Below are 139,283 nucleotides of genomic sequence, written 5' to 3' on the forward strand. Positions count from 1 at the left end.
TCATGTTGGACACACACACACACAAAAACAAAAATTTAAATGTATGTATTCTAATGGTCAAGTGTGGCTGCAGATCAAACATGTTTTCCTGATCTGCTCTTGGTATTAAACAATTTAATAACACAATAAATGGACAAAAGTATTCATCACCATCAGGGATCTTAATGACATCACATTCTAAACACCCACCACCTACAACAGTTTCTACTCTCCTGGGAAGGCTTTCCATAAGATTTTGGAGTGTTCCTGTGGGAATTTTTGACCACTCATCAAGTAATACATTTGTGAGATCAGATACAGATGTTGTACTTCGAAGACCTGACTCACAATCTCCGTTCAGTACATCCCAAAGATGTCCCGTTGGTTCCACACCAAACATATCCAACAGTCTTTATGGACCTTGCTGTGTGCACTGGGGCACAGTCATGCTGGAATAGAAAAGGGCTTTTCCCACAAAAGTTGGAAGCATAGCATTGTCCAAAATGATTTGGTATGTTACAGCATTTCCCTTTACTGGAAATAAAGGACCTAGTCCAACCCCATAAAATTACCCTCCTCCACCAACCTAGCCCAACCCCATAACATTAACCCTCCTCCACCAAACTTTACATTAAGCACAGTGCGGTCAGGCAGGTAACTTTCTCCTGGCATCTACAAAACATAGCCTCGCCCATCAGACTACCAAACAGAGAGATGTGATTCTCACGAACAGGTTTCCTCTGCTCCAGACTCTACAGACATGTGCTTTTCATCACTCCATCCAATGCTTGCCATTATACTTGGTGATGTGAGGCTTGTGTGTAGCTGCTCAGACATGGAAATCCATTCCATGAAGCGCCTGCCACACAGTTTTTTTTTGTGTTGATGATAATGCCAGGGGAAGTTTGGAACTGTGACTTCATGTGGTCTTCTGCTTTGTAACTGAGTTGCTTCTATACTTCCAGTTTCCAATAATACCACCAACAGTTGGCCATGGAATATCTAAAAGGAATGAAATTTCATGAACTGTTTTTTTTTTTAAATTGAATGAACTGACTTACTGCAATTTATTTTGACAAATGTTTGTAAATGCAGCCTTCTTGGCTAGTTCTTTGTTTTTATACATGTGGCAGTGGGTCTGATTGAAACACCTGAATTCTGTAATTATGAGGTGTTCCCAATATACCTTTGTCCATATAGTGTATATTCAGTAACTTAATCATATAAGTACTCAGATACATAAATACATCTCCCACAAGGTTTAAATAATTTTATGTTTTATTTTAATTTATAAAATCTGGAATTTCTCTGACATGGTTTGCAACAAAGTAGAATGAACCAGTGACATTGTGCTTGATAATGCAATCAATCAATATTTGGCTTTATTGAGAAAGGAGGACCCATTCTTGTTTAACAAGAAGAGCACTGGAAATGTTCACTAAACTCATCAAACTCGTGTTAACTCAAGTTGTATTAGTCACAGCTTTCAAACCATGATGGTACGTCACTTCTGCTCCTGAAGTCAAGCTGAAAGATATTTTATTGAAACATGCAGTAGAGTGTAGACTAAATGCATGCAGAGTCACTGCCAAAGAAAACATGAGAAAAACAACACGGTACAAAGAAGAGATTTGGAATTCATAGAGAAACTGTGCAAAACAACATAACATTACAATCCTTTTCTGAATCAGCCTCAATCCCAAAAGTGCTGGGTAAGAACATGAGGCATTTGGCTTACTGAAACTCGACAACATAATTATACTGTGTCTGTGTAAGGTTCCTCCATTGCCCTAAACAACAACAAGACCCCTGAAGGACGCAAGGCGAAAAAGGTGAAAAAAGAAAGCAAACATTTTTACAAACAACACAGATACACTTATTATAAGCACCATGAATTTAACATCTAAATTCAACCTTCCCATTTTCAACATCCAATCCAAACTTCACTATTAATAATAAAACATAAACTAATATAAAATAATAACAATATAAAAGTACATATCAATAATACTATTATAAAAGTGTCAAGCAAACAGAGCCCTTAAAAAGTGAACTGATAATGGTAAGAATTTACTGTAAAACACTTACAAAACGATGACCATTATTATGGTTTTATAAATAGAGCCAATTGTAAGAGATCAAATTCCACAAATTTATTTTTGAATTTTTTATTACTTATTTTTATTGCTCCCTTCTTTTCTCTTTCAGGTCTGTTCATATCAACTATATGATCACTATAAAGATAACAATAACTATATAAGCATCCACACTGACAGACAATAATGTTCTGTTTATTAAAGGAACACTACACTTTTTTTGAAAATATGCTCATTTTCCAACTCTGGGTGAGTTAAACAGTTGAGTTTTACTGTTTTTGGATCCATTCAGCCGATCTCCGGGTCTTACAGTAGCACTTTTAGCTTAGCTTAGCATTGATCATTAATTCTGATAAAACCATTAGCATCTCGCCAAAAAAATGACCAAAGAGTTTCTGAATTGTTCCTATTCAAAACTTATCTCTTCTCCAGTTACATCGTGTACTAAGATCGACTGAAAATTTTTCTAGGCTGATATGGATAGGAACTATACTCTCATTCCGGCATAATAATCAAGGGACTTTGCTGGCTTAACATTGGTGCAGCAGGCACAGTGATATTACACAGCACCTGAAAATAGTGCCCAGCTAGTTTTTGTAGTTGCAGAGTTGCTGGGGATTATTTTCAGGTGTTGTGTAATATCACTCTACTCAACTGTTTAAAAAATGTGCCTTTTTTTTTTTTTAAAGTGGAGTGTTCCTTTAAAAGCATTCTGCAGTTTCGTTGTCTGCCCCTTTAAACGCTTAATCTCTTTATAATGTTGATTTTGATTAACTGTCATCAATCCGTTACAGCTGTGGTTTGGATTGTACTATTTTTTTCAATTTTATTATTTAAATTTCATTTAATTTTTAAAACGATATCTTTATCATTATTGTTGGCATCATTGGTGTGAACTTTCGACATCATTAACAAATACATCCAAAGATACATAGTAAGAATGATTTGCAAACATTGTTTGTTAACACCATTTTGGCCCACTCTCTCCGAGTTTTTCTGTTCTGTTTCAATTCCAGCATTGGTATTTGTCCACAAATCTCTCTTTTCATCCATTCTCTATTTCTTATAGTTTCCGAAATGAATGGCCAATCGGTCACCAACGCAGCGAAAGGTGGCGGGCTGCACCTCCCAGTAGTTAACCGGGTTGCCATAGAGGCTAATGCCATTATAGAAGCTCCTCTTCATGCCGAAACCTCGAGGGCAGAAGTCATTAACATCCACTCGACTTATGTTGTTGGAATGAAGGTAGACCACCTGGAATAGAAGCCAAAATCAATGATTGTGCTTGTGTGAATGGGACACTTTTTGTTCATCAGGTTGATTTCTCGCACCTGCAGGTACTTCATGTCTGGCAGACCCATGGGGATGCGGTTCAGCCGGTTGTTTTCCAGATGCAGCTCCCTGAGATTAGGTACATATGATAGGCTGCCGTTCTCAATCATCCGGATGTGGTTGAAACCCAGGCCCAATCTGGCAAACAATGAATAAGCAATAGACAATAGATGGGCTGCACACATTGTGACAGACATCTAGTGAGGTGGAAACACAATAGACTGGAAACACTGTGAACAGGCAATGGGTCAACTGCAGCCCTGCAGGACAAGCTGCACTATATGCGGGATTTTTCAGGAAAAATAGGTTTTCATGAGTTTTTAGTCCAATATCAGGGTTATTTTAGGTCTTTTGAATTTCAGTTTAATTTAAGTTTGATTTAATGATGCATAATTAATTTTTGTTTAGTTTTATTTAAATTCCTTGATGTTTTCATCCCATATAACTTTAAAATTGTGTACAAAATGAAATAATAATTAAACAAAGAAATAATAAATAACACCAACTAAATTATATATATATATATATATATATATATATATATATATATATATATATATATATAATTTAGTTGGTGTTATTTATTATTTATAATCAAATTTATATTAAAACTGCTCCAGTACTTGCTGACAATGAAATGTGCCATTGTGGGTACACTTAGTAGTGAATTTGTAACTGCATCTCTAGGGCATCTATGATACATCACTGTTAGATGGGCCATGTGGGAGAACACCAGTCACTGAATTTGCAAAAATTAGCATATTCATGGCCTATAATCTTTTAGATATAGTTACAGATTTAGTTTAAGGTCAATTGGATTGACCACATGAGAATTATTTGTTTTGTGTTGTCTTTGCATTGTTTCATGGCTTAACTTGACTGCTGAACGCTGGTTTATTATTGTGATTTCAGACAAATCATCATATAATAGTGATAGGTTGTGTACGTTGTGTTAAATAAGACAGTCCCACTCTCTTTAGTTTCTAGTACTTGATCCGAGTTCATTTTTTTAAATTCAAGACATAAACCAATTGAGTTAAATTAATGTCTTGTTATCTTAACGTTATGCTGTTACTTACACTATACATCAAGTTGTGGCCTAATTGGATTTGACTGTACTCTGAAAAATGTGTCCAAATATCAAGGTATGTCAAATTCGAGTGCATCATCAAATTCAAGTCAACACAAGTGCATCCAAATTCATTTATCACTGCAGTCCGAGTACCAGACCATTCTAGAATAAAAAATAAAACATTTTTTTTTTTGTCTGTAGTATTATCAGTTTTTATTTTGTTATAATGCACACTTATGGTTTCAATTTAGAATTTTGCAAACATGGTTTTCTTATTTTATTAAAAAAATGTGTTTCCTTGCAAGCTTTTGTTAGCACAATAGTTTTAGTTAACAACACTTCTGAGATTACTCCAGTTAAACTGCCAATCGTAATTTTTGTGAAATTTAAAGGATAATACTTGACTTTTCAGGAGCCTAAGATGGCAAACATAGAGTCTATAATCACTTGTCTCTACAAACTGAACTACACTTCTGTAGCAAGCATTTAGCCCCCGACCCCCTACACATTATTAAAATGTCATACACCAGGTGGCGCTGTTGCTTTATTAGAAAGCCCACAGGAAAATGTGGTGTGTTGAGTGCAGAAGGGTCATGAGTGGCTTCACCTGTACAGGTGTTTATAGCGGCTCAGGTCCTCCAGTTCGATAGCTTGGATCTGGTTATTGTCCAAGTGGAGCTCATGAAGACTGCCAGGAAGGTCTGGGAAGAGAGGAACATTCCTCATTATATAATTGGAAATAGCACCACACCTTAAAATTCATGCAAATTGTGATTTATGACCAAGGATATTATTAAAACTCATTCAAGTGAGAAACTGCACAGAGTAACTGTATTATGCAAATGTTCTTTTTTCAAAATAAATAAAATCCTATCATTTGACAAGAGTTCACACTTGAATGACTTTTATGAATATTATAAAGAATCACCTTTTGGTATTCCAGTGAGTTTGGACTCAGAGATGCGCAGGTAGTTGAGTTTCAGGCCTTTAAAAGCGCCAGGCTCAAAGCCGCTGTTCTGAATAGGGTTTCCGCCCATCTCTATAAGAAGCATTCAACATCAGACAGAATATCCCATCACAAAAACCAGCAGGCTCCATCTAAAAAAGGAAATGGTTTGGTCAGACTGTAACCTCTATACCACATAATGGCAAGCGCGCATACAAACCAATGCAGTTCATGCTGCCCAGACCAGAGAACGTTCCTTCTGCAACCTTCTTAATATGGTTGTCATGAATGCGCAGCTCCATCAGGGATGGGGGAAGGTTCTTGGGCATCACTGTCAGGAGGTTACGGGAAAAATAAAGCTTTTTTAAGCGTAGGAGGGGTGCGAAGGCTCGCGGGTGGACATTGGAGATCTTGTTGTTGACCAGTGACAGAGCCTGGTGGGACACAGAAAGACTTTAGCATTTGGTTCATGGAAAGTCATGCAGACATGATTAATAACAGTTTGACCATGAGCATTAAATATGTACACAAAATCAAATGACTTATAAATGATGCTATAATTTGTTTTAGTTTTTCAGTCCATGCCAAATATTGTGTTTGGTGAGAGAGGCTGAGTAAATATTAGGGATACATATTGGGGATAATATGAGCTCTAAGAAGGGAACTAAAACATTCAGTTTGGCACCGGCGTGTGTTTCCCAAAACTACAGGGGCATTCTCCTTCAGAGACTTGAACTGTTTGACACAGAGTGCCAAACTTAAAGTAATGTGTGCAGCGAACGACAGACCAATTTTTCACGAGCTAGCCAAAACATGCTTGTCTTGTTGTTTCTATGTTAAATATATATATTAAAAATCTTACATATTAAAGTGTACATTTTCAATCTTAATGTACATCTAAAGTTACAGCATTAAAGTAAATAGTGACATATTTAGCTAATATGTAGCTTTATTGGTTGCATCAGCCAACGGCGAATAAAAAAAAAAAAAAAATCAAGCTTTGAGACTGGCACACATCAGTGAACAGCACCAGAAACCATCCAGACCATCCAGAAATGTCCAATATTATAAACCTTTCAATTTGAATTGAAATGAATTAGTGTTTTGAGGAACACCAATAAGCCAAAATGTTCTTGCCTCATTCAGCCTCATCTATCTTCATTTTTCTCACTTGTTATTAATGATGAGTAGAATTTATAGTTTGACCTTCACCCTCTCTAGTTCTCATTTCTTTGATCAGTATCAGTGTCTTACATAGAGGTCTGTGAGTCCTTTGAAGTCATTCTCCTTCAGTTCTGTGATGCGGTTGTTCTGTAGGTCCAGGAGTTTGGTGTCTCTGGGAATTTCCTTGGGCACTGCAGTCAAACCTAAACATGAAGACAAAATGTTTACAGCTAATTTAAAGCTTGTAGGGTATAGAGTATACAGATCTGTGTACAAATGTCTGAACAGAGAGACCATTAGCCTGCCATCTGGTCTGGATTTCCCCATGACATGGCTTCTTATTCAACATCACAATGACAGAATTACATAGTGAACACAATTGAAAATCTTAACAATTACAGCATGTCTTTGATAAGATGTTTAGTTCGAAATAAATCAGTTATTGTGGCCTGCTGTGTGCTTATTGGGCATTTTGAATCCAGTGTCAGGTTTTGCAATAGTGTATCTTTATTTTAGAGTAACCTGAGGATGTTCTGCCACCACTTTAAACATGCACTTTAAAAAACATTTAGGTTCTTTAGCCACATATGGACCACATCACAAAACTCCAGCAGAACCGCACCAAAGCACAAATCCAGCATTGTGTCTGTTTTAGCAGTGAAGTGTCCAAGATTCTAAATCAGGCCAATGATTCATGATGATTTCCAGCAGAGCCCAATAATTTATACTAGGCTGGGTTCAACCTTGCAGCCATTTATAATGTTCTTGAGAACCACAACTTCCAAGCCGTCTAGCTTCAAGTAGGACCGTAAAGTAAAATCAATGCGTTATTAAGCATATCAAAGAAATACATTGATGTGTGGCCTGCAGGCAGTTACCACAGAAAATCATTCTGACTTGTTTTTTATTAGTAAAAAAACATCTTCTGGGTGTTTCTGTTATTTTATGTTAGCGAATAATATTAAGAATACAAGAATTAGTACTAGAACAATCAGGCACTGAACAGAGCGCCCATTAACAGTCTGATTAACCTACAGAACTGCTTTTACGTCCAAGGGGGGTAAAATATTGCACAATAATATCAGAATCATAAAATATTATTTGAAACCTTCCTTTCTAATAATTGTACACATTTATTAGGTTTTTGTAAAAAAAAAAAAAAAAAAAATCCCATAGAATATCTTGAGTTCAAGCCATTATAAGCCAAGATACTAAGAGGTCGAACTGAAGATATTTCTTGTTTTCCTTTTTAAAATATCATCTTCCAAGCCATCTGCCCACCTGCCACTCAAACCAACAAGCGCTCAGTGACCAGCCGACCGCTGACAAACACAGTGCCAAACCCCAGAGCCCAGCACATCACAGCCCCCCAACCACAGCTCTGCACACATATACAAGGTCAAGGTCAAAGTTTATTTATATAGCACCATAAAACAACGCAACTGCTGACCAACATTCACACCCCCTAAGAGGAACATATTTTATCAGGAAGGCACATAACCACCTAAATTTATACATAATTATATACATCTGTTTTGAATAAACATCACCATCAATTAAATTACAGCCTACATGGCAGAATAACTTCCAGATACGAAAGAAAATAAAAGAGTGCAGTAGATGGATCAATGTATTACAAGCAAACCTTCATCACAGTGGGAGGAAGCATAGAAAAAAAATGCCTAAAGCGAGGGCTGTATTTTTCGATTTTTATATCAAATCCACAAGCATAAACAAAGATGCAATGACATTTGCGAAAAACAAAAACACTTGCAAAGACCAAAACATATGGCTTAAAGCATTCCTGCACATATGCAAACACAGTCAGACATGCACAAAATAAAAAGGAATGCATATAATCAAAATAATAAGCTACAAATCCCTAAGTTCCTGTTGCTTATGTCAGTTCAACGGCTGTAAATGTTCTATGAGGATCATAACTTGGGCAAACTTGGCTGGAGAAAGAAAGAGCTTGTGTATCCGTAAGTATGACTATAAGGTTACAGCGGAGCTTCAATGGGTGCCGTTAGTGCCATGAAGAAAAAAAAAATCACAAAAGACTTCATCCAATTTCTGGAGCCTGCACCTAAAAAGGCAAGCTCTGCCATCTGATTTATGGGTGCACACATGTCCACCGTTTCTGTATGTAGATTTGTAAACTGAGTGATCACTGAAAAGCACAACTTTCACTTGAATGACAACAAGTTCCTACAAAGTGGGCGTTTAACCAATCAGTTCAGTTAAGAGTAAAGTTTCCTCTTTGTTTGTAGGTCTGTTATCCCCTATCTGTGGAAAAAGAACAAAGGAGCATCTAGAATAAATCACAATGAAATTAAGTGTTCCCTGTCAAAACCCAAATTTTTTTAGGTCCAAATTGTCACTTTTGTGGATGTACTGTTTACAAGACATAACCCCAGACTATTTCCGACCTTCTGAAATGAACAAATGCTCATCAAAGACTTCTAAGTCTTCATCAGTTCATTTTCTCCCTCTCACATTCCCTGTCTATCTCTCTCAGACTGTCTACCTGTAAAACATCCCAGGTGTGTGCCATAAAAACAACACAGGACCACTCCTACAGTTCAATGGAAAATCACAGGCATTTTTCACTTTCCCATTCGGGCCTCAGTTTTCTTAGAGACTGAACTACAACCAACAGACATGTTCAGAAACAACGGATTTTGCCTGTTTGTATGTGGGCTGACAAACAGTCTCTATAAGATGCTGTGATTTATATACCAAGAACAGCAAGAACAATATTACATTATATATTAGACAAGAAATTACTGTAACACTGACTATATTAGTGTCCACGCCAACAGAATATACCCTTCCTTTTATTATAAGCCTGTTCTGTTTTTTTATATTATCTGCCTCTTTAAATATTCGAGCTGGATTCTGATTGGCTATCAATGTTTTTATCATTCATCAGCTGGAAAAATCATTCTGGAAGTGATTCAAAAAATGTAATTTCATTGTGTCATTAGATAGATAGATAGATAGATAGATAGATAGATAGATACTCACTTAGGTCTGAGCACTGCACCACATTGAGCTGACAATGGCAACCAAAGGGGCATGAGAACACATCTGGTGGCAGCTCCTCTACAGCTGAACCCTCTTCATCTCTCATCATCACCGTTGTCCCATCTCCCACTTCTCCATCCAAAGCAAAGTCCCAGAATCCTCTCTGCTCAAAGGGCAGAGCCAGTGAGGGAGCAGTCAGGCTGCAGATACTGAGCAGCAGAAGCAGGCGAGAGCGGCAGGAGAACATTGCAGAGAGACAGAGACTTCCACACACGGACCTGCACCATGAGGAGACAAAAAGAGATTAATGGTTGTTTATTTCATTTGACACAGCTGTTTTTATACGTAACTGTGTGTATCCTGTACTGTGTGGATACATTTTTGTCAACACTGAGCCTTTACTTTCATTTGGAGTTGAATGTGTTAATGTGTTAATTACACAAGGGACAATGTGTAGTTACTTAAGACTCTATGTCTTCTCTTCAAGTTCAGCCCGCAACCCATTTCCTTAGCTCTGTTTATAATAATTAAGACAATAATACATTTCACAAAGTACATCAAAGGAACAGGGTGGAACTAGGGTGTTATTTGGGGTTTGGGATGATATTGTAACATTGCCATCTGAATATGAATGCATCATTCAGCATTCCCTGAGAAACACTAAAAGCTTTGACATAGACATTACTAAAAAGTACTAAGAGTATACTATTATTTAAAAGTGCATAAATAAGTTTGTGTGATGTTAAAAACATCTGAATGAGAACAACATTTTAGTTTATATTTTGGTATCATCTGCTGACATTTAAAAAAAAAATAGCAAAGGGTAACCAAAGAGACAAGCAGTGAGTCTGTGTCTGTAGGACAGGTCTGGTCAGACGGAGTGTGGTGGTGGAAAACTCAAACTGGCCTTCTTAAAACATATCTTAAAACAAGCCATTCATTAGACAGGAAGGAGGTAGGAGGGGATATTTCTGACAGTGTCTGTGAGTCTGTGACTAAAAAGGCGGAGAGCCACTCATGATGTCATTTCTCAATGTCTTCCAGCTGTGTCCTGTGATGTCACCAGACATTTTGGGGCTAAGATGTGGTTAAGGATCCAGGGTCCGCAGAACCAACCAGAGGACCACGCTGATCCCTTAAACATGGGGCTGTAACCTAAACCGCAAACCATATTCAGTTACATGCCCCCCACCTGTCAGTTTCTGACTTAACCTTGGCCAGTGTGTTAAACCTGATCAAACCGAGATCTAAAATTAAAGCCAACACCTGTTTGAAACCCAAATCAGCACCCTAAACCCAACCTGCATCCTGAACTATAACCCTGAATCATAACACCTCACACTGAAGCTCAAGCAAAATAACATTACAATTATCCTTTAAATCCAACCAGCTGGGGGAAAAAATCAGTAAATCTCCCTGCCATCATAGATGATTGTCTTCACAAATGAGTCACAACACTTTAAATCCATAGTATTCCCTATATATGCTGGGAAGAGGAACCAGATGTCAGAAGATGACGTGTCCCAAGAGAGAAACTCAGTGTCTTCCCATCACAATTTACTGCCACATTCAAATATGCTCACTCAAGTTTCCTGAACTTTGTATTTTGTGTTTGTCTTCGGAAATACTAATAGATAAAACTAAGACACTAAGATTATAACATAATTAAATATAATATATGGATATCAATAAAATATGTGTTTTTTTTATTTCCTGTGCATCAAAGAAGACCTCCAATGAACACATTTTTTTGTTTATTTCTAAGTTAGATAATATAACATTTGTCATTCAAAGATGAACAATGAATTGAGAATGAAACACCTCTAAGTCAAAGAACTAGCCTCAGTTCCTATTTATGCATGGCAAACTCACAGTAAAGACTCCTATGAAGCTTGGAGAGGGATCCCACACAAATGTTGTTCATTTTTAATTGTGTCCATTGAGTCCTTTACGTCTCCCATTCCACACAGCATCTGTGACTGTGTCATTATCGGAGTAATGAGCATGGATGCTTTAGCGGTTCCCCTTGGCTCCTCAATCATCTTCTGTGAACATTCACACTGCTGTCTAGGTTCTTACGATCATTGAAATGACTACAAACAGACATTTACATTAAACATTTGGCATGGTGCCTGACAGTTCCCAGAGCTGACCATATGTTGCTCATCCAAACATTTCCTAAATATCAGTTCATCCAAGGTATGCATTAAAGTATCCAAAGGAATCCCATTCTTTATCCTGACATGCCAACATATGTGTTCCTCTCATATCGTCTGACCATCTTTCACTTTAAAGTCAAACACATGGAAATTAACATCCGTTTTTCATGCCTCTGACCTGGAATAAAAGCATAGAGGGAAGAAAATGTACCCATTTGTAAAAATAGTGGCTAAATTATACCACCCACCCAAAAAAGGTCTGGTTTGGACTGGCCAGAGGAATGCAAGGAGAGGGCTGAGGCACAGTCACACACAAGTCCTTGCATTCTGCTCTTCAGGGAAAAGTTTGATAACTATATGTGTTAACTATATGTGTTATTGACCACAAGCACCATAACACAAGTATATAGTAAGTATATGTGCTGTTTTTATGGGATACACTCAGCACTTCCAAGCAGAAATGTTTTCATTAGAAGCTGCTCAACAAAACGAGGTGTCTTGAGTGGGATCTCAATAGTTATGTTCGCACATCAGCAGAATACAGTTGAATGTGCTGTTTGGAGAGCTAAATACAATTCTGCATGGCTCCATACTGCAAATAAAATGGTCACAAATGTGTCAGAAAGTGTCTTAGAATCATTACGGTAGTTGGGAAAGCTTTGTCTGTTTCATCTTGTTAAAATGTGTGCCAGTGTTTCATGAGAGCCACATGAGCACAGCATAAGCCATCCCAGCCAACAAAAATACATTATAAGAATGTTTCACTAATGTTCCTATTAAGTTATAAATAAGTTATCTCTAAATGTTTTGTTTTTTTTTTACTTTCAGAACATCCAGATTTTTTATATTATTATTATTATTTATCTTGGTTTAGCAAATGTTAATAAAGCATTCCATCATATCATACATTATTTACAGCAAACATTGTGGCAACAGTACTTTTGAATGTTTTCTGACTATTCTGAAACAAGTGGTAACATTTAAAAAATGTTAGACGAACATGAAACTTTTTTGTTTTTTAGAAAAAAAAAAGATTCCATGAACTATGTATAAATGATATTATTATGCTAAGGTTTTGAGAACCTTAATAAAGACCAGACAGAACTAACATTTAATGCCCCTGGTAGAATATTTGTTCACAGCTTTAAGAGAAACTTGAGAATATTACCTGTTAGCTGGGGTAATGATTCATGAACAAATGGCTCTTAAACGGACAGTTCACCCAAAAATGAAAATGACCCCATTATTTACTGGCCCTCAAGCCATCCTAGGTGTATATGACTTTCTTCTTTCAGACAAATACACTCAGAGTTATATAAAAAAATGCCCTGGCTCTTCCAAGCTTTATATTTTATTTTTTTGGGATTCATAAAATATTTGGCTTGAGGGTGAGTAAATCATGGGGTAATTTTCATTTTTTGGTGAACTATCCACAACAGCCTCAAACTCACTGGAGAGTGAGTCATATATCCATTCAGTCATTGATTAATTCAGAGTCATTACTGATTTAACTGACCTCCTCACTGAAGTGTCATTTTTTGGAAATGTCTGATTCAAAATGAAACAAACCTGTTAGTAAATATACTTGTGAATCCCAAATCCCAAAGCCAATAAGCAAATCCACACACATCATGATGCCTTGGAAAAAAACATTCAAACATTAGCTGAAACAAGGATAATCATTTCCCACGGCCTTAGCCAAATACATCAGTGGACAATCCAAAGTTCACAGCACTTATCACTCCAGTCTAAAGACACAGTCCTCTCCAGAACGGTGACTTGAGGAATGGTATGGCCTAGACAAAACAACCACTTCTGCTGCTAATTACACAGCACATACTCCTCTATGTGGAATGCAGACAGCTATTTCTATCACTCAAAATGTGACAGAAATTAAGAGAGAGAGCAGCTGCTGATGGCAAAACCAAGGTGGTGGTTCTGTATTAAGATGATTTATGTCTGCATAAGCTGTTTTCTGCTGGTCCAGTTGGACCAGAAGTACAGATTTTTACTTGCATTAACACATTTTCTCTGGCCCCACCACAGTTTAACAATAAAAAAAAACCTAAAACAAAATGCACACTACTGGTCAAAAGTTTGGGGTTTTCATTCATTCAAAAAAAAATAAAAATAATAATAATAATAAAAAAAAAATCAATAAATATAAATATAAATAATATATATATATATTATTATATATGTATATATATATATATATATATATATATATATATATATATATATATATATATATATATATATATATATATATATATATATATATATATATATATTGAAATTAAATATTGTTTTCTGTTTGAATATATTTTAAACTGTAATTTATTCCTTTAGTGTCACTTGATCCTTCAGGAATCATTCTAATGTGCTGTCTTGGTGCTCAAGAAACATTTCTTATTATCAATGCTGAAAACAGTTAATATTGCATAATATTATTACAATATAAGCTTTTTTTCTTAATTCTTTGAAAAATTATAAAGTTTAAAAGAACAGCATTTGAAATAGACATATTTTGTAACATTATAAATGTTTTTACTGTCACTTTTGATCAATTAATTGCATCCATGTTGAAAAACGTGGTAATTTCTTTATAAAAAAACACTGACCCAAAACTTTTTAATGGTAATGTATAATAGTAGTTTATGACTAATTTCTTTATATTTTGTTTTCCTTCTGTGACAAATAAGAAAAAATAAAAACAATACTCTTTAACATTTAGATCTTGGGCATCAATACATGTATTTTCTCTTCATTAAAACAATTCATTTCTGTCTAAATCTCCACCTAGTCTGGTGTTTCTGAAAAAGATAGACTAAATTAACTAAATGTCAGATTTTAATAATAGAGTGCACAGCAGACTTCTCCCCAGAAATGACAGAGACTGAGCAGAGCCCACACAGAAAGCTCTCTGAACACTGCAGCATGTTTCCCATGATTACTGTAATAACAATAATAAAACACAACAATAACACATTAGCCAAGAAGGGAATTTCCCTGCATACTGAAAGGCGTGTGTTTGTGTATGATTTGTTTGTCTTTAAGATTCGTCTAAAGAGTTAAGCCTGAACTAAAAGCCAAGGCTATGGCATGTCTGCCATTGAGTTTTAGTGAGTTGAAATGCATAAATAAGACACGAGATTAAACATTTGAGGCAACATTCAAGAAAACATCAGAAGAGTTCAGAAAAAGAGTGCTCCATTAGTATCAACTCCTGATTTCCTCACAGGATGTTTTGTTCAAAAGCAAACAGTACAGAGGGTTATTTTTTATTTATAAATAGGCAGTTATCATTAGAAATGTTTTGACTGTGGCTTTGATAAATCTATAACGGATACTAAATTCATTAGAGCTTAGAAAGGGTAGTGCCATGAACAATTTTCGACAGGAATGCAAATGAGGCTGTGAGGGACAGAAGTACAGTGTGTTCACTGGCTTGTACTGTTGTTGAAAAACATATCAACTGTTCAGCTGACAAAATGTCTTTCTGAAAAAAAAAACACCCTTTCAGTGGACAAAACTCTGTAGCACTTTAGTTTCTATTCCTCATAGTCTTGTTTTCATCTGTTTAAAATTCAATATGGCGTCTAACCTTATTAAGGTCTATTACAGGGTTATTCAAATCTTGACCTGGAGGGCCAATGCGGTGCAGAGTTTGGCTCCAACCCTAGTCAAACACACCTGAGTATGCTAATCAATGGTTTGGGGATCATTAGAAAATCACAGGCAGGTGACTTTGATCAGGGCTGGAGCCAAACTGCACCGCATTGGCCCTCCAGGGCAAGATTTCAATAACCCTGGTCTATTATCATAATCAATTACAATCCTTTTTTTTTCAATCAGTTTTTTAGTTTTTTTTGTGTACAGTCCATTTTTTCATGTTATGGTCAATAATGAACACATAATAAATTGAATGTCTACAAATGCGCACTGATAACACTCATAGCAGAATATATGGTACTTGTGGTGCATTTCGTCTGTATTCGGAAATAGGGAAATTTGGAGTTTCAGGTATGGGAACTTTTAACTGGAACGTCGGAACTGAAATATGGGAAAAACCCTGACTTTGGAATCCAAAATGGCTGCTCAGTGCATTAACAGTAGGTGAAAGAGTAATATTGTTTATTAGCACATCTCTTTGTCTATGTTTCAATAAACTCACACAGTACTAAACAACTTCTATCTGTGGACATGATACTTCAGCATTATCTGTGAAAAATATGTGTACTTATTAACTCGTATTGCTTACAATGTCCATCTTGGTTTTCTGACTTGTGTACTGGAATGCAGTCAACTCAGTGTGATATTATTCCCAGCTCTGACTTCTGAGCTAAATGGCACTTCTCTAACAGACAAACCAATTTTTTTGTTTTTACTGCACTAACCGTGGGAGCCAGTGAACTCATGTGTCCTCTGTGAATCTGTTGTTGATTACATTAGTTAGAAAGAAGAATTTCTTTCAAAACAACAGCTTTGACACATGAAATGTGGTATGATTGAGAGTCCAGTGACATGCGTTCAATGTTCAACAGTCAATAAAATTCTGACATTAGTAATCAAATGAAGACTTCCTATGGATGTGTTCTCACAAATGAAGTCAATCATCTAAATTCAGCAGTTTTGCCTCTTGCATGCACAAATAGACAACTTACTTCTCTCTCTCTCTCCTGATGAACCATTTGGTGGTTCGGGACTCTATGCGCTTGGCAGGAATTAACTGCTGGCTTGACTGTAATTTGTTAACTTCAGTCCCTAAAAAAGCTTCTGCCTGGCAATGTCTATTACCACCCTGCATGGATGTGGCGACTGGCACAACAAAAAGTGAAGGCAGACTTGATCAACAGAGCTGGTTCTTAAATTGTGAGTTATATTGAGTGTGAAGCAGTATTAAAAAAAGGATATTGGTCATTTCCAGTCTTATATATAGGAAAGATAGATTGAATAAGACAAAGTGAGGGTATATGAAATGGAAAAAGACAGAGATGCCCTGTAATTTGTGCTTTGAAACATGTGAAAAATAATTTAAACAATCAAATCAAACTTGTGAATAAATCATAAAACCTCATTGCGAATCAAATAGAAAATTACAGGATTTTTATTATTATTTTATTATTATAAAAGCACCTATTTTAATGTGGCAGTGCAATCATGCAGGAAGAAACGTTGTTAAATATTGTTTTCATACAGACTATATTTCATACAGAGAGAGAGAGAGAGAGAGAGAGAGAGAGAGATGTATTAATTCTTGTTTTCTTACATTTTGCACATTTGTTTATAAACTAAAACAAACTCTTTAATGGATTTAAACTGAACTCATTTACCACCCAAACACCAGGACGTCATTTAACGCACCAATAACTCATTCACCATATCAGTGCATATGAATAAACAGAGAGCAACAAGTTTGCACATGCATAAATCTTAACTGAGAATGTTTCACAAGCCTTTGCTTTCGTGAATTTTAATGTTCATTAAAGCTTAAGTAGTTCCGAAACTTTACGTATAAAGACGTGCATTACGCAAATAACCAAAAGCTTGTAAGTAGCTAGTCAAATGAAAATGACAGCACAAAACAAACCCCCAAAAATAAAAATAAAAAAATAATTAAATAATAATAATAATAATAATAATAATAATAATAATAATAATGATGATGATGATGAACCACTTACCTTAATTTGGCTGCAATATTTCCACAGCTCCTGCGCCCGTATTTACCTTGTGTTTTGTGTTTGTTATTTGGGCTTTAAATTAAATATATTTTTTGTTCGGCGTGACTTGGTCTTAGTTTTAACGATCTTAACTAAGCGTGGGTCATCAAGCCTGTATCTGTCAGAGAGGCGGAGAGCTGGACTGGTTTACAGGCGGAGGAAGAGGCGCACAGGCGCGCGGGTTTGGGGGAGTTGAACAGTGCAAAAACTTCAGCCAACCGGCCGCTCTCATTCACTGACTACTTACTGCACAACCCAATAATGAAACGACTTCTGACACGCTTACAGTTCCATGATTTAATGATTTTTTTTACACGTATTTAAGTGCAATCAAGCTAATGAAGCGGTTTCTCAAAACGTTGATATCAAATCCCTGCACTAATGCCGTGGTAACCATCAAGTTTCCGCCAAAATACCATTTGCTAGTTTTTGTAAACACAATAAATTAACGTTGCTACATGTGTACTTTCAGATACTTTTAATTAAGATTTTATTTAGCTTCCAAATGGGACACTGAAAAATATTGTATATCAGTTCAGTTATTTTATTTTGTTATTTGCACTATTGTACATGTGTACATTTAACAAAAAAATAAAACTCCTTAATAATTTTAATACAACAATCACTGGAACTTTTATTAATTGATCAAGTAATGATGTTTTGCAGGCACAGATAATTATCAGTGTGATGGGTTTAACTCTCAGGAATGTTATATCCAAAGGTGCCTGGAATTCATTCAAGATCAAATTAATCATAAGGTGTGTTGATGTCAATTTTGCTTGTCAAAACCTATTTCAGAAGTTGGGAGCAAGAGCCTGCCACTTTCAACAAGCTGATGGAGGGAGAAAAGGTATCATCTTATATAAATGTCAAAATGTCAAAAAGTCAAACTTATATTTTTCGGTCCTCTCAGCTATTCCTCATTAACACTTTGTCTTTTCCAGTTTGATCAACTCTTAACCTAGCATGCTCGATGTAACTTTTTGTGGAGATGCGCATAGTTATGGCTTCATAAGTAGCACTTTCCGAGGACACAGTCTATAGCAATAAAGAAATTCACTCAGATGCACAGAGAAAACTGTGGGCAGGACGTTAGTCTGCAAGAGGACCTCAGTGATTACAGATTGCTATACAGTGACCCATGGGTTAATAGAGCAGACGTTTGTTTGTTGTTGCCGTTTGAGCTCCGTCACTATATTCTTTTTATCGACAATTTTTTTTCTTAAAAATTAATTTTATAAACCATCATTTCCGTTTCTATAATGTGTGAATATATCCTCTATCGTATTCTACAACAAAAGCAATCAGAGCGCCTCGTTATCACTAGTTTTATTTTGATATCCCGAGTCCGCTATAAGCTTATAGCCCTTTAGCATCGGCAGCATGGTTGCTGCTAACCGTGCTTGCTTTGCTAATACTCTATTCACACACATTACCATTGCTTTACTCACTTTTACTTGCTTTAATGGCGGATGTATGTCTACTTTTGATCACAGGTGAGGACACCGAAGGCAGCTTGAGCTGGAGGCCGTGGAGAAGCAGATTCGCGACCTGGAGGTGAGGCAGGCCCAGCTGAGAAAGCAGAGAGCCGCGCTGGAATCCTCCCGGGCTGATGCTCACAAGTCCGGGGTAAGTATACAGCGTGCTGCTAACAGTCCCACCATGTCCACTCCTTGTGTTTCTTTGCACAGGCACGGTGCACCCTGGAAGCGATCTTCCCAGATGTCCTTCACTCCGGCACCAGGACACCACAGACCCTGGGTGCATCCACAGTGGAGGACACGAGCAAGGCCCCGGGTGACGACTTTTCCCCCTCCGGTCTTTGCGATCTCCACCCGGAACCACGGGGAGCGACGCTGTGATCATCGGAGACTCCATTGTCTGACACGTCCGTGCTACGTTAGCTGAAGGTAAAGTGCACACTCACTGTTTCCCTGGTGCTCATGTACTCGATGTTTCTGCACAGATACCTGCGATCCTGAAGGTCTTCAGGAGCCTGATTGAGACGGTTCACAGCACGACGCCCGCGGAGAAGATCAACGTGTCAGGACTACTGCCCACATATCAATGAGGACACGAAAGGTTCAGTAGACTTGTTGCTTTAAATGAATGGTTGTTGTCATGGTGTAAAGAACAGAAACTGCTATTTGTTAGTAATTGGAATCTTTTCTCGGAGCATCCTAGGCTGTTTTGCGTTTATGGCCTGCACCCCAGCAGAGTCCGAGCGGAGCTGCTCTCTGACAACATCTCCAGGACACTTCGCTCCATATGACTAGTAAGCCAATTCTCAAATAACTATTATGATGAAAAACAGAGAAACAGTATGTCCAGCTGTAGACAGGCTCTAAAAACTGCCAGGGCCAAGCATATCCACAAACTCATAGAAAATAACCAAAACAATCCAAGGTTTTTTTTTTTTAATTAAATTAACAAATAACCAGACGCCACCTTATTCAAATATTCTATCAACATTTAATAGTAATGACTTCATGAACTTCTTCACTGATAAAACAGATAACATTAGAAAAACAATATCGAATGTAGATTCTACAGCGTCTAATACTTCAGTTTCATCCATCGCACCCAAAGATAAACTGCAGTGCTTTACAACTATAGGACAGGAAGAGCTAAATAAACTCATCACTGCATCTAAACCAACAACATGTTTATTAGATCCTGTACCCACTTAATTACTGAAAGAGTTGTTACCTGTAGCCGAAGAACCACTTATCAATATTATTAACTCGTCATTATCTTTAGTTCACGTCCCAAAACCATTCAAGCTGGCGGTTATTAAGCTTCTTATTAAGAAACCAAAACTAGATCCTGGTGAACTAGCAAATTATAGGCCCAAATTTCAAATCTTCCATTTACGGTATGTCTAAAATTTTAGAAAAAGTTGTGTCTGCTCAATTGAGCTCCTTCCTGCAAAAAAAATGATCTGTATAAATAATTTTAGTCAGGTTTCAGGCCCCACCATAGCACAGAAACTGCACTTGTTAAAATTACAAATGACCTGCTTCTTGCGTCAGATCAAGGCTGCATCTCATTGCTAGTTTTACTTATAGATCATGACATACTCCTAGATAGATTACAAAACTATACAGGTATTCAAGGGCAGGCTCTAAGATGGTTTAGATCCTACCTGTCCGGTCGCTACCATATTGTTTATTTAAATAGGGAGTCATTGTCACGGTTGGTAAACCGTGATCTCAGGGTTTTGCACTTTGTGGGTGAAGTCTGTATGTTACGTGACAGCACTGATTAGTTTGTGGGAGTCTTTGTTAATTGTCTTCAGCAACAGCTGTTACTCATTACTTATCCCTTTAAATTGGCTTGTCTTGTGTTTGTGAGAGCGTTGTTTCATGTTTGTGACCTATGCTTTGCTTTCTTGTGGGTTTCTGCGTTGGATGTCCGTGTCTCCCCGGAACCCTGTTCACTCTACGCAACCCACCACCAAGCAACACCACTTACCTTCGGCTCGCTTCCCCACAGTTCCTGTGTCACCCTCTCTTGCTGCCAACTCACCTCCGCCTTCCGGATTAGTCACTCATCACCGCCATCATGGACTGTGCATTCCTCAGTATTGTCTTGTATCATTGTCTTGATTAAATTGTATTAACCTCACACTTGCTTCCTGCCACTCCTTCACCCAGTCGTTACAGTCATCTCATTTATCACCAGTAAAATATGGAGTGCCACAAGGATCCGTCCTATGTCCTCTTCTATTTTCAATATACTGTACATGTTGCCCCTTGGTAATATTATTAGAAAATACGGGATTAGTTTCCACTGTTATGCTGATGATACTCAGCTATATATTGCAATGATACCAAATGAAACTTTTAAATTATCTAAGTTAACAGAGTGTGTTAAAAATATAAAAGACCGGATGAACAATCATTTTCTCCTATTAAATTTGGATAAGACAGAGATATTAATTATTGGACCAAAAAACAGTACACAGAATCTTGTAGATTACAAGGTCCACTAAAGGAGGTAGAGCTTTTTCACATTTGGCTCCCAAACTCTGGAAAAGCCTTCCTGATAATATTCGGGGTTCAGACACACTCTCTCTGTTTAAATCTAGATTAAAAACGCATCTCTTTTGCCAAGCATTTGAATAATGCATCTCTTAAATTGTGACTGTAGTTGCATCTGATCAAATGTACATTCCTATTCTTTAGCTTGGGTTAAACTAATTAATTTAAAAAAAAAAATAGTTGTATTTTTACTTTGTTGGAACAGCAGCTATGCTAATGAAGTCTCTATTTGTTTCTCTGTTTTGTAACTAGGATTTACATCCCGTGGTAACTAGGATGTACACAAGCTCCAGTCTGGATCCAGAAAACCTGAGAAGAGATAATGCTGACCCTCAGAGGACCCCAGATGATGCTAACCCTGAATCAACAAACAGAACTAACAAATATTGCTACAAGTATGATTGCATCATATAATTATTGCTGTTAATAATGTTCATCGTCTGGCTGTCTACGTCTTGTATTAATTTTTCTGAAAAATCCTGTCATATGCACACAAACTGACAGTCACCACTTATAAGCTACTACTAAATATTGTTGAAACATAATTTTCTGTTTCTGTTCTGAAAAGTTGCTTTGTAATGATTCGTATCATAAAAAACACTATACAAATAAACTTGAATTGAATTAAAATGTTCTCTAATGTTAGACAGTAGAGAACAACATAGTCTAATATGAAGAGTACTACTTTTCATAATCCTGATTTATGAATATGCTCATTTAATTCATGTAACGCTGATCTAAATAAAGCAGAGTTTAACTCATGATGATGCTGTGGTTCAGGCCTGTTTCCCATTTACCTTTGGCAACCTGCACTGTTATTCATTACAGTATTTAGTTAATTCTACTGCCAGCACCCACTCACTGACTGCAGCTGGAGGAAAGAGAACAGAAACTGGTAGATTTTCTGAAGATGATCAAGGAAAAACATTTTTTTCTGATGCTAAAGGGCACTAATTATATTTTTAAAACGAGAGCTAAAATGCCAGAATACTTTTCATAGTTTAACAGCTGAAATTCTGCCCCATCTGCTTCATCGTGTACAGATCTTTTAGTACGATGGACTGTCTGCTTTGAAATCACACCTTTCCTCTGCCTTCATCTTTCTGTCAGCGTTCCTGGTCATCATTTCTGTGTGTGATCCTATTCTGAACTGTATATGAAGCTGGTCAGCAAACCTACACTGTGCAATGCAGTGATGTGAGGAATGTGTCTGTGCTTATTCTAGTACAGTGAACACAGTTTGCATTCTCTTTTCTCGCTCTTTCCATTCTCTTTCCTCTCTTTATAATGGAATGCCCCATGCTTGGGTTCACTGTCCGGCAGGGGGACAGCAAGAACAATGCTGCCCTGTTCTTGCTCCTCTAATAACAAACACAGGAAGCTGCTGTCACTGCACAAGTGCAGAAAAAGGACACAGATATACAAAGTTTCTTACACTTATAAAATAAAAAATATGAACCTGCATTTTATTTTTGTACAATGTACTTTTGACTATCATAATAGTAACTGGTGATATTAACATAGCAGGTGCATGATATTGTGCAGGTGCTTCTCAATGAATTAGAATGTTGAAGAAAAGTTCATTTATTTCAGTAATTCAACTCAAATTGTTAAAATCATGTATTAAATAAATTCAATGCTCACAGACTTAAGTAGTTTAAGTCTTTGGTTCTTTTATGACGGACAACTGAGGAAATGTGACGGACAACTGAGGAAATGATTAAATAATCTTATCTACGTTAAATCTCACAGGTTGACTTTACAGTAAATCTCATAAAGCTACACAGCCCCTATATGGACATGGTGACGAAAAACATAAAAGATGACAGGAAAAATGATTTTGCATTTGCTGGCAAAACATTTGTGTTCCTCCAAGAAACTCTAAATTTGCTCACAATCCTGCCATCCCCATATTATATTTTCATATATTTCCATAATCAGTTCTGTGTTCACAAAAGTCAAAAAAGTTTCACATTTTCCCCCATTTGCCTTCAGGGGCTTTATTTATTATACTAATTAATTATTCTAATTCTTCCATTAACTACTGATGAAAGAGACTTGTTTTGAGTTTGCATTTGAACTTTAAAAATTCAAAATATGGAATTCATCCAACTTCAAAATATTTTTCTTCTATATAAACATAAACGGACAAATCAGACAGAAAATTACTCCGAGAGAATGAGATGTTTTTGCATGTCTGTGAGGATGTGTGAGAGCCAGTCTTGCCTTCCATGGAAGAGCCTGTTGTACATGTGAAAACAGCTTGAGGCTGAATGAAGAATGAACAGTACTTGTCTGTGGGCCAAAGAGGATATGAAGGATAAGACAGATCTCCTCTGGGCTGAAAAAAGCGTATCCTCAGTGCTCATGCTCTCATGCGGAGGAATCTGAACCAGTCGCATCTTATGCATTCTAATTAGATGTCCAGTTGAAAATGGATCTTGAATGAGTTATACACCACCCTATGGTCTCCTGCAGTGAAACGTAAGACGAACAACAGAGAGTGTATCATTTTAATTACACTACTGGGGAAAATGTTCAGATGGATTTAAGAATAAATTACATTTTAGTTGTATTTAAATATGCCCCTCAAGCTAAAATTGCTCAGAATGTCATCTGAAAATCCAGCAGAACCATGAGCACCATACATTTTGTTAATTGCAGTGGCCACTTTCTTAGACAGTAAAGCACTGTTTTCAAAATGACTGTACAATTATGTCAAATTGTGGTTATTCTGCGTGCAGATCAGATAACCAATTGCACTGGCCAACTCAGTGCTGCTTAGAGGTAATGTGTGATTATATGCTCAGCTAGGAGTTAGACACAGAGTTGGTTTGTTGTACTTTTTTTAACAATAAACATTGTGAGTTGTACTGCTTATTGTGAGCCTCAAAAGAATTCCAGAGGTATTTTTGTTTTATGGCACCTTTTTAGCTTTAAGGGGATCATTATCATCTTGTCAGGACTGATGGTGGACTGGAAAGTCATCAGATTAGGATATTAGGCCATTTCACACTGATGCATAAGCAGCATTTCAATGGAGCTTACGCTTATTAATGGCTATAAATGATACAATTTTAAACAAAATGTATCAGGAGAGAACCACTGAGAACTATTACAATCTTTTGGTTTGCTTTCTAGTAAAATATATCTAAAATTATTGCTGAAACTTGAAATCAGTTTTAGCTTTGATAAAGTAGTGCTTCTGAGTTTTGTGGGCCAGTTTCTTCTAAGCAGTGAACTGGCTATTTAAAGCATTAAGTGTGATGTGTGTGTTTGTGTGTGTGTGTGTGTGTGTGTGTGTGTGTGTAGTGACTAAAGGAGATGAATTATGTTCTCTAAGTACAAGACAAGTAGGATTACTAGAATCTCTAAACTTCTGTCAGAATTGTCCTTGTTGTCAGATTATAAAGACTCTTCATGAGGAGAAGACTCTATAAATAGAAGCATAAGAAGACTTTAAAAGAGACCAATAATAATAATTGACTTGTGTATTTAACAGCAAGCACAGGATAATGTGGAAGACTTTAGCATCCTGAAATGCTGTTTTGATTATTGTGCATGTTTTCATTATTTTATTGCTAATAAAACGTCAGGACAAAGAACGTCAAGAACTAAGAAGTCACATTGTTAACAAAGCTGGAAGGACACCAGGGTTTCTGTGGACTTGATGTGGTGGAGAGGATCACAGACCCTTAGCTCTCTATACTTGGCCCCAATATCTTTAACAATATTTGTTTTTTTGTTTTTTCGCTTATACGGCTGCAAGAATACAAGCATTGTATTTTGCAAACAGAGCAGTCACAGTTATTTAACCTCTCCTCCAGGAAAACCATCACCAGGAATTACGCACATTTGAACCTCAGAGCCATTATCCCTGAACATCAGACAGAAGCCCTGCTGCCTTTCATGTGTCTTGACATTCAGGCCACGGCACATTTGAGACCAACATATGTGATCTTTTAAATCATGTTTCTTTTTTTTTCCTGCGTGCCCAATTTGAAGTGTCCAGCTGCTCTTCTGATCTCAATGGGGCCACAGTTCACGTGATGTGAGCACATCATCTAGGGAAGTCGTGGCCTAATGGTTAGAGGGTTGGACTCTCAATCGAGGGGTTGTGGGTTCTAGTCTCGGGCCGGATGGAATTGTGGGTGGGGGGTAGTGCATGTACAGTTCTCTCTCCACCTGCAATGACACGAATTAGGTTCCCTTGAGCAAGGCATTGAACCCCCAACTGCTCCCCGGGCGCCGCAGCATAAATGGCTGCCCACTGCTTCGGGTGTGTGCTCACAGTGTGTGTGTGTTCACTGCTCTGTGTGTGTGCATTTCGGATGGGTTAAATGCAGAGCACAAATTCTGAGTATGGGTCACTATACTTGGCTGAATGTCACTTCACTTCATCTTTGTTCATCACAACCATCTTTTTTGTCAGTATGCTTAACCAACTCATTGAAAAGCATCAATATACAGTATACTCTAATAATAGTATATCAATGAATGTGCTTTGGAGCTAGTCTAGGAACTTGTATATGATGCGAAATCCAGCATTTTTGTCCGATGTTATTAGGGAACTTAAACACTAATGTAATGCAGGCTTGGCAAACCATTTAAGAGTCTTAGGACTTCTCCCTTTCAAGTAGATTAAAGCAGCGATTTCATGATTTGTAATAGCTGCCCAAATACATTATTAATATTGCAAGTGAATGGAATGTTTTAAAGGACTTTAAATGAGTCCAAATGCTTTCAGTGTAATGCAATTCAAACTAAATGTGTCATGCCACTAGATTGCCTTTGAATGATCAATCAAGGTCATTGGGGGAATCCACAGCTTGATGGTAATATTTAAAAATGCAAGCTCAACATATATGCTTAAAGAAACTTATCTTGAGTCTGAGATACCAGGAGATAATTACTGTATGTACATCACATGCGGTGCTGCTGAAGAGTACAGAGGAGCCCGGTTCAAAGCTGTGGGCGTCATTCACACCTGAACCCATCAGACATCACAGCTCATAAGATCTATCTCATTACCTTGCCATTTAAAACATCATCCCTGATCAGACGCCTCCAGCTGTCACATACCCATCAGTCTCAGAACACGACATTTTTTTAGGTGCACCTACCTGGGCTTGGAGCTTTGGTTCCATCATACAATATCTGACAGACTGGTAATTGTACTAAAACATTTACTCGCTGTCTTGCATTTGAATAAAATCTTGAAACAATTAAACTCAAATTAAAGTATTAGACATGACTCCATTTTAATGTGACATTACAATATGAAGATTTAAAATAATACAATTATACATATAAAATTATAAAATAATAAAATCATTACAGATGCACCAGTTTAAATGAATACTGTAAAAGGGATTTTTTTTATTTATGTGGGTTAATTAGCTTACAAGAAAAATCTAAATAATGTATTTTGTGCTAGTTGCTGAACATGACTTTTTTCAACAGAAGGCATGCACACTGTTAATAGATCTAATGTACATGGTGTTTACCATTCAATCTGAGAGTGACTGGCAGGAGAAGCAGTGACAGGGTGAGGATTCTGTAGCAGTTTAGTAGCCCTGTGTTTGTCTCTGGGGCTCCAGTATGATCCCGCTGGAATCCTGAATGCAGGAGAAAGCAGCACGAGGGATTTTCTTCACATTGATGTAGTTGTACTCTAAATGGACAGTTGACAGGGAAGATTCCTCAGTCCCCTTAAACTTACAGATTGATTTGACCGGGACAGAGCTGAAAACACAAAGCCATACAAATTATTTACTATAACACTTTTCATTGTAGGGATGTACATATTTCCATAATAATTAATTTTGTAATCTTTTCCATTAAAATACTTAAACATCATTTTAAACTTAGAAAAATCTAAAGCAAATGTGTCTTTGAACACATCTATTCTCCAAAATTGTGTTTCTAGACCTTACTTATTGAAGAGCTGTTTAGAGAGCAGAGATATGCATCCCTGTAATTACTGGCAGACCAAGCAAGCACACAAATATTTTAATTAGTGCAGTTAATGTAGTTCACTCTTGCGCGTTGGTTCTCACACTACATCAGCTGTGATATTGGTTGCACTATAGCCTTTGAAATGCAAACTTATATAAAAGCAAGAGTGAACTTGGTGAGCAATAAATGAGAGAGAATTTTTAAAAGAAGATCAAAGAAAAAATTGCAGAGCTGAGTCTGAGCAGGAGAAAAAAAAATCAAAAGAGAATGAGGATTTCAAGAAATAACAGGACAGAGTAGGAGTTGAGATGTGATTGCTGGCATAAGTTTGAGGGGTTTTCACAAATGGAGGTTGCATCATTTGGGCATGTAGAAGCTTAACACTATGGTTCTGTTCCAAAACCTAGTGACGAACTAGACGGCATTTTAAGGCATTCAAACTGTGCTCCATATGCAAATACGGTATTATTAAAAACATTATGCTGCCTTCTCAGATACTTCTCAAATTCAAGTACATTGTATGTTTTTTGAAAGTATTAGGGATTGCAGTATGCACTGCAATGAGCACAGTAAAATGTGCTTATAACAACATTGTTATTCAGTATTGAAAAGTATACACTTTCTTGAGATCAGTAGAGATTCTATGATGATGCCTTAAAAGGTAGCAGTCTATGTAGGGCATAGGCAATGATGTTTTAACCCCTTTAGAAGCAAAGATCACAGGCAACCCCAGATTAATGTTGTACAATATTCACAGCATGTAAAACCATCACACTCTTACTTGATTTGGACAAACTGTGTATCATTAGATAGGTTAAAGACTCCAGCTTTGATATCTGACCACTGCGTTAAGGAACAGATCATTAGCATACATACCTTATACGGTTATGGTCTAGATGCAGTAGCTTGAGGTTCTTGAAATGGCACATATTGTGTGGCACCCTCTCAAGTCTGTTGTTGTCCAAGTGTAACTCCACCAAAGATTGATAAACACCCCGAAATGACTTCCCCAGCACACCGTGCTCTTCTAACAGGTTGTGGGAGAGGCGTAGGGACTGTAAGCCTGGGCGGAGGTGACTCAATGAGTATGGAGGAATGTAGTGAATGTGATTGTGCTGTAGGGAGAGTTTGCGCAAGGCCCTGGGCAGATCTGAGGGGACCACTGCCATCTGGTTATGGGACAGGTCAAGAGTTTCCAGCTTCCTGAGAAAACAGACCGACAGAAGTGTGGTGTTACATCATGGAGAGTATTAGCGGTGGGCGACATAACCAAAGTATATATCACAATATAGTAATTTTATTTTAACGATAACAGTATATACTACAACGTAATTATTTTTGCTGGAGATACGAACACCAAAATGTTCTGTTAAATTTCACAATTCTTGATACCATTTTTGATACAAAAGCAAAAACGAAAACTAAAAAGTATTTTGCGAATTAATGCACTTTAAACAACTTTATAATTCAGAATGCTGTTTAGGTTGTCAATAAATTTGTGTTTTAACAAATCTTTAAGTGAAGGAATTACTCTCATTCACTTCGATACACTAATATTTCTCATTAACTGAAGTCAGTGAGCTTTATTTATAGTTGTCTAGTTGTCAATAAATGTGCTTTTCAACAAATCATTCAATGATTCAAGGGCTCACTCACAACACATAAATGATGCTAACTTTACATATTTTTACCACCTACTGCTGTAAATATGTAATCTGAAGACATGGTCACTGAACTAATTATTGATCATTTCAGTGGACAAATCTGAACAAATATTTTTGCTGAGTGGATTTTAAAAAAAATCAAGACTTTGGGATGAATCCTCACCACTAGAAAGTAGCATGAACGTTATAGGCTTCATCAGAAAGACAAACAGTGGTTCTTAATTCCAGTCTTTGCAACCCCCCTCAGATTTTGTATGCATCTCTTATCACTAGAGACATTTGTTCTATTCGTAAGCTCCCTGTGAAGTGGACACAGGATATTCCACCAAGATTCCAGTTTGAAGCAAATGTATATTTTACGTTCAAAGGGCAACGAAGTGTGCGAGACGTGAATTTAAATTGTATTTATTTAAAGAGGTGTATTATGTTACACGTCACACTTCTCTAGTAAGTTTCATCAATGTGATAAGACGCTGCAGGCCATGGCATAGTGCAAATCCATGAATGAATGTTCTGAAGTGAAGTAAACTTCAATGGATTTCTGTGCTTAGGTAGTAGGGAGCGATGAACAATGTAAAGGGACACTGTCAATCGGAACACAGTTCATGCATGGAGCTCTTTTCTAACCAGCTGATTATTTGAATCAGGTTTGTTAAATAATAGTGACATGCTAAACATGGATACCAGAATGGACCAATGGAATTCATGCTCGTCTAAGCATGTCTGTACAATACAACTTGTATTTGTGTAAACCATGTTAGAGTATTTTTTGATGGTAAGTGTACATCGGTTGCATCATATGTAGTGGGACTCTCTCAAGTGCTGGGGGAGCTTGTGAAGTTTTTTGCAGTGTTTGCACGGAGAACGGGCCCCATGGCAGGTCATTAAACCAGCAAAAGACAGCTAGAGCCAAAACAGCCTGTGTGTCGGCTTCAGTTAAGCGTATTTGTGTGTGTGTGAACATTGTGAAAGCACAAGGGGGGATTGGAAGTGGACGATTTCAAGAGAGTGAGGGAATATCCTAAAATACATGGTAGTGTAAGAGAGGCTTTTGTGTTTTCTGAGAGGGTTCTGGAGGAGGCAGCTGGTGTAAGTTTACAATGTTCGTCTCAGCAGGAGTCAGGAGCACATTTCCTTGGCCTCCGTAACACTGACGGTTCCCCAGCCCACCAGTGTGCTGAGGAGGAATAAGGGTCTCATATTGCAATGTCTGCTACAATAATATCAATAGCTACAGTGACCTCCATGTGGATTTCATTCCCCCAACAAGCTCTGGTACTGACCTTGAGATGAGATGTTAGATGTTGCAGACTGAACGTCAATCAGAATATCTGGCAGTGAATGTAGCTAACAAAGTTCCAGAGAGAAGCCCTGAGCTATTATGTTTAGTTCTAGTTGTAAGTAAAATGAAGCAATTTGACAGATTTATTTTAGATTTATAAAGCATTTTTTGTGTTTGTCTAAAACACTGTGTCAGACATTTGGAAAGTCTTGCTTAGGGCACATAGAGGGTCAATACTGCCACTGGTGAACTTTGAAAAACAAATAATGGAAATAAGTGTTAATGCAAATAGGGGAATTTTCCCCCCTCTTTAGGAGATTTTCATCAACAATAGGGTTGTTAAATAAATCAATGAATGTTTTATTATGCATGTGCGCAATGGACCACTGCCACAATAGAGCCAACACATTAATTTACAGCCAAAAAGACACACACACACACACACACACACACATCCATAACCAAAATACTCTTATATACACAATATACTCTCACCTAAAGGATTATTAGGAACACCATACTAATACGGTGTTTGACCCCCTTTTCGCCTTCAGAACTGTCTTAATTCTACGTGGCATTGATTCAACAAGGAGCTGAAAGCATTATTTAGAAATGTTGGCCCATATTGATAGGATAGCATCTTGAAGTTGATGGAGATTTGTGAGATGCACATCCAGGGCACGAAGCTCCCGTTCCACCACATCCCAAAGACGCTCTATTGGTTTGAGATCTGGTGACTGTGGGGGCCATTTTAGTACAGTGAACTCATTCCCATGTTCAAGAAACCAATTTGAAATGATTCGAGCTTTGTGACATGGTGCATTATCCTGCTGGAAGTAGCCATCAGAGGATGGGTACATGATGGTCATAAAGTGATGGACATGGTCAGAAACAATGCTCAGGTAGGCCGTGGCATTTAAAAGATGCCCAATTGCCACTAAGGGGCCTAAAGTGTGCCAAGAAAACATCCCCACAACATTACACCACCACCAGCAGCCTGCACAGTGGAAACAAGGCATGATTCATCCATGTTCTCATTCTGACTCTACCATCTGAATGTCTCAACAGAAATCGATACTCATCAGACCAGGCAACATTTTTCCAGTCTTCAACTGTCCAATTTTGGTGAGCTCATGCAAATTGTAGCCTCTTTTTCCTATTTGTAGTGGAGATGAGTGGTACCCGGTGGGGTCTTCTGCTGTTGTAGCCCATCCGCCTCAAGGTTGTGCGTGTAGTGGCTTCACAAATGCTTTGCTGCATACCTCGGTTGTAACGAGTGGTTATTTCAGTCAAAGTTGCATTTCTATCAGCTTGAATGAGTCGGCCCATTCTCCTCTGACCTCTAGCATCAACAAGGCATTTTGGCCCACAGGACTGCAGCATACTGGATGTTTTTCCCTTTTCACACCATTCTTTGTAAACCCTAGAAATGGTTTTGTGAGAAAATCCCAGTAACTGAGCAGATTGTGAAATACTCAGACCGGCCCGTCTGGCACCAACAACCATGCCACGCTCAAAATTGCTTAAATCACCTTTCTTTCCCATTCTGACACTCAGTTTGGAGTTCAGGAGATTGTCTTGACCAGGACCGCACCCCTAAATGCATTGGAGCAACTGCCATGTGATTGGTTGATATGATAATTGCATTAATGAGAAATTGGAACAGGTGTTCCTAATAATCCTTTAGCTAAGTGTATATGTATACTTTATTATTTTTAAGTATTTTAATATTTACTATTATTTTTATTATATATTTATTTTACATCAAGATTTTATATATTGTAAACTCATTTTTATTTATATTATATTAGCAGTCTCTGAAAATGCACAATTAAGCTGACCAGTAGAAAAAAAAAGTATTACACTGCCTGAGCTATATCTAAAAGTAAATACCACTGTAAAAAACTTTTAAACGCGCAATAAAAGATACCTGTGTGACAAAACAGCCATAAAATACAGTTTTCTAATAAATAAATAAATAAAAAGTTTAATTCCAAACACAATAAAGCAGTTTCAGGGTTATTGGCTTCTGATGTCCGAGTCAGATTTATATACTGACATTGTTCTCAAACAGACTCCCCCCACCGATAAGCCAATAACGGTGAGCATTTTTAGGGAGCACTCCCATATTGAGAATCAGAGAGCACGGCTGCCACCTCATGTCCAAAGGCACACCAATGCCAGCATTGCACAACCCTTATGTAATCAAAGCACAATTCGTTGGATCTCATGTTATATCATGCATGCGGGAGACCCAGGCACAGCTAAACTCCCCATCATTTAGAGCACTATGATTTGAACTAGCAAGAGCTAGCAATGGCATAACCATCTCCAGCTGTGGCCCTGTAATTCGTGCTCTTTTCCTGACATTATTCACAGAACAGGGTTTTTTTTTTTATTTACACTTTAAAAGAGTGAACGGCATTTACATATATGCATGCATGTGTGTCTATTCATATCTGAACAACCGATGGCTCTCGGTTGTATCCTCAGACAGAGACACTTTATATAACTCATCATGAAATGAGAATGTGAACTTCTTGGTGAAACTTCACTAACTTGCATTTTTGTCTGCTTGTGTGAGAAAACAAGCAGTGCATGTCCTATGTTTCACCCCCCTGCCTCATTCCTGTAAGCTCAGTCCACCCAGCGCATCAACACTGTCCTCACATCCATCCAAATCCTCAGTCTAAGGTCATCGGCCTGCAGAGGAGCCCTCTCCCAGCACACCCTGTTCTTCACCCCGAGAACCAAAACAACCCTCCAGATGACAGGGGACCTGTCGTGTCAATGCACACACACAAAAAATTGTGCACCTAAATAAACACACAGGCATATGAACACAGAGAGCACCGCGTTCCTTCAACCCCAAGTTGCACAGTTTCCCATGACATTTGACTGCGTATTGCTGACGTGACGTCACTGGTCAGAGATGAGTCACTTTTAAAGAAACTTATAAAGGCTCTTATTAGCAGTTCTGCTAGAGCTTCTCCTCTAAGAGGAAACAAGATATTTCTTGTTAAACCTGAAAGATTTCTGTCACTCCATTGAAAGTCCATGCAAGTTAAACTTTCAAGGTCCAAAAAGGTCATAAAGGCATCAAAAGAATGCTAGAGTAAGTTTAAATGCAGAAACAAATATAGAGAAAAGGAAAAAAGTTGATTAATACGAGGTGCCTTTGTTATGCTGAGGATCTGTAATAGTTATCCGTTAGTATTTCCAATCATTTTATAGCAGTTCTGGCACAAGACCCCCAGAGGCTTTGCCATCTTTGGGCCACAGATGTTTTTTTTTTTTGAGGCAATCTTCTCAGCTGGGAATGTAATGTGACTGATCACAAACAAGATTCAAGAAAACATTGCCATGGCTACATCTTTATGTCTGTATGTATGGAGAATATGCGGCTGGGCTGCTTTGAAAAATGGAGTGTTGAGGTGTTGATGGAGCAGGGATTTAGACTTAGACCAGGACATTATTTGGGCTGACAGGCACTCATAAAGGCTGAAGAAATTAAAGCCGACAGTAAAAGTCTTGTCTTAACTCAGGGAGGTTCAGAGATTTGTGCCAAGATAATAGCATGGTGCAGCAGTGTTTGGGTAAATCACAGGATCACACACATGACTGCATGCACACACACATACATCTACAGTAACAATTAACAGTAGCAATTTGGTGACAAAGTGACACTATTTTAAAATAAAGAGCCTCTAAAGTTAAGCTGATTGTAGATCAAAGCTCACTTGTGCTCATTGCAGCTAATTACAGGTTACCTTAAAAAGGCAGCTGGAAAGTAAACAGTGCACCAGCCATCGAAGCAGTTCCAGTGATAATGTCCACTTTCCTGGTAATGCAAATGTTGAAAAGAGTGAATAGAAAGAGAGAGAATTGGGAGTTCCTGCAAACCGCTTTGAATGGTACGGTTTCAAAAAGATTTGCAAAATGTCTCTCCATTTTGCAAGAAAAGAAAATGAGTAAAAGATGTTCAAGATGAATAATGTATTAGTCTGATTTACTGATGGTATGAAAAGACAAAAAGCTTATGGAGCAGAGAAAGTTGTAGTGGAAGGTCTCATTTTAATTTACTTTGGTCTGTTTCTCACATAAAACTTGTATAACATCAGAAGACTTAGATATAAATCATGTAGGCTACTTTTATGTTAATGTTGTGGTGCTTTTGTCCTTTTAGAAACTTGAAAGTTACATTTCACATTCATTGTAATGGCATGGTGAATCGCTGCCAGTGATTTAAAATATCTTATTTATAAAGGTTTGAAATAACAGGAGTGTGAGTAAATGCCTGGATGTTCATTTTTGGAACTTTAGGTGTCTCTTTTAGGTATAAAGTACTGATTACTGTTGCTTTCTGATCACAGCATCTGTTTTTTTTTTGTTTTTTTTTGTGTTTTTTTTTTAGCTTTTAGTTGAAGTATGGATGTTTTATGTGTTAACCACATATCTGCAGTTTGGCAACTCTAAAATTAAATCCACAAATGTCTCCCTGTAGGAATGCTTGAGCACCACGACCACTCCTGCATGATTCATACCCCACACATTCACCATCACACAGCCAAGCCATAACCAGTGCGCTCCATTTGGTTGAGCAGCCAAACATCTGCATTCACCGCAATACAAGTGCAAACTCTTATCCATGAGTGAACTCAGGCCTAATTACAAAATAGTCCCCAAAATCCTCCATATATGACCCTAGACGAAGTCTTTATTGCTCATGAAATTAAGCTTGGATTTCCAAACAGCTGGGACATGGTGTCAGGGCTCCACCATTTCACTACTGCTTGCGACAATGAAAAAATATTTAGGAGCACCAGTGCGATTGTATTTTTTTATGTATGTGCTCAGGGGGTGTCAAAGGTTTCTACTTACGTGTTTTTGCAATTTCTGTTGATTCATTGTTAACCAGAATCCACTCACTGCTCAAATCACTGGCATTTTGTTCAGTGCTGAGTTCTGCACGCTCACAAATCCTCTCATTTTAACAAAGTGTGGACAGGGTCTAAACAAGAGATTCAGTGTTCAGTGTAGGGAGCTTCGTTGATTATAATGGAACTTTATGAGATCGCGATGGACTGAGGTAAGTGACAGCTTTTAATGATTATTAAGGGAGCTTGCAAATGTTATACCGATTTAATACAACAGTACAATAAACGAAATTAAGCAACTTATATTCTCTGACTATACTATCACCTGATTTTGCTCTATTTCATCAAAGAAAATAGTTTCAAACAAAGTCACAGCTGAGCCACTGCACATCTCCAAGCACACACAGCAGTTTTTCGTTTATGAATGAAACTATAGAGTCAGTAATTCAAGTTCCCGTTCATAAAGATTTCATACAAGCTTAGTTCCTGAAATTATCTTTTCGAACAAATCACTTGAATGATTCAGTGATAAAGTGACTTGCCACCACTTACTGAAAGTTAAATTTTTTATTTTTTAAAAGATTAATTTTAGTTATTCAAATCATTTCCATATTCAAAATTGTATATTTAAAATCATGAATCTTTGAATAATACTGATCGGTTAATACTGATTTCTTGATTGGTAACTTATTCTTCTTATTCTATTTTTTTAATTAGAAGTTTCAAATGATTCCGATGATGAGGAACACAGGTTTATAGCACAGTGTTCAACACATTTGGCGATAGAGACTGTTCTCATCATGTCTTTTGTGCACCATCTAGTGGCTAATTAGGTAAATGTACAAAGGGAATTGTGTGTATATAAATCTATAACTTACATATTCATACTAATGTAAAAATACATTACAATATATTGTATGAAGTATTTCATATATAAATATATAATTTTTTTTTTTTTTTTTTTTACTATTTATGACCAAACATGAACTAAATATTTTTGGACTGTATACGGTATATAGAAATGTGTTTTTATATAAAAAAATGATTGTTTAATTTGATAATCTATATTAAATATAGATTTTATATTAAATTTTGTCTTATAAATATATATTTTGTACAAATTATAACAAAATAAAAAATGTTGAAGCAGATTATTATTCCATAAGCAATAAACATATCTAAAAAAGTGCATTAATAATGCCAAAAAAAGAGCATGTGAGACTCACGGCAGGTTGATCCAGGCCTCAGGGTAGAAGCTGTTCTCTTTTAGGAGGTTGTGACTGAGATCTAACACCTTCAGGTGGACACACTTATCCAAAAGCTTGTCCTGCACTTCCACTATTTGATTGTCCTGCAACCTCAGGACCTGCAAATACACCAAGATGAGTAAAATGTAGAAACCATAAAGCTATACATAGAAGCAAGTGACTGAAACATTGGCTAGGTTGCAGAACTGACCTCTATAGATGGGGGCAAGTCTGCTGGGATAGCACTGAATCTGTTTTTATCCAGTCGTAAAAACTTGAGTGCCTTCAGAGGTTTGAAAGCAAAGGGTTCAATGCTGCCCCCATAGAGAATGTTTCCTGCCAGTTCTAAGACTTTTAAGTTAGACAGGCCTGCAGAAAACGAAATCTATTAGTTATTTAAGTTAAAGGTGTATCAGTAATTTCTTTTTATTTTGAAATATCCTAGACTTATTCTGACACCTAGTGGTGTGGATGTAACAAAACAAACAAACCCACCCTGTTGAAAAATAAACCAGCATATGCTGGATAGGTATGTTATGAGGCTGGGATGCTGGTTTGAGCTTGTTTAAGCTAGTCCTTTGTTGGTTTATGCTGGTCCTTAGCTGGTAATGTGCTGGTCCTAAAGTGGTCCGACCATCTTAAACCAGCAAAGGACCATCTTAAACTAGCAAAGGACCATTTTAAACCAGCAAAGGACAGCTTAAACCAGCAAAGGACCAGCTCAAACCAGCAAAGGACAAGCTTAAACCAGCAAAGGACCAGGTTAAACCAGCTTAAACCAGCAAAGGACAAACTCAAACCAGCAAAGGACCATTTTAAACCAGCAAAGGACATCTCAAACCAGCAAAGGACCAGCTTAAATCAGCAAAGGACAAACTCAAACCAGCAAAGGACCATTTTAAACCAGCAAAGGACAGCTCAAACCAGCAAAGGACCAGCTTAAACCAGCATCCCAGCTTTAAAACATACCTAACCAGCATATGCAGGTTTTTTTTACAGGTTTTTAAAACAATAGGCATTATATGGTATACCAACTTTGTAAATAGTTACAGATAAGAAACTATGCTTAATACACTGAGCAACTACAAGTGTTTCAAGGTTGCTATGTGAGACAAGTGACAAATGAAAATATTACATGTCACTATATATGCTCAAAATATAAAACATGTTTGATTTCCTCTGACTGTATGGAATCATAGTCTGAAGATAAAAAATTGGAGTCTGCTCATCTACTACTACATGATTTTCTGTGAAATCTGTCGTCTTAAATCTGCGGACTGGCTCTGACTGACTGATCTATAGCGTCAACTTTTCCAGACTGTAAATCAAGGCAAAAATCTGCAGTGTATTCCAGCCTTTAGATGTACTGTATCTTATGAACAAAAGAATCCAGCAGCAGGGACGTTACTAAGATAAAGGAAGTACTATTCGGCTGGTCATGTGATCTCAACATGTTGACCCCCACCAGGCGACTCGTAATAAAAGAGCTTTAGTTCAGCTACTGATATGAGACTAGATTATATCTCCTTTGAGTGTAAATTATATAAATTATCGTTTTCAAAAGTACTACTCCATTCTTCATCTGTAAACCTTTCTTAAATTAATAAGCAACTGAACTGAATAAACTCAAAAACAGCACAAACCTTTGAAGCTGTGTGTAGCCAGTTGGTTTATTTTATTGTTGTTTATCTTTAGATCCTCAAAAGAAGATGGCAAGCGTGGAATTGCTGTAAGTGCATTGTCATCAAGTTTCAGACTCTTCAGCTTTGTCAGATTCTGTTAAAAGAGCAGAAAAATGCTTGTCTACTGAGTACTTTGTGGTTACATCCTGTCTGCTTTGGGCTTAGTGAATTGTGAGACTGAATTTTAACACAGCAATGTTTCCACTGTGCCAATCACCAAATGAAAAGCACGTTTGCACAGTTTGTTTTGTTATTTTAATGATAAGACATATATTTCAAACCCTGCTGCCCTGGACTATCGGAGCTGCCTGACAAATTGTGCACTCATTTCCCTTAATAAAAAGCATTTACTCTTATGCTAACTTCACCGACATTTCATAGACGTCCAAAGAAGACAGTGGCATTTTCTTCAAGTTGCGGTTCCTGTTTTCATGCTGCTGAGTTTACTTTGGAAGTGGTGTGTTTGGTCTCTTCTAAAAGTCTCCTGCTGTGAAATCCGTCCGTATCTTGGCTGAACTTGTAATTAGCCGTTTTAATTTGAAACTTTAAATTTGCATGTTCTTGAAAATCCTGACTAGGATGGAATTATTTTTAAATTTGATGTAGACATCTACAATATATTCACTTTAAAGATTACAGGAGTATAAAGCTGGTGTAATTGAAGGGAGAAAAAATGGCAGTACCATGAAAAGTCTTTGGCCGAAAGAGGAGTCTTCCAGCTTGTTCAAACTTAGGTCAAGCTCTTCAAGTTTTGGCAGTTCAGAAAAACCACTGGGAGTAATTCTGGTTAAGTTATTTCCTGTAAGACAGCACATTGGTTAAAATGTTTAATGGCTGTACTTATAACAAAACACAACCAACATGATTTATAGAGCATCTCAATGACTCATATACTTTTGTTGGACCGTTCAGCCATTCCAGACCTTACCAGGCAGTTCAAGGATGGTGACTTCCTTGTTTGTGATGACTGGAAGGTGGGAAAAGCCAATTTGCTTGCAAGATATTCGACTTCCTGCCAGTTTGCAGCCTTCTGGTAACGAGTCTTGGCTCGAAGTCCTGTTAGGTGCATCATTCTCCTCTTCGCCTGCCTCTTCTTCCTTTCCCCCCACCTCCTCCTTCTCTTTTTTCACTTCCTCTTCATCATCATCATCATCATCATCATCATCATCATCATCATCTTCTTCTTCTTCCTCGTCCTCATCATCATCATCATCATCTTCTTCTTCTTCATCCTCATCCTCTTCTTTTCTCTTTGCTTTCTGTTCTTTCCCTTTGTCCAAGAGGTGTTTTTTCTCCTCTTTGAGTTGCCTCAAGATTGCATCGAGTTTACCTGTGGCTCCGCCCCATCTCTCCAACACAGCATTGAGCTCCACCCACACAGCCTCAGTTCGCCCCCTAGCTGACTGATGGGGCACACGGAAGGCACACATTAGTGACACAGGAATGACCGGAAACACGCTGGACAAACTAATCAAACTAAATATAGTGGACAAATAGCACAGGCAGGAATAAAGAAGGTGGAAAATGAGAGGCTGAGCATTAAGACAGGAAGCAAAAATAGACTTATAATTAGCATTTATGGTATGGTTGTGTATCTTGGACTGCCAGAATACACACACTTGTTTCACTGTAACAACAGTAGCAGCCTGTGCAGCAAACAGGCATTACTATAGTACACAAGTATGGTCATGAATTCAATTTTTACTGTTTTCTATATGTTTCACCAAACTGTTTGATGTAAGAATCCTGATTGGTTTTACTCCAGAAATACAAACTCACCTGTGTACCTTTGGCAGTGTCGCTTACTTGCCTTGTTCTTTGTGCTTCGCTGGTTCTCTTTTCATCTGCCAATGCAGCCAAGATTCAACACAATAATAACACAATCAGTGAATTCAGAACCATGTGTGAACCAAAAGCTACACTGTTGACAGAAGAAGCTACACATACTCTACCAATCAGAAGTCTGGGGTACGTTTTTCTTAAATAAATTACTATTTTAATCCAGCAAAATGTATAAAATGTATTAAAATGACAGTAAAGACTTTAACAAGGTTACAAAAATTATGTTTTAAAGAAACATTTTTTGAGAAAAGTCATCATTTGTTTGCCAGTACCATCCGCTTTCATATTTTGTTATCTAATGCAATATGCAGAGACACACACACGTCCAAATATTTAAAGAACTTTTAAACAATGTAAACTATTTTGTGGTAGATACACCAAAAACCAAGGAAGCTGCATTTACCTCTCTTTATTTCTACCAAAATATTCTTTGATGCTCTGTAACTTTACTTAAGTACTTTATCCTAGTTCAATAAGCGCTTCAATAAACATGAACAAAGTATAACAGACACCATGAACTATTCACAGTGGTCTTGTCTGACCATTTCTGGGACTGCATCCTCTGTCACTCCTCCTGAAATTATCATTACTCACATTGCTGATCTACTCACTTGGTGTGGATGAAGAATCCACCGGTTGATGCTGCGAGGATGAAACATCTGTCTCAGATGAAAATGTGGTGAGTGAACTCAGTTCATTCAGGACTTCTCCTTCCACAGATAAAGCTCCAAAGAACATGCAAAACAGAAAAAGAGCCTGCATGGTTGTGATGTGATCTGTTCGGACGCTCCCCGTGTACCTGCAGGCTCACCTCAAGCTACCCTCTTAAATTCCCTCGTAGTCAGCGGTGAGAAAGAGGAGGGGGTGGAGAAAACAGGGAGGAGATAGTTAGACATGTACAAGGACCTCCGTTGCTTATAAAGTCAACGCTTGTGCCAACAAACACTAGAGTTCGGGACAGAAAGAGAGAGAGGCAGAGGAATGATGGTCAGTGTCAGTCACGACATGCCACAATGACAATGTTCACACCTTGTAGCACTTGAGATGGACAAATGAAAGAGTTATCCAAACAAGAGGGCAGTGAGTGAGCAGTCTGATACCTCAACCTCAACAAGTTACTGCCTGACATACTGCTATTAGTAAGAAAAAGAAAAAGATTGTGCCAAAAGAGAAAGATATTGTTCTCTAACTCATACAACAAACAGATGGAGGCAGACATGCATACAGACAAATGCTATGTGTTTTCAAAGCATACAGTTACACTCCTCTCTTATTATAGAATGATTTATATATAGTTTCACATTTCGAATGTCTGAATGTCATTGCATTTGATAATTAGATTGCAATGCTTGTGATAACCTTAATAAATTCCACTAGGTTTGATATTATTGTTTTCTAGACCAATGATATTCATACATTTTAAGTTTGGCACCGGCGTCCAAATACTTTTTGTGTAAAAGTTCCGTAAACACCATCTTTTCAGTTTCACTCATTAGTGTGAAATCAGAGATTTGATAAATCTGTGGGGGAGGCCAGAGTTTCGCTTGAGTGAGGGTCTCACAGACAAGCTCTCAGGGTCACTTTGTATAGGGAGAGATTGTTTTCAATTACATTTACACCATAAATTATCACTGTACAGTGAGATATTGCCTTGCCACTCTGTTTAAATTTGCTCAGACAACATGGGATACAAAATGGACAACAACTGTGTACGCTGACATAGGAAGCATATTTTTTATGTGCACACCTTTATATCTCTTTTTCAGGTTTCTTAAAAGTTGTAATCTGATGTGCATTTGCATTATATATCAGATATCATATAATATTCTCCCTTGTCAACCAAGATCCTTTTTAAATGGATGACCTGGTATTTCTGTCCAAACAAACTGACGGTAAGAGTTAGAGAGTATCTGTAATTTTATGCTATCTGGTAAAACCACTTTGCCAGACTGCTGCTCCTTGTACAAATGTCTGTCTGTAGTGAGTGTGATCTGCTGACCTGTCCGGTGTCCAACCCCACTCTGGCCTCATAGATCTGTCCCACACACACTCTCTGAACCTCAGTGTTTCAGCTGCTACACATTCTCAAGATGAGGTGCTTGCGTCATTGCTGGTCATGGAGAGAGCTGCTGAGAACATGGGCAGAGAATGATACATTTGATCGTCGGCTAGATTAATGAGTAAAAGCAAGGGAAGGAGCTTCCTCTAAAACACAGCAAAAGTTTGTAAACTTTGATGGCAAAATAAACCCCAATCATTATGCTTTCATGCTTATTATGAAATTAAACCACTATTTGTCTATGAATTGTATGTGTGTATGCTCTGTAATCTCTTAGTTTAATAGTCTTTTAAGGGAAGGTTCATGGCTAGTAGGTGGTTCTTAAATTAGACCAGAGGGATCAAAAATAGCATATGTATCATTATGATGTCAGAACCAGAGGCATTAGTCTATGCTTGAAGCTTTCATGCTGCTTGTGGCAGCAACCTTGATACTGATGCAGTCTGATTTTGACATAAAATACTGATTGATTTGTAGAGAAAGATGACGAGGGGGGGGGGGGGGAACCCCAACATCAAATAATTCTGAAATATTAGATCAGAATCTAACTTATCGCTTGCAGTCAGGACTGATGTAATAATTGACAAAATAAGTTTTCAAACAGCTCAAGCAAAAGATGTGACTCGAGCGCTAGGTTCTTTTCTCTGGACTTAATTATAGAATAAAGGTGGAATTGTGGTGCGGAGGTGCCACAGTGAAGCAGCTGTTTATATATCACTGGTCTTAGATCTCGAATAATTAGATGTTTCCCCTGATCTTTCATTCAGAATTGCATCTAAAACATTATCTACGATGGACATGAAAAAAGTTATGGATATAAATATCATCAAAACATCCGAGAACTCTAGTGAAACTCTAGTTCATTTTTCCAATTTAAAACAATGATTTACATTGCAAATTAAATTTTAGAATAAAAAAATCAGAGTTAGTTTAAGACTATATAACCCAATAACCCAAAGACCATCTTAAGCTTCAATGCTCTAGAAACATTTATATATATATATATATAATATATATATATATATATATATATATATATATATATATATATATATATATATATATATATATACATATATATATGATTATTTTTACATCAAAACATTTTTGTTAAAATATTTTCTCCAACTAAATTTAAAAAGAACCACTTCCAATGTGGTTCTTTTTAAATTTGGTCATCCAGTCACACATTTTCACTGTGCTTTTGTGACTTTGAAGGGAATTATTAATGTTTTGGGTCCTCAGCAACCCCAAACATTGGTTAAGATTTAATAACAAGAAGTGCTATTGGCCTCTTTGATTATAGTCATTTCTTTCACACATAGGACCAGTGCCTCCCACAATAATGCAGTTATGATGCTGCTCAACAATGACTGGCAAATGCAGGTGACCAGTGGATAAGTTTAGAACTTGATATGGGGTTGTTGCTCAGGCTGCCAGAGACCAGTGCCAAGGACTTATTGTCATAACTCCAGTTCTCCTGCCTGTTGTCTCTGACATTCCTCCTCTATTTATATCCCATACCATCTCTGACCCCTTTCTGTTCTGCTCCCTTTCCTTTTTCACCCATCCCTCGCTCTCTTAGATAGGAAAGGGGAGTGACAAAAGGCTCTGTCTTTTCTGGGGCGATCCATTCCAGCCATAAAGGCCAAGGCAGGTGGCCCTGAGACTCTTCGTCCTGTGTCTGCCGTGAAAAGAGGAGTGCTGGGTGACAGGGCTTCAGTGCTGGATTACCTGTGAGGAGCCTACAGACAATTTCTAAAAGGAAACCTCAAACCTAGAACAGCCATGGATGATGTATATAAAGCAGCGGTAAGTTATTAATGCACTAATTATAAGCATTTCATTCCACTCAGGCTGCCTGTGACCCTGTAATAAGAGTCCCATAAGTTCTATCGTATTGACGCGTCAGCTAAATGATAAATAAATAAATGTTAACTGGTCCTTGACCATTTCCTTCCTCTGTAAATGACAGATTTCAGCATTCAGAAATCAATCCGTCGGGGAAGTTAGCGCTCAAGGTTAAATCAATAAATGGGAGATAGGACAGCAGAAGTTTGCGGCCCTTTAAGGGCACATGGCACACCATCAAAATGGATTAGGTCAAAAAAATTAGCAAAAAAAACAGTGTAAGGTTTAGATTTAGCATATTCCGTAATAGGTGGTGAAATAGAAAAGGGTCACTGACAGTGAGGCTAAAGCATTTCAAAATGGGGCAAAGGGTGTCTGGTGTCCGAAGAACATTGCACGAATGACAGCTGTCATTCCTGTAAAGAAAAGACCTTGGTCAGTCTCTATCGAATGACATGCTGTACAGTCTAACAACATATTGTATTTTTAGATCAAAGTCAACTTGAGCAAAGCTTTGAGCTCTCTTTTCCACCTAACAGGTAGAAAACTTGACAGAAGAACAAAAAAATGGTGAGTTTCTTTTTTTTTATCTGTCAGTTTGAATATAAAGCTGCATGTATTCTGGTGTACCACAATGTCAGCTCTCTTAGTTGTAAACTTACAAATGTTACTGACGTGTTACATTTGCGCTGTTATCTGACTGTGCCTGGCAGAGTTCCGTGCTGCGTTTGACATCTTCGTGCAGGACGCTGAGGATGGCTGTATCAGCACTAAGGAGTTGGGAAAAGTGATGAGGATGCTGGGCCAGAACCCCACTCAAGAAGAGCTGCAGGAAATGGTAGATGAAGTAGATGAAGATGGTATGTTGGATTTTAGTTAAATCATTCATATGCATGTGTATAGTTTATGGCACGAATTGGGATTTCATTGGTGATTGGACTGTGGGTTGTAGGAAGTGGGACTGTGGACTTTGATGAGTTCTTGGTGATGATGGTGCGCTGCATGAAAGAGGAGAGCAAAGGAAAATCAGAAGAAGAGCTGGCTGAAGTCTTCCGCATGTTTGATAAGTATGAACTGGATTTTTTTTTAAAGCATATGGTATTGTATTTCAGATTACCCCTTATACTAGATGTGTTTTATCGTGGTCTCTTTAAGGAATGGAGATGGTTACATTGATTTAGACGAGCTGAAGAACATGCTGGAGTCGACAGGTGAGGCCATCACGGAGGACGACATCGAGGAGCTCATGAAGGACGGAGACAAGAACAACGACGGCAAGATCGATTACGACGGTATTAATTTGTACTCAAAACATGGTACATGTATGAATTTTAAAATAAAACGGCAAACCCATTTCTACAATTAAAATATGCATTACTTTTAACAGAGTTCTTGGAGTTCATGAAGGGTGTCGAGTAAAAATGGCACCTGACGGATCCAGAGCTGGTTTCATTCCCTGACCCAATCCGTCTCTCTGACATCAACACATGGACACTCATCTGTATTTCATACATTTCTCGAATTTGCTTGAAGTAAATGGTATCATGTACTGCTGCCCAAAACATTTGTTATTTGTGCTCAAGTAAAAACATTTTGTGTACATCTACAACTTTTTTGTTTTCCTTCCCTAGCACATTTCTTTTTTTTTTTTTTTTTATCGTTTAACACCCTAATGAAAACAGATATTGGAATGGTGTCTTTAAATTTTGAGGTAAATATACAGTGGAATACATAAAGCTTCGTAATTGTTATTAGCCATACACACACACACACACACACACACGTATGGAATTAGACACGCCCCCATCTGAATAACATACTCACCGGTCAAGAGGAAACATTTGTAAGTGCAAGACTTTGACAGCCCAGAAATCAAAATTTTTCTACCTAAAATCAATGAAAACCTGTGCCTATTATAGATCAGTGTCTCATAAAAGGTAAAAAAAAAAAAACTAAAAAACACCTCATGACTCTATGAGGCTATGCAGATTTTTGTCCAAACAAATGCTCTCTTGTAAGAAACTAACCTGCTAACACTTTCAAACATAACACAGCTATATCAAAAATAAATTAGGCATATCGGATGGGCAGTTAAATTTATTAACACATTACATCAAATTCAGTGAAATCTATAGGTTTACACAAGCAACGACAGTGACGGTTTTTCAGTAACATGAGATGCACTTCAAGTCACCAAAACCAAACCATTGTACTGACTTTCCAAAACTGGGCCGTCCAGTAACTTATGCAACAGCAGTAAAAAACAAAAACACAACAGATATGAACTTTGTTACTCTGCAAAAGCACCATCACAGCTACTGTCAAATGGATTTGTCATGATACTGGCTTGTAATAGTTCCAGAAAGCACACACACACTGAGCTAGGGAAAGGATGAAGTTTCTTTGTGAAATTGTCAATGTTTTAATGAGATTTAGAAAAGTGCAACTGCAAAGCACTCTGATCTAATAATAATTAATACAGTATTTAAAGCTTTCAAGAAGTCAAAACTGATGATGCAAAGTGAACTATTCAGAGCTATGGGCAACACTGTATAGCCTATAGTGCACAAATTAAGAGTATTTTCACACTCTTAAGTTAGGTGTATCCTCAAGCCGTGAGCCTCTGGAATGATAAAGATGTGGTGAGCTAGTCTTTAGGGTCCGGGTTAGAAGTGGAGAAAGAGGAAGGGTGTCTTTCAGGGTGGTTCAAAACATATCAGTTGGCGAAAGTATGCTTGACGGCAGCAACAATAGATTTGGCACTGATGCCAAACATGTCCAGAAGCTCCTGTGGTTTGCCACTACGAGGAACATGGCTCACGGCCAGCCGGTGCACCACAATACCAGGCTCTTCACCCACTGCAGACAGGACGGCCTCACCCAGACCACCTACAATGAGAACAGAGGTTGAACATAAGACCTCTCACAGCACAGAAGAAAAAAAAAATTAAAAAAGGAAACAAAGCAACAGGAAGGGGAAAAATGCTAGTCTTCCTCTTTAATATTGCTGCTATTTCACTGAGTAAAAGCAGCTCACCCTCTTTGTAGTGGTCCTCTACAGTGATCACCCTTCCTCCTGTGGCACGAGCACTTGCCACAATCGTGGAGGCATCCAGGGGTTTAATGGTGAATGGGTCGATAACCCTAATGTTCACACCTGGGAAAATAGGAAACTCTTTTAAAACTCAATTCAAAAGATTTATCAGCAGAGTTGTCCTTTGACACACAATGCTTTAATTTATACAAACATTTTACAGTATATACACACACACACACACACACACTCTCTCTCTAAATTCGCCCCAGTCACAGGTGCTAGTCAAACAAGCGCAGAAAAGGTACAGGTAATGAGGGAGCTTTGGTAGAACAATAGTGAACTTTGGTCAGATTAAGGCTGTAGCTATCGAATATTTTAGTAATAAAGTATTCTACCAAAAATTCCATCGATTAATCGGATAAAATGTGTTTTTGCTTAATATTAATTATGCAAGAGAAAATAAGACTCCTGGGTCTCTTAAATTGAACAACTAAGTTTCCTTTTTTAGAGAAAAAAAAAAAAAAAGTTTATTTTTTAAATCCATAGAATGCAATGCATACATCAACAATAAACATTTATTATCCATTGTTTCTCTGTCTGTACTTGTACTGTGAACAATGACAATAAAGTTGACAGATGAATTAAGTGGATTTAAGTGCCATTCAGTTGGGGTTTAAAATAAAGCATTTTATGAGATGCACATTAAACACATAAAACATTAATTTAATTATCTTTAATTAATTAAATCATTAATTAAATTAACTTTTTGGTAAACAAATGGGATTTACTATTAAAAATAAAACATGGAAATGTTGTGATCAAACCTTAAAAAAAAATAATTAAATTTTTGTAGTAGGTTATGTACATTCTTTAACCAGACTTTTATTTTGACGGGTGGAAGTACCTTTACAGTTCTGTGTATGTGACGGTAGTTTTAATCAAGTGCTCATGAAGTGACCCTCAGAGCAGTTATGGAGATGTTGTTCATGTGTTCACGTGCTTATTTAGTGAGACAGCAGACGCTGAAATCACCACGAGCGTCACGCGTGTTAATAAATCACACATATTAAACCTGACAAGGGCACACCTGTGAAGTGAAAACCATTTCAGGTGACTACCTCTTGAAGCTCATCAAGAAAATGCCAAGAGTGTGCAAAGCAGTAATCAAAGCAAAAGGTGGCTACTTTGAAGAACCTACAATATGACATATTTTCAGTTGTTTCACACTTTTTTGTTATGTATATAATTCCATATATAATTCCACATGTGTTTATTCATAGTTCTGATGCCTTCAGTGTGAATTTACAATTTTCATGGTCATGAAAATAAAAGGAAACTCTTTGAATGAGGTGTGTCCAAAATTTTGGTCTGTACTGTATATATACACGCACACTTTTTATCATCATCAATTATACATTTATTATACTTGCGATCACAAGTTAGTTTAATTCTCTATAGTGTAACTGAGGTACGGTTAATGATAGGCGCTGAACAAACCTTCTTTGGCCAGCTGGTCGTGTGCTGCCAGTGCCTCATGCAGTGTTACTCCGGCTCCAATGACAGTCACCTGATCTTTGTCAGACTGCCGCACCACCTACAGGACAGAAACAGAACTTTTAGAACAACCCTTGGACATTTCACAGCCATCCAACAGGAGGTTTACTGCATTACTAAACACATTATCACACCAAATTGACAAGGTTCTACACGGCTGCTAAATTTAGCCTTCTTGGCTGTAGTTTGAAACTAAACACAGAAAACTATAGATAATTTCATTAAAAGTTTGTTATGGTCTTTTATTATTATTCTCCTCACCTTAGCTTTGCCAACTTCAAATTTCTCTCCAGCATCATAGATGACTGCAGTGTCAGGTCGGCTGGTACGGATGAAACAGATCCCCTGAAAACAGGAAATGGTATGAACACCGAGCCATAGAACAGATTAAGTTTCTCACAACATTATCTATAAAAGACCATCAGGTGGAAACCATAAACCACACTTTTGTATTGGCTGCAAGCTCCACGGCTCTCTCAGTAGATACTCCATCACTGGGGTAAAACACGGTGCATGTTGGGATAGCGCGGAACATTGCGAGATCCTCCAGTGCCATCTGCGAGGGGCCATCCTCACCTGGACAAAATTACAAGTTAAGAAATATTTCAATATAGATTGAATATGTCAGATTCAGAAAAGACTTGATTATAACTTAAGACCAGATAAATTGGAAAGAATGCATGATTTTCACAGCACAGAGCCTTACCGATGGAAACACCACAGTGTGAGCCAACCAGGTTGACATTAGACTGGGAGATCGCTGCCATACGGATGTGGTCATAGGCACGAGCAAGGAAGGCAGCAAAAGTGCTGGCAAATGAAACGGTGCGATCACGAGTAGCACAACCAATGGCCACACTCACCTGGATAACAAGAGAATTAAATGCATTTAATGCTTCATGTTATTGGATAAATTATAACATGAACATAAAAATTAACCCCAAAACATATGAACAGCAGTGTGTAATTTATATTAATTTGTAATATATAAACATAGAAACAATACCATATTTAATATGCAGCTAAATACAACAAGCTGGCGACTTACTGCTGAAAGTTATATTTTAATAAAAACATTTTAGACAAATAATTTTTAGAATATATTGACCTCTGAAAAACCACATTTATTTAGAAATGAATTATTTCTCAATGTGGGAATTCATGTCCTATTGAGTAAGAACTTAAGTGAAAAATATTAAATCAAAGGGAATAGTAACACATTTTTAACGGCGTGAGGGCGCTGTAATAGTGCACCACACCTTCAACTTATCACAAAGTGCTCTACAAACACAGTTTTCAGACCCATTCATCATCTACATACAACACACATTCGTCAGCCAATCCCATCCATTTACACACCATGTTCTGCTCTGCAATGAAGCATTCGATGAAGCGATCAGGATGGGCCTTCTTGAAGATCTCAGAAAAGGTTGAGTTCTTGGTGTCACCATCCATGGCCACCACACGAGGGCTGGCATCCCCCATCTTCTTCAGGGCTACACCATAAGCCTTCCTGGTGGAAATCTGAGTGGGCAAACAAAGCAGAAGCTTTATAGATCCTTCTTTTGAGGAACTTTTGAAGACAGGAAGCACCTGCTCAACGAAAAGAACCACTTAAACTCCACCTTATCTCCGATCTTGTATTCTGGAGCTGTGAGCAGGTGGATGGGGGTGAGGTCAGCTGGAGCAGCATCCTCTTTAGGCAGCTGAGGGTGGAGGGACTTATTGGGAGACTGAATCTGGCTCAGGAGGTCATTAATCAGCTCTTCTGCATGCTCTTTAGGCATAGGCTTCCCATGCCAGTTAACCTGATCCTCAATGCCTGAACAAAGATCACAGATCAGACCATGAGAATAACAGATATCATTAATGTAGAGCTGCAACTAACGAGTATTAGCATTGATAATCGGAATAAAACCCCTTATTTTCTTTATTTTTATTTTACTGACAAAAACACTATTCCACATTCTGCCCAATTTCCTTAAAACAAATGTGCCAACTGAATGCTATGAAAACAAAGTGCTTAATTCATTAGACCACCGGTCATAAAACAAATATTTTAGGAATCGGTCAAAAAAAACAAAATTTGGACAAACTGAAACGACTAAATAGTATTTATTCACATAACAACAAAAATGGCCTCCTTTGCCTTTGATAACAGCTCACATGCTTGCTGGTACGGTTTGTGCTTTTTGACTAATTGGATATCTGAATAATAAAAAAATAAAAACACCATAAAAAGCACTTGGCAATTTTTTTCTGCCTTTCACAGAAAACAGCAATAATTCTATTATAGCATTAAAATAGCTTACTACTGTTACTAAAAAGCTTACTGTCACAATTGTCAGCTGGAATGCCCATGAACTCCAGTAGGGGACACTCCACTCAGGACTATTGCATTTGGGGTCTGAACTCCATTTCCCAGAATCCTTTGCCTAGGGCTAATCACCTCCAGGTGTTCCCCATTACCTCTCCTCTATATAAACCGTGTTTGGACCCTCAGTTATATCAAAGTCTTGTTCAGCCCAGTCTGACATTTCCGAGTGTTTTCCTTGTGTTTGTTTCTTCTGATTTTGGATTGGTTATACCGCCTGTGTTTCTCTGCTGCCTGCCCTGACCTCTGCCTGGTATTGTTTCTATACTACTCTCTTAAAAATCTGTAAGATTTCAACTTAACGCAGACTGTCAGGGTGGACCTTTATGCAAAAATGGAAAGGCTTGCATGAATTTGTGACATTTACAGATAAGGATATGACCGTTAGTCAGAAGTTCTTTGCACCAAGGACCCACACATGTATCTGTAAAATAACATGACAGGCAAGCCATTACACTAATGTATCATCTTGAAGTTTAAAATATAATTTTCTCGTGTTTTGGCCAGCTTGGCTCACATACTTTTCCTGCAGGAGCTCATTCTGTTTCCTCCAATTTTTGTAGATGCATTTTGTCCATAGAAATGTGTTAATCAGTGCTGTAATTTGATTCAACTGGCTGCAGTTGTACATGCACTGTGGGCAGACCCGACTAATCGATAATAATTTTTTTTTCTATTAGTTGATGCAGCTCTACATTTATGTAATCCTGGTTTCGCAGTATAGAATATAGTTAGTTACCTTTGAGTCCTTTGCCTTTAAATGTTTTGGCTACGATGGCAGTGGGCTTCCCTTTCGTTTGTTCAGCATGCCAGAAAGCCTTGCACAGCTCCTCCACATCATGGCCATCCACCACATAAGTGTTGAAGCTGAAGAAACAAATTGGTTACGTGCCAGTAAATAAAATGTGAAATACAAAGGGAGTGGCTGGGTTCTCGATAGAATGCTAGCACACGGCTTAGTATACAATCTATACTGCATACTATGCAATGACTGGCCTAAAAGGCATATCATATCTGATTAAAACTGTGACTCGTTTACTGTGCTGCACAGCTCAGTGCTTTCTGGAGTATATGTACTGTGTACAAGTAGTATACTACCATGCAAGAGATAAAAACTTGCTGTAGTCTTAAGACCTACCCAAAGGCCTCGCAGCGGTCCTTGTAGGTGTTCATGTTGTGCTGCAGTGGTGCTTCTTCACTCTGACCCAGGCGGTTCACATCAAGGATAGCCACCAGATTGTCAAGCTTGTAAGTGGAGGCAAAAGCCATGGCTTCCCACACCGATCCTTCTGAACACTCACCATCTCCCAGCATGCAGTACACACGGTAGCTAATGAGACAAGAGACTCGTCCAGTTACAGCAGCATCAAATGATCAGCAGAAGTGGGAATTTTCCCATACTGCACTCTTTAATTATTACTATGGTCTGAAAGCAAAACCTTTTTTTTTTTGCCATTCTAGCATGAGACGTTTCATTAGGTGTACACAAGAAATGTAGTACACAGGATCATAGTATAAAAAAAAAAAAAAAAGTCATCATTTAAAGAGGGAATTAAATAATGTGGAGAACGTGTTACCTAGCTTTATCAAAGTATTTTCCAGTGTACGCCATACCACACGCAGCACCCAAACCCTGGCCAAGAGAACCTGTCGCCACATCCACGAACGCTAGTTTCTGAAATAAACAGAGAAGAGAGGTTGACTGCACGATGAATGGTTATGTGAAAATGTATACACCAAGTCAGCAAGATCAATACTTTACAGCAATGATGCCTACATTTAAATCAAAATAACTAATGTTACTAAAGGTTTCCTTTTCAAAAAAATGCTGTTCCATCAAATTTTCTATCATCACAGAATCCTGAAAACAAATTCAGTTTCCACAAAAATATTAAGCACCACAACTGTTTTCCACATTGATAATACTTAATCTTAAGCATTAAATCAGCATATCAGAATGACTTCTGAAAGAACATGTGACTGAAGGAATAGCTGGTAACTCCTAACAGTAATAAATTACATTTTGAAATACATTAAATTAGAAAGCTTTGATTTTACATTATTATTTTTAATTAAATGCACTCCAAGTTAGAATATGAGATTGCTTCCAAACAATAAAACAATCTTACAGACCCCAAACGTTTGAAAGCTAGTGTATATGCGCTGATAAGAGTGGTCTTACAGGGGTGGGGTGACCCTCCAGGTCAGAGTCGATCTTGCGCAGGTTTAGCAGCTCAGACTCTTTGATATATCCAGCCTCTGCCCAGGCAGCATACAGAATGGGAGCAGCATGGCCCTGAAAACAGTAACATGAGGGGTGGAACACATTTCATCTCCAAGCACTCTGAGAAAACTAAAAATCGCAGGGAAGCTCAACAGACTGAAAGCTCACCTTTGACAAGATGAAACGATCATTGCAGGGGTTGCGAGGATCATCTGCTTTGTAGCGCATGGTGTGAAAGAATAACACTGACATGAGGTCAGCAGCACTGCAGCATGAGGTGGGGTGTCTGTGAGTGGGGAAGAAAAAACAAAATAACATCAGTATCATCAATTCAGCCATCAACCATTAACTATCAGCTCAAACATGCTGGATGTTAAAGACCAATCAGACATGCAGGTTATCTTTCACTTCAAAACTAGAACACGATTGCAAATGGTACTTGAGGGCAAAAGTTGCTTCGGTCATCATTGGGGTTTGAGGTGTAGCAATAGACCTTATCAGAATCAATGACTTCAGCTACTGCCAAACTAGGGACATAATATATTCGCCATTTAATGATTGAAGGGCTGTAGCTTCTAATATTCTAACAGAGAGACAATGCAATTGATTTAGGACTCAAACCATGACACGTATTTTTTTTTATGGGTACAAAGCTAACGTAATAGAACATCAACATACTCATTTACTCACGTTTGTCACTCCAAACTGGTTTATTTCTACGCTTGAAAGCATCATTCATTGTAAATCACATGGAAAAGAGTGACCTGTACATTATTCAGAATTTCTCCTTTTGAGTTCCATGGAAGAAACAAAATCAAACGAGAAAAAACAAAAACAAAAAAAACAACTCAACTGACAGACAAACTCATAATTGTGAGTCACAAATATATTTTTGTGAAAATGGGCTTCCATATAAGAGACAAACTAATAAAAAAAAAGGTTACTCAAAACATTAAGCTGAAACACATTGTTAAAAACATTCAAATGACTGAGCTTGAACTTGGATTGAGGGTGCAGTCTGCAGTACAACTGTTAGTTTGTTTGTTTCAAAAGTGGTTTAAAGCAACATGACCTTAAAATCAGAGTCTGTAAAGCACTCATGCATTTCAGTAGTCACAAAACTGTCTGAAAACACAACATTATCATTTTATTGTGAGATGAAATACATGCAGTCTTATGTTACCGTTCAATACATTCCTAACTATTCAAACAAAACACCATTGCTGAATTACCATATGTGTCCTATACAGGGACTCATTTAGGCTGAAATAAAGAAAACGGGAAAAGGTGTTAAATCTCTACTGATCGGTTTATGAATGAAAGATTAGATGGTAAAATGTACAGACAAAAGTCTGAATCATGATCAATACTTCCTTGTTGCTTTGTTTAAACTTCCACATGTGATCATCCTTGAGGAGGGGAAAAAAAGACTTGAAAAAACTGAAATGAAAAGGTACGAATAAAGACAACGTGTCATAACCTTAAAAAAGTATCAGGTAAAAGTTTTAACACTCAGGAAAATTCCTTTACAATATTTTCATATTTGAAAGATTGTTGCATGTCAGCAAGGGTGTGTGCGCTGAGTATTGTAAATTGTATTGAGTATTGTAAATAATTAACCCTCTGATATAAGGTGTCTGCTACAAAAAATAATGAAGGCATCTAATCAAGAGCCTTTCGATCCTCTTAAAGTTTAGAAACGCCCCTCTTCGATTTTTAGTTCATGTTGAGATCTCCATTAGCCTTACAAAAGAGAACAGCGGCGCAGAGATTGAGCAATGCCGAAACAAAGCTTTCCTTTCACAGAAGCTTCATCTGAACTCTGCTTATCGCCAAATGCTTCTGATTTGATTTCCATCAGACCATAAGTTCATGGAGCCTTACAGCACTTTAACCCACAGCTCAACGGTAACCACGAGACCTACACGCCTCCACGTGACAACTTGTAGGTGAAGCGTGCAGCCACGAGCTCGCAGGATAAATTAATTAGTGATGGGAAATCCGAATCTTTTCCGCCTAACGGTTCTTTCAAACGGTTTGTTTCAAAGAACCGAATCAAAAATAGATTCATTTGCGGCACGGCGTAATTGCGTCATCACGTCGCCTTGACCCTGTGTGGTACAACGTGCTCGATTTACTAAGTCATTACGTAAATATATATTGCTGTTTATCATGTATAAATTAGTATATCGCTCAGTACGTATAAAAGGGTGATTGGCCATGATTCAACAGTTTAAAAAGTCGCCTAGAATCTAAATATAATTGGCATTATAAATGGTTCATTTACATCGAGTTTTTATAAACGCAACTCCTTTTTACAAGTCAAGCAGCCAAACACATTTCCAGAACGTTATATTTGTAACATTATCTTCTCTCAGCTAAATCGGTTCAGTTAGATTCTGAATCGGGTCTGTGAACAGGTTAAACAACAACTCTGAAGAGATCCGACTCAAATGAACAACTCATTTACGAATCGCCAAAATCAATTAGCTGCAGCTCAGCGAGTAGATGCAGGCCTTAATGCATTACATTGACACTTTATAATCCCCACATAACGTTACCTGTGCTAATGACAGGGGCGATGAGAGGCTGAGCCAATTTTCACTGGTCATCGCTCGGAGGACACGATGGGCTAGAAATAAGCACTCAAATATGTCGCGCATATAATGTTAGTGCAAAGCTACTGACTCATTTATAATAGCTGAAAAGGTCGAATGATTCGAAACTATTAAGTAACGTTAACATCAATCTGCCCGGCCCCCTCGCCAAGTTCACGTGCTCTGCAGGAACAAGTGAACATTTGCACGACACATTATATAAACGTAGTTGCAGATATATCGTTCGCCATCAAATAAAGACGTTACGCACGAATTTCAATAAGTGCAAGATATTTTACCCGGAGTTTGAGGCGCATGTTTCCTTGATGGAGTGAATCCTGAGCTTGTTGGCGATGTCTTTCAGGGCCTGCAGAGTTTTCTCGTCGGGTTTGTGATAGCTCATGTTTGAACGGTGTGGGATGAAATGAACACAAGAGCTATAACTCAGAAAAATGAACTCTTCTGATACTAAATTAATCTGTAAATACTGAAACAGTCGCAGTAAGCACCAGAGACGAGCACGGTGTGGGACGCGGGGAACGTGCTGCTTGCGCTGTAGCTTTTAAAGCGAGGCGTGACGTCACCTGTCAACTCATCCGATACAGCGAACCATTGAACGAAACGCTGTTCGCAACAGGACAGCAGAGGACAGGTTGCCAGATCATGCAAGAAATCACAGATAAACTTAACCTCGAATAAATAAGATTAGGGTCAGACAGAAGTTCTGTTTTTTTTACACTTAAGTAAAATCTAGCATGATTAAATGTTTGCGACTGTTGTAAAATCACTGAAGGAGCTGATTGAATCACAAATTCGTCGAGTCACGGTGACCGTCTCGAGGAAAGGCGTGTGGAATCTATTTAACCCGTTAAAGCCCATTGTATTGTATTGGATACACTAATGTCTAGGATCCCTATATCCTCAGCAAAACTGAAAAACATAATCTTCTTCATGCATCCTGCTTTCTGAGTGATAGTACAAACGTTTTCTCACTAATAATTTAATTTAACTAATCTAAATTCTTATTCCATAAATTAACCTCCAGGTTTTGATTCTTTTTAAGGTTAACATATAAATCAATAATTATAATAATAACACAAATATGTATAATATTTCAAGATGAACATTCGCTGGACTGAAGCAACTTAGGTTTACTTGATTATTTATACATATTTTATTTATATATTTATTTCTTTTTAGAACCATGTACACAGATACATTTTAACATCTCCCAATCATAATTGTATTGCATTACATGTTCCCAACACAATTAAAACTACAGAGCTTTTATCATAAAATTAAGCTTATCATCTTACTAAGACATATTATTGGGCAGATCTACAGTTTTGCTATACTGTTATATAGATATCACTGATTTACAATATAATATGCAATCAGAATATCATCTTTATGGCCATATAACTCAAACAAAACTGCATGTTTTTTAATAAAATGGTTGTTTTTCCTCTTAGATGGTGAGCTCCATATTCTCATTAGCCATTCATATATATGGGCCATAAAAGCCTAATATATCAAAAATAATGCAAAACATAAAACATATGCAAACATTTTTAGATATTCTTTTATTTTTTGTCTAAAGGTTTAATAAGTGGTTCCATAAAAAAAAAAAAATTCTGACTATTATTTTCTGTATATATATTTATATATATGCTAAATCATGAACACAATGACAGGGTGAAATGGGCTGTGATGCATGGGACGCCAGGTAAAATCTTGCCTAGGGCAGCAAATTGGTCAGGGCCGGCCCTGGTGACATACTGTAGGTGTCCAGGCCATTTTTTTTAGATTTTGGCAAATAAAATGCACAGAACATAAATGCATAACAATGTGAAGGGGTAGACATAACACACACACACACACACACACACACAGAGAGAGAGAGATTTCTGCAAATTTATGTAACCTAATTTATATTTACATAAACAAAAGCAGACAATTCAAGAGATGTCAGACAACAACAAGACATTCTAATCTTTGATATATATATATATATATTTTTTTTTATATATATATTTTTGAATGTTTAAATATATATTCACAAAATATAAATCATAAAGTTGTGAGAAGTTGAAACATGAAGAGAAATTGACTTGAAACCGATCTGAAAATGAATATGTCCCTATGGACCTCTGCTGGATGTACCAATATGTGGTCATTGCACTTTCTTTCTTTTACTGTAATTCCTAAAGTTTTTCCTTTAACCTGCAGATGGCAGTATTCTATCCCTAACACTTGGGCCAATAGCTAATACATTTTGCAACTCTCTTCAAATGAAAATTTTACCATGACAAATCATAAAACAAAATAACCTACTTCAAAATAGCCATCATAAATAATGCATTAAGTAGCAAAACACACTAAAGCAGTAACTGTGAGATGACGAGCTTCAGTAGATTAATCCTCCAATCACGGTGAGTGAAAATGGATGCAAAAATCAAAGTGAAAAACTGCATTACACTAAAATCAAAACACATTAATTATTGTTGGAAAATCTGAATATGATTAGACATTGTTTTAGACATTAAAAGTTTTAATCAAAAGAAAGTTTTACCTCAGAACATTGTACCTAGAGAGGAGGATGCAGATACTTTAGCATGTAACTGCAATGTGATTTAAATAACTACATCTAAAACCGCATTAATGTAAACTCTGAGCAACTCAATCCAGTGAACATGTAAGCAAATTCTGCTTTGGTTAGTCTCAGATTCAAATTAATGTTAGAGCAAATCAAAAGGGTTTCAAACTATGTGTGCAAAAAAAGGAGAAAATAAATTTCACAAAATATGTCTACAGTTATCAAGCGTTTTGATATTCAACTAATTTGGTTTTAAATGCATCAAAATAAAAATAATACAAAAAACTACCCTTGAATTTTCCCGAGAATGTTGTTGGTCACACTATCTTTGTTCCTTTATAATAACGTCTACATACAACTATGGCATGTGCTGTTTATGATTGTTAGATCTTTGGGGAAAAACATGACCCTTAACTATTGCCACATTTCCACTGAAATAACATAATGAACATTTGAACCAGGAACTATTCTCCCCAGACCTGTTGCTGTCTGCATTTCCACTGTGGTCTAAAGCTCTGTGAAGATTAGGCAAATAGTCTGGTGATGTAGGTCTGCGTGCATTTCTCAGTTCAAAGTACGCAAATTAATGATGGGAAATTTGGATCATTTTACCGACTCGGACTTGACTTGAGCTTCATTTGGCCATCCTGTTTGTCTGTTCCCCTCATAGTTCTTCATGCAGATCTGGATGCGTTGGGTGAAATACCTAGGCTCAGAAATGGCCTTCAGCAGGTCGTTCTGTATCAGACACAGATCATACAGCTCTGATGCGGAGGCTGTTCGAGTCTGCAAGCCCTCAGGCTCCAGAAACACCTGCAGAAACAGGTGAGCAGTGGGGTAAGACACATGGGAGGATCAAACTGGAGAAGGGAAAACATACATCTGATTACCTTAGGATGGACAATAGAGTCTTCATCGTTTTGTCGAATATTGTCATCAATGAAGATATGCTGAACTTTGTTGTCAAAAGGGTCAATCCAGAGTGGCTTTCCTCCTAAAATGGAGTACGTGTTCCGTGCCCACCTATTCAGGAAAAAACAATTACAAGGAATACAATTACATTGTTTTCAGATCCATAACTGGTTCCTCACCAGCCAAAGTGGTCTTGGAAGCCACCCAGACCCACAGCAGAGCTCAGGTACTGGTAAACATGCCGTTCTCCATCCCTTGTGGACAAGTGTTCTTCTCCACGAATCAGTGTTGTGCCTTTACCGCTGCACCTGATGCGTCCGGCGGACGAATTCACCCTCAGCTGTGAGAGGAGAACGTCTTAACAAGGCTCGGTTTATCTGGGACATCACAAAACCTACTTTTCCATATCAAATACCTTCAGAGCTGGGAGGTCGGGGAAGAGTGGATGTGAGCCCTGCTGTACAACACGCTTGACGGCATTCAGAACACGGGGCAGATCTGAGCCGAATGTACGGAACAGGACGGAGAACTCCACACCTTGTGAAGCCAAGTCCTGCAGCATCTGGAAGAAGGAAGGGAGGATCCAGTGATACAGCTTCCCATCTTCTCCCTTAACAGACAGCTCTTTGTCTGCAGGGATGTCTGACGGCCATTGGAGCAGCTCTAGATGTTCCTCCAGGACCTTCCGGAACTGTCGGCCTGGGCCTACGGTGGTGAAGTCTGCCACTCGGCCAAACTGTGTGTAGTATGTGATGGCACCCTCACAAGGCTGGAGGAGAGATGGTACTTCTGACAACCACTGCCATTTACCTGAGAACATTGTGAAGAACCATGTGACGTGACGCTGAGCAAATGTGTTTGAGTCATAATGCAAAACAGCCACTGCATGTACTACAATATTAACGGATTAGTTCACTTCCACAATAAAAATTTCCTGAACATTTATTCACCCCCATGTCATCCAAGATGTTAATGTCTTTATGTATTCAGTTGCAAAGAAATGAAGGTTTTTGAGGAAAACATTCCAGGATTTTTCTCCATATAATGAACTTCAATGTTGGCCAACGGGCTGAAGGTCCAAATTGTAGTTTCAGTGCAGCTTCAAAGGGCTCTATACGCTCACAGCCGAGGAATAAGGATCTTATCTAGCAAAACAAATGGTTGATTTCTTAAAAAAATACAAATATGTACACTTTTTAACCATCTTGCACTAGCTCGAAAACTAGCTCAAACACTAGCCCAGTGTTTAGAAAGCGAATGTGCAAAGAAAGTCAAACCCCACTTACAAAAAAAGTGCATTTGGTCCTAAAGAGACAGCTGTCTATAAATACCTGCTTCTGTCTTCTATATTTAACTTGTGCAGTGAAGGACACTATTGTGTTATTTTACAATTATTACATGTCTGCACCTGAATACTAGTGCTACTGAATTTATTAGTAACTTTGTTGTATTCATAATTGTTCTTGTGTTATGACTGACTTTATTAATCCAGCTAGTAGTTTTTGCTGTGCTGTAGAAGCACTAAAAGTAAGCTTTCAGTAATAAATGAAAAGCAAACTTAATTTTTTGCTGATCCAAAAAAATATCCGATCCGTGACTCTAAATCTGTAATATGGTCAGAATTGTAAGTTTTGTGAGTCAGTGAAGAAATATGAAGAAATTACAGAAATTAATACTTCTAGCAAGGATGCTTTAAATTGACCAAAAATGACGATAAACACAGTATTTCTATTTCAGATAACTGAAACCTGAAAAATGTATACTCTGCTGTTTTCAAAATAATGATAAATATGAAATGTTTTTGAGCAGCAAATCAGCATATTAGAATGATTTCTGAAGGATCATGTGACACTGAAGACTGGAGTAATGATGCTGAAAATTCAGCTTTGAAATCACAGGAATAAATTACATTTTAAAATATATTTAAATAGAAAATAGTTATTTTAATTAGTACAAATATTTCACAATATTATTGCTTTTGCTTTATTTTGGATCAAATAAATGCAGGCTTGGTGAGCAGGAGAGACATTTCTTTAAAAAACATTAAAGCTCTTACTGTTTAAAAACTTTTGAGTGGTTGTGTGTGTGTGTGTGTAAATATATAATATATAGAAGTGGTGGTGGGGCGCCTGGACCAAAAAATATCAAGGCCGATTTTTTTTTGTCCCAGTCCAGCCCTAGTTGCACCACTAATTGAAACTGCAATTTGGACCTTCAACCTGCTGGTCTCTGTTGAAGTCCACTATATGGAGAAAAATCCTGGAATGTTTTCCTCAAAAACCTTAATATCTCTGCGTCTGAAGACAGACAGACACAAGCATCTTGGATGACATGGGGGTGATTAAATTATCAGGACTTTTTTTTTCTGGAAGTGAACTACTCCTAAAGAGTAAACATTTAAAAATGAACACTCTTTAGTGCATAACATTTTGTTATGTGTTATATATTATATACACACATTTCTTTGAGCATAATAATGTATTGTACTATATTTCATGCTTTGTATTTACGTATAAACATAAAATATATACATAAACTCATACAAACTGTTACTATTAATACATGTATATTTATGTTTATATATGTAACATACAAATATAACTTATACAATTTATTTTAAATATTTTTTTTTTACTAACATTATATCATTATTATAAATTTTATTATTAGATTGGTAATAAAGTTTACTTATTATTTAGTATACATTTTATAGGCGACACATAGGTAGTCTGTCTTTTTATGTTGATGATCCCGGGTTTGGCTATTGACTGAGAATCTGGGTTTCTGGTCTGTAAAAGTTGAAACCCCCCAGATAAGTGGTCTCACCTTTGGTCATGCGCCCCCAGGTCACAGTGGACAGGAAGTATTCAAGAGCAGCTACAGTTCTTTGTCTTGTGACTCCTTTAGATACAAGGATTGTGTTGTTGAGATCAAAGTGAAGAACGATTCTTCTGGAAGGTCTTCTTGGGATTGAATCAGTGGGGTCTGCTTTATATTGATCTGCCTTGTCAGAGTCCACATCACTTCTGCATCCATTAGTTTGGTTCTGATCGATACTTGTTTCAGGGACCCTCTCCGAGTTATACATGGTACTACAAAGTGTATAAGGATATACGTATATTTATTTTTATATAAGGATAAATTTAAAACGACAGTTATAAACTAAACGAAGATACTTAAGTGTACACGAAGATAAATAGGCTATCTCTGGCGATGAATGCCTCCAGGTCTCGTGACTTATGCGGATAACACACATCTAAGTTAATAGATGAACAGCCTGACACGTGATGCTCTCATTCTCTATAGGTAAGTTACAGGCCCGGATGGGCAGAGCTCGGGAGCAGGCAGGGGGGAGGAATCGGTGTGCCGGTTTGTTTTTTGGCCGCAAGGGATCGTTGTGTTGTCATGTTCCCGTTTACAATCATTGCAGCCTCACTCTTTTTATTTATTATTTTCTAGCAGCACATATTATTATTTTCACCGGACCACATCAATAACAAATTCTTAATTGATAATCAATAATTATTTTGTGAGGAAGACTTTCAGACCAATCGGAATAATCTGCGGGTTGCTCCTGAGGGACACCGTCCAAAAATGCTTTATTGACTGACATTGTAGACCTTCTGTTGTTATGCATTCAAATTTAATGCTGTTTGAAACTCACAGTATTTTCATCTCATAAATTAGCCAACTAGTGAAATCAATTCTATAATGGTACAATTTACTCAGGCCAATATTTTTGCATGACATTAAAATTATTTTTATAATTAGGCTATTGTACATAAACGGGTTAAACAAAACAAATATTATTTCAGAGCTTTTTAACTGCAGGCAAGAAGACATACATTATGGTACATATTTGGGGCGTCCCTTATTTAGAATAAACACTTAAGAATACAAGAATTAAAGATAAAGAAACGCATTTGTCTCTTTTTTCCATTTATGAAGTTAATTGGCAACCCTAATGATGACGTGTATCTTTTGACTCCACTGACAGCGGAACCTCGCAAAAAAATAATACATAAAACAAAAATCAAGTGGCCCAGTTTAAGGCATGAAACTCCTAGCATGATAGGACTTAAAATGAATCCACACCGGCCCTGGGTACAGATACATTCGTTGAACTTCATTCGTTTAGGAAAGAACGTCTGACTGAAAACCGCTGAACTCTGAAATCGGCGGTGAAAAGAATGACAGCATCACTTCCTTGTCAGTGTGAAATCCCGCGAGAAAGAGCGAGGCTTCAGCGATGAACGTAGTGAGGGCGCCACCTACTGCTCCCTTCCTTCTCCTGTCGGTGAGTGACTATGAAAAAATATATTACTCCACTAAATATGGTGAAATGAATGGCCTGTATTATATTTATTTTGATTAAAATCACGCAATAAACTCAACTTCAATAAAGTTTTCAATAAAGTCTAACTAGTCTAGCAGTATGTGATGGCACCCTCTCAAGGCTGGAGGAAGAGTTTGTTTTTGACAACAGCTTCAATTTAACGTTACCTGAAAACAGTTAGAACCATGTGATATCATGATGCTGAGCAAGATAGTTTTTTGTTGTTGTTGAGCATAAGAGTCTTTGAGTACATGAACATGTCATATATCATCTAAAAATGAAAATGTATTCACTTTTTGGCCACCCAAGATGTAGAAGTTTATTTCTTCACCAGAAAAATCGATCATTCCATAATTTGCTCACCAATGGATCCTCTGCAGTGAATGTCATCAGAATGAAAGTCCAAAAAGTACAATAATCCACAAACAAACCACGTGACTGAAGTGAAAATAAGAAACATCCCAGTATCTAGATTATATATAGTATTATATTTGAACATTTCAGTCTTTCTCCATCGGTGTGTATTTTATATTTTATAGTCTTACCCCTTAATTTTCTGTGTATGTCTGTTCAGAGTTGTCTGATATATAGACATTATTCAAAACAAATTTAAAAGCATTGCTTTGTTACGGACTTTCCCATTCATTTCATTTATACAGCCGACACGTCACACTTGATTTTGGAGTTTAACATGACCTGGTTGCTTTTTCATTCAATTTTCATGAGGTTCACCTGCTGTGAAACTTGACAAATAAACATGCACGTAACAACTGTAACATTTTAAGTTGTTACACAAAAAAGGCCTTTATTTATATTATCCATTTGTTTTATTCACAGCAGCATTCTTACGATCAAATCCCCCAGTTCCTGCTTGCTATGCAGTCCAACACGAAAACAGCAATCTACTCACAACTTAGAAAAACAGGAGAGATGATATATGATACACAGTACTTAGGGTAATTGTAGGTCAACATGCATCTCAATCGATCAAGCTTTTGCATTTCCACAGGATCTGACATGGAGTAAAACAAAAGAATTGTAATCACTAGATTGTCTGAGAAAGAAAGTTGAGAAATGGCCTGAGTATGAAAGGGGGAAAACAACTCAAGCAATCTGCCTTGTTCACACTTAAAACCTCACCTACAACACCTGCAAAAACTTTAACACAACACCTCCAGACTGTTTACATAGAAACACATCAGGCCAGGAGACATTTCAGTGAGAACAAACACCAAACTCTTCTGTGCATCTAAACCAACCATGCTGTTCACACTCGCCGATCGTTTTTTTTACCAAAGTAACACCTCGTGTAAATTCAAGCAAGATAAACATTGTATTAGAAACCTACCATGTGAAATTGTGAATGGCATAATTTCTGTTAAAATGATTACATATATACATTAAAAAAAAACTTAGAGACATGTGCGTTTCTTCTTATGACAGTGTATTTCAATTGTGTGCACCTTCCAGAATTACAGAATTATTTGTGAATGTGTTGGAGGATTAGTCTTTACTGTAAGCATCAACACTGCATGTCATCTTTAATCAGCCGTCTCCCAACAGTCATTGCATTGGAAATGCAATGTGGCCTTTATATCCACACTGCAAATGTAAAAAAACAAAAAACAAATTTGAGCACCTTAGCCATGCTAGATTCACTTGCGAGTACTAATGTCCATTTTTCTCTTTTTTGAAAAAGCAAGTCTCCCTGACTGGGTGAAGTTTCAATCCACCTCCTCCATGCTGCTGTAGGACGGGGCGGCACATTCTCCAGAGTGTGCAAACATGTCAGAGGTCACTTCTGTGCTCAACCGAGGCGGTCCATCTGGGTCCAGGTCTGTCCCAAACAGGTTCTGGCTAGAAGCCTGTAAAATAAACCACCATTATAAAGGGGAGAAACTTTATGCATCTTTCAAGTCTTGGATGCCAACACACACACACAAAGAAAGTTGAAGTATTCGACTATTTCAAATGAGTGATTCCGGTCCTCTTGAATGATTTATTGTTTATCTAGAGCGTTATACATTATTACAATTGAGCAGCATTTAAAATGGTCTCAATTATTGCTGGGACATTTTGTGCAGCATCATAAATAACATGAACATATTGTCATTTTAAGATAATATTTAAATAAAAAGCACTTACATCGCAAATATATTCAAGTACTGCTTAAATGATGCATGCATGCATGCATGCACAAAGCAGTCCAGTGCCCAGCGATTTACCTTTTAATTAGAACCAGTAACATTTCAAACAGGAACACCCATCATGACATAATCTTGACCTATGACCTTAGTGAGGTATAAGAACAACCTGATGAGATTGTTTTGGTCATTGTGTCCAGATCTGAGACACTCACAGAAGCCAAATATCAGGCTTTATAGTGTGGACAGCCACATCAATCTGTATGGAGCACCAGCATCCCCGAGACTTTTGTAACAGCCACATATCCAAAAACCCTCATACCATTTATTTTACAATATGTGGATCTCATCTCAATTTACAGCACGTGCAACTAGACTTTGAATCAATGATGCCAAGTAGAGGGGAGAAAACCTCAGAAGTATATTACTGAGGAGATCTGCCTCGCAGACTCACAAAATGGTAATCAGTTTTTGGTCGCTACGGACTCAATGATCTTGAATTAAAAATTATAACTTCATCTGAAAGGTATGACACTTGAAACGTGACTTTTATGGCACTTGCTATGTAAACAAAAATAAAATTGAGGGAATGATTCAAAAAGGCTAAGTGGTCAAAAAGGGATGTTATAGGAAATGTACAATAAATAGGAACAAATCTGAAAAATACATAAGTTTTTGCATGTAGATTCTACATAACAGCCTTGATGCATAAAAAAGTACCGTATTTTCCACACTGAGGCGCACTTAAAAGCCTTTAATTTTCTCAAAAAACAGTGCGCCTTATATATGGATCAAGCCGCTCTGTCAAAATGTTGACATTCCCTTTAGCACAGCTCCATCTAGTGGATGCATAACGCAAACCCAGTCAAACGTTTGACTGCAGTATCTTCTATTCTATGAGCCTTATAATCCGGTGCGCCCTATATATGAAAACAGTTCTAAAATAGGCCATGCATTGAAGGTGCGCCTTATAATCCGGTGCGCTTTAGTACGGAAAATACAGTACAGATCAATGAAGAGGTGACACTCTGAAACATCAAGAGTGACAAATGTTTCTGCAAATGTGTAAAATCAAATCAACAGTTTATCCACAATGCAGGAAAAAGGACACAGCAATGAAAGGGTTAAACTATTAAAATATCAAAAGTGCAAAACACACCCACTCACACACACAAATGAATAAAACAGCACATTTTTGCCAATGTGTGATATAAAATCAGTAATTCATCCACTATAATTAAAGGTCTTGTCTCTATTTTAACATGAAATATTGCAACAATTGGAAATAAGAAAAAAAAAGAAAAAGAAAAACAAAGTATTTCATATTATTCATTTATTACATTGGTTTTACTGTATAAAAAATAAAAAAAAGAAAGTTAAGAAAAGTGTTCGGGTCTCTCTTGATGATGAAGACAATGAGTGTGACTCCCAAATGAAAAACATCTTAAAACATGCCAGACACTTTGGCAAAAATTCATTAAGACAGAAGAAAATCATTTAGTGGTTACAATGAGTAAGTAAGATAAAAAAATATATATAAGAAATTAAAATAAATACAATAAAATAAAAAAGTATGAGCATGAAACTGTGAAATAAAGTAGCAAGATTCACCCCAAAATATAAGGACTATGACTCTGCCAGTCTATATTAAAAGTCAACATGAAATAGAACAGACAGATGATATTACTTCTATAATATGACAATAAACAAGAAAAAGTAAAGGACATTTCAAGACAGAACCTGATTTCATCGATTGCATTAACTGGGTGTTACACAATGGGTTCAGAACGGGGTCAGATACACAATGCTGACTAGCAGATATTAAAGAGAATGTCCACTAAAAGAAAAAAGTACATTCCGTCACTATTTACTAACCCTCATGTCCTTCTAAACCTGTATGAACATAAAACGTGTTATTTTGAACAACACCGGTGACCAAACAGCTTTAGTTCCTGTTGACTTCCATTGTATGGAGCAAAACATCCAATGGAAACGGAAACTGCTTTGTTACCAACATTCTTTAAAATATCATCTTTTATGTTCTGAAAAATAAAGTCATACAGGATTGGAACAACATGACCGAGTAAATCTTTGTTTTTTAGATCCCTAAAATATTTTTAATAAAAGTTTTGATTTATTGATTGTTCATAGAGCTAAAATAAAATCTCAAGTCTGGCTAAAAAGGTGGCGTCCTTCTAACTGCTCTGAGGATGTGTCAACCTTAAATGCATATATGAAGTACATTTTTCCTGAGTGTTTATGAAACATTCTGGACATCATTGTAAAAAAAAAAAAAAAACCCTGAAAAGCAGGTATGTATATCAGGCTGTGTGACTCCCAAGCTAAATAACATTTAAGAAGCTAGGAGAAGAGTGATGATTAACAGTGACCAGTAAATTAAGCTCAGTTGGACCAGTACAACAAAGGACAGATGAGGTTGAACAGCAAGGCTAGGACTGCTGCCACAGTGCCCATGATGAAATATCTCAGACGCTCGCCATCAGAGTAATCTGAGATACGGTTTCCTCTGCGGTTAGAATGCCCTGCCCTGCCCTCCTCTTCTTCCTCCGATCTCATCCTGGCTCTTCTTCCACGCAGACCAGGGCAGAACAGGCTCCGAAAAGAGCCTGCCCCTCTTCATCCACCTCCAGTTCCTGCCATATCAGAGACGCCTGCGATTGGCTGAAACCTGTGTCAGCCTCTGGGAAAGGGCCTTGCCTCATCATTCCACCGTAGAACACCAATTACACTGTGTATCAGAGAGCTCACTGCTCCAGTTTCACAGTCAGGTGGATGGGTAAGCAAAACAGCATGCAAAAGGACCCCAAGAAGCCTCTTCGTGTCCAAGAGTAGCATTTAATATTCAAATCATAGCTTTGTGAATCAATGTACACAGCCTGTGATTGATACATTGATGCACTAAATTAAATAAATTGTTTCCTTGGACCCATAAATCACCAGCTTGAACTTTAAGGATGGACCACTGATGCAAAATATTCCCCCAAATGTTTAACTTTGTTTGTGTGCTTCATAATCTATTCTTTCAAAAGATGCTGATGTTACTGAATCACTTTCAAAGTTTTATGATAGTTAAGTTCAACAGAGCTGAGAACAAGATGTGAAGAAACTTCTGGTTAGAAATAGGGCTGGGTATCGAGTTTTAATACTTTTTAGACACCGACCTTGAACTGCCTCTATACAGAGTATTGAAAAATGTTGCCGTTTCGTACAAAAAATCAATACCTAAATGGTTAATCTCATCAACTTCAGTGAACCAATAAGCATGCAAGCAAACTTGATGTGATTTATACAACACTTTCTCAAAACTCACTTTAAACCACCATCGAGTGTTTGTGATAACTTCCGATTGTGATATAATGAGGGTCTGACCACATAATGTTGCTTAAAAATGTTATTTGTAGCCTTCTATATATCAAGCTAATCACTATTCCTGCTTAAACCCTGTATTGTTATGAAAACAGGCAGAATCTCATGAAAATCACTTACAGTACAAAACATATACTGCCGTAATCGTGTTTATTAGCTTCATGTTTCATCCCTATAAATGTTTTTCTGGGTTTCTTATGTACAGAACTGAACGCGGAAGTGTAATGGATGTTCGTCATCAGTAAAAAGGCGTGTTATGAACACATAATATGATTGACATGTGAGCAGATAATGAGGCAAAACAGCGATCGCAGAAGAGAAAACAGACAGACAGCGCTGGAAGAAATGAGGATTCGGTCTAAGCTATGCACTTTGAAACGAAAACGCAAGTGTAAAATGTAGCCTAAAAGTTGTGGGAAATGAAAACTATTTCAACTTTATTAAAACTATTAGCACGGATTTATTTTCTTGGTTACATTTGGTTCCTTTGTGCAGTGACTCATGAGATGAGTCTTTGAGTCTGTAAAAACCTCAACAAGCTGAAAAAAGAAAACCAAAGTTTTTGTAAGGTAATGTGTAATGCAATCTTGTTAAAACGGATTTCATCAAATTGGTATTGAAAAAAGTATCGTTCAGGAACCAGAATGGAAGTCGAGGTATCAGTATCGATTTTGAAAATTATTGAACGATACCCAGCCCTAGTTAGAAATGCAAAGAACACTGTGCAAAAACAAGGTGCAAATGTCATTTCTGTATATTTTCACCTTTTGACATTCACAAAAGTAATGAACAAAGAGCAATAATCAGGAAAGCGTCAGGAGATCATAACACAACTCATCAAATCAACTCAATATTCATTGTGATTCATCTATTCGTCATGACTGATAGATTTCAGAACATCCAAGAGAACATAACCACTCATGAAACGCCTAATTAAATTATAATCAGCTGATGTTGTCTGAGTAATTCTGAGAGACGGCTCATTAAAAAATGAACGATGGAGAAACAGCTTTTTTTTCCATTTTGAGAATCTACTAGGAATGTTACCCAACCCCTTGCAACTTTAATGAACAAGTATATAGCTGCTCCACTAAGATTAAACAGTTTTTCCATTGGGCTGCAGTGACTTGAGAAGGAGCTGAGCTCACCTGACTGGCAGCACCGCCGGTTGCAGCAGAGGATTCGGCTCCACGGGGCCCCAGTAAGTGAGACGGCCTCTCTACCGGAGAGTTCCTGCGGCGGTAGAACAGCACATAGGCGTAACGTGTGACCACCTGACTCTCTTCCACCGTCGTCACTGTGCTGTCATCAAACAAACGCCAGCCTGAAATAGTAAATGACAGACAGTGAGATGTTTCACATCATAGCCGGTGAGATGTTACTGATCTAGAAGAGCTCACTCATACCAACGTCGCTGCGCTGGCTGTTCTTGTCGCTGGGAAGACGAGCGTAGGCCGTGTAGTGTCCTCCGATCATGCCGCCATAATGGTTGATCACAGCGTAGAGATCATAGATGGGGGGCTGCTGGATGTCACCCTTATGACCAATACAAAACTTGCTCAGGTCCAGGTTTCTGATGAAGACAGAAAAAACGTCCATTATATGGTCAAACATGGTGATAAACAAAACTATTTAGCCAAATGACAGGTTCACAGTCCATACTGCTGTTAAACTCCACCTAAACTATCAGGATTATTTTTGCAGTGTCACGAACAACTGAGAACGGATTAATGTCATAATTTCTACACATTCGACTGTGCGCATACATTAGCGTACTTGTAAAAAAATAAATAAAAATAAAATCAAGTATACTTGGGCCTTAAGATATTTGTTATAAAAGATTTATATTTCAATTAAATGCTGTTATATTAAACTTTCCAGTCATCAAACAATCTTACAAAAAGTTCTGAAAAATATTGCTTTTCACACTCCAAAATCAGCATATTAGAATGCTTTCTGAAGAGTCATGTGACACTTAATATATTTGCGTATATTAAAGAAAACAGTTATTTTAAATTGTAATAATATTTCACAACATTACTGTTTTACTGTATTTTTGATCAAATAAATGCATCCTTGGTGAGCATAAAATGCTTCTTTCAAAAACATTAAAATAAATCTGGCAGATGCCAAACTTCTGAAGCCCTGTGCTAGTGACCGCCAGTGAGACAAGAGTACAGTTCAGTGTACCTGACTGGGAAATCAACCATATCATTAATCTTGTCCCTCCATATGAAGCTCCTAAACGAGAAGCGCTTGAGCTGGATGATAAGCACGTTGGGAAGACGCCAGAGCAGCAGCTGTTTAGAGGCTTCCCTGTGTTGCTGACACTTAGGACAATACCTGAACCACAACAAGAGAAGATACATGTGGGCCAGTCACATTTATGATGTCAATTGAACACACTTTGAAACTGACACGTCTGTCCGTACCATGCCTCTTCAGGGGCCAGCACCTCAGGTTTGGTAAAGAGGTTCAGGCACTGCTCTAAGGTGAAGTGTCCTGCCCTGGATGTCTCTGTAGCAGAGCCAGGGTCCTCATCAAACTCCAGCTCTTTAGAGCGGACCAGCACATATTCCTTCAGCCGCTCATTGTTCTTCCACACCAGCTCCAGCGTGCAGTCATCAGGCAGCTCCAGTACCGCATCACCTGTAGGGGGCGCCAGGATGATAAAGATACACAGCTCCAACAAGCATTTTAGAAAACAAATCCACCCAAAAAACCTCTGACTGACCTTTGTCCTCAAGTCTTCTGTCCTCCTTTTGGCTTGAGTCCAGAACTGCTATGTAGAATTGAGACGCACTTCCAGTGGCTGACTCCGAAGGCTGCTGATACCCGGTCACTACAGCTACCGATGAACAAACAGCAATTGACTATTACTCCACAACAAACAAAGACTTTGGCATAGATTTTTACACCAACTTACCTTCAGGTTTTAAAGCCTTTTCACATGAGGTTTCTTTCTCCACCAAAGAGTCTTGGGAGCTGGTGGCGAGCTCACAGCACCCGGAGTCACTGGTGTGTGTGGAGAGAGTGTCCCCACCTGCTGCGGAGATCACAGATGCGGTCTCAGTTTGTGGGGCTTGGCTTTCCGCTTCTCCTGCAGGTGACGGTTCCTCCTCCTGCTCCTGACCTTCTGAAACATTGCTCGCCATGGAGTCCAGGTCAACATGGGACAGACTGGCCTCTGGAGACGTCCGACCAGACTGGAAAGGTGGCTGGAACACATTGACAGAATACCTGCACACAGAAATGAAGGGTTAACACCAGTGCTGCTGGTTCCTAGTTAAAAGATTTTACTTTTTATACCAGAACATCCCAATTAAAACAAATAGTCTATAAATAAATGCTGTAATAACTACACAGACAAAAAATTAAATAAACAATAAATAAAATGCTGTTAATGCTATAAAAGTATGCATATAAAATAGACAACTGGTGTAAATCTAAATGAAAAGAATGCTATAATACAATTCTATAAAATACAGCTAATAAGTTTAAATAAATTATAAAATAAAACAAGCAATTTAACTTTGTTTTCCATTTATTAAAGCACACATTAAGCACTTCTTCACTACCACAGAAAAAAAAAGATACACAAGCAGAGATAAATACAATACAAGTTATAAATAAAAGAATATTCAGGTGTGGAAAGTAATAAGGTACAGTGCACAGTGTTCACTGTATATATATTAAATATATATACACTTTTGTTAAAGCTGTTCTGTCGTTTGATTAACATTAATGACAGACAGCAGCAGGTATTTATAGGCTGCTGTCCCTTTAAGACCTGAAGCACAGATCCAATATAATTAAACACATTTCAGTTTCTCAGTTGTTTTCTTTCAATTAATACACATCCAAACAGAGTTGAGCTGTCTTTTGCCTCTACTTGTGCTAGAATGATTTAAAATCACTTGAACGTGTACGAGTACAAATGATAAGCTTTTACTTTATGATGGTTAAACATTGCAATTTATCCACGAATCACATGCATGGCGAGAAGATAATCATACCTAGAATAGCCTTCCAGAAGCTGTGTCAGGCGAGAGCAAGTCAACCTAGACTCAGGCACACTAATTAAAAATGGCAGTCCAATATTGTCCACATTGGGCCGGCATGTGGTCTTGTGATTGGGCCAGTGGTTCTTCTGGCAGGCCCTATAATCAGAGGAAAGAAACTTAACACCAACTAGCCAAGACAAAGTCTCTAAATCCCAAGCATGATCTCATAGCCAGCACAACACATCTATTCTAATGAATACATGTAAACTCACTGATTACAGTAGCCGACGCGGTAACAGCGAGTGCAGCGCTTGAGCTTCTCGTCATCAGAGGCAGGAGGCTTCATGCAGCCAGCACACTTTGTGATTGGGATGTTTGGAACCAGAGGTCTCTGAAGATCAATACAAAGACACAATGAATACATTATATCATAGCAAGAACATCAACTAAACCTAGGAAAATAAGAAGAGTGACAAAAATGGTGTACCTGTTGGACCTTCAGCAACACCACTCTCTCTTTGGCAAGATCTTTAGACAACACCTCAAAGCAGAAGAGCAGGTCACTGGGCGAGACTGTGTCTAAAGATTGAGGCGGTGAGAAGATTCTGTTGAACCTGTTCTTCACCACCTGGAAGAAAATATTGAGGGAACACTCTCTTTATGACTTTAATACTTAATAACTTTTATGAACGTCACAAGGCACGCATCAGTAGATCTGGTTGATTTTTTACCAAATGTTATTTTCAATTGTGAAAGAGGCTTCCAACAATTATAACTAGATAATCAAGAAAAACTCATATTCAGAACAGAATCATCATACCTCTGCCAGCCGCAGGTTCTCTGGTTTGATCCTCACACTGCGAGATATTGACTCCAGGACTTCAGCTGTGTTCGAGTTCTCTTTACTCACACTGACCAAAAACTACACAAACAAAATGTTTAGGTCAAATATTTATATATATAAAAAAAAAGAATATCAAGCTAAATGAGGTTGAACAGTCTGAGCCTTTTGTGCACAGGCTTACTCAAGAACTTCAGAAAGTTGTTTTGTGTACCTTGACTGGTTTCTTGTGAGGCTCTTTAGCGAAATAAAACACAGTCAACACCTTCTGCTTTTGAGGTAGGGGGACAGGCAAGTACAGGAAGGGGTCAAAGGTTATGGAAACCTTAATAAAAAAAAACACTGATGAGAAAACTCCAACAACCATATTGCTAAGAGATACTGAAAATGATACATTTCAGAATTTGATGGTTTTTACTGACTTTATGAATTTGAATCATAGCTCTTGATGTATTACCTTCGAACACACAGGACACACCAGCTTTGACTTGTACTGGCCCTGAAAGAGGTCAACAATGAAGGAATCATTCCTCATTTTATGCCTCTGCCATGCCTCTTCTGCAACAACCTGCCAATCATAAATAAAAACAATTTTCAAAGAATTATTATCATGGAAAAGCCTCCTTATCTTATCACTTCACATGAAACATAAATATTAAAATATTGTCTTGGTATTTGAATTTAAACGCTCAAATGTCCCATATTCAATTATTAGATTAATGACAGCACAGAATCTTTCCTATTAATTTTACATCATAATGCTTTGTCAACTGTCAGATATGAATTCTGAATCTCAGTTTGCCAGTGTAGTCTCAGACTTTTGGACTCTATTGGACATGCTTATTTAGCAACACACTCTGCTACATATCCAAGGATGCAGTATATGCAGTCTGTTTTGAGACAAAAACAAGAGCTCACTTCATCCTGACAGCCATCTGAATCAACGGTCTCTGTATATGGTTTGTTTTGGATGCGGTTCAGGTCCTCATGCAGCCCATCCAGTAAGAAAGCCATGAACTCCTGAGCATCATGCTGTGCGTAGCCTGTAAACTGACTGGCCTTACTGGCCACTATAGCCTATGAAAAGAAATGGAAAAAAACAACACCCTGTTATTATGTGTTACTTACAGAATAACATATTCGAAACTGAAAGATATTGTATAAGAGGAGAGATTTGCTGCTGAATGGATACCTTTAATTTGGAGGGTTGAAATGCATGGTGAGTGCCCTTCCACAGCGCTCGAAGCAGAACAGCAAAGCTAATGGCCAGCCGTCCACCCGTGCCCAATGGATTACTACAGTTAATCTCGGACTCAAACCCCCGGTCTGGAAATAATACACCACAAAACCACACTCCTGGGTAGAACACACAAACATACAACAAAGAAGCAATTCTCATCAATCAAATTACCACTGACCATGGAAATAATCCCTGAGCTCCCGTGTGTTGGAAAGGGACTGGATCACACTGTTCATAAAGCAAGTGTTTCCCAGATTGACCAGTCCAGTGAAGCCGGGGAGACACACTTTCTTCTCCTCCACTTCTTCAGCTCTCTCACTGCCTGCAGGAGGAGTGTGGGTCATGGGCTGCACCATGCAGGTGGGCTTGGGCTGTGGATAAAGAAAGGGCAAATCTTAACTAACAGTCCTGAGACCAGTTATAGCACACTAGCTCATCATATGTGACAAACAAACATGCACTCACTGTAACAACAGTTGGTTCCTGTTTGAGGGACATGTGTTCGGAGACTGAGCGTGGGGTCACGGCATCCAGACCCGAGTCCTCTGGGGTTCGAGGGGGTTTGGCTTTCTCCTCTCCCACTCGTGGTTCTTCTTTAGCGGGAAGTGCATGCTGGCTGCTTCCTGGCTGGCTCTTTTCAAGTGTAGAAGGGCTGGAGGGCACAACAACCTTGGCGCCCCCCACTGCACCTTAAACAGATGACAACAGAGCTTGTGGTTAGCACCTAAATATCATGGCTTGTAATATTACGCTCACTATTTACAGCTATTATGCTCATCAAGATTGCATTAATTTGTTCAAAAATGCTGTAAAAACAGTAAAAGTGAAATATAAAAAATTTTAAATATCTGATTTCCATTTTAATGCATTTTAAAATGTAATTTATTCTGTGATCCACAGCTGAATTTTAAGAAGCTATTACTCCAGTCTTCAGTGTCACCTTCAGAATTCAGTCTAATATGTTGATTATAATACAAATATTTTTGTGAAAACTGCTATTTATTTTTCAGGATCTCTTAACAAATAGAAATTATTATTTTTTTGTTAGAAACAGAAATATTTTAACACCATTATTAATGCATTTACAATCACTTTAGACCCATTTAATGTTTTTCAATATTGATAGAAACTAACCATATTCTGATTAAGATGTTATATTAATTAGGTCAGAACTATGCACATTGCACATGCATCACTCTCTGTATTTTACTTTTCAATATTAAAACTTACTTTTATGCATCAAACAAAATGATACGATAAATATCACAATTCATTTGTTGTTTGTAGTGGTTGTAATTAATGGATTTGCGGGGTCATACATTTTAATTGCACTAATCAGATGGACTTTATTCTAGTAAAAAAAAAAATGGCTTCACCATAACAAAAACAGCGATGTACAATTAGACATTTAAGATTATTTACAAGTAATTACTATTAGATATAATTGGAATGGAATTTTCCAAGAGGGTCTGGCTGCAGACTTGCACTTGCACTCTCAGACTTGCATTCTCAGACACTTGCACTTCCGCTAGTGACGTCACTTGCAGTCTTTATTTTTTATTTATTTATTTTTACTTTTTGTTTGAATTTCCCAACATTTTATAACAGTAGCCAGGTGGCGAAGACAAGAAAAAAATAAACAAAATTGCAATGTCACTTGCAATCGCTACTTGCACTCTCTGCTACCTTGCAATCGACACAAATTGTGCTCGTTGCCAATGGAGACAAGAAGCTGTGGTGGTGAATAAACGCAACGCGCAAAGTTTCGCATTAAGCATTTTTCCATATAGAATAAACTCTCTACAACTTGTTTATATCACTGTCTTTGTCCATTAAGCTACATTATGTGTTTTATTTATAATGATTTTCTATAGGAGGAAAACGTTTAATGTACAACTTAACGCACTGCGTTCTGTACTCGTCTGCTTGCCTGAACGGAGTTGATCCTTTTAAAATCACTTAATGCATTTCATAATGCACGTTCATATTTGCTGGTGTGTATATACTTTGAGTCAACAACAAGACATATAGGCTATGCATGCTGAATTGTCTTTATCATCTTAGTCTGTTATTAGGCCTCATTAAGCGTTCGCATTGTGTTCATAGCCATCTGCTTGCCTTGTTGTACATTAAATAATAACTATATATCGAATTTGGTCTTTTAATTGAACTTAACGTATCCTAATACATTATGCCATATTAAGTGTTTGTTTTTTTTCTACAGGAGGAAAACGCTTAACGAAAGACTTTGTGTATAGTAGTAGACCTACTAATTTAGTTTTAATCGTTTAATCACCACCACAGCGTCTTGTCTCCATTGGCAACATGCACGAACGTGTTGATTGCAAGTGACGTCACAGGTAGCGGAGAGTGCAAGTAGCGATTGCAAGTGACATTGCAATTTTGTTTCTTTTTTCTTTTCTTCACCACCAGGTTACTGTTGTAAACTGTTGAAAGATTCAAACAAAATGTTATCAATAAATATATTTAAAAAAAAAATAAAGACTGCAAGTGACGTCGCTAGCGGAAGCACAAGTGTCTGAGAATGCCAGTCTGAGAGTGCAAGTGCAAGTCTGCAGCCAGACCCTTCTTGAATTTTCTAAAAATATATTGCTACGATTTTTTTTGTGATCTATTAGTCTGCGTTTAAATTTTTGGCATACATTTTGACAAGCTATATTCTTGTTCCATGCTAGTATCACTGGCGATTGCATTTTCAGGAGGGAATCACGCAATTATATGTGATTTCCAAAACTTTGCTGCATATAACTGACCATCTGTCCTCTTGACAACATAAAAAACAATACTTTTATTCAATTCTTTAATTCTTTTATCCACTCACTTTACAATCTCTAAAAAAGCGGTCACTCATCTCAGTTCGCGAAATAACAACATTCCATTAAAATCAAAGTTGTCTACACTGCATGATGAATCTCTTATGTTGTGTCGCTGTTAGTAAGAAAGGATTAGCATGAGCAGGCAGCATTCTGAACAAAAACTCCAGGGTTTTGAGCAGTGACCTAACTTAAACACTTCTGGCCATTGTGTTGTAGATATCAACAAACATGCGTGTGAACTTTTAAACAGTAGTGTAAGTGTATATGATGTGAATTAACATAACCACAACTGAACAATCATGACACATTTAATTTGAGACACATCACTATACTGGAATTCTTTCTCAATTTTTCCGACCTGAATCTGAACCAAATGTGAGGAATGATGCCATTCTCTCTCATATAGATTCATCAATATAAACAAATATATTTTAAACTAAAGATCTAAAGTGAAGAATCAATATCAGTATATAAACAGATAGTCACAGCTCTATTTGAGAGAAGGCTGTGTAGAGCAGTGTGGGTCAGGAGCCTGGCACCAACAAAAGAACTAGGGATGCTCATTTCAGTTAATTTTTCCGACCTACAACTACCATTCGTTATCCAAATATTAACCTTTAACTGATCAGATTAGAACATTAAATTTGTATTAAATAAATAATCGAATGGACGAGTGTCTGTAACTCACTAAAACAATAATAATAAAAAAATGTATATATGTGTGTCTGTATATATATATATATATATATATATTTTTTTTTTACATGTGCAAACAGCAGGATACAGAACAATACAGCAACAACAGAACCTGAATTCACACATATCTGAATTATCACGCACCTGCATCTGAATTATCACACACCTGCAGCACTTCTGAGAACAAAGAAAAACAGAATAAAATAATATAAATAAAAAGAATAAAATAAACAGGCCTACACTACATATTTTTCACTTAAATAACCAATTAAGATGACAAAACGGAAACACACTCTGAATCCTTAAATGCTATTTGAATGTTTTTCGTCAGGGATAAAAATAAATAGCAGGTCTACCTCAGAACACAACTTATGTAGCTTTTATTTGAAATAAATTAACATGTCAACTTGCTGTGGGGCATAGTCTGGAGTAGAGATGCACGATATTGGATTTTTGTTTGTTATCGGATATGCAATTATTTTTCAGCTCATTTTGGCCGATAATCGATGCCGATACCGATATTTTTACTTTTGTTTGGAAACAACACCAACTCTCTCTGGTGCAGAGATTTGAAACAAATTATTTTTTTAAATTCTGGTTAGTTTCTAACAAAAAAAACCTTACTTATTAGAATTAAATAATTAAAAATTATTAATTAAAAAAACAATAATTAAGTTCTTCAATGCTGAGAGCACATTGAAAGCTTTGAAAATAACTATAAATCAAATCTCTTTTATTTCACAAACAGATGCAGTGGTAAAATTTGTAGATGTTTTAAGATTTGTAGATGGTCTAAAGCAAAGGAGCTGTAAAAAGAAAAATCTGAAAATCTTTTAGAGCTCCTTGTATTAAATTTTTCATTACCTTTTCGGGGAAAACATATTACACAAAAATGAATAAAACTGTATATACAAATTTATTTAATTTATAAGCATCATGTTTGTGATTTTTATTCATGTAAGCTATAGCTTCTGACCTTTAAAATCAAAACATAGTTTCTTCAGGTTAAAACAACCTTTTATTTTGATGGGTTGCTGTGAAGACATTTAAGTTTCTATTTTTATATGACATGATGATGTGCTTTAGTATATGTGTAGTAAATTAAACTTTGCCTATGCCCCATTCATTCATACAGAGACACACAGAACATGCAGGATTCATATAGAAGTCATATTTTTGTGGCTTAATATTCACAGTAAATAAAAAGCCTTACCGGATGAGCATTAGGACCCGGGGGGACTGCACGTGCTAGTAACTGGTGACTATCACACACCAAACATGGCATTCTTTAGCTACATTCTCTGATTAAATGTGGCAATCCAAAACAATGAATCTGCCGATGTGATCTTATAGTGCTAGCACACCCTGAGCATATGCATGTTATTCATCGGCAAGGCATATCGGCATAATCTTTCATATCAGACTGACTCATATTTTAAGCCATTATCGGTCGATTTTAATAACGTTCCAATAATATTGTGCATCCCTAGTCTGGAGTGCAGCCTGTTTCGTGGCAGAAAACACAGGCTTCTGCAGCGCTGAGCATTGTAGTCAATCTCAGACATATCTGTTGCTTTCTTGAACACAATGGCCAATCAGAGGTGTTTAAGTTAGACTCCATTCATCGCTTACATATCATCGAGTTAAATACATTTCAACTTTTCAGAATGTCGCAAGCGCACCGCGGGTCATGTGACAAGAACTAACCAATCAGCTTCATCCTCTCCCGTAACAACGTTGAAAGCTCAGCCAAGATGAAAGAACAGCTGATCATAGCTGTATATGGATTGCCATTTTGAAATAAATTTAGTAGCAGAGCTACTGCCAGCGATTTTTAGAGCTGCAAATCCATTTAGAGCAGGACACATACATTTATCCTTTGCTGAAATTTCTGCGTCTTCATGGACAGAGCACGTCATGGTTGCTTAGCAAAGGCAGACGCCTCGGGCGCAACTGCCCGAGCGCTTTGGAAAGAAGGAGAAAGCGACGGGCCTAGCGTTTTCCACTCGTTTTTAGGCGCGATATGTGAACGGCCCCTAACACTGTAAAGCTGCTTTAACACAACCAGTATAAATTGTATAAAGCGCTATACAAACAAAGGTGACTTGACTTGAGTATAACGGAACGGTAAGATTGTGAAGAATGAAAAGATGAGTGACAGCTTTTTAATGATAATAAGGGGGAACACCTTTTTGCACGCTTTCTAGGATATAACCCATTCAGAATTTGAATACATTCACCCACGGATTCACTCTGATTTATCTAATATTGCCTTTTTCCATTGTATTGACTTTACTACTACAGTTAAGTGAAAGTGTAGGTGCTTGCAGCAAAATATGTAGGCACGTGTGGTATTGAGTTAAATATCTACAGAATATTTTTCTTTAATAATGCAGCAAAACTGATAGAATCGGACAAAATTCTTACTTTCGGTTAACGGTTAAACGGTCAATATGAGCATCCCTAACAAGCACTGGCACATTTGGCTTGACCCTGTCTCACACTCGTATTGAGTTACTGGATCACTCCCTGTAGTCACATTCCTTTTCTTGACCATGCCCTCATTTCAACATGTAAACAAAAACAGTCCTGCTTTTTCCACAGTAATTATCTCATGTATGCTTCCTATCACACATCAGAGCTCTCTGAAAAGATCAAGGAACTAGCTGTTCTTATTCAGCCAAACCTTAGTCATGGACACACTGCTCATGCAGCTAATGCTATATAGTATCATAAATGTAGACAAAATAATGTGTGGTTGCTGGTGAAAGTTTGCTCAAAAGCCAACAGAATCCAGGCAGCAGACCTTGTGTGGCAGGTGCCTCCAGACCTCCCCAGCGCTGACTGTGTCTTTTCTTCAGGGTGATGTCGATACGGGACGGAGTGAAGGCATAGCTGGACTGATCTGGTTGAATTAGATTCCTGAAACATCAGAAGATGGGACCATTGAACAAACCCTCAGAAACATACACTTGACCAGTGGATCAATGGAGATTAGGATGCCCATCAGAAAATCTTACCTGAGTTTAACCTGCCATTTAAAGACAGTGTTTGATCCACAATCCGGATGAAGGCGCAAAAAATTAGGATCACTGTGAACAGTTTCAATAATTAGTGTCATTGTAAGAATTGGAATCTTTATTCTGGACACTGTGTGTGGATGGCTCCTTCACCTGGTCTGGAAGAAAAGAGTGAAGTCTTGTTCCCTAAACAGCACCCTGGACGTCGTCCGGCAAATTTCTTTCATGTAGACATTAACCACCATCAGGTCTGTCCCTTTCTCATAAGAGTCATTCTTGACAAACGTCAAGTTCACCATTGGCTCCGGACCTTAACACAAATCAATCATGAGAAATAAAGTATAGTAGATCCAGTACAGTAGATCAAGTATAGGAGATCCAGAATGAACTTTCCCCCACATCCACTCCAAACCCTGTGGGTGATCAATATCACCTTCAGTCACCGATTGATCACCCAAAGTGCAAGTCTGAGTTCAGCATGACTGTGCATGAGGTCAACTCACTACTGGAGAAAAAGCCTATATCTTATGGTTGTCCTTAAAAGCTGAAGAATTCCAAATTAACTGTTATTTTGATAGTAAAATACAACAAAGCTATGTTTTCATGTAGCATGTCAATTCTGCATGGTATGTAAGACTCTCTCGCTTGCTCTATCTCTTTCTTTGCATGTGTGTGAAAAACAGTGCTCTCAGCAAAGCAACAGCAAGTGGTGCGGCTTCACACTACTGAATATCACACTGAGATGAACTAAGAAATGGCACAGATCTCTTGCCGGAGAGTGAACCTTGCCAACCCCAAACTTTTGAACTGTACTGTATAATCTGATGTTGTGCTCTGATGAAAGAACAAATGATGCAACAATTGTTCTTAACTGACCTTCTGTATCCTCTTCTTGGCTCCCTCCTTGTGGATCCTCCTTGGACTTGTCTCTCTTCTCCTCTGTGCAGCACTTTTGAGGAGACTCCTCTCTCTTAGAGGCTGATGAAACAGGCGCTCCAGATAACAAATCATGAGATGGAAGCATTTTAGGGATCTGGGCGTCAACCTGTGGCTTCTTTTCATCTTTTCGGTTTTCTCTCTCATCAGTTGCTATTTTCACTAGAGGAGAACTCTCCTGTTGTGCCACCTTCAGCTCACACACTGAAGAAACTGTCTTACTTTCATTTTCCTCAACCTGTAAACAACACAGAGGATGGACAACAGGATGTGAGAGACTCTTTTCCACCAATCTATTTCCTGCTGATTGTTTGACTTTCAAGTGAATGATCAGTCTCACCTTAACATTGATTTTTGGCCTCCTGTCCACCTCTTTTTCTCTTGGTGATGCCTGGCGTCCTTGACTTTTGACCTGCATCTGAACCTTGTTGTCTTTTGCATTGCTAGCCGAGTCACCACTGCTCACAGCTAATGAATGTGTTTTTCCATTAACTGCTGGTTTGGATTGAGTCTCCTTTGTCGAGCAGGGACCTAGTTGGGGCTCCTTTGTGTTTCTGGAGGCTTGTGTGGTGCGCTTTGCACTGGGCTCATTGATCGGGTCTGCTTTAGCACTTGATTTAATCTCAGCTACCTTTACAACTGTGCTCTCGCTGAGCTCCACCTGTTTGCCTTTCATCCCTCGCTTCAACCCTCTGTCAGGTTTACCTCGCTTCTGCTCAGCAGAGGTCCCTGTGGGCACTTTCTCAATGATTTGGCCAGATTTTTCAGACTGCCCTGTGATTGACTGGTGGTGGTTGCTGCCATTCTCTCGAAGGATGTTTACCATTTCTGTCTTTTTCTTGTTCTGTTTAATGGGGAACATAAATAAATAAAGCTTGGTTGAGGGATCTCTGACCAGGAAAACAAGCTGCATATGTGCATGACCATACAGATCTGATATTCTTCTTTCACAGACAAAAATAATTGTAGTAGTCGACCGATTTGTTTTTTGACAGTCAATGCCGTTTTCTTGGAAATCACAGGGCTGATAGACGATATGAAGCCGATATAATAATTATTGTTTTTTATTAATATTTAAGCAATGTGAAATAATTTGACAATGGATCAAAAATAAACATACTTAAGATGACAAAGTATTTTTATTAAATATTTATGTATCGAATAAATAAATATTTAATTCAAATATAATTAAAAAGGAAGTAAACTTGAAGTAAACATTCAATATATAATATATATTATTATTTTTTTTTGCTAAAATGTCTCTACATAAACCATGTCTTTTTAGTATGGGTGTAACGGTATGCAAAAATCACGGTTCGGTATGTACCTCGGTTTTAAAGTCACGGTTCGGTTCATTTTCGGTACAGTAATGGAAAGAAATGCAAACATAAAACTGCAGGTTGTTTATTAATTTAAACTTTAACAATTTGTTTACACTTTTTAATAAAAAAAAATAATTATATATATATATATATATATATATATATATATATATATATATATATATATATATATATATAAAAAAATGAATAAGAAATAAAATAATGCTGCAAAGTTCTCCACTAAATAAAATACTCTGTCTCAAACCAATATCAAATAATAAAATATAATGAAAAATATAAATAAATAACTGATTACAGTGCAGCATTACCAATCCCAGCTTGTAAGCCTGCTCATATTTAAAAAAATATATAACTTTTCCAAAGTGTAAAGTGCATCAACAACAGTTTCAGTTTTTAGACCTGCTCAGATTTCATTATTGCGTTGGACCGATCGGAATTAAGAGCAAAGGTCTGTTTAAATGCCGATGGGAGCTGCGTTTGAATTACGGTAATTTTTTTCCTAGTTGTAGTGATGTTCACACTCGCGTGACGCCTTTTGAAAACTTTAGAATCAGCTGCAGGGCGGGATTTGCGTTGAACGCAGAGACTTCCGCCACTTAATATGTTCGTTTGGAAACACGAAAATGTAACTATGTTCCGCTAACAAAATATTGCATTCGGTGCACACATGCACCGTACCGAAAGCCCTGTACCGAAACGGTCCGGTACGAAATACACGTACCATTATACCCCTACTTTTAAGTAATTACATTTTCAATTATTGCACAAAATAAAACTGTAAAGAGCATGCCAGTGTTCTTACAGCAAAGGTGGGCCATGTGTTGAGGGGGATCCTTTTGTGCATGACAATCTGCAGAACATTTATTTTCTCCTTATAAAGCAGTTTACTGCAGGAGGCTTCAATCTCTTCATGGAGATGGCAGCTCCATTCACGGCCATCTGAGGAAAAAACAAATCACAGAATAAAAACTACTTTTTAAAACATTTGGTATCATTAAGATTTTTTTTATATCTTTGAAAGATGACTCCTTTGCTCACCAATCCTCCATGTATTTGATCAAAACACAGTAATATTGTCAAATAGCATTACAATTTGATTATATTTTATTATTTTGCTATATAGTTATTAATAAATATATTTTAAATTGTAATTTATTCCTGTGATGCAAAGCAGTAATTAGCTGCCATTATTCCAGTCTTCAGTAACACATGATCCATCAGAAATAATTTGAACAATAAAAGACCACCATGGACCAAATCAGACACAAGCACACATAATGTCCTTACCCGGCAGGCGGATGTGGCAGGCAGAATCAGAAAAAGCATAATCGATATCTTCCACTTTCAGCACCCCAGCATCTTCACAGTTCAGCCTCACTATCACCTCGTGAGCATTCTGCTTCCAGTCCACAAACAAATCTACACAGACAAAAGAACATTTATGTAGGCTGGATCAGTCAGAAACAAATGACCTAATAACACTGACTGTAATTAAATGTATTATTCCCTGAGCAGAGAGATAACAAAATAACATTTATGTACAGATAATACACAAAGGATTACTACAAACTAATAAAGCAAAATCAAACCTGATTTCATGATAATGCTACACAGTCTGATAGCCAGTCGTAGCAGAAAGCCAGACTCCCTTTGATTTCAAACTGCTCTGTTACGGAGTTTAACTTTGGTGCATGCTAGCGAACAGGCCAGAGTGAGCAGGAAAGAGCGAGAAAGAGAGCGTGTTTATCTCTAAGGATCAGGCTTCAGGGTCAAGTGACAGCTAGCCCCGTCCCGTTACTCTCTCTCTTGCTGAGACACACAGATCTAAAAGGTCATCAGAAAGCCACCACGCCCCACAGCTGGGCTTCTATTCCACGTGATGTCATCTGCAAGTATCCCATGAGGCCCCCTTACATGACGGGATTCAGCACTACAGACATAGGCTTCTCCCACTGTTAATTTAGGGATGGTGCTCTGTCTTCCCGTCTTGCCGAGACGAAACGCGACACCTCGACAAGAGGGAGTCAATGGCACACCTATATCAAATGCATGTAGAGAGGGCAATAAGGGCAGCGAGTAAATGAAGGAAGTGTGAAGAATACTCTAAGGAAAGTCTTATCAGGCATGTGCTGGGCAGAGCCACTCCACTGACCTTGACAAAGCCCTTCTTCAATGAAGCAGAGACTCACAGGCTTAGATTACAACACTTGAGCGCTCAGCACAGCACTGCAGAGGCAAAACACACTCAGCAGAAAGGGCACAGCCCTAGACACAGGCTGGCACAGGGGGACTAAACAAACAAAACGCTCATGTACGCTTGCCAACAGTCAGTAGTAACGTGTCTCAAACATCATCGGTAATTGTAAACTGAAAACACTGCCAGAGAAATGTCAGTGTTTAGAATTAGCCTTCTTTTGGTTCTGTGACGTTAAAGGGATAGTTCACCCAAAAATGAAAATTAGCCCATGATTTACTCACTCTCTGACATTATCTGATATCTGAAATTCCTCTTTCAGACAAATACAATCACAGTTATATTTAAACTTGTCCTGGCTCTTCCAAGCTGTATAGTGGAAGTGAACTGTTTCCCTGTTTTAGAACTGCATCCATCCATCATAAACACATGAACACTAAATATAGTGATTGTTTTGCTGTGCGCGTTTATATGTCACAAGCTTCAAATCTGAATAAAACAATTTTTGGCATGCGCACACTCCTAAAATAGTGAAAGTGACATATAAAAACCCATTTATTGAAAGTAAAACAAAAAACATTGGACTGAAAATATATGCATATTAAATATCAACATATTACCAAAAAGATACTTATAAGGATGATATAACCAAACAGTAGATGGTAGCCACTGACTTTCATTAAGCTGAATAAATGACAGAATTTAGATTTTTAGGCATACTATCCCTTTAACACAACTGACAATAAAAAAAAAAACTATAATAATAATAATAATAATAATAATAGTAATAATAATTCAAACTGTTGTAGTTTTACTTTCAATACCTTTGTATTTTGTACTTTTGTACTTTGTTTTGTTCAAAGATAATTACCAAAAGATGATTGTCAGTAATGTCAGCCTAAATGAGACTGGATTCACCAAATACCCACCAAAACAAGCTTCTAATGCCACACAACAATCATTTCATTGGACAAGCTAAGGACGCAGTGCAATGCCATAGCTAAATCAATACTGACTAGCATAGCACAACAACTACACACGACACGTTCAGTTTGTTTCACACAGTTAATGTCTGTTAACTTTCCAGTTCCCGGTTTACCACACTACGTAACAGATTGGAAACCAGCCCAACTCTGCACATGAAAATAGGACAAGGACTATACCATACCTTTTTAATGACTTTAACCTCCAGTTATGGGCCAGACTGCATTTTATAACGGTCAAAAGGACACTGCACCACAGACGCTTCCTATCAGTTCATATTACATTAGATATCATTGCAGAAAATGTTTTATCCAACACTATACTTTTGACTCAAGCGTATTAGATTAATTGGGCTAAAGGACTGAGAGAGAAAAAGCAATTCAGACCTACTTCATCAGTGTTTACAAACTATGACCCCCTCCTCACCTTTTCTAGTCTCAGAGCCGGTGGCTGAGGTGGCCCGCTTGGCCTCCTTGCTCTCCTGGTTGGCTCTGTCCTTCTGCTTCTTCTTACTGGTGCTGACCACATCGTCAGGTCCTCTCTGACCTCGCCTCCGGCCCGATTCGCTGGGGCCTGTACTGCTGCTGGCCATCTTCAGCCACTTGCCGCTAATGGGTCGGCCGTCTCCTACCTCGCTCCCGGAGCTGCTTCCACAGGGGTCTGGATCTGAACTGTGCCGTTTCCTGCCCGGTCCAGCTATCTTGGCGGCGTTTCAAGTGAGAGCACTCCCAGAAGAGAATCGGAGGGAGACTGTGAACAAAAAACAACAAAAATGTACGTATTACTAGAGTAAACTACACAACTTTTGCACAGATTTCCCCCCTATTTAGAGTCTGGAGGTGTCTACGCTAGATGAAGAAAGTCTGTCTGCAGTTGGAGCTGAGAGATTACACAGAAAAAAAAGAAAAGTAGTGTATGATGTAAACAGACTCTTTTGGCTTCAAACAAGTTTCATAATTTGAGCCGGTTTTACTGCAGTGTGTGCGCAAGCATAAGATATTTATAGAAAAGAAACAGATATTTGTAAAAAGAAAAAAAAGGGCTGAACTATTTTCTAACCATTTGTTTTTAGTTGGATTTTGAGATTTGTGGCGCTGCACTCAAAAAATAATACAAGATATAAGTAAATTGTAGAGGGGCAGGGTTTAAGTGAATAAAATGCTTTGAGAAGTCTGTCATTCGTGACCAGAGAGATGATCCAGCTATGGACACTTTGATTACAATATGAGGTAAATTTGTATTTTTATTTAAAAATGCGACATATACATGGATGAACCATACATTATCAAATATATTTTGATTGCATGCTGACATTAGCACTTTTAAACATCACAGTAAAATATGAAATAAATACATCTGCTTTTATTTAATATCTTTGTTTTGAAAAACGGTTTACTTCTGGGTAAATCTAAAGAAAAATCTACTTCTCTCAGAGGTCTCAGACTTTCAGATCCTTCTTTATGTAATCGGATATAAAAGAGTGCCTACATCACTGAACAACAGCATGTTCTGAAATTCAAGGACCTCACATTTATGAAGTTTTGTTTTGTCTTCGAAGGCATTCTTGAGTTATTAAAATTCATATTTCGTGTTTTCTTTTTAATTATAAATATTCTGCTAGACAAAGATTACAGCCAAATGTGGCCTTTATTATCAATCTCTGTCCAATTATGGTAAAATACCATATACATAAACAAAAACGGTGTGTGGAGTGTAGGATTTGAAGAGAAAAAAATAATAACGTTAATAATAAAGCAAAAATCTAGGTCTGTATTTCGATATATAAGTGGTTGTTATCATGTTTATTGATGTTAATTTAACTGCCATTATATACATATATATACAATGCTAAAATATTTAATAATCTACTGTTCGGAGAAACAAACAAACCTTCTGATTTCATTAACGTTACTTAACTTACTGTTTGTTTATTCTAGCCACCGATGCCGGTTACTGTCAATGTCAAGACACTTCGCTGTCATAATGCAAAACGAATATCAAGAGAAAATATTAAGACTTTAATCATTCCCACCTTTCCTTTTGCTCTCCTTTTCAGCTGTCATACGAGTAAACTGTATCCAAGGGAACTCAAACAGCTTATAAACCTGTAAAGACCGCTAACGACGCAGCTGCTAACCCGGCTAACGTAGCGATTCCACACTCAAGTTCTGTTTAAATGCAAACATGTCACTAACAAACTGTACCTTAACGTTAATTTTGGTCTAATACTGCTAAATATCATTCGTACGAAGTGTGACATATCTTAACTCTGTTGTCTGGTTGTAAGAGACGCCTGTTAGCTGTGTTGAGTGAGGAACGAGCTAGCTACCAGTTAAAGGGAACAGAAGCGCTGCCCAGCTATCCACGAGCTAACGAGCCGAAACACTTTACCGCAAGGTCGGGTGGAGCAGTACTGACAGACGTTTGCATACCTACAGGACAAGTGAAGGCTTATTACGATATTGGGTATGACAACAGTTGTGTTAATTAAATCTTACTCGGTTTCGTTGTTTTTCCGTAATAAGGAGTCGCAACGGCGTGTCCTTTCCTCCGTTAGCGGAGCCGCAGCGACTGCAGCTAATTCAGCCCGAGGCTTCACACACGGCAGCGGGCCGCCGATCGCCCCTGAGCCGCATCAGCTCGCCTCTTAAAAACTGAATTCTTCTTTATTTCCCAAATAATCCTTAACCAGGACCCATTTTGTGGTGTTAAAACAAATACAGGACAACTGTAAACACAAACAAAGACGCTACGACAGTGTCCGTCCTCCACTTGCAGAGCCGACCGCTGCTCCGTGACTCTCACTTTGTTCGAGAACAAAAACAAACCGGGCACACACTGCGATCACGCCAACCTGCTCCACACACAAACACACACGCGGTCTACTTCCGGACATCCAGCGTTTGCAACCATACGCAGATGATAACTTTTTTTATGTGAAATTTCATGATGCGTTTCTTATGTAAATATCATAAAGTATACATTTAAAAAAATAGCTACTGATGGATGTTATTCGTTAAAGGGGGGGTGAAATGCTATTTCATGCATACTGCGTTTTTTACACTGTTAAAGAGTTGGATTCCCATGCTAAACATGGACAAAGTTTCAAAAATTAAGTTGCACGTTTGAAGGAGTATTTTTGTTCCAAAAAAACCTCTTCCGGTTTGTCACAAGTTTCGGAAAGTTTTTTTCGAGTATGGCTCTGTGTGACGTTAGATGGAGCGGAATTTCCTTATATGGGTCCTAAGTGCGCGCGCGCTCCCGTATAGCAGAGCACTGAGAGGCTGAGCACAGCCTGATCAGAGCGAGAGCGTCGCGAAAAGTCACAAAAGAAGTGTGTTTTTGGTTGCCAGGGCAAGACAACCCTGCACAGATTACCAAAAGAGAAACAGCATTAAGGGACCAGTGGATGGAGTTTATTTTTACAGAGCATCAACGGAGTTGTGCAAGTGTTTTTGTTTGTTCCCTGCATTTCGGATTGCACATTGTTTATTTCTTTATGATAATGCAGTCCCAACGGAAAAGGGTCACGATTGTGTGTTGGAACCACATGCGGTGAGTAAAACTGCTTCAAATATCTCTGTGTTGTTAACTTAGCTATCGGAGCGTAAGCACATCAAGTAAACAACATGCGATGTTGTCATCAAACTGCACTTTCCACATGTACAGCTTAAAAAAAAAAAAAAAAAAACAGGACGACATAAAGTGGAACTTAGTCATTTTCCAAAACCGCTAAGCAAATATATACAGTTTCAGTACATACCACATAGAGACGCCTTTGCTGATGCTGCTCTTGTTAAATTTCAGCCTCTGGATCTGTGTCACAGCTTCCACATGCTCTCAACTCAAAAGCCTACTGGCTCGTGATTCTTTAGCTCCGCCCACACGTCACGCCTCTAGGCGCTCATGTTTTTCCGGGAAAAATCGGTACAGACTATCTTTCTCTTATGAATATAATAAAACTAAAGACTTTTTGGAGTTATGAAGGATGCAGTACTACTCTATAGGTACTCAAGATTAATAGGATATTGAGTGAAAATGAGCATTTCACCCCCCCTTTAAAAGGGCCATGAACTGAGTAATCAAAATTATTTTGTCTTATTTGACATATAATAGGTCACTATACTATAAAAACATCGTGTAAGATTAAGAACTAAAAACTTTATCTTTAGTCTGAACAACAGGTTGTGAAATGCACCACTTTATGACATAATAGTGTGGCTAAACCCCGCCTCCGCAGAGGAAGACCAACGCCTTCTTCTACATCACTGCCTGTTTATAAATAGTATATAGTTTATATAGAGTTTATAAATAATGAGAGGCAGAAATTATATTATAATGATGCCCCGTCTACAGGGTCAAGTCAATAGTTAGGTAAATTAAAACTAAATAAAAAAGTTATGTAACTTAAGCTTGGAAAAGACAGACAACAAACAAAAAAGTTAATTTACAAGAGCTGCGTTACAATGCATATCAAGTGCATCTCTTATTGAATGTTCCCAATTCCCAATTCAGAAGACCGCACAAACAGCCTATGTCTCTAAATGCTTCTCATACTCGCTCCTCTCGTATAATCGCGCGCGCACTGCACCGCAAATCTCCATCTGGCAGAATGGATGCTCGACGCACGTGCTCAACCTGCGTTGACTCGCGCCTGGCTCCGTTTAAAACGAATGTAAAATTCAGTCTAACTGCTTGCTAATTTCACTTGAATTAAAGGAAGCATTCAGCACATTTTCCACTTGTTCTTAAAATGCCAAATACAGTGTAACATGTAGAATACTTAAATAATTGACTAAAGAAATACAGTTCTTTATTTATGTAAAAAAAAAAAAAAACATTTCCAGTGAAATTCTATAAAATAAGTTAATTATATAAAATTAGTTATACCATTATAATCTTGTCTGCTGAAAAATATATAGAACCCCTCCCAAAACACAATTGAAAATTGAAAGGATTTCAGGGTTATAATGGGAATTGTATTGGATAGAACAACAGTAATTCCTATTGGAATAATGCCAAAAACAAAAAGGAACTTTGTAATGGTTTAATGGAAACTGTAAGAATTTCAAGGGTTAAGATTCTCATACTGTGCATATTGACAATATTGAGTTGAAGCTTGACTTTACAAATTTGAAATCGCAATATCTGTCAAAAAAAATAAATAAATAAAAAATCTCGCAATTAGATATTTTCTCCATATCGCACAGTTCACACAGGATGCGAGATGATTTGAAAGAAAAGCAATTAGAAAATTATACTTATGATCAGTGCCGTATAGCTGGGGTTTGCGGGGCCCCGGTGCAGATTGTACCAGTGGGTCCTGTTTGAAATTGTTTAATTTATATGTTCATTCTATTTATGTATTTGTGCTAATTCCACAATGTTTAAGTTGTTTCATGTTTGTAGGTGTCCAGGTACAGAAAAAAAATAATTAATTATAAAATAGCACTGCATAGTCTTCACTGTAAAAATTAAATTAACAGTCAAACCAAAATGTATACAGACACCTTCAACATTTCTTACATTATCACAGTTTATTTGCTCTAGTTTATAAAATGGTAATAAAATATGACAAGAACTCAGAGTTGAACTTTCAGAACAAATTCTTCTTGATAATGTCAGATAACTTTGATAGAAAGATATATAATGATATTTAATGGATTCAACCAAAACTTCAGACAACTGTTAGTATGACAATATTTGCACAACTATCAATACTTTGTTGAACAGTTACCAAGCAATGCTTAATTTTTTTCAGTCTGTGATGTGAAAAGGTTGCATTTGCAATTCAGGGGAAAAAAAGAAAAACACGTAAGCAAAACGTAGTGAGGTCAAAGTGTCTGAATAATTTTTGGTCCCATTTTTTTTCTATCAATTTCACTAGTAGTCCAATGTATGAAGATTTTTTGGGTATAATATGTCACAGCTCGTTTTATTTTATATTCGCCTCTCTTTGCGTGAGCCCTGAACACCAGAACACTGTGGTGCTGAAATGGGCTTTTTCACATCCTTTTCAGTTTGTTTAAACTGCGATTTGTATTTGTTCGTTCAGGTGCAAGAGGAAGTTCGAGGAGAACTTCGCAAAGGAGCTCGGTTCAGTGTCGCGGTCTGTGAGACGCGGCTCTGAGACTGTGTGATGCGTGCGCTTCGAACACCGCGCGCGAGTTGAGATTTTCCGTGTCTTGTGTTTGAATGATTTAAACTCTTTTGAATGTTTAAACTGGAAAGTGGTCAGGCTTAAAGACATATGAAAATGATAAGCTTTCGTGACGACACGCAGCATTGGCCTGTCAACTGTCCTGATAGTCTTTTAAGGCTAGCCTCAGCCAGACTGTTGAGATCGCCGGGGGCCCCCCTTGGCCGTGGGCCCCTATAATCGTCACCACCTTTCACCCCAATTGCAACGGCCCTGGGACTGGTTATATGTGCCACTGTTGCACTTTTTCTACATTCTCTATCGCCCCCTTCTGTACTAAATATGTAATACACAAAATAACTGAGTCTGTGTCTGCATATAAATAAAACAAAACAGTACCTTTTGGATTCCATACCAAAGGTTTAATGTGTTCATATATGTCTTTTATGCAGCATAAAAATTATGGTGTTAGGCATTTCAATGTGTAAATGCAACTACAGTTCAAAAGTCATGGTCGGTAAGATTTTTTTTTTTTTTTAAGTATTTCAAAGTGGCCTCTTATGCTCACAAAGGCTGCAAAAATCTATAAATCTGTAATATTATGAAATAATATTACAATTTAAAATAACTATTTTCTTTTTTCTTATGTTTTAAATTATGTATTATATTCCTGTGATGGCAGAGATGAATTTCAGCAGCCTTTCAGGATTCTTTGATGAATAGTTCTCATCCTAATTGTTATCTTTTGTTACATTCTAAATGCCTTTAATTTCACTTTTGTCAAATGAACACATCCTTGCTGAATAAAAGTGTTAATTTCTTTACAGAAAATCTTACTGATCCCAAACATTTGAAGAGTAGTGCATGTTTTTGGCCACTATATAAATATATAGCAGAAAATGTAATCAAAATGAATCAACCCATACAAATGAATACACTGTTAACATTAAATAAATAACATAACTGAGGGCTCTGTCAACGGATGTAAGCATTTGTTTAATTTTCTTAGCTAGCAAAGAGTTTGCTAGTTTTGATAAAATAAGAACAAAACAGCAGTTTAGGAAAATATATGAGCAGTGAAAAGGACATGAAATGAGACTTGGTGTATTCAATGGTTTTACAGCCCTCCGACACCTTAAAAATTTTGAGAACCACTGATTTAGTATGATGACCATGAGACCTAGTGCTTCATTCTGAAAACTGTCATCAACTTCACAACAAATAAGTAGCAAAGCTGTTAATTCGGAATGAAATAGCAATATGGGCTGTAATGAAAGAATATATATCACACAGAGGGTGATTGAGAAGAGAAATTGAGTCCTGATTTCAGGCTTTTGTCATTTATTTACAGTTCCTACTGACAGTTGTTGTAGCCCATGACTTTAAATCGGATATAATCTTTGACTTCTGTAACGTTTTTCTCCAGATCTGCCAGTTCATCCCGCTGCTGCTGCATCTTCTGCTCGTTCTTGTTAAACTTTCTCTCCAGTTCTTCAAAGAAAGGACACAGAAAAACAAGACGATGAGAAAAGAGCCAAACAAAGTCAAATAACTGTTGAAAAAAAAAAAAAATTCTAATTTTTCATTGAGTTAAAAAAAAAATAACACTTGGGTTATAGCTTCAGTAAACGATCAGTGCATTTGGACACATACTTCTGAGGGTTTCCATGTCCATGGTGGCCTTCTTCAGCAGCTCCTCTGCTTCTTTCTTCATCTCCATGATTCTCTGGTTGATGTTACCTTCTCCTGTGCCTCCCACAGAGTCCACCTTCTCTTTCAGCTCTTTATACAGATTCTCAGCATTTGCCAGTTCCTTTTAAACACAAACATGCATACACAAATAACATTTAATGTTCATTTCAGAAGCTCTAAATAAATATAGCTAGACATACACACACCTCTTGAAGTCCAGTAGACTCTTGAGTTGCATTGTCAGACTGAGCTTTGGCAACTTTTGCCATCTCCCTGTTCTGCTGCGTTTTATTTTTCAATAAATCTACTCCATTTGACAAATTGGCCAATCGCATCATCACATCCATGAGGTTCTTGTCTAAATTTAAGAGTTTGTTGTCCACCTGTTCAGCGAAGAGATAGACAGGAGATTAGATCAAATCATAAACTACGAGTCGATAGGTTTGGGATTTTTTTGTTATTATTATTATTTTTTTTCTGCATGGACAAATTAAACTAATCAAAAGTGACAGTAAGGACATTTATAATGTTGCAAAAGATTTATATCTCCAATAAATGTTGTTCTTTTGAACATCAAAGAATTCTGGAAAAAGAGTTTCCACAATAAATATTAAGCAGCACAACTGTTTTTAACACTGATAATAACAATGCATTTTTCTTGAGCAGCAAATTAGCGTATTAGAATGATTTCTGAAGGATTATGTATAAAAATAGAAAACTTTAAATTGTAACAACATTATACTGTTTTTAAATGTTTTAATAAATGCTGTTTTGGTGAGCATAAAATACTTTAAAAAACATGAAAAAAAATGCTAGTGTAAGTAAGAAAAAAAATGTTAGTAGTAAATGTTAGTCAAAAAAAAAAAAAAGAGAGCAAGAGAAACATGAAACAATGTAGCAACATATATTAGTTTTACCAAAGTAGTGATGTTTTGGGCATTCTTGAGGTTTTCCAGGGCTGTGGTCATTTCCTTCTCAGCAGTTTTTATGACACTCTGAGTAGTATCAAGAGCTTCTTTAGTTTTATTGATGTTATCGCTCACCTCTTCAGCTTTAGTTCTGCACAAACACAAAATCACACACACAAAATGTAATTTACAATATGTGGATTTCTGTGTACCAAAGTGAACAATGTTCTCTCTTGCGTACTTTGCATCTTGAGCTCTCTTAAGCAGATCCCTGACTTTGGCCAGTTGCTCTGTGGTGTGGTTGAACACTCCCTCCACATTGGTGAGGTTGGCGATGTTGGCTTTGATCTGCTCGATGATGTTGTCTATTACGGTCCTGTTGAATGGTAAGGAGATCGCCAAAACCTGCTGGGCCACTTTTTCAATGCTTTCTGGATCTGCTCCCTCCTCTGAATATATCATGAGTTTTAGTATTAAAAAAAGCTTTTTAAGGTTTTCATGTAAGTGATAGTTAGGCATTTATGATAATTAAACATTTTAGAATGACAGTTTGTGCAAAAAATGTAAATCTATGATTTACTCATATACATATGTTAACATTCAAATTCTAATTATTATTATTTTTTATACATGCAACATAAAAGATGTTGCAAGTTTTAACAAATATTGTAGTGCATCTTGTTACCAATCATGATGCACCAGGTTTGAATGTGTACAGGTAGAAATAAAATTGTAGAGCTTTGCAGGGGAAGATTTAAGTAACTCAAATTTTTGTCTGTTGGATACATATCACTATTGCCCTACTGTTATACTCTCAGTAAGAGGGTGTTTTTTGTTTGTTTTTTAATATTTTCCAAAGTTTTGAAAGGTAGTATACATTTATTGTATTGTATGGAATTTCGAACAACACAAGGGTGAGAAAATTTATATTTTTGCACTGAACTATCCCTTAACGTCCTCACATTTCAAACAACACAAAAACACTACTGAAAACACAATCACTGACCATTCAAAAAGTCTTTAATCTCCTTAATGAAGTCTCGTAATATTTTGTTGGAGTTCTCAAAGAGTTCTTTCTTGCTCTGGGCTTTATCGAGTGTGTCCTTTGCTTGAGTCTTCACAGTCTGGGTGAGTTTAGCGATGTCTCTGAGCTGAGAGGTAAGCAGAGATTATTCAGGCTCTTAACACGCATACACACACACGCACTGCACTAGCACAAACAGACAATGTTTACCTTTTTATCAATGGTTTTTAACTCTTTGCTGGTAGCAGTCAGGTTCTTATTAACTTCATCAGCACTGTCCAGGGCCGTCACTGAGGCACCTACAGTTCCTTTACATCCTTTCCCTCCACACTTCAGCGCACCGTCACTGTCACGGCAGCCAGCTCCTCCACATGGGCTATTTGGACAGCTACTATTTGCACTGGTGTTATCATGGCCACCACATACCTTAAAGCATAAGAAAAACAAGAATCAAGAATGTGTCACTGATAAAGTTAACGTTATTCTTAGGCTCTCTTCCAGGTCTCAAGCCAAAGTATTGCTCAAAGTCTCTACCTTGTTGCTGAGGTGCTGGAGCGTTTGGTCTATCTCATGAGCTTTTTCCTCCAGTTCAGACAAAGACTTGTTATTGGCAGCGACTGTATGGAGATCTTTTCTGTCTTTCAGCAGGGCTTCTGTACGGTTACGTGTGTCCTCGGACTGTTCCACAGGACTCTGGGGTCCGTATACGGAGGCATTACAGCGCTTCTCTGAATTCAGTGAACTCTGGTAGTACTTGCGGATGTTTTCAAACTGCTCTATAAAACAAAAATGACAAAAGACATTAACATGGGTTAAATGTATTCAACAAAACTGTTCTGAATATGAATGTAAAGGTGGGTTTCCTACCCATTTTCTTGGAAAAGGCTATGGGATGGGTTTGAATTTTATTAAAGTGTCACTTCCATATTGTGTGTGGCATGGGGAAAAAGGACTTTCATTAAAAAAAAATGGCTTTACTTTCTTATTGATTGGATGGTGAAAATTTTACAGTGGAACTGAAGTTTGTTAAATAATACCCAATTAGTTATTTGGCTATTAGTTAATATTTTTCAATAGGGAAATAATGGCTATAAAAATAATGACTCAGAGGAACAATATAAATAGAATAACTTTTAGTAAGTTTTTTTTTATGTTGAGAATTGATATACTAATTTACATAATAATTGACTTCAAAGATGTCAAGCATTTAAAGTGGCAGACAACCAAACGGCAGCGAGAGCTTTTAATAAACAGAACATTATCATCTATTGATGTTTTTAATATAGTTATAGTTCCTTCTTGGTGTGAACTGGAAACCTTAAAGGAAAGTCATTTCAGATGAGGAATTTTGATTAAAAATTACAAAGTAATCAACTATCTGAGTAATTGTTTTCTTTGGTTAATTTTGATTGGATGTAATATTTTTTTTTTCAACCAACACGAGCAAAACTTAAGAAATAATACTTTACCTGCAAATCCAACAGTGAGATAGTTCTCTAGGTCTATATGCAGTCGGTGAAGTGTATTGTTCAAGTCTTTCAGTTCTTTCTCCATTGCAGTTAGGTTTCGTTTCAGAGCATTGTCAAGGTCTGCAGTCATATTCAGCTCACGACTCGTGCTCATCAGACGCCCATCAGTCAAAGCGATCTCCGCTCTGAAAATATGTGCATTTAAATGGAGAACAATAAAAATCATCCTCATGTAACGTGCAACTTAAAATTATACTCGCAAAGTGCCAAATGCCACTAACAATGTATGTTAGGTACATAATAAAACAGCGTTTGCAAAATAATGCTCATCAATAAAGATTGAAAATATAACCATTTTTAATGCAAGTGAAATTATTTTTAGGCCCTCTCTGCTAGCCATACTAAAGTGAAATGACATTTACAGTGCCGCCCACTGTGTTCAGGCTTTACCTTAAGTCATCGATAGCCTGGCTTATTAAGTTAAAGGTTCCCTCTCGGTCTCCATCTCGAATCAGGTCTTGAACCTGTGCCAGCTTCTTCTCTAGTTCAAGTATGCGCACATCGCTGAGTCCGGGTACCTCACCCTTTTCCAGAATCATGGCAATGACATCCTTGATGTGGGTCAGATCCCGGACGATCTTGCATAAGGCATCATCCCATAGCTGGAAGCAGGGATGGCAGGGAATGCACTTGGGGAAGTTTCCAGTAAAGCCACGGGCGCACTCATCACAATGTCGTCCTGAAGCCTCCTTCTTACACACACATGCACCTGTTATGCGGTCACACTGAGCCACATCGGACCCCAGAGGGTGGCAGTTACACTCTGATCAGTGGGAGATAAAGGAATAATGATATATACAAAGAGAAGAAACAGAAGTAAGAAGTGTGTGTGTGTGTGTGTGTGTGTGTGTGTGTGTGTGCACTACTCACGTTCACACTGCCCTCTGGGATCGCCCCAGTGAAACGCCTCACATTCACTGCACTGTCGCCCTCCAAACCCTGTCTGACAATGACACTGACCGCTGAACTACAAGCACATAGAGAGGCAGAAGAAGAAAATCATTAAGCCATGAAAACACTGAATTCCAAGACCCTCTTCAGACTAAAATAAAATAAAATAAAAAATAATAATTCAAAATGAGATGAATTAATTATACATAAAAAAATAAAGCATCTTTGAATTTAATGTAAGCCCATAATGTCAGATACAACTGTTTAAGGTAGTAAATATTTAGTTATCTAAAGAGTCTAATTTGTATTTTTAATTTTACATTTAATTTAAAGTTTTATATTTAAATGTATTTAACATTTTTGCAAGAAACACTACCATTGAAATGTTTGGTGGAATAATATTTTGATAGAAGTCTCTTATCCTCATCAAGGATCCATTTATGTGATTAAAATACAAACAAAAAAACAGTAAAAACAATAATATCATGATATATTATTACTATTTAAAATAACAATTTTCTGTTTTATTTCTGTCAAGGCAAACCTGGATTTTCTGCATCCATTAATATAGTTTTTATTTATCCTTCAGAAATCATAATACGCTGATTTGGTGCTCAAGAAACATTTCTTATTATTATCTTTAATGAATTTAATACATTTAATAAATGAATTTTCTAAACAACATATCGTTCACATAATAAAAGTTTAGTAGCACTATATGTTTTTGGATGTTTGCCATGACAGTTGCCATGCATATTTCACCACATTTGGGGGTTTGAAAACGTATAGTAACATCTGTCCATGTCACATTATATCTTGACCTTCATTTGTTTATTGTCATTTATTGCTTTTTGTTGAGGTTTCAAATTTGAAATAAAGATTTAATGCTAAATAAAGTTATCATTTATTTTAAAGTTAAAAATAAAGATACTGTATGTCACAGAACATACCATGTTGCAGTGGGTACTGAAGGCATTTGGTTGGACACATTCACAGGGCTCACATCCACAGTTTGAACCGAAGTTCCAGTGGTTGGGGGTGCATTGGTCACAGTTGTGACCGATAATGTTTGGCTTGCAGGGGCATTGACCGGTCTGTTTATCACAGTGACACACTCCATCAGCACAGTAGTTCTCTAAAGTGCCTGCAGTTACACAAGTACAGCCTGCAGGACAAGACAGAGTGCAGAATTACATATAAATGCATGAATTCATTCATTTTAAGGGGTAACATGATGCAATTCCAAGTTCTTTGGAGTGTTACAAGCCGTTCGTGAATAGATAAGATCCCTAAAGTTGCAAAGACAAAATTTTCAAACCCAAAGAGATATTCTTTATAAAAGTTAAGACTTGTCCACATCCTCCTAAAATGCCTCGTTTAAACATGCCCCCACGTTTACCGCACTGTGTGGGAAGATTTGCATAACACTGCAAAAATGTTTGTGCGAAGAAAGAAAGCGTAACTTTAAGTTGTGTTTCATTGTGAAAGCGAAACTACTTTTTTTGGCCTTCCAAAAGAAGACACAACTAGAAATCCGTGGTAAATATTCAGATGTGTGCAGCGCATCTAATAGAGGACCAGGACTGTTTCCTGTGCGAGTAGCCTACAATCAGTGTTGTCACGGTACCAAAACTTCAGTATTCGGTACCGATACCAGTGAAAATCCACGGTTCTCGGTACCAATTTCGGTACCAAAGCAAAACACAAAAATATGCTAATTAAAAAAAAAAAAAAAACACTTTTTATCACATTAAAATAAAACCAATGCTATTCTTTATACTTATTTGCAATTATATTTAAAGATTTTCTACAAGTAATATAATTATGAAGAACAGTAAAAAAGTTTTACTCAAATTTAATTTGTCTTTTGATTAATGAAATTTAAACATTTAATTTTTTTTTAAATAAAGGGGATTTGCAATTAAAATTTAAACATAGAAGAAATATTGTGTGATTTATTTCTTTACAAAATAAAGTTTTATTAATTTTTTGAACATTAGTAGCAGTATCACATACATTCTACTAAATAATAGTAATATTTCTAGAACAATGCCTTTATGTAAAAATTTACTTTTATTTTGACGGGCTACTTTTATTTTGACACTGGTTTTGCTCATATGAAATGGTAAAATGCTTGTGAAGTGACTCAGAACCTTTCTGGTGATGTTGTCTATGTATCTTTGTCCTCACTGAAATTACCACAAGTGCCATGCGCTTCAGTCTATGTAGTAAACAAAACCGCAAGTCTCTGTCATTCATTCGTTCACACATATACGCGGCTTAACATTTAACTTTAACATTTAACTTTTGCGGCTTAACATTTACAGATACTGGTCCATATGGAGATTTGATTTGATTAATTAATTTTAATTTTGACAAATTCCGTGACTGTCCATAATAAAATGTAAGTTTCATTTTCATGACTTGATTTTGAGATTCCCTCCACGTTTTCTGCTTTGCACTTACAGAAACCTGGTACCGTCAAATTTTCATCTTTTTAGTACCGACTTGGTCCCGAAGTACCGGGTCTTTTAACAACACCTACAATGCTAGTGTTCTGACAAATAATGCTGACTCACAGCCTGTAAGTATGTTTTCATATTTAAAGGATTTGCACTGACTATTCAAACGCGAGTTTTGAGAAGTGTAGAGTAGTGCTTGTTGTTGACGTTTCTCCGATCACAAATGCAGACATGGTTTTATGTCTATGCGGCACGAAGCAACGCAACATGTAAAAAGACAGTAAAAGTCATTATAATCTACGTGTTTCAGAAAGGCGGGGCATAGAGGAGAAAACAACAATGTACAATATGTGGCAAAATAATGTGTTTTTTAACCTTAAACCACATAAACACATTTAATTATACCACATACACAAAACATTTTTAAATTATTTAGCAACGTCCTTAAAAAATGCTTTGAAGCTTTAGAGTAACTGTACTTACGCCTGCAGTCCTGAGCGAGTGCATTTCCATAGTAACCTGGTTTACACTCAGAGCAAGAGTGGCCGTCTGTGTTATACAGGCACTTGAGGCATTGGCCAGTTCGTGGATCACATGACTCTGGGTCTTGGGGGTCAATGTTCCCGTTGCACTGGCATGGCCGGCATGTCCCACCAGGCTGCTCAGGGTCACGATAATAACCGGGGGCACAGAGATCACAGCGAGGACCTTAGAGAGGACACTATCAGTAAAACTACTTAATGAGAATTAAAAGCTATTGATTTAGTGACACTATTTTACCTGCATATCCTTCACCACACTGGCAGAGGATCTGATTGGAGGCATAATCTGTGAGACAGGAAGCTCCACTGGAGTGTCCGCCATCAAGGTGTCCTGGACATGGACAGGGGCGACAGTGCTCGCCAGAACCCAATATTGGGTTACCATAGAAACCGTTTACACACCTTAAGAAAGGGAAGAAAAATGTATGCACTTTTTTAGAAGAAAAATATATTTTTAATTTTTTCTAAATAATCTCTAATTACATTAAGACTACTTTTTTCTCTCACTATTGTACATTTATTACAGGGTAGCCTATGGATATGTGCATATTATTAGTATCATACCATACATTTATTATTATAATAAACATAATATTTCATGGAGCATTATGTTAAACAAAATGCATTAATGCATTTATTTTTGTTAGAAAGTCTCTTACATGTGCTCACTAAGGCTTCAATTATTTAATAAGAAAAATACAGTAAAAACAGCAATTTGTGAAATATTATTGTGATTTAAAATAACTATTTTCTATTTGAATGTTTTAAAATATAATGTGTTCCTGTGATGGCCAAGTTGAATTTTCTGCATCCATTACTATAGAATTCTCTGACAAATACAAAGTTCAAAAGAACAGTGTTTATTTGAAATAGAAAATCTAAAATTTTTAATTAAGTTATTGCATCCCTGCAGAATAATATCAACCTATCTTACACTGCCATTCAAACATTTGGAGTCAGCATATAATATAGAAATATATATATTTATTTACGAATTAATTAACTCAATTAAATAACTTATTTGCGGTCATATTTGACCTATAGATTTCTGCTGTCTCACCCTCCTTTGCAAAGCATGCATTACATTGTGACTTCAATCAGTGAACTAAATGTAATTTGTCACTGATTTAGTCTCACTGATGTAGTCAGTGCACTGGCCACATTAAGCAGTCTCTCACCTCTCACACAACTGTCCAGCTGTGGAGTCCCTGCACTCATAGCAGGCACCTGTTTCAGGGTCACAGATCTCTGCATGGCCATTACACTGGCACTGTCTACAGTTTGGAAATCCCCACTGACCCGGCTGGCATTCAGAGCACTGGCGGCCAGTCGCCCCATGCTGGCACAGGCACTGGCCTGTCACAGGGTCACACTGATGCCCTACAGAGCCCTGAGAGTGGCAGTCACATACTGTTGGAGACAGAGAAAAGAGAGTGAGGGACGATGCGAAATTACAACAGTTACAATATAAAAATAACATTGATGGCCCTATTAAAGGTGTCTATCAATTTTTTTTTTTTTACATGATCAATGTGTTTTCAGTTAAATAGCAATTAAAATGCTTATTCTCCTCTGACAATGAAAAAGTGTCTCACCAGTGCAGCCATATGGCCCAAATCTGAACGTCCCTGGTGCGCACTGATCACATTTGCGGCCAATAACATTGGGTTTACAGTGACACTGACCTCCGACTTTGTCACACTCTGCACTCAGTGAACCCTGAGGGTCACACTCACATGCTGCAGAAACAAAAAGTTCTAACTATTACCACTTTTTAGGAAGCTATTGGTAAGAATCTAAACAACAGCAGGAGATTTTTCAGAATGAAAAAGTTGTTTTGACTGGACATTGAGGAGGGATCTTTGAGTTTGACCCCATCACTGTGAGACTCACCCAGGGCACCGTTATACATGATCGAGGAGATGCTGCAGATGAGAGTAGTGCACAGCTCAGCCAGCGCAGGCATCGGCACAGTCATGAAGGAATCCAAACACATGTACAACTCCATCTCCTGACGTCTACGTTCATCTTGGGCATTGTCACCCAGGAAACCTGGAAGCTCTTCATACTTGGGTATCAGTACAAGCTGTGGGGAGAGAGAAAGATTAAGCTTTTGTCATCATAAGATCAACAGCAGTCTCTATACTTTAATATAATTACACCAGCAGGGGGCACTACTTTACTGAAGTATATGGGTTGCAATATTCAATAAGGAATTTAGTATGCAAAATGACAATGCAATATGTAAAATGGCAATGCATTTCTGTATTTACATTTACATTTTCCAATACATTTGTGCAACGTTTGGTGCAAAATGAAAATTAAATTACATAATTTTCATTTGCCATTTCATACACTTGTTTTAATTTGTAAAATGAATACTAATTTTAATGCTTTATAAGTTGCAAAATTAAAATGAAATTGTATTACAGAAATTATTAGATATTTATAAACTTATAAAGCGTTAAAATTAGTATTAATTTTACAAATTAAAACTAGTGTATGAAATGGCATATGAAAATGAACAAATGAATTGAAAAATGTAAATACAGAAATGCATTTAGTCATTTTGCATTCTACATTCCAAATTGAATATTGCTACCGATATGCTTCCATACTGCTTGTATTACAGTAACCATAGTTAGAAAATTGCCCCACATGCGTTCCTTATTTTAAGCATTTAACCACTCCTTACTGAGTCTATCAGGGTGAAGGCGGTGAGATGCCGGTGAGACACGGCATGGCGCTGGAAACGGATGGAAACCACATACTGGTTGTTTGGCTCAAAGCAAAAAGGCCTTGGCATGTCAACATACCTGTCAAGAGTTGCAAACAATTACTAAAAATATTCATGTACAGTACAGTAATGCATATTTCTTTCCTTTTACTTTACAAATAATTTTAAAAGTATTTTATAAACATATGCAATGAGGTCCAAAAAATCTGAATGGGGTCCAATGAAAATTTGTAATTTAATTTCTGATTTAAATTTGTAAAGAAAGTTTGAGGTTTTTTAAAATAAAAGTGAAAAATAAAGAAATGTTATGACATAAAATAACAATGTGACTTATATCATTAGACCATAATCATATAATAGTTTTCCTATTTGAAATAAAAACACTTTTTGAAAATATATACACTAACATTCAAAGTTTAAAAAAATTATTTAGTCCAAGAATGCATTTATTTGATCAAAAATAATACAAAAATAAAAATATTATGAAATAATATTACAATTTTAAAATTTATTTTTCTATTTTAATATGATGTAAAATTTTATTTATTCCTTATATTTATTTTAAATCAAAATATCTCGCAGAATTGTCTTTTACTGTCACTTTTCAATTTAATACATCTTTTTTTTCTTTTGTATATCATAGAAATATGCAAGTGTTATTTTGGATATAATTACTAGTTTTATTCACAAACTACCAGTACATTTCACCATCTTTAATCGGGTGAAGCACATACAGTTGTTTCCTTACCCTATGTTAAAGCATTCATTGACTCAAATCCCTTTCCAGCACCAGACAGCCACCCTTATTTAGTTACCTTCAGTTAGACAGGATCTCCACCAGCCTGATAGTGTCTGTGAAGTCTTATCTCCTGCCTGGGTTTCATTTCCTCAACGAAAGACCAGTAATATATCCAGCCTTAACGTCCTGAACTCGCCTGACTCCTTTTACTCTTTTCATTTTCTCTTATTTCTCCCACTTTCTCACTCAACTAGAATCTTATTTTTTTATTCTCTCAGTGTTTGCTCAAAAGGATATACAGCTTTTGACAGAGTCTAATTTACTCCTGCATTCCCTGAGTCTTGGGATAAATCAAGAAATCAGATTAGATTCAGATTACAATGGAACTCAGAAACTCACCCTTCAAACAAAGATCAAAACAACTGCCTTGGAACTCTTTAAAGGAAGCTTTAAAGAGTTTGTACTTTGAACATAATATGCAATAGTACAAAAGTCTACTTTACATTAAATATAAATGGTGCTTACAAAGAAATATGAATGCATACTTGCATCCAAGAACAAAGCATTCATAATGTGTCAGGTAAACACGGACACACATAGACATAAAAACAATGATATTACCTCCTGTGGTGGGGCATTGTGACTGTGTACATCAGCTCTGTGGGCAGCATGTTTCCACAGCGAAGACTTGTGGGTAAATCCAGGGATTTGACGCTCACTAGAGCCTCCCAGTCCTCTGTGGACTGCATACAATCAAAAAGTATAGACAAGATGATTAATAATAACATACATTTTAAAACAAGGCTGATATTTATGGATATTTGATAAAGTAAAAAAATTATAATAATAATAAAATAAAATAAACGTGTTTGTCTTGTTTTCCAGTACAACTATCTCAGTGTTCTTTAATCAAGACACATTTTCTAGAGAACCAAAATGAAAAAATTCTGAAAAAAGTATTAAAATAAAATTTTATGATAAAGTTTATGCTTAAAACTAAAATGAGGTGACCTCACTGGAATTTTTTTCCTTTATTTTTAAAGATTAAACTCACTTAATTGTTATGCATTTTTCAGAAAAAACTAAACTTTATATCACGCAATTTTTTTTCTTAAATAAATATGTATTACAAAAAAGTTGGGACACTGTACAAATTGTGAGTAAAAAAGGAATGGAATAATTTACAAATCTCATAAACTTATATTTTATTCATAATAGAATATAGATAACATATGACATGTTGAAAGTGAGACATTTTGAAATGACATGCCTAATATTGGCTCATTTCGGATTTCATGAGAGCTACACATTCCAAAAAAGTTTGGACAGGTAGCAATAAGAGGCCGGAAAAGTTAAATATGCATATAAGGAACAGCTGGAGGACCAATTTATAACTAATTAGGTCAACTGGTTTGTAAAGGTCAGTTGAGGAACTAGAAGCCAGTTGAGCAACTAGAAGCCTGTATTAGACAAGAATGGGACAACATTCCTATTCCTAAACTTGAGCAACTTGTCTCCTCAGTCCCCAGACGATTGCAGACTGTTATAAAAAGAAGAGGGGATGCCACACTGTGGTAAACCTGGCCTCGTCCCAACTTTTTTGAGATGTGTTGATGCCATGAAATTTAAATCAACTTATTTGTCCCTTAAAATGATACGTTTTCTCAGTTTAAACATTTTATATGTCATCTATGTTGAATTCTGAATAAAATATTGAAATGTGAAACTTCCACATCGATGCATTCTGTTTTTATTCACAATTTGTACAGTATCCCAACTTTTTTGGAATCGGCTCTGTAGATGTTTACACTGGAAAATTAGACAAAATCCTAAGGAAGAAAAAATGTTATGCAGTGTTTAAGGACCTTTAAACCAGTTTAAACTGGTATTTGTTTTTTTGAAACATGGTAGCTGGTTTCTGGTCTAAGCTGGTCCAAGATGGTGATTACTTGTAGTTGGTATGACTAACTTGTTGCTGTTTGTAGGTTGGACTAAGATAATCTACCAGCTAGTCATCAGCTACTATGTTTCGAAACAACCTCTCAAGTGTTTCAGTACACACACCTCTGGCTCATATCTGATTATAATGTCATATTCCATAGCGTAAGGGATATTGCTGATGTTGAACTTGAGGCCAGCGCCGTCTTTAACCCGAACGAAGCCTGGACCCGTCCATGTGACCATCTGACCTGGTTGTCTCTCTCTATGCACTGTGCTTATGCTGGGCTGGAAACAGATTCACATTAAATTCACAGTGTAGTGCAAGGTGTGGATTGGCTGATGAAGAAGGAGGTGGAGTTATCTGAAGGGAAACATACAGTTTGCTGTAACTGTCGGATGCGTCTCAGTGCTGCCCTCTGCTGCTGGGCAATGTGTCGATGAGGATGACGACGGTTTCTTCTCAGTTGATTATTGAGATGCTGCATACAGTCAGTCTCAGCCTGAGGCCTTGGGTTGCCCTAGAAAACAAGCACACAAACTTAAATATGCAGTATATAACCAGAATATGTTTAATTAGATATTGCATCCCACATTGCAACGTGCTCAACTTCCAACTTCAAACCTTTCAAAAGTTATCACTGTTCCAGAAATTTTAACAAATGTGACTTGTATTGTCTTTTGTGACTCATTACCTGACCGGATGGCCTACAGTTAAGACATTGTTATACAAAATTGGATTAAAAAAAATGTGATACCTGAAGAAACATGCAGTAGGCAAGTGACAATAAAAGATGCTACTGGTATACAGTACAATGAGGATCAGTAAGATTTTATTCAGCGAGGATGCATTAAATTGATCAACAGAAAAGACATGTATAATGTTACAGATTAATGGTTCAAATATGCTGTTTGAACTTTTTATTCATCCAAAATTTCTCCAAAAAAAGTATCACAATTTCCACAAATATATTATTCAGCACAAGTGTTTTTTTTTTGTTTTTTTTTAATAATATTTTGTTCTAATAATTCTTGTGTGGTGTGCATTAATAACGCTCTCTGACAGGCTGGCACCTCTTCTGCTCTCTGATCTTATTCTGGGTCACTTCAGCTGTGGACTTGTGGAGCATTCTGCAGTTCGGCTGTGAATGCATTACATTACATGCCACAGTGAGTCAGCACAACCTGAGGGGGGTAGAGTGAACCATCCTGGGAAAACCTACTAAATTATGATGAAAAACTGCAAAGAAAATCACTTTTAAACATTTATTTAAAATATGAATGTATATATTTTTAAAGATTTATTTTAACCGGAAAACAAACTGGAACGCAAAAATATTAATTTAGGGGAATAAAGTTGTTTTTACACTTAATTTTTTACCAAAGCTATCACCAAAACCAAGTGTTACAAGGATATCAGATGGACATGCTGCTCTGATTGTTTTGTCTCACAGAAAAGTGGAAGTTAAGTTACCTGAGGGTAACACTCATATCAATACAAACTGACAAAGAAGGCGGTTTTACGCATTATATCAACATTTATGGACTGAAAGATTTTTTTCACAGACATATAACTCGATCTATGTGTCTGATCCTGTTTCCATGACCCTTGATACCAGCATCACCCCCAAGAACATAACAGACACCTATTCATAACAACAGGAAGATTTATAGTAGTACCCTGATAATATGACATGTTCTCTGCAGTTTAGTCTGCCAAAAGGAAACATAATGCACAGTTAAAATGGCAGTATTAGGTGGACTTTAGAAATGTGATCTCTGTGCAGCTGAGCATTTTTACTCACTGGAAGAGCAGGATCATCAGGGGAGTGACCTAAAGCTTCCTCTGCTTCATACTTGTTATTATCCAGAGAAGCACAGAAAAATGCAGGCTGCACTTCAGAACACTGCCGACCAATCAGATGAGGCCGACACTCACACTGACCGTTGTCCATCCCGCATCTGAAGGTGAAAGAGAACAGAGTTTAGAGAAAACTGTCATGGATCTTCAAATCGCTTCAGATCAAGGGTTTAATGATTATTTTTTTTTCGTAATGAAATCAGTTAATATTCTGTGGAAGACCTGAACTGAGAGTAAATATTTTTTCTGACATAACTTTTTCCATAAACTTTTCAAGAATTTTTTTATTTGATATATTTTTACTAATAATTTTTTGTGTGTGTTGTTGTTGCTGTTAAAATTGTATTTAACAGACATTATTTTAAAGTGATTTAAATTTGTCTTAAAATGAAACGGGGGGGGAAAAAACATCTGGGAAACAGATTCAAAACTTTCATTGTTTTCACTACTTCGGCACTTCCATTCAGTTCAGTTCTCTAAACAAAATGAAAGAGTTCTTGACTTCGGTACCCATCCCAATCAAATCCCAGAAGAATGCAGGATTTTAATCTTGGCATATCAAGGCTACACCCAGATACCAGACACTTTCTTATTGCTAATCATGGGTAAACACACATTTAAATGCAATAACTGACATCAGTGACTCACCTGCTGCTGGTTGCTCCACCAAAGTCACAGTTGCAGGGTCTGCAGCCAGCCAGATCATTACTGAGTCCCCAGTATTCAGGCTGTACACAAACATATACATACATGCATTTTCTGGATTTTCACAGTTAAATCTGTAAAACATTTTTGGTTATTGTTTAAAGTCGTACCAGACATTGATTGCAATAGCGGCCGGTTACGTATCTCTTACAGGAGCAGTCACCACTGATCTGATCACATGGCACCCCCAGCATAGTGATGCCACGGGGGTCACAGTTACATGCTACCAATGACATACACATAAACACAATAAATGTCATATACTGATGCCCCTTGGTGAGCATAAGAGACTTCTTTCAAAAACATGAATAAAATTTATAGAGCCCGATCTTTTGTATTTTTCAACATTTAAACAGTTTCTAGTGGTCAGCTGTTAATGGAACATGTTGATAGTGAGTGTGATGAACTTGAGAAGAAATGACTTCACATGCACTACACGCACACAGTCACTTACGCTGGCATCCCAGTGGGTTGTCAAGACTGAGTCCATAGTGTCCCTCTTTGCAATAGTCACAGCGCTGACCCCTGACGTTCTGCTTACAGTGACACTGACCGCCAATCATACCCAGATCCAGATCAGTATGACTGTCACAAACTCCACCCCCCACAGATCCCACCGGGTCACAGTCACAGGCTGCACACATACATAAGAAACAACATGAACAACAGGCAGGGAAAAAACATGCAAAAAAAAAATGTTTCATGAAAATGAACAACTTACGGATACATGCTGCCGGGTCTCTGATGTCTCGAGTTGGATCCTGATAGTAAAAAGGTTTACAGGTCTCACAGTTGCGGCCCATGGTGTTGTGGAGACAGCTGTCACACACACCTCCACTGACGTTGCCCGTAGCCAGATACACCGCCATGTCAAAGTGACACTGGTTGGAGTGACCGTTACAGTTGCATTCTAGGAAAAAAGTCACAAATTAAGACTTATGTGCCATTTGTATTAGAATAAGTACCTTTTCTTGAACTTCTACATGCACGTGTACAGGATCTTACCCCTGCATCTGTGTGTATTATCAGTCTCGGCGGGCCTCCAGGGAGCATCATGGTAGAAATCTCTACAGCGCTCACAGTTTAATCCCACAGTGTTGTGCTTACACACACAATGTCCATGAATCTTTCAAATGAAAAGGATGGGATTTATTAAATAGCGTGCTTCATTCACAATCTAACAATAATCATGCCGTTTTGAAATCAAAACTACAAATCCGTTTGACCGATACCCACCATTCCTGAATCCCTGGCGGTCACTCCTTGTACTGGTGCGCACTCTGAAGCGTGACCGTAGCAGAAGCAGCTCCCACGCACAACCAGCTCATACAGAGCATAGTAATATTTCTGTAGCACCTCCGGACGCCGGTCAAGCAGGTTATCACCCAGAGTGTGCAGTTTAGTGAAGTTTATCCGTAGGTTAGTGATCCGCAACAAATCTGAGGGAAGATTGTTAAAGCACTGTGTGATTGGCCGCTGCGTTATATGCAGTGCAGTATACACAAAATGTACACTTGTTATAGTAAACTCATAAATTGGCCATAGTTAATCTAAAAATTTTAATTTACCCTCAGCCTATTCAATATAAGTTATTTTTGTCATTGGAACAGATTTGGAGAAACTTGCTCACCAATAGATCTTCTAGAGTGAATGGGTACCGTCAGAATGAGAGTGCAAAAAGATGATTAAAACATCACGGTAATCCACAACTAATCCACACAACTTCAGTCCATCAATTTATATCTTGTGATTAGCTGTGTGTTTGTATGAAACAATTTCATTATTAAGATGTTGTCAACGTCAAACAAGTCTTCTATCCATTATATTGTTGCTTACAAGAAAACAGCCCAAAACTATTTAAACAGATATGTTGGTAAATTGTGATGTGAGTGACTTCTTCACTGCTTGAAGCATTGTTATGGATTATATAATTATATTTTGCTATGAAGTGAAGGTTTAAAGTTGAAACACTTTAAGGATAGATTAGTTTCTCACACACATGCAGCTCCACAAGATCTTAATTGATGGACTGGAGTCATGTGGATTATTTGTGGATTATTTTGATGTTTTAATCACTCTCATTCTGACGGCACCCATTCACTGCAGTGGATCCATTGGTGAGCAAGTGATGTACTGATAAATTTCTCAGAATTTGTTCCAATGAAGAAACAAACTCATTGACATCTTGCATGGCCCGAGGGTGAGTACATTTGAAGATAATTTTTATTTTTGGGTGAACTATTTCTTTAATATGTCAATAACATATTGACATAAGGACTAAATACATTTTAATAAAAAATAATAATAATGCACAATAGTTACATGGTAAAAGATTTGTTTTAGTTCACTAACCCTGAATGTCAAGACTGTATGGGTCTTTGACATGGATAGCAGGATCAAGCACTTTGTAGATGACCTACAAAATGATATTAATACAATCAAATACCAGGACTGAATTTAAAAGTAACAATAAAACACAGATTGAAACATATCCTTATTAAAATATCCTCAGCACACACTCACCTCTCCTTTAGTGGACGGCTCAATGTCAGAGTAGCGCTCCTCACAGATGACCTCATCAGTAAACCGCAGAGAGTGGGCAGGAACCAGGGGGAAAGTCTTGGTGCAGTTGTAGGCGTAGTAGCGATATGGCCTCCATGTACGGCCAAAATCAGAAGAACGCTCAATTATCATAGCAGCAGGCCTAAATGTCTATGAAGATGCAAACAGAAGGTTAAACTCTTTAGCAGTGAAGAGGTTGGTTCACTTTTACTGATATATATATATACTTAACTATTATTGAAATGTGTTGTGCTTATGTGTATCAATTTAAAAATATACATACTTTAAACTTCATGATGAGATGAGTAAAATGGAACTCGGCCTCAAGATTCAGTCTAATACTGACATTTTCCTCTCCTGATACAAACAGAGAAAACTGAGTGTCACTTATCTAGTATTCAGTGGAACTAATCCAGTCTATTTTTAAATAGACTTTTTCAAAAACGTATTTGAAAAATGAACATTTACTCATATTTTTATTTCCCCCCAAATCCTAAAACTTAAGTTTAAAATAAAAAACTTTCAAAGTGGTCTCAGGCTTTTGGGCCCTCACACACCATTTACAGACTGCCACCAGGTAAAATTTCCTCTGCTGTCACTCTGGTAGATGACATTCTCCACCCTGTGGCTCTTGTTGTGATGATAGGCATCGTACGGCTTCTGAGAGTCACACTTAAAGCACTTATTAGAATCCTGCACAAAGACACAAGAAAGAAAGAGTAAAATAAATGTTCATACTGAAAAAGCACTTAGCAATGGCTGTGCAGTCTTAAACCAGCATAACATATTAAGTTGTGCATAACAACTTAAACCAGCATGGCTCGTGGCTCAGGTAGCTGTCCAGACATAAAAATAAAAAAAAATCTGGGTCATATTCGGAGCAAAATATTTGCTCAGAATGGGGGGCAAATTCCATGCCAACCTGGAAGCAGAGGAGGAGAGGAGAATAGGCCTTCTGGATTCAGGTCAGAACATGAGCGTTATCGTGGACGAATGCCAGAGCACTTTGTCTAAGCCGAGGTGTTGTCATGAGCAACAAAACCTCCAGCAGTGGCCTGGCTGAACCGACAGACACACGTGTAGCGTCTTCAGCACCCTTGAAAAGGTCACAGCAACCACAGTACCAGGAGAAGCTCAGTATCTATTTCACATCTTCACAAGCTCTGCAGGACACTGATATCAGCACTATACAATATTGTGCTTACCACACACTAGACACATGCTTACTTGACTAGTTTTGAGTGTGCGCTACCAACTATAGGATTAGAGTGATCAACTGGATTATCAACTACAGGAATGCTGTGCTGGGACCCTGCAAAAACCACATTTCTCATTATTCTAGCATGACTTAACAGCTCTGTGGATTCACACAATTTAAGTGTGTGGACTGAAGTAAGGGATAATAGAGATAAAGAAAGACACTTTCTAATGTTTGTGGCATCCCACTCTAGTTGAGCATACATTTTTAATGCAAGAATATACACATAATTATAAGGATGGTAAATATGGATAAACTTATATTTATAAAAATAATGACCTGGATATGTCTAAACAGTCATTTTTACACTGAAAAGACACCACAATTAATTTACACATCAGTTTCAGTAAAATTAAGAAAATCGATTTTTTTAGGGTTGTTAAGATGTTCATGTTATATTTAAGGTTAGCAAAATAATTTGTAAATGTGGCCTTGAAATAATATTTATTGCTTATTTATTATTAAAAGCCAATTATTTTATTTAGGAAACAACAATAATTAATCCATCCATTCTTATTCATTCATCCATCCTGATTCATTCATATGAGCTTTTCGACATTAATAATAAATAATAGCACAGTCAATTAAAGATAGCATTTCCATTTGACACTCTTGACAGATACATCACATCACAAACAGAAATATGGAGAACTCTGCAGACACCCAACTGACAAACACACTGTCAGACTGCTGACAGGTAACTCCTGCACTGAGGACAAAAAGGCTGTTAACTCTCCCTGTCTAGGATGTATGGTGCCTCCAGGCAGTTGAACAGTTTATCATTTTATGCACCCAAAACGCTTTAATGAGAGGAACATACACAGAACCCAAAAGAACACCAAACATTTTAAAAAGACATTCATAGAACATTAAACAGCCAATGAAAATACATTTTATGAGGGCAGAAAAGAGTGCTTTATAGACATCTGGAGGAAAAGGGAGGAGTAGTGATTCAGGATAAAAGAGGAAAAGCAAACAGTGGTAGATTTATGAGATGAATACAAGATCTTTTAAATCACACATGCATCGCATAGAAAAGCCTCAGGCCACAAGTTTTTACTTCAGTGAAAGAGGAGTGGCATACTGAGCAACACACGTGCAAGAGAGAGAACAAGTGTGCAAGTGTATAGCCTATACTGTGTGTGTGTGTGTGTGTGTGTGTGTGTGTAAATGAAATCACATATATTGTGGTGACCAAAAAAACAGTTTTAATGTTTTATAGTTGTGAAGGGACAGTTAGATGAACTAGTTGAAATTTTTGGGTGAACAATCTTTTTAATTAAAGTCCAAAAATTCCCACACAATAGAAGTCAATGGAAAATCCCTGCCATGATAGAAAAACAATGTTTAACTAAAATCAACAACAGTGATATTTTGATGAATGGTTACGTTTTGTTATATGCAAAATTTACCTCACATTTATTTTTTTTTATCTAATGGGCCTGTGTTCATGAGCACATCTATCTCCATATGACAAATATTTTGCATGAGCTCAGGGCAAGGCCATACATGCACGAGCAGAGAGCCTGGTTTACACAGCATGAGATCATGTTTCTGTGCCTATATGAAAGAGAAACAACTTTTCAGGAATACTATTGGGTTTACCTGCAAATGACTGACAATGCAGTACTGCTCAGGCCCATCCAGGCCACAGGTAGAGGTGGCGGTCAGGTTAATAGCTCGGCCAATCAGAAGGTTTCCAGTAGCCGGGTAACAGCTGCCTTCCATGCAGCCGTGTGGGGTGGAGGGCAGCTCCTGAGCCACAACTGGCAGAACTTGAGAGGACACAGACAGGAAGTGGAGGCCATTAGCTAATTATAATTTGTTTGTAAATACATAAATAATGTATTACATATTTGCTGCTATGTGTAATATCAAAATATATTAAGGGCTGTATCTCATGTTATGTGTGTTTATTATATTCAAACTGAAGGTGGTGCACAATGACTTGTGGATAAATGTCCCTTTCTTCTTGTTGCAAAGTGACTTCTGATATACACGTTCCCTATGCTTTTTGCAGTGCTTTTTGGACATACTTACATATACATTCACCATGAATGCAAATTACACTTAAGACGGCCAAGTATTCTACAAAGTCCACAATTGTGTGACTGTATACCTCTGTTTTTAAGGGAGTGGTCAATGCACTTAATCCACAGCAAGATAAAGTAAAAAGTCAAGCAGCAGTTCTTCCTGACCCACACCACACTTTCCCTTTAAGAACACCACACATGACAGCCAGTGACTGGATGGCATTGCTTCTGTTTGATGACTTCATGCAGCTCACGTTCCCATCCAGGCGGCAGAATCAAAGACTGAGGGTTTAGTTTCTCATTGAGTCAGGAAAATAACTGACTTTTTTCCACATGGTTACTTCAGCATAAGGAGTGCTCAAAATGCACTGTGTTTGCCTTTCAAAATCCACAATTCATCATAGGGTTATCAGTTTTATTGTTTATTTATCTTTATCCAACCATTAATTTATTGATGGATGATACTTTAATATATCACTAAGCATGTAATCAGTAAATCATTCAGTTACCCACTATACTTTACACAAGAGTGAAGATAAGTCTACAAAGTTCTTAACAATATGGAAACCTGGCACCTTCTCATTAAAAAAAATAAATAAATAACCACGCGAAAACAAGCACCATAAATTCCATCTGATTGCGTCAAGGTGCTAACCAGTGTGTGAGGGCATTGAAAGGCTTTTTCTTAACACACGTACTGTAAATTTGCACATAATGAATGAATAAAGGTCCTGATCTTTGAAATGTGTGTCCGCACACATCTGACTCTCCCTGGGTAAACAGTCATGCTATAGGTAGATCTAAAACCAGGACTCAGTCAGTGTTTATAGGTTAATATAATTTAAATAATATATAAGTTATATAAACCATACAAATGAATAACAAAACACATAGTATACAATAAATATATAAACTAATTAAAAAAATACATTTCTCTACAGGTCTAGCATAACATCTGATAGCATATCCAGTTTACAATTACATCTCTCAAGGGAACGTTGACCTCTATGTGTGTGTGTTTGCGTATGGTTTATTATATCTGTGAGACGGAGAGCCGGGGATTCCCATAAAAAAAGAAGAACATTTCAAATACCTTTCCTACACGATCTTGCTAGTTTTCTAAGTAGATAGTATTTCAAAGGCAATATAATTATAGGACGGCGTCTGAGGAACTTTCATAAGCACAGAGTGTGATTAGTCTTTACAGGCCACACACACCAGAAAACACCATTTCTCCACAGAGTTTTCTGCCTTATGAGACCTTACACTGATGCATCCATCATCACAGATTCCCTGAGGCAAAGGATGCATTTAACACTTTTTCTTCATGACTTCTCATGTTCTGACTAGCAAGTGTGAAAACATGACCATAAGTGTGTGTGTTTGGGGTTTAAGTTGTAGGCAAGAATAGGTTTTGACTGTGTTTTGCCATAGTCTGTCATTGAGCCTCCACACATTCTTTTTCTCCTTCAAAGAGTCAAAACAAACGTGGATAAGACTGATAGAGGGAAAGAGAGATAAAAGGCAACACCTATAGAAAAATGGATGAACATCAGTAAGAAGTGGATTACTCCCTCTTAAAGGGTTAATTCACACCAAAATTGGTCATTAATTACTTACCCTCATGTCGTTCCAAACACGTATGAAATTTGTTCATCTTCTGAATACAAATTAAGATATTTTTGAGGAAATCCGAGAGCTTTCAGACCATACCAGTAACACAACTGAAACCTTCAAGGCCCAGAAAGGTTTAAGGACATTGTTAGAATAGTCAAAGTGACATTTGTGGTTCAAACTTAATGTTATGAAGCTATGAGAAAAGTTTCTGTGCACAAAGAAATCAAAAATAACTTCTGCTTGCAAACAAGGCACAGCACATGTTCTACATCAGAACGCTTGCTCCAGCGTCTGCAGCAATACACACATGCATCGTGGTACTATCATAAACGTGTGTCAACTGACACAGAAGAGAATACATTTTTTCTTTGCACACAAAAAGTATTCTCAACACAAGATCACAAAAACAAGATCACAAACAAAGGTTTTTTATGTCGAGGCAGGCACATGGCTGCCCCCCCCCCCAGCTCCCATAAACTATCGCAACCCTCTTACTTCACAACACACACAGATACAAGACAAACATCTGGCTGAAGACACAACAACATCTCCGGTTACAGAGGCAGATGAGCACTGCAAAGTTACAACAATACAGGAATGCCAAGCCAGGAAAATGTCATTCATTAAGAGGAAAACTCCAGGTCTTACAAAATTCTCATCTGCAACTAAGGAATGGCATTCCACAAACATTTGACAACAAGCCACCACATGTGTTGCACTGCATGTCACACGGAAGTTGAGACAACAGCAGAAGAGACCAATGTGTCTCCAAAAAATATGATTATGATTACTAGAGATGCATGACATTTTAGTGCAATTTTATTTTTCTGACCACATTAGTGATGTTTTATCTTGCAGTTAATGGTCATTATTTGATATTAATATGTGCTCAATATGAATATCAATTTTCATACTGTAAATTATAATGTTATGATCCCTCAGTTAATAAGTGGACTTATGCATTGTAATTCAGGAAAAAAAGGTGGGCTACCATAGACAATGCACTGTCAAACCCAGAACTGGAATGTGAAAGAAATATATTTTTTATATAGTGAACCTGTGCAGCTATAAATCAAACAATCACAATTGACCTGTGACCTGGCAGATCACAACTCCTCTATATCAATGTTAATGGGCACAGAGCCCACAGCTTCAGATAATGAACTTGTTCTTTTGCCAGAAAAATACTGTAAACCACAAGTCCATGTTGTTTCAGATTATTAGCACTTGAATTCCTGCTCATCACAGCTCATCTTCCATTATAAAGTTCTAGTCTACCTTGGGCATGAATGGAATGAAGGAAGCAAATAAACAAACTTCCTCTCATTCAGATTTTTCTATTGACCTGCGACATGCCATCCTCTTTTTTCCAGTTTTTGAACGAAGTCATGCTTTCATGTTTATTTTACCATGCTATAAATCAGGGGTGACCAAACTTTGTCCTGAAGGACCGGTGTCCTGAAGAGTTTAGCTCCAACCCCAATTAGACACACCTGAACCAGCTAATCAAGCTCTTACTAGTCATACTAGAATATTCCAGGCAGGTGTGTTGAGGAAAGTTGAAGCTATACTCTGCAGGATACCAGCCCTCCAGTTTGGGCATCCCTGCTATAAATTGTCACACACATTGAGAAGATAATTGCAATAAAAATATATAAAAAAACATTGAGATTCTAGATTAAAATGTGATTCTAAAAATAAATCTGTGATTGGTAGTTTTTGCAATTTTATGATGATATTAGGCATCTTATTAATCACAGATGGGATTGACTGATCTAAAAGAAAATTCAATGGAAACGAGTGAGTGAAGCAGACTCCACAGGTAAGCCTTCATAATAGATTCTCTATGAATCTACTGGAGGATTGTTTAACACCCCTTTATTGAACCCCACTTCCCAGCCACTACTTAAAATGTCTTTTAAAAAAACGTATGATAATCACACACCTGAGACTGTTATCATTCCCCAAAATTCCTCTCATGCTCTAAATTCTGGCTACACCTTTAAACAAAGCTTTCCCAAAAGGTAAAAAATGCAGATAATATTTTCATAAAACACATATTCACATCTCAAGTGAAAAGAATATGAGAGGCCTAGCTAATGCTTACAACTCATGAATAATGAACAGTAAGAGGAGAGACAGGAAACCCGAAAAGGACTAAATGGAGGAGAGGAGCATAGACCACATCTGGTTCAGTGAGAGCAGATTGCAATTTTTTTTTTGTCACAAAAGTAGTAGAGAGATGGGAAAGAACTCCTACCCGAAACCCTTGGGCAAGACCCGCAATCAAGAACTCAACGAAAAGTGGCTAGGGATGAGAAGAAAGATAGGAAGAGAGATAGGAAGAAAGTACTGAGACATTAATGGGAGTAAATGGGTGACCACTAAGAACTTTTTCATAGTAGGCATCTTCAGTCTGGGAAGATTCTTGAACCGCCGTGAGCATACAGATTTCGGGTGTGGGTCCTTGCAGAAGATTTGCAGCACCATGGACAGTGTCTGTAGCTCGGCTATTGTATGTTTTAGGTGCCAAGTGACCGTGTAAGCTGCAGATAGGACAAGCCAGAATTTTCTGCCCTCCAAACTAAGAGTTCGGTGTCCGTGATTGACCAGTCAATCCTTGAGTTGTATAGGGTAACGAAAGATGCAGACTTTGAGGAGAAGGATTTATGAGAATCATAAAATAGTGTATGCCCATATTGTTGAATGAAATCTGCCATCAGAGCCAAGTTAATGTCTAATTCCTCCCTAAGATTAGGGGAAAAAAGTAATATAAAACATAAAATATCCCTGTTAATACTGAAAGCAATTACAAATTCACAGAATGAAAGATTCTGTTGCAGTCTGGGAAATGGTCTACCATTTGTCGATCGACTGCAGGTGAAGGAAGCAGCAGTGTAGCCAGGTTAATGTCCTTACCTTGGATAATATTTTGTCTTATTTGGCGTGACACTGTTATAGCAGCAGGTGAGACAAAATGCCCACCAAAAGCTTGTGCTGGAACTGCGGTGGATAGAGTGAAATGCAATGTCGATGGTAGGGTGTTAACATCTTTACTTGAAGTGTTAGCCGACTGGTTAGGGGACTTGATTCTCGAAGATCAAGTCATCTCTCTAAGTCATAATTTGAGTCAGAGTAATCGCAGACAATGAGAGGTTGCTGTGACATTTTGGTTTGAACAGGACGCTCGTAAGAAACGATAGCAGCAGTATCTGCAAACACAATGAAGGGTGAGTAGAGGGCTTTTTCATACCTCATGTTGAGTGCCATAATATGTGACGTGGCATTAAGTCTCCTAGTAGAACTTGCACTGACTCTTCCATTTCTTCTTCAGAACCGGTGCCCAGTCAATCAATTCCTTGGAACCGTTTGCTTTGCCCGCTTAACAATTCCGCTTATCGGTTCCGCTCATTGCAAATGTGTCATGAGGTCACACACGCGCTGCATTGTTTTGGTTAAAAACACAGCAAACATGGCATCGACGCAAAGAAGCATTCCAAAGTTTGGATATATTTCACGCAAAAAGACGACAATATGGTCACTTGCAACAGTTGTAAAAGTTCCATTTCATCAAAGGGGGGAACTACCTCCAATATGCAGAAACATTTGGCAACACATGCAATTCATTTAACCATTTAATTGAAGTACTTTCAACAGGGAATACACATTTAGTTATCTAGCTAAATGACTGAGCATATAAGGATCCTGATAAAATAATAAATGCAGTGATAATTGCGCTGTGCTACAATGAGAATAATGAGCGTGTTGATCCCCCTCTCAATCACATGTCAAAACTAATGGCCATCCTCAGCACTGCACTCATTCCATTCTCAGTCAAGCACCCCACTAACGAAATCCTGCTCTCCACTCTCCACTTCTCTACCTCTTGTTCAGTTTTGGCTCTTTCATTTGATTCAATGCATACAGCACAGAGTGAAATTCACTGGATTTTAAATGTGCATCCTCTGCAGAAGCACCAGTTTACATGTCAAAATCATTTGTTAAAACTGTTAGTCCATCAAATTAGAACCATCATCATTAAGAAAAAGCATTCAAAACACCTCACTCATCTAATAAAACATTTATTACCTGGTTTCCACCGGTGCAATCAATGTGCGGCAGGCAAACAGCACTGAATGTATAATCAGTCTAACTACACAAATCTAATTATATATGATTCTTATCAACCTAAAAGTAAATGTGTATACACCAAATTAATGCCAATAACTAATTATTAATTATAGCTCATAATTAATAATAGCACAGAATTATTTCAGTACATGTAGCACAGAATAGCAGAAGCATTATAAATGCTTTTTCAGCATTTTTACACAAAAGTTTTTGAGTGATAAAATGGGAGAAGAACGACAGTGGAAATAAAACCTAAGGTATAGAGAAGAATTTAAAAGTTGAAATACTTCAGGGTCAAATTTTTTTAACACTGTGCCATTCATGAGCAACTGCAGAAGATGCGAGATGCAAGCACAATAGTCACAAACATGTCTGTCTAGTGCATAGTTACATAGTAAAACAATACAGAATGTGTTTTTGTCTTTAAAATGAAAAGAAGGGCAGTGAAATAAACCAAATATATTTTGAGAATGTACCATGCAAAAGATGCAAGCACAGGCAAAAACGTCCACCTAGCAGGTGTTTACATAAAAAAGCAATTTAAAAAGAGATGCAGGGGAGTGCAATGAAAAAAGTATTATCTAGAGAGAAATTAAATTATTGACTTATGCAGCTTTTTAAAACTTTGCATTTGTTTTTGAACATTGTGTCATTCGAGGCATTGCAAAAGATGCGAGACACAAGGTCTATAGACAAGTTTTTTAAAAGTTGAACTTCTTTAAACTTGAGCAGAAAAATGGTGTGTAATGCACAAGATGCTGCAAAAATCACAAGTACAAAATTTCAAACACAACTGTCTAGCATTTAGTAGTGCAATGCAATAAAAAAAAATGCAAAAGCCTAGACGTGCTTATTTAAAAGTTGAACATCTTTAAACTTGAGGGACACATTTTTAGAGCAGTAAGTCATGCAAGACTGCCTAGCGCATTCTTACATTTAAAAAATGGAAAAGCAGTGCATGTTTAGGGTGGTCGCTCCAGAGACTTGCACGTGTTGTGCAAACATAGACACAACTTTTCCTTGCCATGTTTAGCAGAGTTTGCCACAGGTGTATGGCTTCCTCTCCATAATGCATATACCTTTCATTATAAAACACAAAGGACACAAGGACAAGCAAACACAATGCCCTTGATTACTTCTCTTCAGAGAGAGAAAGGGCAGGCACTGATGCTAAAGAAGAGAGTGGGGTAACAGGATGGTCATGTCACGTTTGCTTAAGTCTAGATTGTTTTGTGTTGAAAAGGGCTCTCATGGGAGTTACTGTGAAAGACCTCCCGGGTGGGGGTCAGGTGAGGGACCATGCTTTTGAACTTCACTTTGTTTAAGAAGCTTATCCCCGCTCACCTCACTGGAAAGTCAGACTTCAATCCTAATCACATAGGATTGTCTGTGTTGTCATCAGTCATTTTAGTCATTCCACCTTAAGCTTTTTATCTGACATCTGCAAGGTGAAAACATGACCACCATACTCTAGTATATGCAGAAATCTGAAATCTGACTTACCCAGAAGAAGAACACTGAAATATCTGGCCATCACCTTGGGCTATCAAACAATCATGGGTAGCAGATTTCCAGGAGCCTGAAAGTATGAAAAAAATAAGAAAAGGTAAAGAGATAAAATTGGCAGAGCTGACTACCAAAATGTAGTATAAGGTAAAGCTATTCATACAGATTTTTTTTTTTTTTTTTTTTTTGCATGATCTAATCATCAGTTTCTGTCTGTGAAAAGTGCATTCTTAGATTGAAAATATAGCAATATGGTGCATTTGTTGTAGAGGATCCCCCTTGCAAAGCTTTTGATATTTAAAGGTTCTCATTTTCACATTGAATTGTTCAGTGGACAAAAACAATTGTGTTCTTTAATGGTTCCATATTGTGGTAGATGATGAAGCTAGCATTTGTCTGGTGGGACCATGAGTGTGATCTGAAGAGTGGAGCACCTGGCCCCTGGCTGTAGGCTCTTCAGTGTGCGGGTGAGAGGAGTGACAGGTCAGCTCCACCACACAATACAACAGTCTCCATTTCCCACACTATTTCACTCCAATGCTATTTCACTACCACAAAATCCTCAACTACAATAATAATTCACTGATACTATATCAGCAAATACATTCAAACCACAGAGCCTAACTATATACTAACTGATATACTATAACCACAAAAGTAATTTACCATTTTGTTTTGTTAAAAAAAACTAAGTACATATTTGTGAATATGAAACAATCTGGAAACATTTAAACTTAAAAATTATTAAATAAAATAATTTATTGTCACATGGGACATTAAATTAAAAATCCGTCCTTAAAATCAAATCTAGACCATCATAACACACTAAGGAATGATTCCTCTGAGATAAAGAGAACAACATGACACTATCAAATCAAAGAGGAAGGACAAAAGACACATATAAAGTGAATAACAGGGTTAAAACAGTATTTACAGTCCCCTAAACCGTCTGGTAAGGCAACAGATAAGGCCAGCATGACCTGCACATCACCTTCATCTGTACAGACATACCAAAGCACAGTCTCTGATTCTTTATCTAAATCCTTATATGTAAAATACAAGAAACATACAGTACTCACGGAAACCCATAGGCTGATATTTATCCTCTGGAAAGGGATTTCTCTGAAAGCTCCCATGGAGGGACAAAAAGAGAGAGCCTGGTTGTTTGTGTGTATGTGTGTGAGAGAGAGAGAGAGAGAGATTCTGGTGTGTAAAAAAGTGTGAGTGTGTAAAGTTAAGCATGAAAAAATAAAGGCACAACTGGCCTTTCCGGACAAAAACAGAAAGACCTGCTTAAGCCAATCAGAGTGGATGGAAAATGGTTCCCCCATCTTCAGCGCAGCAATGTGGTGAATGGAGAGCAATTCTTATTCAAATGCAGCTGTCACTCTGAAAGCCACTGTGTGAAAGGGGGAGCCGGTCTCCAGGCTGACGGAATGCACTGAACCATTCTTTGAGAGGGCATTGAGCTGGTTAAGGGGTAGAGAGGGGAGGGCAGTGATGCTTTGGCTTTCTCTGACCACACACACCCCTCCCTTCCAATACAATTCACAATCTGAACAGAAGGGAAAACTTGAAAGACATGCTGAGGTGAACTGAAGACTTTGGTGAAAGGTAACATAAAAACAACATATTCCCCTGGAAGAGTTACGTATTTATTAAAATTAAGTTCATATTTTGATGAAGTCATTACCCACATTGATGAACATTCCTGAACACCAAAAGCATTTTTTATTATCATTAATAGCATAGTTATTTGTTGAAAGTGCACATTCAGGACTAGGCAACAAATATTTGTTCTGTTAGCCCACCTGGATCAAAAAATATATTAAAACAAACAACATATAAAATGCAATCAATCAATCAATAAACCTTTATTTATTTAATATAAACCTTAAAACGTTACCTTCCAGTAAGCTGGATAGCATTATCTTGTTAACATTAAAATGAGAGTTTAAACAGTGTTCAATATATTTACGTTAGAACAAACACAGATGAAATATTACAGAGATCAATATTACACATTAAATAAAGATATTAAACTGACACTGGTCTTCAGTGTTCAGTAGATTGCCAGGATGTCTGAGATAGCAACTTACAGTTGTGTTCAAAATTATTCAACCCCCTAGAGACTGCAGTACTTTACAAATACAAGCTTTTCTGAAGATCCAGGATATAATAAAACTTGCATCTATAACAGTTCACTGGCATATTAAAAGTGATATTGTCAATATATAATGTAATACTTTTGAGTTATAAGATTTTTTAATAATATTGCTATGTCATAATTATTCAACCCCTATTCAACATTGCTTTTTTTAAATCACTTATTTGCATGGTGGGGAATAAAACAGTCTCAAAACACAATTAAGCCTTTAGAAACTCTATTAAAAACAGAATTAGCTTGAGCTGTTGCACATACAGTTTGGCCCATGCATGTATTGAAGTTGAGTAGCAAAAATGTCAACAGAGATCTCACAAAAGCAAAAGAGAAGAAATATTGTATTACTTTAGAAAGGCTAAGGCTATATGATGATTTCCAAGACATTGAAAGTTCCTAGAGACACAGCTCTCAGCCTTATTTCTTAGCTAAAAGTGTGTTTTACCAGAAAACCTTTGAGAATGTGGAAGAAAAAGCACAATATCATAAAATGTTTAATCAGAGCAACTGAAAAAAACATGCAATGTACAGCCAAAGACTTGCACGATGACCCGATGAAAGGAGGAAAACCCTTTCGATGCAGTGTGTAAGAAGAACACTAGACAAGTATTGCCTTCATGTTGAGACATCTTGATAAATACCACCCTTGATCAAGAAGAACAAAAAGCCAACTTGAACTTGATAAAATTCATTTGTGTAGACCTGTGGAGCTCTGGAGGAATGTTTTATGGAGTGATGTGACCAAACTGTAACTTTTTGGACCCATAGATCAGCGGTATGTCTGCTGCAAAAAAAGTCAAAGCTCATAAGCAGAAGAACACCATCTCCATCCTCAAACTTGGAGGTGGATCAGTCCTGTTATGGGGTTTCTTTACTGTAGAAGGAAGTGGAAATCATGACTGTATGAAGGACATCATGGATTCTTAAAAGTGTCAGGCCATTTTGACAAGAATTGTGATGCCTTTGCTGCAAAAACTGAAGCTAATGATCAATGGACTTTCCTGCAGTCCAGTCATACCAAACACACATCCAAATCTAATACTGCTTGGTTCAGGGATCAGTCAAAGAATGTACTTGAGTGACCTGTTCACTCAATTTGAAGAAAGCAGGGGCAATGTGAAAACCAAAGATTATCAGTGATCTGAAAGCTTTTTCAGACGAGGAATGGGCCAAAACTGTACTAGAGTGGTGACAGAAGCTTCAAATCACTTACAGACAGCATTTATTTGTGATTTTAAAGAATAAAAGATTCTGCACAAAGGGGGGTTGAATAATTTTGAACATGAATGTTTAGAGCCAATTCGAATTTTATCATGATTCATCAGTGTTCCATTCTCAGAATCACTCAAAAGTGTATTAACAAACTTTCTCTAATACTTTACTGATGCCTTTGTGTTATCGAAAATTTTATCCTCCACAGCAAATTGTCTTGCAAGTCAAATAATTGAATAATTTTGAACACAACTGTATATATATATATATATATATATATATATATATATATATATATATATATATAAATATATATATATATATATATATATATATATAAATATATATATATATATATATATAAATATATATATATATATATATATATATATATATATAAATATATATATATATATATATATATATATATATATATATATATATATTTGTATGGTCTTCTCCATCAGCCTGGTCTTGCCGCCCCCTCTGTTGCCAAAGTATTTTGCCAGTTGTTTTATGAAGCTGTCCCAGTGACCTTCCCTAGCTGTTTACGGTGTTCCTGTTGTGGTATCTATTGTGGACTTCACTACCCTCTTGTATCAGTCACTTGTCAATAAACCATTATTTCCTCACACTGCAATTGGATCCTCCTTCTTAGATCCCTGACATTATTATTATTTTTATTTTTTATTGTTTTACTTTACAGAAACACTGAATGATCAACAAGACTGGTGGCGATGTTTAAGATATTAAGTTCAGTTAAAATGACAAATGCTTCCATACGTGGTTACCAAGTTTTAGTTCTAATCACTAAAGTTATATCATTAAATAGTGCTTATACCATAATACTGTATAATGCTTGACTGACTGAGAAGCTAAGATTTAAGAAGCTGTGCCAGTTTACAAAGATCAGCTGATTGGAATCCTATATGTGTGTGTGTGTGTAAAATATAATCATAGATAATATAATATATATAATCAGTCTGGAGAGTAAACTGAAAAATTTACTAGCCAATGGTGATTATATTGCCAAGGTGTGTGTAGAGAGTTGCATTTGCTGCATGGTTTTAAAAACACACTTTTTTTCAGTAACCATAAATGCAGGCCTATACTATAGGATATTTTAGTTCCCCTCACTTTACAACAAATCCTTTAAATGTAACCATACTGTATATATACTTCTTCTAATGGATAAATATAATTGCATTATACAAATTAATAAAAAACATGTAACAAAATGTAAGGTTAAGTTGTCAGGATCCTGCCCTGATAGTCTTCTCTGTCCTGTCTTTGTTTAATGTGTCTGTTTATTTTGACTGAGCACATGGCTTTCTGTGTGTTGCCCATGTGCTCCTCTAATCTTGCAGCCTCGTTTTCAGCCACCACGCCCCTTTGTTTAGTTCAATTGTGTTCACCTGATCCTTGTGTGCTCAACTCCTTTTATATTGTGCTCATTTCCCTCTTGTTTTTGCTGGTTTGTTTTGTGTGTGTATTCTTCTTGCTTGTATCTTTAGGCTTGTTAGAACTTGCTATTCAGTATATTGCATTTAGTCTAGTTTCTATGTTTTTTTTCTAGTTTTCAGCAAGGTTGCTGTCTTGTCTTTATTTAGTTTGTAGTTCTTGATTCCTTGGTTCCAGTTAATTACCTCTAGTATTTATTTTTTTCCTTTTTCAGTTTTCTTATCTCCCTAGTCATAGTTTGAAAAGTTTTAAATTTTGATCTGTTTATCTTTCGTCTCTTTTGTTTTCTTGTCTTCTGTGTGTGTCAGTTGTGTTGGTTCCTTTCCTGGTCTCTGATACTTCTGACTTGACCAGCATTTGATCAAGAGTTATCGTCCCCAGAGTCAAGCCTGTGCTTCCTTGAGTTGCTACAATTATCCTTTTGCCACAGAGTCTGGTGCTGACCCCATCCCCGAGCGGCCTGTTTTCCTGTTGTGTGCCCTGCCCTATTGTGTGGACTGTCTTCCTGCCTCATCTGTTTGTGTTCTCATTCTTGTTATTAAACCCTTTTCTCCCCATTCATTCTGTATCTGGGTCCTACATCGCCAAATCCTGATGAAAGTTGGGCTTACCGCTCTCATTAGGCACAAATCCAAATTTGTCCATATTTGTGATGTAGCCTATTTGAAGCTAAACTATTAGCATTAAATCGGATTTGTAGTTCATGCGTGTTCCAGTATCGTTGGAAAAATATGAGCAAAATATGCCACAGTGGACCGGTGATCACACCGAACATCAAGGTGAACAGCTGTGCTGTTTCCAATGAATGTATGTGTGTGTATGAGGTGCTGGTGCAATCAAACAGCTGGAACACTACTGTCATTTTTGCCCATACAGTAAAGGTATGTTTTGAAACCAAAAACTGTAACATGTTTGAAGCTTTGAAAATTCAAGAATAATAGCCATCTATAATTTTGTCAATTATTTCTGTCTACTATGGATATGGCACCAGAGGTAAGGGGGCACAGTGGTGCAGATGCTGGCTGTGTATAAGAGGGAATCACTGGAAGTTTGTGAAAAATATCTAAAAAGTGGCATAAAAGAAACCACTTTTCATGACGCTTACATTTTTTTTTTAAAAGACCGTGAGTTGTTTTTTTAATCTTCATGTTAATAATTAAATCACTGATAGATCATTTAATGACAATGGATTATGGAAATGCCAGAAAACTGACATCCCTAATGCACACAAAGCCATGCCTTCATGTAACAGTATAGCAGTATGTTTCTTTCATTTGGTGTGTGCCGTATGAGGAGAATCCTGAGGCCTCAGGGTCCTGAGGAGACACTGTATGTGCATGATCAAAGAAGCAATTACATGTTACAGAATTCCTCAGGTTGCACTTGATAATCACCTTTGAACTTCCACAGAATGAAAGATTGAGAAGAAGACCAGGTCTTCCTGAGAGGGTCATTCCAGAAGGTTCAGTAGAGTGACGAGTGATGTTCCGGAACTAATTCCCTGCAGTGCATTCCTCTTTGAATGTCGAAGAGAGCTACATTACTCCCCACACTGATGTAAACTAGGGCAATCGATACCAATACCAGTAGAATCCCACCATTATCAATATTAAAATGTCTATTATTTTTTTTAATTAAGTAAACATTTAAACAAATAAATTTAATTATTTGTAATCGCAGTTAACCCTATAAAGCCTAATGTATCCTATTTAAGATGTGAACATCTATAGCCTCTTAATTATAAACATAATCAAAACTTAACATAACTTCTACGTGCTATCTGTCATCTGATTGGCATTTTATATATTTTTTAGCAAGCTAAAGACCTTTTAGTATAATTATAAAAACTCTCTGCTGAGAACTTTTTAAACATAAATTATTATAATTATGTTAAATATAAATGTAAGAATATCTTGTACATTGTAAGTAATATTTAAAGATGAATTCTAACTGGACTGAAGTATGTTGGGTTTACATTTTTTTTTTTTTTTAGAAAAATTATTTTAAACTGTTAACATCAAACAAGATAAATAAGGCTTGTGAGGAAGTTCAAGGAAGGAAATCTAAACCATCATTGTATTGCGTTAAACTATGTTTTCCCCCCTTAATTAAAATTGTAAATGTCATTAAGAAAATATTTTACTAATTCATATTATTGGGAGATTTAGAGTGATGCTGATATTTATATGCATTTCATAGTTGTGTGCTATTCGTATGCTTTTCTTTAGTAGCCTGCTATTGTTGTTTAAAGATGTTATTTATATTACAAGAAATCAGAATTTCTTACATTTTATCATATCAGCAACTGCACAAAGCTGCAAATATTTCCTTCTTTCTTTTTTCCATGCATATTTTATTTTCTAAATTAGTGTGTGCTTGAGTGTGAACTCTGTACTATACCATATTGTATAAGCCATAAAAGCCTGAACAAAAATCTTCTTTTATTTTTTATTTCTTTTAATATTTAAAGTGCACAGTGAACTGATTTATCTGACTATACTGCATATGTCAGGGTATACAAGTCCGCTTTACAGGGTTAAGTATGTTCATGTTTGGTTTTAGAGAGCTCAGTAGAGCAATACAGGTTATTGAATGGAGTCAAAATAATGGTATTTTAGTATTGACGTGTTACCAGATACCTGTACTTTAATCTTCACTACAACATGCTATGCAAAATGTGGCACTGACTGCACATTAATATTATATTCCCTATGATTGTTATAACACTGTGGCTCATAGCAATTCTCTTTACAAAAACATTTACTGTAAGTACACCAGCAAGAAATCACACAGGCTTTAGGTACTGTGTATAATTCAGTTTTATATGTATGCAGAACTCCAAATTCCATCACCATTTCATCATGTCTGCCAGTGAAGAAGACCTCAACTGACTGATGAGACTGCTCATGTGCGGCTTCAAAAACCTTGAAAATCCCAGGCAATCACAGGACTGACATTTTAAATAAGGCTCTAGAGAGAACGAGTGGCCAGCAGAGCTATCACAAGAAACAGATACACAGCATATGTTTTGACAGCTTTTCCTACAGCTGTGAGTAATTATTGCAGAGGCTTCAGACATAATCTAGCATTTCCAAAACATGGGTTTAAACTAATCTCAAGTGTGTGCAGGTGGGCACTGCTATCTATTAGGTCAACTATGTCTATAAATCCTAAATTAAAACTATCCATTAACTTTCACATTCATCTCAGGGATGGTTGCTCAACTGATGTATATACCAATATCTATTAGCTAACAAGGCCTGAATAACCTAAAGCCCTCTAAGAGGTTTAGGGCTCATTGAAGTCTTTAAACTTCACTGTCACCCACAGCAATGAGGCTAAAGTTCAAAAGTGAGCTGATTAAAGCTATTCTCAAAAAAGTGGTAAATTCCCATGCTTTATGACTCTAGCTGTGCATCAATTTGCCCTGTGTCTTACTGTCAGCTTACACCCCTTGAAAGTCATTCAAACATGTATGTGTAAATAGATTATGCCATTAATTCAACAAACTATATGTCTGTTCAAACAATACTGTAGTCGGCCTCAGAGCATGCATGCACATTTGACAACTCTTGACAAAAGAAATGTGAAGCAGCTATACAGAGTCAGCTGCAACAGAGGAAAAACATTTCGATCTTTGGGTATGTAGGAAACTGTAAATAATCAGTCTTTATTAATTCAGAGTCAGACCAAACCACTTCAAGGTCAATGCCATGCTGACATAACTGGACGAAACAACTCTGTCAGTCTCAATGGTTTCTAAATCCAAGTACATTTTTTGAAAATACAGAATGCACTAGGAAAGTTAAAGGGGTAATTCAATAAAAAAAGACAATTCTGTCATCATTTCTAAACCTGTATGAGTTTAATTCTTTTGCAGAGTACAAAAGAAGCCATTTTGATAAATTGTGGTGACCAAACTGTCTTTCAATCTGTCTTCCAATGCATCTTATTTTATTTTCAACAGAAGAAAGAAAACACACTTTGGAAATGAGGTGTGGATAAGCAAATTATGTTTATACTATCCCTTGGGAAATATTTTGTAGCATGGAAGGTCTCTGAAGGTGATAAGCTGAAGAATATTCACTTTTCCCAGTAGTGCAAGGAAGGACAGAATTCAATTTACTGTTTAACCCTAATGATTTGGTGTTTGAGAGACTCCAAGGCTCATTTAATATAATCACTAAGGTAACATACACTCTGATACTTCAATATTTATATATATATATATATATATATATATAATCTTATGACACCCAATAAGAAAACAAAATTAATTTCTTAAATTCATCAGCAATGCTGTATGCAAATTGTTGAATTACTTGGGGACCCAGAAAGCCCAGATATTATACATTATTAAATGCTTTACAGTCAGCATATTATTATATTATATTATATTGTCGCTGATGTACACACTGGGCTTTGTAATTTATGTAGCCTAATAGTTAAACCCTGCCAATTTAATATTTTATGTTCTTCCATTATTTTTCTGCAGTGTGTTTTAGAAAATGTCATCAGAACATCAATGTCTGGTCATTTTGCTTTTCATTGCTACTGTAATGAAACTGATTTTGATGACAGATCTACATCTATCTACAGTCGCACGTGACCATTGATTTGCCTCTCTTTCTGTCAGAGCATGCTTTTCCATTTCAATCCTATCATTTTCATAACGAGTTTTGTGCACTTCAGACAGAAAGAGAGATTCGAGCCTTATTGTCTTTCACAATATCTACTCAATCAACACACAAACGCTACATAAATAAGTTCCATCTCTCATACGAAACAAGTCTATTAGTAAAACCAAAGAAAAACGGAAAATGTGCAGCATTGCACTTGAAACCAGAAGTTCGAACTGTGGATGCCCAGTTTATATGTGTCGCAACATAATAAAGTATGCAAACGTTAATATTTTAAAAATAAGATTAAAACCGGTAAAAGTGCATTTAAATTAATCAAAGTACAAAGTTAGGCAGCAGAGATTTAACTCTTACCTGTGGGTTGAGTCTCATAAGCAGCAGCAGCGCTCCTCTCGCGAGCAGCGCGTGCGTTCACCTGTTTACAAGCACAGCTCACTTCTGAAGGAGGAGTCCACGCGGGTTTTCCTTGCACTGAAATATAAATAGGTAACTGTGAATGTATGACAACGTCATGGCTTGTGTTTTACATAGTCCTCAAATAAAACGTTTAATGTATAGCCTACTTTATGTTGATCTTGTAAATAATGAGGAGGAAGTCTCCTCTGCGTTTTTGTAGTCAACGTTGCTTGCACGTTCTAGTTTTATATAAAGGTGCAGTAGGGAACTTTTGTAAAAAAAAAATATTTTTTACATATTTATTAAACCTGTCAATATGTCCTGACAGTAGAATATGAGACAGATAATCTGTGAAAAAAATCAAGCTCCTCTGGCTCCTCCCAGTGGTCCTATTGCCATTTGCAGTTACAGACCGCTCCCGGTAAGAAATCAACCAATCAGAGCTGCGGTCCGTAACTTTGTTTGTGTTCAAAATGTAGAAAAATGTATATAATAAGTGAGTACACCATGAATCCATTTTCCAAACCGTGTTTTTGGCTTGTCCTGAATCACTAGGGTGCACCTATAATAAGTGTTTATATTCTGACTATTTTAGATTGTTTTGGTTATACCGCGGCGGAGTAACCCAGTACCTTTGTGATTCTTCATAGACATAAACAGAGAGAAGTAGCTCGGGCTACAATGTTCTTCCGCAAGACGCAAGCAGTTCTGTTTATTAACCGCTAGAGCGTCAAAAGTTCCCTACCGCAGCTTTAATAGTTAAGCGTCTTCCAGTTTTAAATTAAGTTTTCCTAATGCAAGGTCTTAAAAATTATCAAGTTCTCTTAAATCCAGATTCGGTGGATTTTAAATATTTTTAGTTACTGCACAAATTTCTCCAGTCTGACAGACTGTTTTACAGCAGGCGGAGCAAGATGAACACGATGCTCGAAACATAGTTAGAAATATATAATTGTTGAATTTTGGGCTGAGCGGTTATATAAACGTATCTCTGAGGGCAACTGATTGTCTTCAGAAAAGTTTAATAGCATTTTCTTTTTCTCCAACCTCCTTCTGCATTGTTTAAAGTGGTAACCAAGGAAACGCTATATTGCTACTGTTCCGTAAGCGCCACCTGTTGTCAGAAAGTTAATTTAAATTTTCTTTAAGTCCGTCGGCTGTTTTTGTTTTGTGCAGGTGTCATAACTTCACAAAGCTAAAATCGGAGCATTCTGTTTTCACCTTAAATCTTAAAACTGTGCAGTCTAATTCATATCAAAAATAACTGCTCGTACTGTGAAGCATCTTTGCTTGGATCATGATTAAGCAGTGGTTGCCTCTAAATTAAAGTGGCTACAGATATTTTTGTTTTAATCCAGTTCGCCTGTTATAGAGCAAATAAACAACAAATAAATGTGCTTAAAAAAAAGTGATTGGTATCAGAATCAGACCAGTTTGGTCTTAAATATCATATAAGATGGTATTAACAAGGTCTTCAATTCTTAAATTGAACTTGTTCATATGACACCCTGCAAATGTGTTACCACAAACTGCAACTTCTATTATTGACAATGGCAGTCAGTGAGATGCACCACTTAAATTAAATTATGTATTTATTTACTAAAAACCGGTTCACTCACTAATCATTTCATGTTTCATTTGATTTCAAGTTCTTTTCAGTGTCGACTGAGCAAGTTGTTTCATTCAGAATGGGTCCTTTAATTCCACAAGCTAAGGGCATTCAGGCCTATATTGCTAACAGGTTTGTCATAGTATGAGATGGGAATTGGCATTTTTACAGCGTGATCGCCAACTGCACTGATGTGGAGACACTGTCTCTTGTCATGTGACTTTTCAACTGTTAACAGGTATCCTCGTTGCGCTCTGTCACTTTAAAGGATGATTTATACATAAATCTCATAATTTGTAATTTCTCATAGTTTTTGTGCAAGAAGGCTTTACTGAACACCTGAAGATACACTTGACTTGCTGAGATATACATAAATGAGGCACAAAAGAGATAATGTAATGCAAGAAAAAAATGTTTAATTGTGTATTCAGCTCTTATATAGGCTAATGACACTTACTTAACTGGTGGCCCTAGAGTCATAGATTCACAGGTAAAAATTAAACAAAACACAATGCTAAATGGACAAATAAAAAAAAACATAAAATCTAATAACAAGATTAAATATCAAAATAAATATGCATCAGGTCTAACTGCACAGAATAAAATTTGACACAGATAACAATATTATACAGATTATAAAAAATTTTTTATATATGTGTTGGCTAAGTACATTCTGTCTCCTGAAGCAAAAACCAGATGAAATCCTCTGTGCTAGAGACAAATAATTATTTCAGTAATGAGATTAAAAGCCAAATTTACAATCTGCTGCCCTCCGATGGTAGTGAAGGGCAAGTACAAATTCCTACTACAGTGCATCACATTAACTGACTCATTTATCAAGCATCTGCAAGTCTTAAATGGGTCAACTGAACAATAAAAGTTACAGAAAAAAATACAGTTGGACTATGTCATAAATGTCTTGCTCATCTGAGACACAGCCCTGTTTTCAACACTGCTCTTGTGTTGACCTCACCATTTGGTTGATTCTGGATAATGAACAGGAATCAGTCCAGTCCTTTATTTATCTCATAGTCAAAAAGAGGATTATGTTGTAGAAGGAGTGCAGAGATGGCCTGGTTACGCTGAGCACAGCGGAACATGTATTTCACCCTTGATAGGTGCATCAGATGATCTTGTTTCTTGAGTGTCTTCCAGTCTGTCACCCTTCTCACAATCTGTTGAAGAAGAGCAAAGTGTTACATTGCTTGTTGTCTTGTAGTAAAAAACTAATTTAGAGTTTTCAGAGTTGTTTGAGTTAGGTGTAAGTGGACCTCATTAGTAATCGCCATCGAGGGCTCAGTGTGTGATTCTTGTAGTATCTGTGCAGAGCGTTGTCTCAGAGCATCCCATAGGCTAACTGCACTCATGTGATCTAATAACAGACAGCAGACTTAAATATCTTAAATATTTCATATTCATTTCACATCATAACTTTTCTCTGCTTTCTTTGTTTTCAGTTTCTATAAATCCAAAAACATTGTTTATTTGCAGATTCACCCACAAACTACACATGAGGCATGTTTCTACTGTATATACACTATACCATTCAAAAGTTTGGAGTTGGTAAGGTTGCTGTGTTTTTTTTTTGTGAGAAATGAACACTTTTATTCAGCAAGGATGTGTTCAATTACACAAAAGTGTCATTAAAGACATTTATAATGAAACTCTCTTTTAAAAATACATATTTTGAACTTTCTATTCATTAATGAAATTCAAATTGTAATAATATTTCCCAATACTACTGTTTTTACTGTATTTTGACGAAGAAGCATAGCCTTGGTGAGGATAAGGGACTTATCATAAAACATAAACATAAAAAAATATGTTTTTGCACTTAATAAGTAAATATTATGGGAGGGAAAAATCATGAAGCACACAATTTTCATCTGTAAAAACAAAAAATACCTTTCATGTCATCTTTTAGCTGGGAAAACCAAGTGGGTATTTCCTTTGAGCAAGAGCAAGGGCTGAGAAAATACTCTGCGGCTGCTTCTCCAAACATACTGAAAACAGATTACCAGCTGACAATTAAAACAATCATCTGAAACTGTGCATCTTCTATTTATAAATCAAGTGAAGGACACCATTAGTGAAAAACACGCACCTGATAAGGTATTGCTTGCATTTTAGATGGCAGTCGTCCTCGATCGGTTTATTTTCCAACATCATGTTGTGTTCCATCATTCTAAAGGGGTTTCATCAACTCACCTGTGAGCAGAGGGAGGATGTTACTCCATACAAATTAAAACAAATACTCAGTACATTTGTAAAATCTTATAAAATGTAGTAAAAGCCTAAAATTTACAATGTAGAAGAATTCATTACATCACCCGAAACCTTTGCAGGAAAAATACAAATGCAGTAATAAAATAGGCATTTATTCTTACCTGTATTCATCTGGTCTTCATCTGTGACTTTCTCCCTGTACTCTTAGAAAGACTGGGAATGACATCCAGCTGACTGACTCTAGGGGCCCTATTTTAACGATCTGAAACGCAAGTGTCAAAGCTCGAAGCGCAAGTAACTTTGTGGGCGGGTCTCGGCGCTGTTGCTATTTTCCCGGCGGGATAAATGGCTCTTGCGCCCGGCGCAAATCTAAAATGGGTTGGTCTGAAGTAGCTTCATTATTCATAGGTGTGGTTTGGGCGTAACGTGAAATAAACCAATCGGAGCGTCATCCAACATTCCCTTTAAAAGCAGGTGCGCAAGTTCCATTATGGATTGCTATTATTATGGCGTATTTACCAGGCGCACGCCAGGAGCGGTTCACAGCCGAGGAGACTGATGTTCTTGTAAGAGCAGTGAAAGACAGAGAAGTTGTGTTGTATGGGGATGGGAGAATAATTAGCCTGAATAATTTGTGAGCTAGTTTTATGCCTATTTTTTTTCACATCTTCGTGGCACAACACAATGATTTCCGTCATCTCATGTGTTAATATTTTTTTAGTGTAACAATTTATGATTTGCAAAAATAACTGTTGCATCTGTGTAGATTACATGAGCAAAGTGTATGCGCGTTGTGCACGCTATACATTATGGCCAAGCATGCGCCCTTAAAATTGCATAATGAACAACGCGCAACGCGCCACTGACTTTAGACTAGGTTTTTTCTGGTCAGTGGCGCAATTGTTTAATGGAACAACAAAATAGCACCAGGGATCGTTTGCGCCGGAACACGCCTCCTTTTTTGCGCTGAACCGCCCAGGGAGCGCAAGTTCATTCACTAGTTTAGCGACGTGCTTCTGTGGAGGGAAAAGCGCGCTTTGCGCGGGTGCAAAATAGGAATGACACATGCGTCGGTGTACAAAGTCAATTGCGCTGGGTGCAAGATAGGGCCCTAGATCAGATTTGGGCAGATCTCAGTGGGGCCGTGCCATTCAGTTCAAGCAGCGGGTTGGTTGTGACATCCATGGAGATCCGGTAACCCAGGTGACAGAAAGCACCTAATTCCTCTAGGAATGAGGGCAAATACAGTCCCATCCCTTCTGACACTCGCCTCTGCTGTCCAGGGATTGTGGGATAGTATGTGTTGGCTCAGAAGTGATGCATATGTGCATGTGTGTTTAATGATTGACTCTAGACCTGCGGGTCCAAACATGCCCTGTTAATCCTAAAGCTGATGAGTGTAATTCCAGGGACATTGATGGGACAAAGTGAAATGAAAAGATCAAAGAGAAATGTTTTCTACTGTAATGAACAGTCCATATAAATGAAAAGATAACTGATAACCGTACAATCTTTTATGGTATGGTAGTTGTGACCACATATAGATTTCAGTTGCTTGTCAGTTATAATAAAACAATCTTCAATAATAAGCAGTTCCATTTTTTCATCACAAATTACTTGTATTTATTAATTAATTTATTTTATACATATAATCTTTACATTAAGTAACACATTTACCTCACAGATATGTGACAGCCTCAGGTCAACACTCCACACTAAACTCAACAGATATACTTCATAGTATGTAAAATACTTAAATGTTGAATAACAGAAATTCATTACGGGAGCATTATTTGCACTGCATTTTAATTATCTGTGATTTGTGCCACTTTTTTTTATTTTTTGCATTTTTTATCATGAGCCCTGTTTAATTTTTGACCCTGCTTGAATGGTTAATAGGTTAACAACAATGGTTAATAGGTTGACGACAACAATGTCCTGTCTTTTCATTATCTACAAAGTAGTCTGTGGTCTGCTCATATGAATGGGATGCCATACCTTTCAGCACGACCGATTTCAAATGGTGCTAGAAAACTCCAGTC

The 139,283-nt window shown here is 37.2% G+C and overlaps 7 protein-coding genes across 15 annotated transcripts; 1 reads left to right on the plus strand and 6 right to left on the minus strand.

The window, feature by feature from the left end:
- Positions 1–1,336: 1,336 nt before the first annotated feature.
- Positions 1,337–17,701, minus strand: LOC113094777 (biglycan-like). Its single transcript, XM_026260442.1, has 8 exons — positions 17,463–17,701; positions 9,617–9,894; positions 6,680–6,792; positions 5,646–5,859; positions 5,408–5,518; positions 5,087–5,180; positions 3,407–3,545; positions 1,337–3,329 (listed from the first exon to the last, which is right to left on the minus strand). Exons 2-8 carry the CDS (start codon positions 9,861–9,863, stop codon positions 3,132–3,134), a joined length of 1,116 nt encoding a protein of 371 aa, XP_026116227.1. The 5' UTR covers positions 9,864–9,894; positions 17,463–17,701; the 3' UTR covers positions 1,337–3,131.
- A 9,087-nt stretch (positions 17,702–26,788) lies between these two features.
- LOC113094720 (extracellular matrix protein 2-like) lies at positions 26,789–41,209 on the minus strand. The gene is made up of 9 exons (XM_026260338.1): positions 40,708–41,209; positions 40,034–40,098; positions 39,183–39,657; positions 38,938–39,053; positions 38,216–38,348; positions 36,784–36,941; positions 36,552–36,691; positions 28,379–28,705; positions 26,789–27,289 (listed from the first exon to the last, which is right to left on the minus strand). The coding sequence occupies exons 1-9, from the start codon at positions 40,856–40,858 to the stop codon at positions 27,112–27,114; spliced, it is 1,743 nt and encodes a 580-aa protein (XP_026116123.1). The 5' UTR covers positions 40,859–41,209; the 3' UTR covers positions 26,789–27,111.
- A 2,537-nt stretch (positions 41,210–43,746) lies between these two features.
- On the plus strand, positions 43,747–45,615 carry LOC113094721 (troponin C, slow skeletal and cardiac muscles). Its single transcript, XM_026260339.1, has 6 exons — positions 43,747–43,967; positions 44,546–44,576; positions 44,720–44,866; positions 44,959–45,073; positions 45,162–45,298; positions 45,394–45,615. The coding sequence occupies exons 1-6, from the start codon at positions 43,944–43,946 to the stop codon at positions 45,423–45,425; spliced, it is 486 nt and encodes a 161-aa protein (XP_026116124.1). The 5' UTR covers positions 43,747–43,943; the 3' UTR covers positions 45,426–45,615.
- A 470-nt stretch (positions 45,616–46,085) lies between these two features.
- LOC113094719 (transketolase-like) lies at positions 46,086–56,368 on the minus strand. 2 transcript variants are annotated; one of them, XM_026260336.1, is made up of 14 exons: positions 56,092–56,368; positions 53,364–53,481; positions 53,154–53,267; positions 52,549–52,646; positions 52,110–52,301; positions 51,711–51,838; positions 50,223–50,419; positions 49,957–50,121; positions 49,304–49,460; positions 49,043–49,173; positions 48,859–48,942; positions 48,541–48,637; positions 47,044–47,163; positions 46,086–46,895 (listed from the first exon to the last, which is right to left on the minus strand). In XM_026260336.1, exons 1-14 carry the CDS (start codon positions 56,193–56,195, stop codon positions 46,723–46,725), a joined length of 1,878 nt encoding a protein of 625 aa, XP_026116121.1. In that variant the 5' UTR covers positions 56,196–56,368; the 3' UTR covers positions 46,086–46,722. The 2 variants fall into 2 exon arrangements, with proteins under 2 accessions (XP_026116121.1, XP_026116122.1); XM_026260337.1 differs by lacking the exon at positions 56,092–56,368 and adding an exon at positions 54,428–54,450.
- Positions 56,369–57,489: 1,121 nt separating this feature from the next.
- LOC113094729 (uncharacterized) lies at positions 57,490–63,633 on the minus strand. Its single transcript, XM_026260367.1, has 5 exons — positions 62,127–63,633; positions 59,716–60,110; positions 59,480–59,640; positions 59,279–59,411; positions 57,490–59,201 (listed from the first exon to the last, which is right to left on the minus strand). Exons 1-5 carry the CDS (start codon positions 62,386–62,388, stop codon positions 58,992–58,994), a joined length of 1,161 nt encoding a protein of 386 aa, XP_026116152.1. The 5' UTR covers positions 62,389–63,633; the 3' UTR covers positions 57,490–58,991.
- Positions 63,634–63,929: 296 nt separating this feature from the next.
- Positions 63,930–90,144, minus strand: LOC113094727 (ubiquitin carboxyl-terminal hydrolase 19-like). Of its 6 annotated transcripts, none has more exons than XM_026260363.1 (27): positions 89,761–90,144; positions 87,689–88,012; positions 85,372–85,503; positions 84,887–85,023; positions 83,082–83,585; positions 82,682–82,979; positions 81,959–82,115; positions 81,806–81,877; positions 81,592–81,707; positions 78,930–78,962; positions 75,718–75,935; positions 75,431–75,623; positions 75,205–75,338; positions 74,931–75,089; positions 74,470–74,580; positions 74,227–74,337; positions 73,992–74,093; positions 73,659–73,799; positions 73,444–73,562; positions 73,184–73,327; positions 72,094–72,407; positions 71,902–72,015; positions 71,600–71,816; positions 71,358–71,510; positions 70,574–70,740; positions 70,316–70,491; positions 63,930–65,501 (listed from the first exon to the last, which is right to left on the minus strand). In XM_026260363.1, the coding sequence occupies exons 2-27, from the start codon at positions 87,852–87,854 to the stop codon at positions 65,361–65,363; spliced, it is 4,329 nt and encodes a 1,442-aa protein (XP_026116148.1). In that variant the 5' UTR covers positions 87,855–88,012; positions 89,761–90,144; the 3' UTR covers positions 63,930–65,360. The 6 variants fall into 6 exon arrangements, with proteins under 6 accessions (XP_026116148.1, XP_026116146.1, XP_026116147.1 ...); XM_026260361.1 differs by having other exon boundaries at positions 75,718–75,941; XM_026260362.1 differs by lacking the exon at positions 89,761–90,144 and adding an exon at positions 89,295–89,737 and having other exon boundaries at positions 75,718–75,941.
- A 2,991-nt stretch (positions 90,145–93,135) lies between these two features.
- LOC113094681 (laminin subunit beta-1-like) lies at positions 93,136–133,451 on the minus strand. Of its 3 annotated transcripts, none has more exons than XM_026260274.1 (35): positions 124,616–124,856; positions 123,534–123,609; positions 115,855–116,024; positions 113,549–113,684; positions 113,275–113,348; positions 112,953–113,141; positions 112,782–112,845; positions 111,666–111,868; positions 111,435–111,555; positions 111,151–111,339; positions 110,884–111,063; positions 110,540–110,652; positions 110,373–110,452; positions 109,669–109,825; positions 108,244–108,384; positions 107,990–108,151; positions 106,547–106,668; positions 105,145–105,265; positions 104,343–104,535; positions 104,045–104,188; positions 103,628–103,859; positions 102,688–102,851; positions 102,391–102,615; positions 100,396–100,610; positions 99,425–99,521; positions 98,945–99,317; positions 98,495–98,679; positions 97,560–97,801; positions 97,236–97,451; positions 97,008–97,152; positions 96,243–96,450; positions 96,011–96,152; positions 95,300–95,476; positions 95,055–95,214; positions 93,136–94,892 (listed from the first exon to the last, which is right to left on the minus strand). In XM_026260274.1, the coding sequence occupies exons 2-35, from the start codon at positions 123,562–123,564 to the stop codon at positions 94,756–94,758; spliced, it is 5,508 nt and encodes a 1,835-aa protein (XP_026116059.1). In that variant the 5' UTR covers positions 123,565–123,609; positions 124,616–124,856; the 3' UTR covers positions 93,136–94,755. The 3 variants fall into 3 exon arrangements, with proteins under 3 accessions (XP_026116059.1, XP_026116057.1, XP_026116058.1); XM_026260272.1 differs by lacking the exon at positions 124,616–124,856 and adding an exon at positions 133,365–133,451 and having other exon boundaries at positions 94,756–94,892; XM_026260273.1 differs by having other exon boundaries at positions 94,756–94,892; positions 124,607–124,857.
- Between the last annotated feature and the right edge of the window lie 5,832 nt (positions 133,452–139,283).

Source organism: Carassius auratus, unplaced genomic scaffold (assembly GCF_003368295.1).
Source record: "Carassius auratus strain Wakin unplaced genomic scaffold, ASM336829v1 scaf_tig00215416, whole genome shotgun sequence".
NCBI lineage: Eukaryota > Metazoa > Chordata > Actinopteri > Cypriniformes > Cyprinidae > Carassius > Carassius auratus.

Bases quoted from the DNA above. Each gene is read 5' to 3' on its own strand.
- LOC113094777 (XM_026260442.1), bottom strand. From the start codon at position 9,863: ATGTTCTCCTGCCGCTCTCGCCTGCTTCTGCTGCTCAGTATCTGCAGC. The intron at 6,793-9,616 runs GTGAGTATCTAT...CTTCATGTTTAG, and splicing joins GGTGCAGTGCTCAGACCTAA to GTTTGACTGCAGTGCCCAAG. The intron at 3,330-3,406 runs GTGCGAGAAATC...CTTCTATTCCAG, and splicing joins CAGACATGAAGTACCTGCAG to GTGGTCTACCTTCATTCCAA.
- LOC113094720 (XM_026260338.1), bottom strand. From the start codon at position 40,858: ATGCAGGCTCTTTTTCTGTTTTGCATGTTCTTTGGAGCTTTATCTGTG. The intron at 36,942-38,215 runs GTTTGTGCTGTT...CGTTTTCTGCAG, and splicing joins GGCTACACACAGCTTCAAAG to GCCTGTCTAACTTAAAAGTC. The intron at 27,290-28,378 runs GTATGTATGCTA...TTGTGTTTTCAG, and splicing joins CTAGACCATAACCGTATAAG to CTCTGTCCCGGTCAAATCAA.
- LOC113094721 (XM_026260339.1), top strand. From the start codon at position 43,944: ATGGATGATGTATATAAAGCAGCG. The intron at 45,074-45,161 runs GTATGAACTGGA...GGTCTCTTTAAG, and splicing joins GTCTTCCGCATGTTTGATAA to GAATGGAGATGGTTACATTG. The intron at 45,299-45,393 runs GTATTAATTTGT...TACTTTTAACAG, and splicing joins CGGCAAGATCGATTACGACG to AGTTCTTGGAGTTCATGAAG.
- LOC113094719 (XM_026260336.1), bottom strand. From the start codon at position 56,195: ATGAGCTATCACAAACCCGACGAGAAAACTCTGCAGGCCCTGAAAGAC. The intron at 52,647-53,153 runs GTAAGACCACTC...TGTTTATTTCAG, and splicing joins TGGAGGGTCACCCCACCCCT to AAACTAGCGTTCGTGGATGT. The intron at 48,638-48,858 runs GTGAGGAGAATA...TCTGTCCTGTAG, and splicing joins TTGAAGTTGGCAAAGCTAAG to GTGGTGCGGCAGTCTGACAA.
- LOC113094729 (XM_026260367.1), bottom strand. From the start codon at position 62,388: ATGTATAACTCGGAGAGGGTCCCTGAAACAAGTATCGATCAGAACCAA. The intron at 59,641-59,715 runs GTATTTGATATG...CTCCTCTCACAG, and splicing joins CCGACCTCCCAGCTCTGAAG to CTGAGGGTGAATTCGTCCGC. The intron at 59,412-59,479 runs GTGAGGAACCAG...TTTCCTGAATAG, and splicing joins TTCCAAGACCACTTTGGCTG to GTGGGCACGGAACACGTACT.
- LOC113094727 (XM_026260361.1), bottom strand. From the start codon at position 87,854: ATGGCCAGCAGCAGTACAGGCCCCAGCGAATCGGGCCGGAGGCGAGGT. The intron at 70,492-70,573 runs GTATGAGTGAGC...TTACTATTTCAG, and splicing joins CAGCCAGCGCAGCGACGTTG to GCTGGCGTTTGTTTGATGAC. The intron at 65,502-70,315 runs GTGAGCTCAGCT...TTTATTTTACAG, and splicing joins CCGGCGGTGCTGCCAGTCAG to GCTTCTAGCCAGAACCTGTT.
- LOC113094681 (XM_026260274.1), bottom strand. From the start codon at position 123,564: ATGGCCAGATATTTCAGTGTTCTTCTTCTGG. The intron at 111,869-112,781 runs GTTAGTGAACTA...ATCTTCCCTCAG, and splicing joins ATACAGTCTTGACATTCAGG to ATTTGTTGCGGATCACTAAC. The intron at 108,385-109,668 runs GTGAGTAAAAAT...CTTGTTTTCTAG, and splicing joins CTGATGATCCTGCTCTTCCA to GGCAACCCAAGGCCTCAGGC.